General features: G+C 40.4%; 1 protein-coding gene and 1 pseudogene across 2 annotated transcripts; one reads left to right on the top strand and one right to left on the bottom strand.

The window, feature by feature from the left end:
- Positions 1-16,356: 16,356 nt before the first annotated feature.
- Positions 16,357-17,874, top strand: GPR101 (G protein-coupled receptor 101; the record flags this gene model as incomplete). The annotated part of the gene is made up of 1 exon (XM_079727167.1): positions 16,357-17,874. The coding sequence occupies exon 1, from the start codon at positions 16,363-16,365 to the stop codon at positions 17,872-17,874; it is 1,512 nt and encodes a 503-aa protein (XP_079583293.1). The 5' UTR covers positions 16,357-16,362.
- Positions 17,875-27,344: 9,470 nt separating this feature from the next.
- LOC307069814 (transmembrane 9 superfamily member 2-like) lies at positions 27,345-120,006 on the bottom strand (annotated as a pseudogene). Its single transcript has 14 exons — positions 119,818-120,006; positions 114,705-114,772; positions 113,479-113,572; positions 110,002-110,079; positions 106,475-106,603; positions 93,154-93,281; positions 88,381-88,492; positions 75,843-75,922; positions 72,546-72,654; positions 71,407-71,538; positions 70,314-70,433; positions 69,831-69,892; positions 52,476-52,648; positions 27,345-27,412 (listed from the first exon to the last, which is right to left on the bottom strand). The product of its transcript is annotated as a transmembrane 9 superfamily member 2-like (transcript).
- Between the last annotated feature and the right edge of the window lie 24,173 nt (positions 120,007-144,179).

Below are 144,179 nucleotides of genomic sequence, written 5' to 3'. Positions count from 1 at the left end.
ACCAGAGAGCTCCCAGCTCCATGACATACCAAATGGCAAAAATCTTCCAGAGATCTCCGTCTCAGTGCCAAGACCCAGCTCCACTCAATGACCAGCAAGCTACAGTGCTAGACACCCTATGCCAAACAAGTAGCAAGACAGGAACAGAACCCCACCCATTAGCTGAGAGGCTGCCTAAAATCATAATAAGGCCACAGACACCCCAAAACACACCACCAGATGTGGACCTGCCCACCAGAAAGACAAGATCCAGCCTCATCCACCAGACACCAGTCCCCTCCACCAGGAAGCCTACAAAACCGACAGAACCACCCTTAGTCACTGGGGGTAGACACCAAAAACAACAGGAGCTATGAACCTACGGCCTGCAAAAAGGAGACCACAAACACAGTAAGTTAAGCAAAATGAGAAGACAAAGAAACACACAGCAGATGAAGGAGCAAGGTAAAAACCCACCAGACCTAACAAATGAAGAGGAAATAGGCAGTCTACCCGAAAAAGAATTCAGAATAATGATAGTAAAGATGATCCAAAATCTTGGAAATAGAATGGAGAAAATACAAGAAACATTTAACAAGGACCTAGAAGAACCAAAGAGCAAACAAACAATCATGAACAACACAATAAATGCAATTAAAAATTCTCTAGAAGGGATCAATAGCAGAATAACTGAGGCAGAAGAACGGATAAGTGACCTGGAAGATAAAATAGTGGAAATAACTACTGCAGGGCAGAATAAAGGAAAAAGAATGAGAAGAATTGAGGACAGTCTCAGAGACCTCTGGGACAATATTAAATGCACCAACATTCGAATTATAGGGGTCCCAGAAGAAGAAGAGAAAAAGAAAGGGACTGAGAAAATATTTGAAGAGATTATAGTTGAAAACTTCGCTAATATGGGTAAGGAAATAGTTAATTAAGTCCAGGAAGCACAGAGGGAGGAACACTCCAAACTCATTCTACGAGACCACCATCACCTTGATATCAATACCAGACAAAGATGTCACAAAAAAAGAAAACTACAGACCAATATAACTGATGAACATGGATGCAAAAATCCTCAACAAAATACTAGCAAACAGAATCCAGCAGCTCATTAAAAGGATCATACACCATAATCAAGTGGGGTTTGTCCCAGGAATGCAAGGATTCTTTGATATATGCAAATCAATCAATGTGATAGACCATATTAACAAACTGAAGGAGAAAAACCATATGATCATCTTAATAGATGCAGAGAAGGCTTTTGATAAAATTCAACACCCATTTATGATAAAAACCCTCCAGAAAGTAGGCATAGAGGGAACTTTCCTCAACATAATAAAGGCCATATATGACAAGCCCACAGCCAACATCGTCCTCTATGGTGAAAAACTGAAACCATTTCCACTAAGATCAGGAACAAGACAAAGCTGCCCACTCTCACGACTACTATTCAACATAGTTTTGGAAGTTTTAGCCACAGCAATCAGAGAAGAAAAAGAAATGAAAGGAATCCAGATCAGAAAAGAAGAAGTAAAGCTGTCACTGTTTGCGCATGACATCATACTATACATAGAGAATCCTAAATATGCTACCAGAAAAGTACTAGAGCTAATCAGTGAATTTGGTAAAGTAGTAGGATACACAATTAATGCACAGAAATCTATTCCATTCCTATACACTACTGATGAAAAATCTGAAAGTGAAATTAAGGAAACACTCCCATTTATCACTGCAACAAAAAGAATAAAATACCTAGGAATAAAACTACCTAGGAAGACAAAAGACCTGTATGCATAAAATTATAACACACTGATGAAAGAAATTAAAGATGATACAAATAGATGGAGAGATATACCATGTTCTTGGATTGGAGGAATCAACATCGTGAAAATGACTATACTACGCAAAGGAATCTAAAGATTCAATGCAATCCCTATCAAACTACCACTGGCATTTTTCACAGAACTAGAACAAAAAATGTCACAATTTGTATGGAAACAAAAAAGACCCTGAATAGCCAAAGCGTCCTTGAGAAGGAAAAACGCAGCTAGAGGAATCAGGCTCCTGGGCTTCAGACTATGCTACAAAGCTACAGTAATCAAGACAGTATGGTACTGGCACAAAAACAGAAATATAGAGCAATGGAACAGGATAGAAAGCCCAGAGATAAACACACGCACATATGGTCACCTTATCTTTGATAAAGGAGGCAAGAATATATAATGGAGAAAAGACAGCCTCTTCAATAAGTGGTGCTAGGAAAACTGGACAGCTACATGTAAAAGAATGAAATTGGAATCCTCCCTAACACCATACACAAAAATAAACTCAAATAGATTAAAGACCTAAAGGTAAGGCCAGACACTATCAAACTCTTAGAGGAAAACATAGGCAGAACACTCTATGTCATGAATCACAGCAAGATCCTTTTTGACCCACCTCCTAGAGAAATGGAAATAAAAACAAAAATAAACAAATGGAACCTAATGAAACTTCAAAGCTTTTGCACAGCAAAGGAAACCATAAACAAGACCAAAAGACAACCCTCAGAATGGGAGAAAATATTTGCAAATGAAGCAACTGACAAAGGATTAATCTCCAAAATTTACAAGCAGCTCATGCAGCTCAATATCAAAAAAACAAACAACCCAATCCAAAAATTGGCAGAAGGCCTAAATAGACATTTCTCCAAAGAAGATATACAGATTGCCAACAAACATATGAAAGAATGCTCAACATCATTAATCATTAGAGAAATGCAAAACAAAACTACAATGCAATATCATCTCACACTGCTCACAATGGCCATCAACAAAAAATCTACAAACAGTAAATGCTGGCGAGGGTGTGGAGAAAAGGGAACCCTCATACACTGTTGGTGGGAATGTAAACTGATACAGCCACTATGGAGAAGAGTATGGAGGTTCCTTAAAAATCTAAAAATAGAGCTACCATGTGACGCAGCAATCCCACTCCTGGGCATATAACCTGAGAAAACCATAATTCAAAAAGAGTCATGTACCCCAATGTTCATTGCAGCTCTATTTACAATAGCCAGGACATGGAAGCAACCTAAGTGTCCATCGACAGATGAGTGGATAAAGAAGATGTGGCACATATATACAATGGAATATTACTCAGCCATAAAAAGAAACAAAATTGAGTTATTTGTAGTGAGGTGGATGGACCTAGAGTCTGTCATATAGAGTGAAGAAGTCAGAAAGAGAAAAACAAATACTGTATGCTAACACATATATATATGGAATCTTAAAAAAAGGGGTCATGAGGAATCTAGGGGGAAGACGGGAATAAAGACGCAGACCTACAAGAGAATGGACTTGAGGACACGGGGAGGGTGAAGGGTAAGCTGGGACAAAGTGATAGAGTGGTAGTGTACATATGGAAATATAAACACTACTAAATGTAAAATAGATAGCTAGCGGGAAGCAGTTGCATAGCACAGGGAGATGAGCACGGTGCTTTGTGACCAGCTACAAGGGTGGGATAGGCAGGCTGGGAGGGAGGGAGACGCAAGAGGGAAGAGATATGGGAACATATGTATATGTATAACTGATTCACTTTGTTATACAGCAGAAACTAACACACCATTGTAAAGCAATTATACTCCAATAAATATGTTTAAAAAAAAAAAGAGTCATGTACCACAATGTTCACTGTAGCACTATTTACAATAGCCAGGACATGGAAGCAACCTAAGTGTCCATCAACAGATGAATGGATAAAGAAGATGTGGCACATATATACAATGGAATATTACAATAAAAAGAAACGAAATTGAGTTATTTGTAGTGAGGTGGATGGACCTAGAGACTGTCATACAGAGTGAAGTAAGTCAGAAAGAGAAAAACAATTACCATGTGCTAACACATATATATGGAATCTAAAAAAAAAAAAAAGGTTCTGAAGAACCTAGGGGCAGGACAGGAATAAAGACGTAGACTAGAGAATGGACTTGAGGACACAGGGATGGGGAAGGGTAAGCTGGGATGAAGTGAGAGAGTGGCATGGACATTTATACACTACCAAGTGTAAAATAGATAGCTAGTGGGAAGCAGCCGCATAGCACAGGGAGATCAGCTCGGTGATTTGTGACCACCTAGTGCGGTGGGATAGGGAAGGTGGGAGGGAGACGCAAGAAGGAGGGTGTATGGGGATACCTGTATACATATAGCTGATTCACTTTGTTATACAGCAGCAAATAACACAACAATGTAAAGCAATTATACTCCAGTAAAGATGTTAAAAAAAATAGAAAGTCAGGCTAGTAAAAACTTCACGTTTCCAGGCAACACCCAACCCTTCTGGGTAGTAATATGTTAAGCTCTTTAGATTAAACTGCAGAAGATGCTGAGAGGCTGAGTGAGTGGGCTGAAAAGAAGCAGGTGAGCGTTGGTGTAGGCAAGTGCAACATAATGCTCCGAGAAAAAGAATCCCATTAACCACTCAAAATAACACACCGAGCAATCAAGCCTCCTTTGTACCAATCCTCGGGACATCTGCATCCCAAATGAAAGGGCTAACTCTTCTATTAGACAAATGAAGTGACATAGAGGTCATCCAGCTAGAGATGAGGATATGGAGGCCAAGGTACAGATCTGGGACTAGAACCCAGGCCAGAGGACTTCACCAGGAGCACAGCCACTGGACAAGAGTATTAGCACTGACGTATCAATGGGCAGATCAAGGGTCTTGGAAACAGTGTGGTGTAATGGAGGGAGTACAGGTTTTTGAGTCAGACTCATTCACACACCCCTCCATTTCTAGCTGTATACAAATTAAGCAAGTTGCTTAATCTTTTTGAGTCTCGGTTACCTCAACTGTAAGATGGGAATCATGACACATACTTTCCTAGGTTGTTATGAGGAGTAGAGATATTTAAAAAGTGCTCTACAAAAGGATATGAATAGACATTTCTCCAAGGAAGATATACAAATGGCAATACACACATGAAAAGATGCTTGACATCACTAGTCTTTATGGAAATGCAAATCAAGACCACAATGAGATTCCACTTCACATCCACCAGGATGGCTATAACCAAAAAAAAGCGGGGGGGTGGGTGGGGGGCAATAACAAGTGTTGGTGAGGATGTGCAGAAACTGGAATCCCAGTACACTACAGGTGGGCATGTAAAATGGTGCAGCTGTTGTGGAAAACAATTTGGTAGATCCTCAATAAATTAAACAGAATCACCATATGACCTAGCAATTACACTCCTAGGCATATGCCCAAAAGAATTGGAAACAGATGTTCAAACAGAAACTTGGACATGAATGTTCATAGCAGCACTATTCACAATAGCCAAAAGGTAGAAACAGCTCAAATGTCCATCAGTTGATGAACAGATAAGCAAAAGGTGGTATATCCATACAATGAAATATTATTCAGTCATAAAAAGGAATGAAGTACTGACACACATCACAACATGGATCAACCTTGAAAAGACTATGCTAAGTGAAAGAAGCCAGTCACAAAAGCCAACATATTCTATGATTCCATTTATATGAAATGTCCAGAACAGGTAAATCTAATAAATTAGAGACAAAAATTAGATTAGTGATTGCTTAAGGCTAAGGAGTGGGGAATGTGGGATAAGGGGCTGTTAGCTAAAGGGCTTCTTTTTGAGGTTATGGAAATATTCCAAAATTGAGTGTGGTGATGCCTGCACATATGTGTGAATATACTCCAATCAGTTGAGTTGTACACTAGATGGGTGTGTGGCATGTGGATTATATCTCAATAAAGCTCTATAGATAAAAATAATGTGTTCTACAGACAGTGATGTGTCAGTAAAGGTTTAACATCTGGCTCTTAGAGAAAAATGTCCTAATTTGCAGTGTTTGATGATTTCCGTGGTAAAAATACTCCCTTGGCCAATTTCAGGTACCAGTGTGATGTCAGTCAATGTGGAGTTGTGCGGAGATGTGTGGCATTACAGTATAATAAAGTATTTGCGATATACACATACAATGGACTTAAATAATCTCAAGATAACAGATAATAGTCAAAGGTGATGAAACAATTAGGAAGTGATGTGTTTTGAGTATTTATTACCTTTTTTTGAATGTAATTCATTTAACTGTACGTTTATGTAATTTAATTTTTAACCATCACTTGCAAAATTCCTGAAAACGGAACAAACCAGTACACCAGCTCTCACAAACCAGTACAGACTGTCTCTAGACTGTCTCTACTACACTGTACCACAGAACACTCTTTTTAAAGAATTTCACATGAGCAACTTCTAGAAAAATGCCATCCTTTGCATTCCTCTGGGCAACAGCTCTAAAATTTATATGGTCATTACTGTTTGGCTTGAAGAGGTTGATTTCTCCCCCTCTAATGCTGATATCTGAGCATGGCAGAAATATTTTCCTAAATGTAGAAACATAATCCTATTTTCTGTCAACTCCGTATTAAGGCATTTTGGCCCCATGTCTACAGCCAAAAAGCAACACTAACAGTTCGAGGAAGGCACCTGAGCACACTTGAGGAACTGTCTTTCTCTGGTCAACCCACAGGCTCCGCAGCTCCCTTCTGATTCTTAACTGCCATCAAGCTCATTGCTTTGAATCAAACTTCCAAGTCTTAATTCAATGAAAAACAAAATACAAATTCGCTGTTGAAAACTCCACAGCCCCTAATATTTAATGCAGAGCCATGGGAGGTTTGAAGTGTTTGGTACTTTGAATATTCAATACTAATCAGTGATACATTGGCTCTAGCCACCCAAGCCCTCCACTCAAGGAATACGTGTTGTAGAACGCGGTAGGCTGTTCCAATGCTCCTGGCACCTGACACTGCACCAAAGTTATGCTGTGAAACTCTAGAGCCTTTGGGCAAGTTGACTCAAGAAGAGTTAAGTGTGGTTCCAAAGATGAGAAGATTTAAGTCTTTCCTTCCCTGAGGGTGACAGTAAGCAAAGCAGCTACAGAGAGTGGGCTCTGAAGTTATCCATATGCTATTGGGGTGACTTGGAGCAAATTATTTAGCTTCTCTAAGCCTCAGTGTTCTCATCTATAAAATAAGGAATATTAACAATACTCACCTCACAGGATTGTTGGAGAATTAGATGAGATAAGGAATATAAAGTTCCTCACATATCAGTGATACATTTTAAAGAATTGCTTAGTATAGGGAAGCAAAATAGTGTAGCAGCTAAGCACTCAGGCTGTAAATTCAGAGTCAGTCCTAAATTCAAATTCTAGCCCTGCCTGTTCCAGAGTGACTCTGAGTAAGCCACAGCTCCTTTCCAAACCTTTGGTTCCCCGTCTATAAAATGAGGCAAATGATCGCACAGTGTTCATTAAATGATCTGGGAGAGGTCAAGTGCAAGGTACACTGTTAAATCCTCAGTAAATGAGAGCTGCTAGCCTGCCATGAAGGGATGGACACAATTCTGTAAGCATTTGGGAAGAGTTCACATTGTGTTCCCATCACAGAGGGAAGGTGGGGCAAGAACACGGATTACTGAAACACAACGGTACACTGATGAGAACCAAGACGGGGTGCTGGGAGGCCTGATGGTTCCCTTAGAGAAAGGTGAGTGTTCTAATGCTGGAGGTGGGATCCTGGACACACAAACCATTTGCTTTGGGTTTTTTTTCCCCAGGGACTTATTTTTACATACAGTTTTATTTAGGCATAATACATGTAGATTAAACTGCACATATCTGAAGAGTACAATTTGATGAGTTTTGACATAGGCATACACCACAAACCATCACCACCATCAAGATGATGAACATTTGTGTCCTCTCCAAAAGATTCTTCATACCCCTTTCCTCTCTTCCCCCACTCCAAGGCAACCACTGATCTGCTTTATGTCACTTTAGTTTGCATTTCTGGAATTTTCTGTAACAGAAATCATACAGTATGTACTCTTTTTTGTGTGGTTTCTTTCACAGCATAATTATTGTGAGATTCATCATGTTGTCATCTATATCAACAATTTGTTCTCTTTTGGGCTAAGTATTGGGTTGGCCAAAAAGTTCGTTCGTGTTTTTCCATAAGTGGTGGAAAAACCCGAATGAACTTTTTGGCCAACCCAATAGTATTCCAAGGTGTGAATATACCATTCACCTGTTGATAGACACTGGAGTTGTTTCCAGTTTTTATCTATTACAAATAAATGTGCTATAAACATTCATGTACATCTTTGCATGGACAAATGCTTTCATTTCTTTTAGGAGTGGAAAAGCTAGGTTATATGGTCAGTGTATATTTAATGTTTTTTTAACCAGCCAAACTCTTTTTCAATGTGGCTGTCCTATTTTACATTCCAAAAGCAGTGTATGAAAGTTATAGTTTTCCCAAATATCCTCATCAACTATATGGCAAGGATTTATGGAGAAACAGGGAGTATTATCTGTGCCTTGGTATGGTTTTCATGTTTCTTGTGCTTGAGTTTTGTTGAGGTTCTTGGATCTGTGGGTTTATAGTTTTTATTACATTTGGAAAAGTTTCAGCCATTATCTCTTCAAATAATATTTCTGTCTCCCCAACTTCTGGGACTCCACTTACACATATATTAGGCCACTTGAAATTGTCCCACAGCTCACTGTTTCTCTGCTTACTTTGTTTTCTATCTTTTTTTCTCTGTGTTTCATTTTAGACAGTTTCTATTTCTATGTCTTCAAGTTCACTAAACTTTTCTGCTGCAGTGTCTAACATGCTAATAATGTTATCCATTATATTTCTATCTCAGAAATTATATTATTTATCTCTAGAAGTAAGATTTAAATCTATTTTCTATCTTCTATGTCTCCCCTTGACATGCCTATGCTTTCCTCTACCTTCTTAAATATATGAAATATATTTTTTAAGCCATTTTACTGTCTGTCATCCAATTCCACCATCCATGTCTATTTTTTTTTGATTTCCATTTGCGTGGAATACCTTCTTCCATCCCCATCTATGTCTATTTCTATTAAAGGACTTTTCTTCTCAATATGGGTCATATTTTCCTATTTTGCACACATTGTAATGTTTTATTGGAATTCAGACTTTGCAAATTTTACCTTGTTGTGTGCTAGAGATTTCGGCACTCCGTTAAATATTTCTGAGGCTTGGTTTGAGTTGCAGTAAAGATACTTGGAAACAGTTCAACCCTTTCAAAGCTTGCTTTTAAGCTTTGCTATGTGGGACCAGAACAACCTTTACACTAAGGTTAACTTGGCTCCACTGCTGAGGCAATCCTCTCTGAGTACTCAGTCTGATGCCCTGTATATTATGAAGTTTCTTCTCTCTGGCTATTGAGAAACTGAACTATTCCCAGCCCTGTATGAGCTCTAGAAATCACTCCACCTACCCCTTTTGAGTCATTTCTTCCCCAGCCTTGGGTAGTTTCCTCACATGTAGTCAAAGATTTGAGGGGTAGCTTTTACAGTTCTCAAGAGCTCTCTCTCTCTGGGAGGCTCCTCTCTGGTACATTACCTTGCAAATTCTTGCCACCCTTACTTACCTCCCTGAATTCTGACCTCTGTCTCCTCAGTTTAGGCAGATGCCTAGGTTCAGCCTGGGTTCCCAGCTGGTAAACTTTCTCTAGGTAGTAAACTGGGGCAATTGTAGGGCTCACCTCATTTGTTTCCCTTTTCTTGAAGACCACTGTCCTGCATTCCTGTTTTCCAATGTGTGACAACCATCATTCCATATATTCTGCCCAGTTTTTTAGTTGTTTAAGGTGGAAGGATAAACCCAGTCCCTGTTACTCTTTCACAGCCAGAAGCAGAGGTCCAGCTTTCAGTTTTTAAATAGTTGAGTTGGATTAGTTTGGGGATTTTTAATAACACCCAGATATAAAATAGGTGGAATCAGTCAAAAACTGACAGGATCCTTCGAAATTACCTAACACTAACCCCACCAAATTTGGTGGATTAACAGAAGTGAGATCAGACAGAGGAGCAGATCTTCCCAAAGTCACACAACTAATTCTAGCCACAGAATTAGGACTAGAAATCAGGTCTCCTGCTCTTTATTTTTATTCCATTCAGTTATTTTCTGCTGATTTTCTCTTCCAAACCATTTTATTTGGATAGTTATAGCTTTGAAATCTAGACCTTCTGTCCTGCCCAAGCCCACAAAGTTGGCAGTATTAGCTCACACCCAAATGGTACTTAATTTCATGTGAATTTTGCAAACAAAACCCCTAGGGTTAGACTAAAGTGAATACCAGAGCAGCTCATAACACTGGAAAACTTAAAATGCCCCCATGGATAGGCACTCCAGAACAAAACCATATATATTCCCCCACTGACTTATTATGAACTCACTATGCAGGAAGGACTGTGACTTAGAATTTAGATTGGCTAATTTAGTCATTTCACCACCTATGGGAACCATGTATCTTACAAAAAGAAGCCATTATCATTGCAACTGCATTTGTCTTCCCACAATTTTAGCAATTCATCTGGATTCAAAAATTTTATCTGGGCTGGGTCTCTGGGAGCCTTTCTTTCTGTCTTGCCTCTTGACCCTTCCAAGAAGCAGCCTAGGAAATGTTCCTGCGTTGGAGTCAGAACAAGTTTTACCTCTCAGCTCCAATACTTACTTGCTGTGTGACCTTGGGTAAAGTTACTTAACCCCTCTGTAAGGACAGGGAGGGTACTGGCATACATTGATTCTAAAGCACATTTCTTTTCACATTTTAGCATCTTTAAAATCAAGATGCATATTGCCAGCAGTGGTGTGAAGGTTAAATTTGCAGCTTTTTATTCTTAATGGTATATGATGTCTTGGATTCTAAAAATACTGTATTAATCTCTAACTTGCAGAGTTTCCTCAAGGATTAAATAGGATAAAGCAAGCATAGGGCTTGGCATGTGGCAGGTGCTCAAGGACTCTTGCACTCCCATTGTTACTGGAACCAATACCTGGCTGGGTCCTGGGCCGCTGACTTCCCTTACCTGGCAGTTGGTACATGCATCGGGGCAGTCTGATGAGGTGAACAAGTCTGGGGAAACCAGGCTGGCACGCTGCTGGCTGGTGTTGCAGCTTGTGATTGTCATCAGGCCCTAGAGCCTTTCTAGTAGCTTCCTGCCCTCCAGCCCTGCCCCATTAATACCATTTGCCTGATCTTACCTCTGCTGCTACAGAACTATGAAGGTAGGGAAATGGACTAGGTGGCTTCTTGAGCCATCATCCCAAACTCTCCCTGTCTCATCCCAAAGAACCTCCCCAGAATCTAACAAAGCTTGTCAGTTGAAGGGCTCTCCCAAGGCCATCAGAATCAGGGCCTGCGGGGCCTGAAGCCAAATCCACATTCCCCAAGGCCCCCCACATACCTCCAGTTGGGATGCTGATACTTGCATGCCTTTGAAATTCAAGGACACCAACTCTACTCCTGCCTAGAAGGAAAAAAAGAGGAAACAGACACCTGAGGATTAACAACCCTCAAACAACTCCCTGTACAGAAAAGTGGCTTATATTTCTTCCCCAGGGCTCCCTAGCCTTTCGTACTGTCTCCTGCAGGCAGACTGGCTTTGGTTGCAGAGGCCTCATCGCATTCAGACTCCTCCACTCCCCATCATGTCCCGTGGCACTCAGGGGTGCAGCTGCAGATTCCATGATGCCACCTCTCTGAGGCACCCACCTTTAACATGTACCTAGAGGTTTTCTTCCTGTGCCCTGCTGGATCCCAGCAGTCCAGGGAACTCTTGGGACCACAGTGAAAAAGGAGGAAAGAGCAGGATAGACTGGACTGGCCTTTGTTTCTGGCCATTTCTCACAGCTTGACAGCCTCCCAAGTGATTCTAAAATATGGAGTCTGAGTGATCTGTCACTTGACAGTGTGTGCCACCCAGGATTCTGCGCCATGGCCAGTGTGAGGCTAGGAATTAATAACTGTGAGCGATTATCATGGAAACTGTCTCCAAGAAAAACGACTAGGTTTATACCATTCAAACTTCAGAAGATAAAATCAGGCCTAGCCAAAAAGAAAAAAAAAAAAGACAAGGTATCTGCAGCAAATGGTAGGACTTGAAATCCAAAGAGCATCCTGGGGCCTGATTCTACACCTGCCTTGTTCCCTGTCCAAAGGCATGGGGTGCAGTGGGGGGAGGGGGCGGATCTCCATCAGGCCCATCAACCAACTCAGAACCTTGTGTCATCCTAGACCCTCCCCAACACCTCCTTTCCCTTATCCCTCCCCATTGTCAATTTGGCCTCTCTATGGGTCTCTGCTCAGCCCCCTCCTTGTGACCTGTCCAGACTGTCTTTCTCTCCTGCCACAGCCTCCTTCCTGCTCTTTCTCCATTCAACAGCTCGCCCCCCGACCCAGCCCTGCTTCTAGACCCTGGAAGAACAGAAATCTTACCACATCGCCCTGCACAAAAACCACCAATGAAAAATGAAAATCATTAAAAAAATCATATATAATCTTATCATACACTAGATGATAACTTTTAACATATTGGTTTAACCGCCTTCATATTCTGAATTCATGTATAAAAAATATATAGGTCTTTTTAAACAAAAGTGTTTAGGGGACTTCCCTGGCGGTCAAGTGGTTAAGACTCCACGCTTCCACTGCAGGGGACACGGGTTTGATCCCTGGTCAGGGAACTAAGATCCCGCAAGCCACGCAGCACGGCCAAAAAAAGAAAAAGTATCTAATTTTATACCCTGATTTTTTTCACTTATTAAACCTCCTTCAAAATTTTTTTTAAAAAATCAATGAACAATAATTGCAAAATATTTATCGTTGGTAAGGTTGGATGGTCAGAACAACGGGGGGGGGGTATTTTATTATTATCATCATATTTGTGCATGTTGGAAACTGTGCATAATAAAACAAATCCTCAAAGGCCCTCCAGGGATCTCAGGATGAAGTCCAAAGTCCCCAGACCGGCATTGAAGGCCCATGAGGAGCTGCCCCTACCCCATTTTTCCAGCTCACCTGCTGGCACTCACCGTGCTGCAGCCTCTCTTGGCACCCAGCTCTCCCCTGCAGCCCTCTTTGCCTGTGCATCTCCTTCTAGAAGAACAGTTCTCCCCTTCTGTCATGCCTAGAAAAGGTTTCATTATCCCTTGGAAACCAGATGCAAATGACCCCTCGTCTGGGCCCCCTTCCTGGACACGACCCTCCCTTCTGGGGGGCAGGTGAGCTTACATTCTGGTGTTTGCCCGCCTGGTAAAGAGCAAACACTCGATGTGTACGTGTTTGGGAGAGTCCAGAAAGTCTTGGTTAATAGAGCAGGTGCAACATTTACTTGAACTTAGGCAAGTAGGGTAATCTCTCTTGGCTTCTGCTTCTGTCTCTGTAAAATGAGGATAATAGCAGTACTTTTCTCACAAGGCTAGAGGAAGGATTCGGCGGTATTCTCTGTGGAAACAGTTTACCACAGTACCTGGCACAGAGAGAGAGAGACTGACTTACAGACAGACTTCAATCAAATAATAAAGTAGATAATTAAGCAGCTTGTCTTAGAGGAAATGCTCTCAAGGCCTAGAGGAAAGGAACTGTCGTTTAGCTCTTGCTGGGAGCTAGAGAAAATTGTGGCAAATCAGTGATATCAAAGTCATTTCCTCTCTCAGGCCCAGGGGCGGTTCATACTTGAGGGGGGTGAGTGTGTGTGTGTGTGGGGGGGTCTTCCAAGGTGAAAGCCCCAGGGCCCGGCCCAGCTTTCTGCTTCTCTTCGGAAGAACTGTGCAGGTCTGGGGCCCGGCCCTGCCCCGAAATCCGGGGGCTACAAAGGCATGGCATTTGCAGGAAAATCAGCCCCGTTGACGATCCCCAGTCTCTGAGGTCTCCAGTGAGCTCGGACCGCCCGGGGCGTTGATGCGGGGTGAGAATAGCTAAGCGGGCCCTGCGCAATGCCGCCCGCCCCTCCGGGAGCCCGCGGCCTCGTGCGTCAGCTGCGCGGGCGGGGGCCGGGGGGAGGGGGGCGCCGCAAGGTGAGGGCCCCGCGCTGCCTTAAGACGCCGCGCGCCCCCGCCGCCGCTCAGAGCTCGCAGCGCGCCGCGCCGGCCGGACGGGCGGGCAAGGGCGCCCCGCTCTCGCTGCTCCAGCCGCCCGGTGCCAGCTCGCGGCCGCCGGCGCCTCGAGAGGCCGCCCGGTCGAGCGCGCCGAGTCCCGAGGGACCGGCACGCAGCTCCCGCGGCGCGACGCCTTCGGCAGCAACAGGTAAGCGGCCCGGCTCCGCTCCCCGCGCCGCGGCCCCTGCGCCCCGCCCGGCCCCGCGCTCCGGCGCCCGGGACGCACTGTCCGCCGCGACCCGACGGCGCCTGCGCTGCCCCGCACGGAGGCCCCTGGCGCAGCCCCTTCTCGCCTCACCTCGGCCGACCCCTCGCGCTCGCATTTTCCCTCGCACTTTCCCTCGCGCCCACCACCCCGCATCTTCTCGATGTTTCCTCGTTCTTTCTCACATTTTCTGCTTCCCATCCTCTCTTTTCTTATCCTCTCTTTGATGATTTTTCTGTCTCAGTCTCTCCCTGTCTCTCATTCTCTGTCTCTCTGTCTCTCATTGGCTCATTCATTGACTCTAGGTCTCTTTTCTCTGTCATTTTCTCTGTTCCTCTGTGTGGCTGTCATTCTGTCTCTCATCTCTTTCTGTCTCTCTGTGTCTCTCGGCTTTTTCTCTCATTCTCTTTCTCTCTCTGCCTCTCAATCTCTTGCGCTCTCTCTCCCCACAACCCCTGCCTGCTCCCCCGCTCTCCCCGAGCTCACCCGTCCCTACACCCGCCGCCGCCGCCGCCGCCGATGCCGGGTGGGCTTGGGAATGCAGGGAGGATGCCGAATGGCGGGGGGGGGGGGGGGGGGGCGGTCGCAGTAGGTATCCTCCGTGCCTCCAGCCGCGGCTGCGCTGCTGAGAAACTGGGAGGTTTATCTGCCACAGCCCGCGGTGGCCAAGGTGGCAGCTGGTTTCCATGGTAAAATAAAGTCGACAGAGAGATAGAGATCAGAGACAGTGATCCAGCCAGAGAAAAACCGAGGTGAGGGATCGTCGGAGAAAGATGGAGAGAGACAGAGATGCACACACACTCAAACACACAAGGAAAGTGTTTAGCGAGAGCCCCCGGGAGAGAGTGAGCGACAGAGAAACCGACTCCCTTTAAGTGCACGCGCTGGAGAGAGTCTGAGCAACGCAGAGACAGAGATAATCAGGAGAGACAAGGAGTAGATTTTCAGAGACCCACTTAGAGACACAGACAGCGATAAAGAGAGAACTTAACGCACGGGGAGACAGAAGCCGCAGGGGGGAGACAGGGAGAGACACAGAGGGGAGAGGATCCGAGAAAGAGCGAGAGCAACGAGAGACGGGAGACGCGGAGAGAGAGAATCCGAGGGAGACATGGTAACAGGAGAGTTGGAGAGACATGGAGACGGTCAGAGACACATTCAGCGAGTGATACTGAACAGGTGCACCGGGGAGCCACAGAGATTGTCAGGGAAATAGACTGTGAGAGAGAAATGGAGAGACGAGACAGCATCAGGGGAAGACGCAGAAGCGCACGCACTAGCGAGCGACAGAGACAGTGAGAGGCAGGGATACAGAGACGAGAGCGCATCAGAAGGAGATGGAGGGAGAGACAGGGACAAGACTGGGAGAAAGACGACGAGAGACAGAGACACGCACACACAGCTAAAGAGAAAGTGCGCTGGCGAAAGAGACTCAGAGAGAAACTGAGACGGAGAAGCCGACCAAGAGTGAGAGGGCGAGACGGGAGCAACAGAAAGGAAGGTGAGAGGAGAACGACAGACTGGCAGAGATGGACAGACAGCGCGCATGTGCTAGCGAGGGACTGAGAAATAGGGACAGGCCACAGAGTGAGAGACAGGGGTGAGAGAGTCAGAGAAAACCGGTGAGATACACACACACACACACACACACACCCGAGGTACAAGAAAAGTGCGCTAGTGAGAGACACTGGAGAGAAAGAGACAAATCGACACATGGAAACAGGCAGGGACGGAGCGCGCGCGCATGTGCTAGCAGGAGAGCTAGCGCAGAGATCTGCGGAGAGACCTCCAGAGAGACCCAAACTTCGAGACCCCCAGATAGTGTGGGAGACGCGCAGAGAACGCGCGCGCGCGCGCCAGCGGGACACAGGGGTGGGGGTCGGGGGTACTCAGAGACCCCCAGAGGGAGAGGCAGAGAGACCCAGAGTAAGAGAAGGATTCATAGAAACTGCCCGAACGCGGACTGGAGCCGCGCGAGGGCCCCGGGGCCGGGGTCCTGCAGCGCCGCTGCCCGGCGCGGAAGCGCCCCTCTTCCTCCCCGGCAGGAGGACTAACTCAGCCCCGCGTGTTTCTTTCGTCCCCAGCCTAGACGGTGAGTGTGGTCCGTGCGCCCCTTCGCCGCCCGCCGGTGCCCGCTCCGCGCCTGCACCTGCCTCCCGCCCGCCCCCGCCGCCGCCATGGCGTCCACCTGCACCAACAGCACGCGCGAAAACAACAGCAGCCACACGTGCGTGCCCCTCTCCAAAATGCCCATCAGCCTGGCGCACGGCATCATCCGCTCGAGCGTCCTGCTCATCTTTCTCACTGCCTCCTTCGTGGGCAACATAGTGCTGGCGCTCGTTCTGCAGCGCAAGCCGCAGCTACTGCAGGTGACCAACCGCTTCATCTTTAACCTCCTCGTCACTGACCTGCTGCAGATTTCACTCGTGGCCCCCTGGGTGGTGGCCACCTCCGTGCCCTTTTTCTGGCCCCTCAACAGCCACTTCTGTACCGCCCTGGTTAGCCTCACTCACCTGTTCGCCTTTGCCAGCGTCAACACCATCGTCGTGGTGTCGGTGGATCGCTACCTGTCCATCATCCACCCTCTCTCCTACCCGGCCAAGATGACCCCGCGCCGGGGTTACATGCTCCTCTACGGCACCTGGATCGTGGCCATCCTGCAGAGCACACCCCCACTCTATGGCTGGGGCCAGGCTGCCTTTGATGAGCGCAATGCCCTCTGCTCCATGATCTGGGGGGCCAGCCCCAGCTACACCATTCTCAGCGTCGTGTCCTTCGTCATCATCCCGCTGATTGTCATGATTGCCTGCTACTCTGTGGTGTTCGGTGCAGCCCGCCGGCAGCACGCTCTGCTCTACAACGTCAAGAGCCACAGCTTGGAGGTGCGAGCCAAGGACCATGTGGAGAATGAGGACGAAGAGGGAGACAAAAAGGATGAGTTCCAGGGTGAGAGCGAGTTCCACGGCCAGGATGAAGGTGAGGTCAAGGCCAAGGAGAGCAGTGTGGAAGCCAAGGATGGCAGCAGGAAGGCCAAAGAAGGGAGCGTGGTGACCAGTGAGGGGAGTGTGGAGGCCAAGGGCAGTGAGGAGGTCAGAGAAAGCAGCTTGGTGGCCGGCGAAGGCAGCACCAAAATTCAGAGCAGCAAGAAGGCAGACAAGGGCCGCCTAGAGGTCACCCAGTGCAACATTGACTTGGGTGAAGATGACATGGAGTTTGGTGAGGATGACATCCATTTCAGCGAGGATGACATCGAGGCGGTGAACATCACAGAGAGTCTCCCAGTCAGTCTTCGAAACAGCACCAGCGACCCCCCTCTGCCCAGGTGCTACCAGTGCAAAGCTGCTAAAGTGATCTTCCTCATCATCTTCTCCTACGTGCTGTCCCTGGGGCCCTACTGCTTTCTAGCGGTTCTGGCCGTGTGGGTGGATGTCCAAACCAAGGTACCCCAGTGGGTGATCACCATAATTATCTGGCTTTTCTTCCTGCAGTGCTGCATCCACCCCTACATCTATGGCTACATGCACAAGACCATCAAGAAGGAGGTCCAGGATATGCTGAAGAAGTTCTTCTGCAAGGAGAAGCCCCACAAAGAAGACAGCCACCCAGACCTGCCCGGAACCGAAGCCGGCACCAAGGGTGGAACTGAAGGCAAGATCATCCCTTCTCATGATTCTGCCACTTCGCCTTGAAGTTCATTCTAAGGTAAACCTTGAACTGTCCACAGAACACAGGAGCAGCTTTCTCTTAAATGGACCGTCCACAATCGCATTAATGCCAACCCATACCATTCCAGGCAAAGGTTCTGCACACATCCTCTCACAACAAGGTAGATAAATATATGGAAGAGGTAGGAACTGGGGTCTTCCCTTAAAAGTGTGCCCCTGAAAGAATGGACTTGAGGATTCTGACTGAAATTTTTCCCCCCCAAAAAAGTTATTAGGCTCTAAATTTCTTAAAGCAACAAGGGCTATCCATTTTGGACCCATGCCTGGTATTCTGTCTGTCTCCCCAGAGCTACCATGTGTCAACTTTTGCTCTGGGGGAAAAGGAAGATGATACTGGTGAACTTAAGGACTGCTGAGTTCATGGGCAAGGGCTACAGCCCATGTTCAAGGGAAAGAAAAGCAATGGAGCAAGTCATTCATGGAGCCCAGGAAGCATGACCTGACTGACTGATCAACATATGAGACAAATTCTAGACTGAAGGGCCCCCAGAATCCAGTGCAAAGGCTATTATGGAATCTAAGGGCACTGTGTAGTTAAAAACCAAGAAGGTTTCTAGATCCTCTAAAGGGATCCAGAAAAGTGGAAGAGGATAATAGGGCATGTTTGAAATGGAAAGATAGTCCAAGGGAGAAGATAGAGAAATCACACACATCCGTGGGGCTAAACAGTTGACTTTTTTCTATAAAATCCTGGGTTTGTGCATAGGCTGAGACCAAAATTGTCTCATGCAAATGGAAAATTGTCAGGTGACACTAAACTATTTCCTGTCTCTTATTTGAATAATAATGGGACAGAAATCATGCCACCATTTTCCAATTTTCCCTTTTGTGATCAAATTGAGATGCTCATAAGAATCCTCCAAATCTCCTCTGCCAGTCACTTGTGTTCTCTTTTCCAAATAGGCCTTTTTGGTCTATTTGGAAACAGTATTTCCGGGGAAAACAGTATTTCCAGGAAAAAAGAAAAAAGAAATTCAACTAGGAGTGGCCAAAGTCCTACAAAACTCACACTGCCAATCAAGAGTGATGTGCCCACTAGAAATCTCTTTTTTGTGTCCATGAGATCATAGACAAAACATATGATCTCCACATGGGGTGAAAGTAAGGCAGGATAAACGTTTTCCTTCCTCCAGGCACACCCATGCATCTTTTCCACCTGTGGCTGTCTCTAAAGCCTTTAAGCTCTCCGCAGATGTGGGAGAGAAGTATAGTCAGAAATGACAGAATGGTTTCTCAATACCTGGCAAGCATCTGACCTATTCCAGACAATCGTAAATCAAAGCGTTCAGGTCAGGCTTATCCTAATTATTGCTGTTGAAATATATCACTTTGGGAAAACCTTTACAATATCTAAATTATCCCTAGGGTCAATACAGAGGAAGAGTTTTCAAATCCCAAACCCTGACATTACTTTGGGTGGGAATATACTTGTTTATTTCTGAGGTCACAGACCATATCAACATGACCAAATGACATGGAACCAAAAAATGGTCAAAACGGTATTTTTGATCCTCCTGAAGATCAAATTAAAGCAACTGTATGGTCAGTCATGTGTTCAAGCAGAAATCCAATGTTAATATGGGTGGAGGGAGAGGAAGGAGTATTTGATTGAAAAAAATGGTTAATCAGGTGGTTGTATACAAAGATGGCCATATTCAGAGTTTAGTCTCATTCTTCTGTTATGACCATGTCGTATTAGAACTCAAATTTCGTTCATTTAAAAGCCAAGCTCACTTATATTTTATCCCTTCCTCCTGACAGATTCCAACATGTGCATCTCAAGGTGGAGAGGTAAACAGCAGCGTATTGGGGCTGTGAATAAGTCTGCATGGGAATTTGGGATTGCCATGTTCAGAATTTAGGAAAGGAGCAGGGTAGACCCAAATAACATTGAGCTGACCCATCAGTTCACTACATCCACGAAAATCTTATCGATTTCAACCCCGTTAATTTGGAACTTGTGGTACAGACAAGACATGGGGGCTGAAGTTTACCTTTGCAAATCATTTATTTTTCTACCAAAACATATAAAGTGAATTAATAGTCATAAATTTATGATACCAATTTATTGCCAAACTCTTGTATCGACCTGTCCTCAAAGGATATCTGGGTGAAGAAATGGCCCGTGTGACCAATCCTTCTATGCGGGGAGGGGTATTGCCTTGAAGATCTGTCATGGTCAAAGGAGTTCGAGGTTGCTATAGCCTGTCCTTTGAGTAGAAATGCTTACCTGGGTAGGAAACAGGATTTCAAACATAAGTGTCTCCAAATATTTTGTTGAAACTGAACTTGTTTTATTTTTAAAGCTCAACCCCTTCAAAGTGTATCAGAAAATTTTTTGCCAAAATCCCAAATCAAAATGGAAGCAGAACCTGTCCGAGTGTGGTAAGTTTGTGTAATGGCACACACAACATCCTCCAGGGCACCAAGACTCACCGATTTCCTTTTTCAAGTTCCTCTTTTCCCTATTTTAGTCATTGTTTATTCTCATAGCAAATTGGATCTTTCAAAGGTGAAAACCTTTTGAAAATAGGGAACTGGAAAAGAGGACTTTTGAATTCAGAGCATTCCCTTTGCTGACCTGTTCTTCTTAATTAACAATAGGGACTCTAGTTAGCTTGGAGATAGCAACTGCTTCAAGTTGTGCTGTTTTGAATAAAACACTATCAACTTAATGAGGTTTTACTGCACATACTGTTTTGTCATTTGAAAATCTGAAAGCACACACAAAAGTCATCATTAGCCTCACAGATCCTCATGTGCAATAGCTTTCCCTAAATGTTTTTAAAGGAGGTATTCTTTTGCCAAGGCCACTTCATATGCGCAGTAAAAATCCCATTAAAGTCCAGGAGCCAGACGAACCAGACTTTGAAATGATGTGGTTTCCAATTTAATGATTTCCTTAGTTAAGAATAATAGAGCCTCCAGTTTGCCAAGGAGTCGCAGGTGCTTCGACTCACACACCAATTTCAACGAGCTTGGGAAGGCAGTAATAAGGAGCGAGCCCCTGGCTTCTGTGACTTCTGTGACTGTGAGGGCCCGTCTTCTTACAGCACCACAAATACCAGCTGCCGGGAAGTCCTCTACACTTCCGCCCCACTGCCTACCTCCCGCCATCATGCCCACTGCCTTCACCTGCCTCACTCCCCCTGCCCCCGCTGTGCTGGCCCTTCAGGAACATCCCGTGCTTGAAGCTCTGTGTGCTCACTCACCCCTGTTCATCCCTGCCCACCCGGAGCTGACAGGTTCACAGGGACCCAGGGGCCCGTGGCAGCAGGGAAGGACCGAAGTGAGCAATAGGATTAAAGGTATTTTTCTGTCTCCTCCCCACCTCCAATCCAATTTAGAGATGAGGGGATACCTACTTCAAATTCAACAGGTAAGGACAAGTGCCATTTTATAATAGGAGGAGGTAGGCACCTCATACCAAAAAACACACACTACAACATATCTTTGGGAGCACATTCAACCCTGTAGATACTGTCCAGTTATTTCAGCAAAAAAAAGAAAAACACTAAAAAAATGTACCTATAAAATTGTAAGGTGCCTGATATTGCCTTATTTTCTATGTAATTAACCAATTAAGCTAGGTAAAGTTACTTCAAAAGATTTTTTTCATACTACCTGAAGAGTAATATACAAGATTAAACTGGCTTTCTTTCTTAGACTTTGCCAAAATGCTCTTTAAAATGTCTGAAATACACCATTTGGAAGAGAAAAATTATGCCATCATCTGGTAATTTGAATGCTCCAAGATGAAACCCACAGAGGTTGTTGGGATAAAACAGAGAGTACCAATTTCAACTAGTGGACTGTATTTTTTCCTCATAACTGCCTTCCCCCCATATTTTGAGGAAAAAAAATCAAAAGAAGTGTTTTCCCCTCATAATGTCTTTTTTATTGTATTCCTCTTTAAGACAAACCCTCGGGCTGTCAGGAGAGGCTTCTCTAAGCAAAATGTCTTTTCCCCCAGAGCAGACAAAAGATTAAAGGAACAGTTGGCCGTGAGCCAGTTACCAAGATAAGAGAAAATCTGGTCAATCATGGCTTTTAACCCCCTCAGTCCTTATCTGTGTGTCTCTCATTTTCTGTGGGCCAGACAGGTGCTCCTGGCCCCCTCAAAGCCCCTCCAAGCTTAGGCATGAGGAGACAGAAGCAGTGAACCACAAAGAACAGATCATAGCCTAAAAGTCAAAGAGAGGCTCCTGTCATAAATTCTTTCCAGTTACTTACAATCTCTTCCTCTACGGCAAAGGCCCAGCTTGCTTACAGCAGTCTTCTGCTAAAAGCAGCAAGACTGGCTGAAGGAAGAACTAGGAGAGCTAAAATCCACAGCTAAAGTTCACTGCTCTTTGGTAAGTAGAATAAGAATCCTCAAGGTAAATGAAGGTCACCAATGGGTGTCAAATGTTCCCATCACTGCCTCTCAAAGCTTGCATATCTCAAAGTATACACACCAAGGGGAAAACACAGTAACTTGTACACTCACAAGAGGTTTGCTATGGCCAAAGATTTGTTACTGGATCTCTCTTGTTCTAAAATACAGGCAAAAACAAGATGGGTTTAGTTTGGTGCTTCAAAGTTGAGTGGATTCCCCCCTCCCTTCATCTGTGCTACAACTTTAATGTTAAAAATTTGGTATTTTTGTCTGTTTCAGTGGTGTATTCCTTTCTGTAGTAATTCTTCTAAATGTAAGCTATTACTGTATATAAAATATGTGTTCTTGGAGATAAGGTGCTAGATATTAGATTTATGTGTCCATAGATAGTGTCACCCTCAAAACTGGGTAGTACGTACATGTAAAGTTAGTTAATAAAATGCATGCAGAATTCTATTTGTGACCCACACCTTGGTCAGTTTTTGAAGTAGAACATAGTATATTTGTGTTTAAAGTTTTTTTTTAAAGTGTACACTGCAGGATGTATAAGAGGCTCCAAGGTGGGGTGGTGGGAAGTGGTGCCTTTCATTCCTTAAATCCCTGGTATAATATATGACAGGTGAGAACTTACTCTGGTACAGTTGGTCATTACTGTGACTTAATCGTCTTGGCCAAAGTCCTCACTGGCAGTTCTCCACAACACGCTTGGCACTGCTACGCCTGTTTTCCATTCATTGTATAGAATGCAAAATCAAAAAAGACAATCCTTTCATCCTTAAAGAGCAAAGGCCCCAGGACAGGCTACTGGAGTCCTGTTAGCAGGATGGAAAGAATGATGTAGTCTCAGGATCCAACCAGTACCTGACTGTGAACTGGCAGGGTTTGCACTGAGCAGATCTATATTGCGACCATCCCTGCCCTCCCAGAGCAGTACCAAAAACCAGAAAAAGGCTGCTCTGTTTAGTTTTTTTTTTCTTTGATCGGTTGCCTGAGAGATAAGAGAGCATAGATGGGTAAAAGATAAAGAAGTAGCGGGACTCCTCCGGGGGTCACAGCTAAGATGTTTGAGAATTACAATCGTATAGCAATGGCATTTGCATCAGACAAGAAAAGAGAACTATAAGATGAGTTTATTATATTTTAAGAATAAAAATATTAAAGCTGAAAGCTATATATATTGAATAATTTCTAAAACTGCCTTTAATACCAAATTTTTTTTTTTTTTTTTTTTTTTTTTTGCGGTAGGCGGGCCTCTCACTGTTGTGGCCTCTCCCCTTGCGGAGCACAGGCTCAGTGGCCATGGCTCACGGGCCTAGCTGCTCTGCGGCATGTGGGATCTTCCCAGACTGGGGCACGAACCCGTGTCCCCTGCATCGGCAGGCGGACTCTCAACCACTGCGCCACCAGGGAAGCCCTAATACCAAATTTTATGTGCTGTTTTTGAGACTGAAAGCAGGAGGAAAATGCATTCAGTCAATAAACAGTTTTCTTTAGTATTTTAAATTTAGAATTTGAATTTTTCCTTTTCCTTATCAAAAAGTATTTGTAATTTAAAAGTGCCTTTTCAAAGGATTGCCAAACTACAATCCTGGGGCCAAGTTCCCACTGGCACAACTTACCTTCAGGTGCACAAAAGGGGTGGACTTAATCCTCCTCTCCCCAGCAAGAAGAGAAACCCCTTCACACCCCAGTCAAATTCATACATCAACACTGTTACACGGGTCGGTAGTCTCGGAGACTCTGCCCAAGGACAAGGTTTCATATATTGGTTGGCTTTAATTGGATCCTTTCTAAAATGGTTACAGTGCATGTTCTTGCTGGACAGGAATAACAGACTCCTGCTTGGGGAATACAGAGTGATTGATGTTTGTGGTTTAACTAAATATTATTAAGTAATGTTTGTGTTTCTTAAATAGGTGCTGTTAATCTGTCCTTGGTATATTCTTCTTAAATATGCTGAATAAAGTCTAATTTTAATGTGTGTATCTAGTTATTATGCCAAGTTCCATGGAAAACACATAAGGGAGGGAGACACATAACTAGTTCTCTATCCCTTCTCTTTTGCTTGAACAGAGGAAACGGGGGGAAACTAATTGTAGTACGCAGCAGAATGAAATAGATGGGCTCCAATGCTTCACATCGCACTATTCCAATGTAAGGAATATGCAGTGGGAGGGGGGAGTCATCTTGAGGGGCTTGCTGGAAGAGGGGAATGTGCGGAGTCCTCTGTGAATAAAAAGGATTCCAAAGTGAGGGTGGTCAGGCTTGGAAAACAAACTTATGGTTACCAAAGGGGAAAGGTGGGAGGAGGTATAAATTAGGAGTTTGGGATTAATACACACTACTATGTATAAAATAGATAACTAATGGGGACCTACTGTATAGCACAGGGGACTCTACTCAATATTCTGTAATAACCTATACGGGAAAAGAATCTGAAAAAGAATGGATACATGTATATGTATAACTGATTCACTTTGCTGTACTCCTGAAACTAACACAACATTGTAAATCAAATATGCTCTCATACAAAATAACATTTAAAAAAAACAAAGTGAGGATGGGTGAGCAGAGTGGAAAAATGTGGCCAGGCGGTTTGCGGGGCTCCCAAGTGCCAGCCTTAGTCTCAAGGCCATGAGGTTTGGGGGGTTGGGCTGAATAGGCTTTGTTTTAGGAAGCAGTACTGCCCAGCACCTGGGTCACCCCCACTGGGCTCCTGGCCCTTCCGTCTTGCTACTCATGACCAGGACACCTCCCTCGGCACAATTCAGCCACACCGACACCGTTGTCACCCCACCCACACACACACACCCATACACCCAGAGTCCTGACTCACCACAGTTTACACAACAAGAGGCAGGAGCATGATCTCTCAAGCCCCAGTTTAAGAAACCGGCTCAGCCTCTAACGCCAACCATGACATATGAAAACACAGGGCACAGATGAGATAAGCAAGTATGTGTAAAACTTAAGAGCCCACTAGTTCCTCTCAAGTCGATATGCTTGACCTACTAGTAGCCCTTCTTCCCATAATCATCAGCAGTGGTACAAGGAGCTGCGCCCTCGTGCTTCCACGCTCGCTCGGAGGCTCAGGGAGCTGTTCATCCCCGTTTCAATCAAAGGAAAGTGCTCTTCTCCAGTTTTCACTCCAAAATCTAAATACTGACTTACGCGCTGTTATTTCGAGATGTTCCAAGGTGGCTGCCGTGAGGCTCGCCCGTGGTCGCCTTTAACCTTGGTTTATGAACAACGTCCAGGCGATGACCTTCTCGTGCTGCAGAAATACACTTACCATCTAGAAAACTACTACCACCAGTACAAGCAAGTGAGCTCGTGAGCTCCGATAAAACTATCAGGCAGCAAACCTGTATTTAGAGAAGGGGCCGGGTTCCAAGGTATCTATCACCTCAGAGAAGTTCCTCCTCTCAGGCAGGGTTTAGGGCTCGGCCTTCGATTCCGAGACTGAATGAAAGAGGGTTGAGAGGGAGCTTCCCTGGTGGCACAGTGGTTGAGAATCCGCCTGCCGATGCAGGGGACACGGGTTCGAGCTCTGGCCCGGGAAGATCCCACATGCCACGGAGCAACTAGGCCCGTGAGCCACAACTACTGAGCCTGCACGTCTAGAGCCCGTGCTTCGCAACGAGAAAGGCCACAATAGTCAGAGGCCCGCGCACCGCAATGAAGAGTGGCCCCCGCGATGAAGAGTGGCCCCCGCTCGCCACAACTAGAGAAAACCCTTGCACAGAAACGAAGACCCAACACAGCAAAAATAAATAAATAAACTCCTACCCCCAACATCTTCTTTAAATGAACCAAGGACTGATCCCTAGAGCAGTTCAACATTAAAAAAAAAAAAAGAGGGTTGAGAGCATCTGAAAATGCCACTGTCAAGAGACACCTTTGACCTTCTGTAGCCACTCCCTCTCCCCCCAGGTCCGGTCAGCTCCAGGCCCCAGTCACAACAACCCTGCTCCTTCCAATGCAGAGGAAGGCCTACTACTGGTTACTGAACTAGTTTCTTCTTCCCTGAGGCAACTAGTCAGCTCTTACTCTGTGTCCCACTCTCTCAGAATGCAACCCCCTGACCTGTCCCTCCTCATTCCGGACCCCCCTCCAAGGGCAACACCACCTCTTTGCTCCCTGCACCCACCAACATGTATTCCACAGCTGGAGGGTGGCTTTGAGAACGTTCATGAATTGAAGGGTATGTGAAGATAGTTTTCAAACGTTTACCTCAATAAGACCAATATTTATCAATAAAATGTATCACAGAACAATGTATGATTTTCATGACTGCTCCCCCAAAACTGCAAGCTCAAAGAATGCTTGCAATACAAATTCCCGACATTTGGGAAGTTGTGATGCCGGACTATTGTTGAGTAGAAGCAAAGAAGTCCAAGAAAATTGACTCCAAAGATTTTGTATCTACACACAACTAAGTCACACTTGCACATTCTCAGCCTCCAAAGGCAGCAAACAAAAAAAGACAACCAACAACTAGAAATGTGCCGATTTAACTGAGGAATAAGACAGCAGTATCTGGTATTCCATAAATTCTATATACTAAACCAACGCATATTTTTAAAGTGATCACCCAGATACAAAGGTGTAATATAGTTTGTACAATCAACTTAAATTGTAAAATTTCACATTTTACCTAAGAGTTATTTGACAGTAGTTCTGATGCTCTAAGCAGATGAAGAAGAAAAAAGAAAAAAACTTTTCATCCAAAAAACCAGTCTACTCAACTTTTTTAAGGAAATGTGCTTCCTTTGTTCTAATTGCTTTAAATCAAACCCTTTTATGGTATTGTTTCAGGAAAATATTACTTAGAATGAACCTACCTTCCAACCTGTTTTTTTTTTTTTTTTTTTTTGTCCATACAATCGTATTTTGTGTCATACAAACTGAGGCCGGACAATGAGGTTTTTAAATTGATAGATATTAAAAACATGCAATTAGAAGCATACATATATATCTCTATAGATGTTCATATAGCTACAGATATATATTCAAAAGCAAGGGTGATGTGCCTGGAAGCCTCTGGGGACATTATTTAATCCACTTTCACCACACTGTAGAGTTTAGTAATAAAACAGAAGCAGGAAAAAAATCCAACTGTCCCTGAAACAAAATGAAAAATATCCTTGTTAACCAGACATTATAGAACATCAAAGTAGCTTTCTCAAAAACGCAAAGCATGTCCGTTTTGAGGTGGAGCACTCATTCTCTAAATCTCAAGACTCTGACTTTATCAAATAAAAATCACCAGGCTCTCTTGCTGAGCAAAGAGGATGAGCAGCAGTGCTGCAGGCAGTCACCTGGAAAAGGGTGAGAAGCCATTTGATTGAACACTGCAGGTCTCTAACCAAAGCAAAGTAATAAAAATGAGTAACTTGGGCTTTCCTGGTGGCGCAGTGGTTGAGAGTCCGCCTGCCCATGCAGCAGACACGGGTTCGTGCCCCGGTCCGGGAAGATCCCACATGCCGCGGAGCAGCTGGGCCCGTGAGCCATGAGCCATGGCCGCTGAGCCTGTGCGTCCGGAGCCTGTGGTCCGCAACAGGAGAGGCCACAACAGTGAGAGGCCCGCGAAACAAAAAAAAAAAAAATGAGTAACTTAAGTTCTCTATTTCAAAAAGGATCAAAAAAGTGCAAGGCTACTTTCTTTTTTATTTTCTTTTTTTAAAATAAATTTATTTATTAATTTTGGCTGCGTTGGGTCTTTGTTGCTGCGCACGGGCTTCCTCTAGTTGCAGCGAGTGGGGGTTACTCTTTGTTGTGGTGCGCGGGCTTCTCATTGCGGTGGCTTCTCTTGTTGCGGAGCACGGGCTCTAGGCATGCAGGATTCAGCAGTTATGGCTCACTGGCTTCAGTAGTTGTGGCTCTCATGCTCTAGAGCACAGGCTCAGTAGTTGTGGCACACGGGCTTAGTTGGTCCGCGGCATTGTGATCTTCCCGGACCACGGATCGAACCCGTGTCTCCTGCATTGGCAGGCGGATTCTTAACCACTGTGCCACCAGGGAAGCCCCCAAGGCTACTTTCTAACACAATAAACTTTGTATAACTTGCTTCAATTTTAGAAAATGTAAATAACCATTACCTATGTAGCAAAAGCAGAAATAATCTATTTACTTACATACTCAGAGAATATATTAGTTTTCTAAATCAAAGTTTTTGCATAATTAAGCTTGAGAAACAGCCCATCTCTGGGGACTTATCCTAAAGAAATGATCCCATAGAAGAAAAAAAATTACATGCAAAAGGTGTTCATAATACTGATTTATAACATTGAAAAGTCACAACCAACCAAAATGCCCCCAAATAGATGACTACCTAAACGATGGACTAAGATGAAATAAGATAGGCATCAAAAATGACAAATATAAAGCAGCATGGGGCAATATTTATAATATGGTGTCAGGTGAAAAAAGCCAGACCTTAAAGAACTCCCAGGCATCACACCTATGAGAACACTGCATAAGCCTAAACCTGTAGACTACAGCAGAGCATGAACAAAAGAAGATACCTTTATATTTTAGGGTGACATGATTATGGACAAATTTTTCTTTAACATAGAATTCCATTGATGTTCATACTATAAAAATAAATCTTCAGATGACATTAGGTCTAATGACTTAACTGAAGAAAACTCTAATAAGATTTCCAAATCCCATAGTCTAAATGGGGCACCCTAAGACAATTCAATCATCTAAGAAAACATCTTAATAACAAGATCACAGAAAGCTTTAGGCAGGATTTGTTACCTTTTTCTATGCCGATTGCTAAATTTATCAATAGAATAACTTTCCATCCTATATACCATCATGCCACTTCCCTCCCATCCTACAAAGCTCCTTGTCAGGAGTCAGTATGGTACAGTGATAAGACCATGGGCTCTGGAGGGACACAAATCTCCTCTGTTGGTTATTTGTTGATCTTGGGCAAGTGACAGTCTTGCCAAGCCTCAGTTTTCTCAGCTGAAAAATGGGGACGATAATACCTATTCCTACTTTTGGCTTCCTTTTTTGAATCCAACAACTTAAAAGGTTCAGGTGCATAGCTAACATACGTCTCTGAATCTAAAACACTCCTGATTTCAATTTGCTGCATATTATTCCCATAAATCATTAAAATGTCTACGAATTCTCAACTTTTTGATGCTCTATTTAAAGTACCAAATTGTCTCCTACCCGAAAAACAAAAATCCATCAACCCTCACATTGTTCTGATAGTTGGCTGAGCTAAAGAATCTGGACTCTGGAGTTAGGCAGACACTTAGCTGTATGATGTAGAGCAAGATACCTATCTCCTCTGTGCCTCATAAGTGAAAAGGAATCATATCCCCACCCAGCTAACAGGCTTGACCTGACAAAAAAAGGATAAAATACATTAGAGGCACCCAAGAAATGATAGCTGTCACTGATGTTCTGATCTGGGGCTTGAAAAACATGTTCACATGGGATTTATTTGACTAGGGTGGAAGTCCTCAACATCACTTGTAGCTTGGAATCACCGGGGGAGATTTAACAAATACTATTGCCTGGGTCAACTCCCCCCGCAGCTATGCTGATTTAATTGATCTGGGATGCAGCTTGAGTGTCAAGAGTTTTTAAATCTCCCCAGGTCCTAACATGCAACCATGGTTCAGAACCTCTTGGCTAGCCTGTCTTCCTTAAGTATGAAGAGAGGTGTGGAAATTTCTCTCCTAAGGGCCACTGTACCACACAAGTTAAAAGCAATGTAAAGGATCTGGAGAAATTAAAATATTTTTTTCTACAGCTCAATTGCTTGTACTACAACTTGAGGGTAGAAAAAGGGAAATGGGACAAAAAGGGAGAAAATTATCACTTTGGTGTCTTTGCCTACTTTTGCCTCAGGACAGAGAAAGTACTAAACCAATACTAGAAGTGTCCTAGTTTCTTTCTAAACCTCATAACCTTTTTTCATTAGGTGGGGTGATACATAACAAAAAGACAATCCAGGGGCTTCCCTGGTGGCGCAGTGGTTGAGAGTCCGCCTGCCGATGCAGGGGACACGGGTTCGTGCCCCGGTCCGGGAAGATCCCACATGCCGCGGAGCGGCTGGGCCCGTGAGCCATGGCTGCTGGGCCTGCGCGTCCGGAGTCTGTGCTCCGCAACGGGAGAGGCCACAACAATGAGAGGCCCACGTACCACCAAAAAAAAAAAAAAAAAAAAAAAAAAAAAAAAAAAGACAATCCAACCACAGGATCTTGAATGAGGCAGTCCAAGAGAAGCAGAGAAACCCGTTTTCCCCCTGTCCTTTCTCTAATTGCAATTCTATAATGAAAAAAAATTCACAGTCTGATCTAGAACTGGCATCCAATACACATTTCCTCCAGGGCTTTCCCAAAGTAGTCATGAGCACTTGAAAAAGAAGAAACTAGCTATATAAAACATTTTGAAAGTCTATCACATTCTATGTAATGTGATACAAACAAACCTTTAAAGAGGCTTTCCACAGTCACAGTAAATTCCAATATACATTAATTTGAGAATTGGCAGCTGTGAATAAGACACACGCAGAAAAGATTTTCCTAAAGCTGGAATTAAAGCCATTGCACAGAGGAATAAAGAGAAAGTGTGTTTGGAGGAAAGGGTCTTGGGGACCTTGATTCTCCTCAGCCACATTTGATTCAGTATTCAGTAAGCACTTTCTCTGGGCCTGGCACTTGCCAGGTAATGTAAAGGATAGAAAAGGGGGCTCTGGTGGGGAACAATGTCAGTGGCTGCACAACATATCACTATTTATACAGAGGCCACAGTCCGAGACTTGGAAAGGACCCCTAACCCCTCGTCTTTCTCGCTTCCACATCTTATCAGTCACCAAGACCTGCCAATTCCAACGTGGAGTTTTTTTTGAAGTACAAATATTTTATTTACATGCTTATTTAAATACTTCTTTTCCTCAACTAAATACTTACTGTGATAACAGAATACAATTGCTTTCCCCCTCTCAGTTGGTAACCTGTGAAATTTTTTGTTTTGGTGTTTACATACATAGGAAAACATCTTTATAACAAGTTTTAGAACTAAAGAGGAGACTGAGATTCAGTAACACTGCCATACCCATTAAAAGTGCCAGCAAATGGATGAAAATATTACCAGAATTCATATTACATATTAAACCACATTTTTTCATGTGCACGTCATTGTTAGGATTGGAAGAAAGTGGTGTTATTTACTGCAGAAACTCCTAATAGATACAATTTAATATAATGTATAAACATATTTTATACTCATTCTTGCATAATTGTATAATTTGTTATGAAAATAAAAATCAGAGATGGTAAATGTAGTTTTCACTGATTCCTTGATTGTTTCTGTTTACTTTCCGAGCTCGATGCTCTATCATTTATAAATTAATGTTTTCTGTGATCTTTTCTCTAAAAACTTTATTATCACTTCCAGAACATAATTGGCATTGGTTTTTTTTTATGGGAATCTTCTGAATCCATCCCCTCCATCCATCTGTCCATCTCTGTAGCCATTGGGTCTTAAGTCACACTCTCTTCATCTCTCATCTAGAAAACTGTCTCCTGGCTTGTCTTCACTTCCAGTATCCCTCTCAAATCCATTCTCTGTCAGAGTGATTGTGATATTTCCAAAACACAAGTTTGATTGCCAGGTCCCTACTTACAAACCTTTAATAGCTTCCCATAGCAAAAGTACTTAAATCCCGGAGGGTATCAGAAATCTTTTAAGCTGGCTAAAAATACAGATCAGCAAGGATTTTGATTCAGGGGCTTTGGGATAGGCCCTGGGCATCAGATTTATTGGTTTTAGGTAGTTTTAAATAATTTCCACAAGTGAATGTAAGGCACACCCAAGTCTGAAAATGACGACTATATATGATAAAAATTCCAACTCCTTAGTCTCAGCACACAAGGCCCTCCAGAATCAGACCCTGGCCCGCCTCTTTAGGCCTTCTTCCTGCCATTTGATGCCTTAAATTTTAAACTCCCCAACCCCAAATTACCTGAAGATCTCTGTGCTTTCACAAAACTCCAGGTTAACTCTATTAGGCTCCTTACCACGATGCATGGAAACGATCTGTTTAGAGGGCTTCTCTCTCCAGATGATAGCCTTGAGGCTAGGGGTGAAGTCTTACTCAGTTTTGTACCCCCAGTGCATGTGTAAGCTCCATGAGGATAGGGATTTTGATCACTGCTAAAGCCCCAGCCTCTAGGGCAGTGCATGACATACAGTAGGTGTTCACTATATTCTTCTTGAATGAATGAATGAATGATGAATAAATGGCAGGAACTTGGAGAGGGCATCATAGAGAATGTGCTATAAAGCTGGATTCAGAGGCGTTTGAGGATGGGAGACAGCTATTCCAGATAGAGGGGAAAGTACCCATAAGCCTGAAACAACTAAAACCCTGGCAGTTTTAAGGAACAGTGAGAACCATGGCAGAGGGATTGGAACATTAAGGGTGAGTGATCAGAAAATTAAGGGAATATTAAAAAGAGCATATAGGAGGGCTTCCCTAGTGGCGCAGTGGTTGAGAGTCCGCCTGCCAATGCAGGGGACACGGGTTCGTGCCCCGGTCCAGGAAGAAGATCCCACATGCCGCGGAGCGGCTGGGCCCGTGAGCCATGGCCGCTGAGCCTGTGCGTCTGGAGCCTTGCTCCGCAACGGGGGAGGCCACAATGGTGAGAGGCCCGCGTACCGCAAAAAAAAAAAAAAAAAAAAAAAAAAGATCATACAGGAGAAAAGACTGCAAAAGTAGGTGGGGGCCAGATAATGAATGATAAGTTAAGAACTTTGGATTTGATACCATAGGCAACTGGGAGCCAGCAAAGTTTCATATGCCAGAGAGTGAGATGAACAAATTGACCAAGACAGTGACAATGACGATGATGATAATAATAATAATAGCTGAGATTTACTAAATATTTATTATATGCCTGGCTCCAAGTTAAGTGTTTCACCTGTGCGATCACTCTGAGATAGGTGCTATTATTTTCTATAAAGAAATGGAGGCTCAGAGAAGTAAAGCGACCTGCCTTACAACATACAGCCAATAAGCAGTACAGCTGGGACTCAAAGTCAGTTCTGCCCTGACTGTTCTAGGGTGGAGATAATCAATACAGGCTGAGATGACCAAGAACTGCTTTGTACAGAAAAATACCTCAAAGAATAAGCAGCAGTTGGACAGGAAATGCTTGAGGATGGGAGTAAGAAATCAACTCAGGTATGAGATGCCAGAGACATAAAATGCACAAAACAAGAATGCCAGAGAATGCAGCTTTTGCTTACCTCTGGGGAAAAGGAATACTTCCCTTCCTTTGAATATTTTTAGTATGATGCTCAAAACTAGAAGAATACTGGCTACCACAGGGCCCAGGGTTAGAATAGGTCTGTAACTACTTGCACTGGGAAAAATGATAAGACCCTGAGGTTTTCAATATCCTTGAGAATAGAGAACACTCTGTCCTGTTAATTCCTACAGCACCTGGCACTTTGGTCCATAAATATAAGCTGAAATCAAAATCAGCTGGAATTAAAGAAGTAATGGAATTATCCCAGAGATTACACTGGCCTTGACTCCCTCTATCCTAGAATAATGTGGAAAAATTGGAAGGATGTGCCTCTATTTTTTTTAAAGAAGGGCTGGAAGGGTTGAAGGGGCATGGAAAAGACTTGGGATAGTCTCTTTTCATCATCTATTCCTGAGGGCAATACTTCATTGCTTTACATGCACCTGTCTTCATTCTCCCAATTACAGGAAGTCCACCTGATCAAATAGAGGCCCACAGAGCAGATTCCGCAGGCATCCTTTGGTGGTTGGTTTAGCCCCACCTCAAAGAAAGTACCTCTTTCTTAAGGAGGACATAGAGAGTTGTGTTTAAGAGAATGAACTTTAGAGTCAGACCAACCTGGGTTTGAATGAATCATAGCTCCCACACTTACTAGCTGAGTGACCTTGAACAAGTCACTTAATCTCTCTGAGCCTCAGTTTCCTCGTACATGCAATGGGAATAACATGACCTACACCTCATAATAATCAGACAATTAGGTGAAAATTAAGTGAGATAAATGTATGTTTCCATATTCCCTATTAGCACATTGCCAAGCCCATAAAAGAAGTAGTTTAGTAAATATTTTTTGGTTGGTTAACAATTAGCACTAATACATCTTTATCCCTTTTTGATCTTTTGGCCTTTATAATTGAAATTTTTAATAAGACAGAGACAGCTTGGTATAATAAAGCACAAAAGGCCCACTACAGCTAACATTTGTGTGTTAAGATAATTGGACGTTACCTTCAATACAGTGTATTTCATCTTGCACTGTGTGAGAACATTCTTCACTTTAGTGATACAATATTATACGGTAGACACTCTCAAAATATATTGAACTTCATTCGCTTCTTTTAGTGAATAAAAATATATTCAAAGCATAGACAGTGAGAAAGCCAACAGAAAAGAACTCTGCACCCGGCTGATACTTCTTCTGGGTCGTAGAAACTCTTTGCATCACGCTGGCTTCAATTACTGCACAGTGACTGGTGGCTCAGAGTCTCAAGACTCTAAACATGTTCTCTTGAGATGAACAAAACTATATTTTGAAAATAGCATTAACTCCCAAGTAAAAGTGAGGTCCAAAAACAGTTCACTCTAGACCAGATTTCTTAAACAGCAGTACTATTAACATTTTGGGCCAGATAATGCTTTCTTGTTCAGGGCTGGTCTGTGCATCATAAGATGTTTAGCAGCATCCCTAGCCTCTACCCACTAGATGTCATTAGCATCCTCCCAGTCATGACAATCACAAATGTCCTACACAGGACAAATTTGTCCCTGGTTGAGAACCACTGCTCAGGAATAAAAGACTGTGGCTGAATGCAAATATTTATATAAAGTATTTAATTTATTACCCAATGGCAATGCAGCCAGGATTTATATTAAACCATAAACTCCATTATTATAATAGAACATAGCATTTAAACACAAAGAGAAGGAATCTTAAGTGTTAGATTATTGTGATCTTATGTCTATTACATCAAACTAGAGATACATTATTTTGATTAATTTTCTTAAGATTTTAATGCATTTGTTGATGTCAAAAACAAAAGTTGATGCAAATAAAAAATCACTAACTATCCTCCAATCAAGATCAAGTATCCATACGTGTGCCAACCATGAACATCCATTAGAGATCTGAGTAAAGTGATCAAATTAGAAGAGATCACAGCCTACTTGGTCATGCATAGACTTAGTTTCTTTAATAGCCAGTTTCTCAACAGCTGGTTAAACTAGTTATACTAAAACCAGTTAGGATTTTGGGTAAGTCACCGAACTTTAACTGAAATTTATCTTTGTCTCTACAATACAAGGTTTCCCTCCTGGTACCCTTTGGTGACATTATTGGTATATTGTGGCTTATCCTTCTTCTTCCTGTTCTTTGAATCCTATTTCAAAATGTTATTTACACATCTGTTAGTGTGCTATGAACTGAAAATTGGGTAGAGGAACACCAGCCACAATGTACATCACTTCCTTTGCCTCAAAAAATGAGAGGAAGAAAACAATGGGGTGTCATTTTAGACATACTGAGTTAACAAAAAAGAAAACCACTTTTTCAGGGTTTTTTGGTTATTGTTTCTTTAAAAATAATATTCAATGCCAGCCAAGGCTGTAGAGAAACCGATACAATACTGCTGATGGCAGAAAGCCATAAAGAGCCATAAAAATATTTATGCTTTTTGACCCTGTCATCCCATTACACAGACTATCCTAAGGAAATAATCCAAAATGGCGGGGATTCAACAGTGAGGAAACAGTTAAGTAATCTGCTCAATAGGTTAAACAGCCATAAAAATGGCAAATATAAAGGATATGTAGAAACATACTCAATATTGAAAAGTGACAGCTCTGAAGTCTTCTACTTCCATTGTGATGCCATGGATGAATTCAAATACCAAAGAGAAATGTGGTGACTGCAAGGAACAGCTTTGGATAAATGCGTAATTATTCTAAATTAGTGTGAAACTCTTCAGCACTTTTTACATGAGTGGATATTGCTAATTTTAAAGTTCTCATTTTAAAAAATCACTCTCAGGAAGATTTGTCTACAGCAAGAAAGAGTAGTCAGCAATTAAGAACTATACTTTTGTGTACATCTATATTCTTAAGACTAATTATTTAATTAAGGATGTCTTCCTCAAAAGTGAAACACCATGAACAGAGGTAATAAGCCTTGCTTCCTGCTGTGAACCTCAAAATGTAACAGTGAAATGTAAAGAGATGCCATTTAAGAGTCTTACGCAGAGAGGGCTTCTTAAACAACAGTTCTAGAAAACTGATGTCAAAAGCACACTTCATGATTTTACTAATTTTTTTCCTGATATGAAGAATAACCAGGATTTACTTTGGAGGTTTCTCCTACCCATGATTTAATTTAAAAATAGATATGGAGATGTCTTTTTCTCTCTCTCTCCCCCCATATGAAAAATAATTTGCTCTGATTCATGATGATGACATAGGAAGATCCTGAACTCACTTCCTCTCATAGACACACCAAATTTACAGCAGTATATGGAAAAAATTCCTCTGAAAACACCTGTCAGAGAGACCACTTCACATGGGGTAAATGAGAGGGAAACCACATCGAAGGAGATAGGAAAGGCTGAGACACAATCTCACTGTAAACCCCAAACCCGGCATGGTGACGCACATTCGGAAGGGAACTCAAGACCTTGAACTTCTTTCTGAGGAGCAAAGCGTTCATACCCTATATGGAGCGCTCCACCCTTTAAGACTGGCATCTGTAAATAAACCCCCCAAACATCTGGTTTTGAAAAACAACAGGGCTCGCACCCATGAGACCCAAGGGGCTGATACAAACTGAGGTTTGGCTCTTAAGGGCCCACACACAATCTCCAAAATATACAAACAGCTCATGCAGCTGAATATCAAAATAAACAACCCAGTCAAAAAATGGGCATAAGATCTAAACAGTCATTTCTCCAAAGAAGACATACAGATGGTTAAAAAGCACATGAAAAGATGCTCAACATCACTAATTATTAGAGAAATGCAAATCAAAACTACAAAGAAGAATCACCTCGGGCTTCCCTGGTGGCGCAGTGGTTGAGAGTCCGCCTGCCGATGCAGGGGATACGGGTTCGTGCCCCAGTCTGGGAAGATCTCACATGCCGTGGAGCGGCTGGGCCTGTGAGCCATGGCCGCTGAGCCTGCGCGTCCGGAGCCTGTGCTCTGCAACGGGAGTGGCCACAACAGTGAGAGGCCCGCGTACCGCAAAAAAAAAAAAAAAAAAAAAAAAAGAATCACCTCACACCAGTCAAAATGATGATCATCAAAAAGTTTAGGGCTTCCCTGGTGGTGCAGTGGTTGAGAGTCCACCTGCTGATGCGGGGGATGCAGGTTCATGCCCCGGTCCGGGAGAATCCCACATGCCGCGGAGCAGCTGGGCCCGTGAGCCATGGCCGCTGGGCCTGCGCGTCCGGAGACTGTGCTCCGCGGCGGGGGAGGCCACAGCAGTGAGAGGCCCGCGTACCGCAAAAAAAAAAAAAAAAAAAAGTTTACAAACAAGAAATGCTGGAGAGGGTGTGGAGAAAAGGGAACCCACTTATGCTGTTGGTGGGAATGTAAACTGGTGCAGCCACTATGGAGGACAATATGGAGGTTCCTTAAAAAACTAAAAACAGAGCTACCATATGATCCAGCAATCCCACTCCTGGGCATATATCCAGAGAAAACCATAATTTGAAAAGATACATATACCCCAATGTTCACTGCAGCACTATTTACGATAGCCAGGACATGGAAACAACCCAAGTGCCCATCAACAGATGAATGGATAAAGAAGATGTGGTACATACATACAATGGAATATTACTCAGCGATAAAAAAGAATGAAATAATACCATTTGCAGCAACATGGAGGGGCCTAGAGATTGTCATACTGAGGGAAGTAAGTCAGACACAGAAAGACAAATATCATATGATATCGCTTATATGTGAAATCTAAAAAAAAGTGTACAAATAAACTTATCTACAAAACAGAAATAGAGTCACAGATGGAGAAAATAAACTTATGGTTACCAGGGGTAAGGGGAGGGAGGGATAAATTGGAAGATTGGGATTGACATATATACACTACTATATAAAATAGGTAACTAATAAGGACCTATTGTTTAGCACAGGGAACTCTACTCAATACTCTGTAATGGCCTATATGCGAATAGAATCTAAAAAAAAACAAAAAAAAAACAGAGGATATATGTATACGTATAACTGATTCACTTTACTGTCTAGCAGAAACTAACACAACATTATAAATCAACTATACTCCACTAAAAAAATTTTTTTTAAAAAAGGGCCCACACGCAGACTCACCGGCTCCAGGGCACAGAACAGAAGCAGCCTTTTGAAAGGCACCCAGACTTGATGTGAAAGACTCCTTTGCTAATTTTAAAGCATTGGTCTGAAGGGATGGGGCCTGCTGGGATACTCTGAGACAGAGGCTGGTGGGTGCCATCTTCTGCTCTCCCTATGCCTACATAAGCTAGCTGATACCATCTTTTCTTCTTTTATTTTTTCCTTTCTTTGCAGCAGGTGTCATCATTATGCTTCAGCCAGTGGGCACCATCTTCCTCCAAATCCCTCTGCCTTGCTAAAGCCAGCAGGTGCCATCTCCCTCACCTCTTATTTTATTTCCCATTTTCCTTTCTCTTCTTGTTTTCTTTTTCTTTCATTTTTTTTCCTTTTTTTTCTGTGGGTTCCATCTATGCACTTCCCCTTTGCCTTGCTCCAGCCAGTGGGTGCCCTCTTCGTGCTCTCCCCCAGCCATATTCCAGAGTGCTGTATCTCCCAGAGGAGAGCTTCTACACACATCTGGCACCCCAGTTTTTACATATGGTGCCCTGATTTTTGCAGCTGCTGCCAGGGGACACCTCTGCATTGCCCGGCTCTGGTGGGCAGTGGGGCTTATGCTCACACGTCCCACAGGACTGTAACCAATGGAGAAAGAGTTCTTAAACAGCTACCACTCCCTGGGCCCAGCAAGAGGCAACAGACCCAGGGGCTCCTATTACCTTATCATCACAGCTTCAGCCTGAGGGGCAGGCTTCTAATTAAGCCCACATCTTAGGGCAGACTGTAAACCTTCCCTGAGACTTTGGAGGATGGGAACTCTTATATGAGTCTGGTCCCCCAGTTTTTATATTTAGTGCCCTGGGTTTTGCAGCTGCCTCCCAGGGATACCCCTTGATCGCCTGGCTCTGGTGGCCAGGAGGGCTGGTGTTCCTGGGTCCCATGGGACAGTAACAACTGGAAAGACAGTCCTTGGCAACTACCACCCCCAGGGCACTACACAGACAGCAGACTGACAGGCTTTTTGTGAAGGAGGCCTACTTGTTAGTCCTAAATCTTCGGCCTTAGGGGCAGGCGTTAGGTTTGGCACACATCTGGAAGCTATGGAGCTGCTCTCAGGGAATGTACGCTGAGGAACATCACCTTTGCACTCTCCCTCTACCTTGCTACAGCTCACCGGTGCCTCCCAGAGAGGAGCTTATACACTCATCTGGAGCCCTGATTTTTGAGACTGCTGCCCGACAGACACCTCCAGATCACCTGGTTCAGGGAGCCAGTGGGGTTTACACTTGCAGTTCCACAGAAGATATATGTCTATTCTTTAAAAGCTGCTGCCTGAGGGTCTGGCTTTCAATCAGTCTGAATCTTGGTGCTGACTGAGATCCTCCCCTTTGAGACACCGAAAGGTTTTGGCACACCCTCGACTACTAGGAGCTACTAAAAATGAAATAGGCTGATGGACCTAGAGGCTGTCATACAGAGTGAAGTAAGTCAGAAAGAGAAAAACAAATATCGTATATTAACGCATATATGTGCAATCTGAAAAAACTGGTATAGACCAGCAGTCCCCAACCTTTTTGGCACCAGGGACCCGTTTCATGAAAGACAATTTTTCCACAGACGATGGTGAGGGGGACCGGGATACAGTGGTTCAGGAGGTAATGTGAGCGATGGGGAGCAGCAGAAGCTTCGCTCACTCACCCACCGCTCACCTCCTGCTGTGTGGCCTGGTTCCTAACAGGCCACAGACTCCTGGTATAGACGATCTTATTTACAAAGCAGAAATAAAAGACACAGACTTAGACAACAAACGTATGGATATGGTGGGGGGGATGAACTGGGAGATTGGGATTGACATATATACACTATTCATACTATGTATAAAGTAGATAACTAATGAGAACCTACTGTATAGCACAGGGAACTCTACTCAGTGCTCTGTGGTGACCTAAATGAGAAGGAAATCCAAAAAAGACGGGATATATGTATACGTATAGCTGATTCACTTTGCTGTACAGTATAAACTAACACAATGTTGTAAAGCAACTATACTCCAATAAAAATAAATAAATAAAATAGGCCACTTGGATAATCACAAAGGTTTGAGAGACAATCAAGAGCTAGGGCAGATTTCAACAGTGAGGTTCATCTCCTACACAAGGCCAACCCTTCAAGGCTGGGAGAGGTGGCTATTTCATCTAACGCACAGGAACCAACACAGTCAAGCAAAATAAAGAAAGAGAGGAATATGTTCCAAACAAAAGAATAAGAAAACCTCAGGAAAAAAAAAAAAACCTTAAGGAAACAAAGTTAAGTAATTTACCTGATAAAGAATTCAAAGTAATGGTCATAAAGATGCTTACAGAACTCGGGAGAAAAATGGATGAATACAGTGAGAACTCCAACAAAGATGTATCAATAGAAAATATAAGAAAGGTTCAAACGTAAACCACAGAGCTGAAAAATACAATAACTCAACTGAAAAATACACTATAGGGGTTCAATAGCAGACTAGATGAAACAGAAGAAAGGATCAGTAAACTCAAAGACAGGGCAGGTAACTCACCTAATCAGAGCAAAAAAGAAAAAGAATGAAAAAAGTGAAGATAGCTTAAGGGACTCATGGGACACCACCAAGTGGACTAACATTTGCATTATAGGAGTTCCAAAAGGAGAAGAGAGAGAGAAAGGGGCAGAAAAATTATTTGAAGAAATAATGGCTGGAAACTTCCCTAACCTGGGGAAAGAAACAGATGTCCAGATCCAGGAAGCCCAGAGAGTTGCAAATAAAATGAACCCAAAGAGACCCACTGAGACACATTACAATTAAAATGTCAAAAGTTAAAGACAAGGGGAGAATCTTAAAAGCAGCAAGAGAAAAACAACTTGTTATGAACCCCCATAAGACTATCTGTAGATTTTTCAGCAGAAACTTTGCAGGCCAGAAGGGAGTGACAATATATTCAAAATGATGAAAGAAAAAAATCCAACCAAGAATACTCTAGTTGGCAAAGTTATCATTCAGAATTGAATGAGAGATAAAAAGTTTTCCGGGGTGGGGGGGATAAACTGGGAGAATAAGATTGACATATACACAGTACTATATAAAATAGATAACTAATGGGGACCTACTGTATAGCACAGGGAACTCTACTCAATACTCTGTAACGGCCTATATGGGAAAAGAATCTTAAAAAGAGTGGATATATGTATACGTATAACTGATTCACTTTGCTACACAGCAGAAACTAACAGAACATTGTAAATCAATTATCATCCAATAAAAATTAATTAAAAAACAAAAGTTTTCCAGACAATCAAAAGCTAAAATAGTTCATCACCACTAAACTGGCCTTACAAGAAATGTTAAAGGGACTCCTTTATGCTGAAAAGAAAGGGCACGAATTAGTAACAAGACAACTTATGAAAGTATAAATCTCACTGGTAAAGGTAAATATATATTAGTAAAGGTAGTGGATTCATCACTTATAAAGCTAGTAGGAAGGTGAAGGGGCAGGAAAATTTTTTAATTATTTAAAAAATTTAAAAACCTAATATAAAGGTTAAAAGACAAAAGTCGTAAAAATAAGTTAGGGGATACACATAATAAAAAGATGTGAAATGTGACATCAAAGACATAAAACATAGAAGGAGAGTAAAAATGTAGAGCTTTAGAATGCTTTCAAATTTAGGGTCTTACCAACTTAAAATAGACTGTTATAAGTTGTTATTGGGTTGGCCAAAAAGTTCCTTTGGTTTTTAAGTAAAAATAAAAACCAAATTTTTCATTTTCACCAAGAACTTTATTGAACAATGTATTCACTGTTTTGTTCCACTACATTCTGCCATTTTTCAGGCAACTTCATAATTCCATCTTCCCAAAACTTTTTATCATTTTGAGCAAAGAACTGTTCCAGGTACCTTTTACAGTCTTCCAGGGAATTGAAATTTTTTCATTAAGAGAATTTTGTAAAGACCGAAATAAATGGAAATCCAAAGGTTCAATGTCTGGTGAATTCGGTGGATGAATCAGAACTTCCCAGCCAAGATGTAACAGTTTTTGCCTGGTCATCAAAGAAACATGTGGTCTTGAGTTATCCTGATGGAAGATTATGCGTTTTCTGTTGACTGATTCTGGACGCTTTTCGTCGAGTGCTGCTTTCAGTTCGTCTAATTGGGAGCAGTACTTGTTGGAATTAATCGTTTGGTTTTCCGGAAGGAGCTCATAATAGAGAACTCCCTTCCAATCCCACCATATACACATCATCACCTTCTTTGGATGAAGACTGGCCTTTGGTGTGGTTGGTGGTGGTTCATTTCACTTGCCCCACGATCTCTTCCGTTCCACATTATTGTACAGTACCCACTTTTCATCACCCGTCACAATTTGTTTTAAAAATGGAACATTTTCATTACTTTTAAGTAGCGAATCGCATGCAGAAATACGGTCAAGAAGGTTTTTTTCACTCAACATATGTGGAACCAAATATCAAAGCGATTCACATAACCAAGCTGGTTCAAATGATTTTCAACGCTTGATTTGGATATTTTGAGTATGTCAGCTATCTCCCGCATGATATAATGCTTATTGTTCTTAATTAATGTCTCGATTTGATCACTATAAACTTCAACTGGTCTACCTGACCGTGAAGCATTGTCCAGCAAGAAATCTCCAGCAAGAAACTTCGCAAACCACTTTTTTTTTTCCACAAACCACTTTTGACACATCCAATCATTCACAGCACCTTCGCCATACACTGCACAAATCTTTTTTTGCGTTTCAGTTGCGTTTTTAGCTTACTTGAAATAATAAAGCATAATATGCTGAAAATGTTGCTTTTTTTCTTCCATCTTCCATATTAAAATGGCTACAAAAAATTCAGGTTTTTTTACTATTTATTTATTTATTTATTTTTGGCAGTGTCAGGTCTTAGTTGAAGCATGCAGGATCTTTATTGCAGCTCATGGGTTTCTCTCTAGTTGTGTTGCATGGGCTCCAGAGCAGGTGGGCTCTGTAGTTGCAGCATGCAGGTTCTCTAGTTGTGGCTCACGTGCTCAGTAGTTGCAGTGTGCGGGCTTAGTTTCCCTGCAGCATGTGGGATCTTAGTTCCCCAACTAGGGATTGAACCTGCGTCCCCTGTATTGGAAGGTGGATTCTAAACCACTGGACCACTAGGGAAGTCCCCGAAAATGCAATTTTGATAAGTTTTTTTTTTTAATGCACGCTATGACAGCTGTCACAATACAATCTAACAAAACTGTTTCGAATGAAGTTAAAGACAACTAAGTGCTACTAGAGCCATCTTATGGAAAAAACTGAATGAACTTTTTGGCCAACCCAATATATCTAGTCCTCATGGTAGCCACAAAGCAAAAACCTATAGAGATACACAAAAGATAATGAGAAAGGAATCTAAGCATAACACTAAAGAAAGTCATCAAACCACAGAGGAAGAGGCAAGAGAAGAAGAAAGGGACAGAGGAACTAAAAAACAGCCAGGAAACAAATAACAAAATGGCAATAAGGACATACCTATCAATAATTAAATGTAAATAGACTAAATTCTCCAATCAAAACACATACAGTGGCTGGAATGGATAAAAAACAAGACCCATCTATATGCTGCCTATAAGAAACCCACTTCAGACATAAGGACACACAGACTGAAAGTGAAGGGATTAAACAAAAAAGATATTCCATGCAAATGGAAACCAAAAGAAAGCTGGGGTAACTATATTTACACAAAATAGATTTTAAAAAGAAGACTGTAATAAGCTAATAAGGGCATTACATAATGATAATGGGTATAGAGGATATGTATCTCAACATAATAAAGTACATGTATGACAAACCCATAGCTAACATCATACTCAAAGGTGAAAAGGGAAAAGCTTTTCCTCTAAGATCAGGAACAAGACAAGGATGCCCACACTCACCACTTTTATTTAATAGAGTATTGAAAGTCCTAGGCAGAACAATTAGGCAAGAAAAAGAATAAAAGGTAGCCAATCTGGAAAGGAAGAAGTAAAACTGTCACTATCTACAGATGACATGGTATTATGTATAGAAAACCCTAAAGACTCCATCAAAGAACTATTAGAACTAATAAATGAATTCAGTAAAGTTTCAGGATACAAAATCAATGTATAGAAATTTGTTGCATTTCTATACACTAATAATGAACTATCAGAAAGAGAAATTAAGAAAACAATCCCGGGCTTCCCTGGTGGCGTAGTGGTTGAGAGTCCGCCTGCCGATGCAGGGGACATGGGTTCATGCCCTGGTCCGGGAAGATCCCACATGCCGTGGAGCGGCTGGGCCCGTGAGCCATGGCTGCTGAGCCTGCGCGTGCGGAGACTGTGCTCCGCAACAGGAGAGGCCACGACAGTGAGAGGCCCGCGTACCGCAAAAAACAAACAAACAAACAAAAATCCCATTTACAATTGATCAAAAAGAATGAAGTACCTAAGAATAAATTTAACTGAGAAACTGAAAGACCTCTACACTGAAAACTGTAAGATGTTAATGAAAGATTGAAGAAAACACAAATAAATGGAAAGATAGTCTATGCTCATGAATTGTAAGATTAATATTGTAAAAATGTCTACACTACCCAAAGGAATCTACAGATTCAATGTATGAATGGCAATAAGGACATAACTATCAATAATTAAATGTAAATAGACTAAATTCTCCAATCAAAACACATCAAAAGTCCAGTGGTGGATTTCCCTGGTGGTCCAGTGGTTAACACTCTGTGCTTCCAATGCAGGGGGCGCAGGTTTGAACCCTGGCCAGGGAACTAAGATCCCACATGCTGCACAGCATGGTCAAAAAATAATAATAATAATAAAAATAAAATAAAAGTCCAGTGGTAATTTCACAGAAATAGAACAAACAATCCTAAAATTTGTATGGAACCACAAAAGATCCCAAATAGCCAAAGCAATCTTGAGAAACAAGAACAAAGTTGGAGGTATCAATCCCTTGATTTCAAACTATATCACAAAGCTATAGTAATCAAAACTGTATGGTATTGGCATAAAAACAAATACATAACTCAATGGAACAAAACAGAGAGCCCAGAAATAAGCCCACACATATATGGTCAACTAATTTATGACAAAGGAGCCAATAATATACAATGGAGAAAGGATAGTCTTTTCATAAATGTGTTGGGAAAACGGGACAGGCACACGCAAATGAATGAAACTGGACACAAAAATCAACTTAAAGTGGATTAAAGACCTGAATGTAAGACCTGAAACCATAAATCTCCTAAAAGTAAATATAGGAGGTAAGCTCCTTGACATCAGTCTTGGTGATGATTTTTTTGGACTTCACACCAAAAGCAAAGGCAACAAAAGCAAAAATTGACAAGTGGGACAACATCAAACTAAAATGTTTCTGTACAGAAAAGGAAACCATCAACAAAAATGAAAAGGCAACCTACTGAACAGGAGAAAATACTTACATATCATATATCTGATAAGGGGTTAATATCCAAGATATATTTTTTAAAAAAACTCATCCAACTCAATAGCAATAAACTCCCCCAAAAAAATCCAATTAAAAATGTGTAGAGTGGGACTTCCCTGCTGGTCCAGTGGTTAAGACTTTGCCTACCAACGCAGGGGGTGAGGGTTCAATCCCTGGTCGGGGAGCTAGGATCCCACATGCCTTGCAGCCAACAAACCAAAACATAAAATAAAAGCAATATTGTAACAAATTCAACAAAGACTTTTAAAAAAATGGTCTACATCAAAAAAAAATTATAAAAAAATTTTTTTAAATGGGCAGAGGATCTGAACAGACATTTTTCCAGAGAAGACAAAACATACAGAAGGCCAACAGGCACATGAAAAGATGTTCAATGGCATTAATCATCAGGGAAATGCAAATCAAAACCACAATGAGATATCACCTCATACCTGTCAGAATGGCTATCATCGAAAAGATAACAAATAACAAGTGTTGGTGAGGATGTGGAGAAAAGGGAACCTTTGTACACTGTTGGTGGGAATGTAAATTGGTGCAGCCACTGTAGAAAACAGTATGGAGATTCCTGAAAAAAATGAAAATAGATCCACCACATGATCCAGCAATTCCACTCCTGGGTATTTATCCGAAGAAAACAAAAACACTAATTCAAGATATATGAACCCCTATGTTCACTGAAGCATCATTTACAGTAGCCAAGATATGGAAGCAACCTAAGTGCTCATCAATAGATGAATGGATAAATAAGATGTGGTATATGTTTGTGTGTGTGTGTGTGTGTGTGTGTGTGTGTGTGTGTGTGTGTGTGTATATATATATATATATATATATAATTCAGCCATAAAAAAAGAATTAAATCTTGTCATTTGGCCATTTGGGACAACATGGATGGACCTAGAGGGTATTATGCTAAGTGAAATAAGTCAGACAGAGAAAAACAAATACTGTATGATTTCATTTGTATGTGGAATCTAAAAAATGGAACAATTGAACAAACGTAACAAAACAGAAACAGTCATAGACACAGAGAACAAACAGGTGGTTGCCAGGGGTGGAGGGGTAGGTGGAGGAGTGAAATAGGTGAGGGAGATTAAGAGATACAAAATTCCAGTTACAAAATAAATAAGTCATGAGATGAAATGTACAGTGTGGGGAATATAGTCAATGATTATGCAAATCTTTGTATGGTGACAGATGGTAACTAGACTTATCATGGTGATCATTTTGAAATGGATAGAAATATCAAATCACTATGCTGTGTACCAGGAACTAACACAGTGCTGTAGGTCAATTATAATTCAACAAACAAACAAACAAACTCATAGAAAAAGAGATCAGATTTGTAGTTACCAGATGTGAGGGATGGGTGAAGAGGAATTGGATGAAGGCAGTCAAAAGGTACAAACTTTCAGTTATCAGATAAATAAGTATTAGGGTTTTAATGTACAATGATAAATATAATTAACACTGCTGTACGTTATATATGAAAGTTGCTGAAAGTAAATTTCAGCACAAGAAAAAAATCTTTTTCTATTTCTTCAATTTTGTAACTATATGAGATGATGGATATTCACTAAATTTACTGTGATCATAATTTCATGACTATGTAAGTCAAATCATTATGCTGTATACCTTAAACTTATACAGTGCTGTATGTCAACTATATCTCAATAAAAATCTCAAAAAAACTGGAAAGGAAAAAAAATATATACCCTCCAGAAAGATTTTAGGGCTGTTACGATAGATGTAAGCATTTTATTACAAAAAAATGGGCAGAAGATCTGAATAGACGTTTCTCCAAAGAAGACATACAGAAGGCCAAGAGGTACATGAAAAGATGCTCAACAGCATTAATCATCAGGGAAATGTAAATCAAACCCACAGTGAGATATCACCTCACACCTGTTAGAATGGCAATTATCAAAAACACAAGAAATAAAAAGTGTTGGCGAGGATGTGGAGAAAAGGGGACCCTGTGCACTGTTGGTGGGAATGTAAATTGGTGCAGCCACTATAGAAAATGGTATGGAGGTTCCTCAAAAAATTAAAAATAGAACTACTGTAAGATCCAGCAATTCCAGTTTTGGGTATTTATCCAGAGAAAATGAAAACACTAACTCAAAAAGATACATGTACCCCATGTTCACTGCAGCATTATTTACAATAGCCAAGATATGAAAACAACCTAAGTGTCCACTGATGGATAAATGGATAAAGAAAATGTGGTATATGTATACAATGGAATATTATTCAGCCATAAAAAAGAATGCAATCCTGCTTTTTGTGACAACATGGATGGGCTTGAGGGCATTATGCTAAGTGAAGTAAGTCAGACAGAGTAAAACAAATACCGCATGCTCTCACTTACATGTGGGATCTTAGTAAAAAAAGAAACCAACCAAGCTCATAGATACAAAGAACAAATTGATGGTTTCCAGAGCCTGGAGGGTGGGGAGAGGATGTGGGCAAAATGGGTGAAGGGGGTCAAAAGGTACAAACTTCCAGTTATAAATAAGTAACGGGGATGTAATGTACAGGATAGCGACTATAATTAATAATACTGTACTGCATGTTTGAAAGTTGCTAAAAGAATAAATCTTAAAAGTTCTCATCTACTCCAAAAATTTTGTAACTGTGTATGATGGCAGATGTTAACTAGACTTATTGTGGTGATCATTTTGCAATATATACAAATATCAAATCATTATGTTGTACACCAGAAACTAATACAACGTTGTATGTCAATTATACTTCAATCTAAACATTTTTTTAATTCAAAATAAAATAAAATAGATAGGGAAACATTATACCATAATGGTATCTCCTCTCTTTCATGCTCTATGTAATTCAAGAAGAACCATGTGCTTAGCACTATAAAAGATATAAAATAGGCATACAATGTGGTCTCTGTTCTCAAGGAGATTCCAAGTTAGGTGGGGAGACATGCTAAAAACGTCAGAAGGAGGGCTTCCCTGGTGGCGCAGTGGTTAAGAATCTGCCTGCCAATGCAGGGGACATGGGTTCAAGCCCTGGTCCGGGAAGATCCCACATGCCGCAGAGCTACTAAGCCCATGCGCCACAAATACCGAGCCTGCACTCTACAGCCCACGAGCCACAACTAATGAAGCCCATGCACCTAGAGCCTGTGCTCTGCAACAAGAGAAGCCACCGCAATGAGAAGCCCACGTGCCACAACAAAGAGTAGCCCCCGCTTGCTGCAACTAGGGAAAGCCCGTGTGCAGCAACAAAGACCCAATGCAGCCAAAAATAAATAAATAAAATAAATAAATTTTTTAAATATATATTTTTAAAAAAGTCAGGAGGAGACACGCCTAAACTCAGTAAATGGTTCCGTTTAAGAGGTTTAGAAAATACGCTGAGTAGGCAGAACAGGAGCCCAAACACCAAGGTAAGTTTAGACCTTGATAGAGAAGTATGGCACTATTAAAGCTTTCAAATAAGAAGAGTGATATTATCACATTAGTTCCCTATTTAAACCCCCTCAACTTCCCATCATTCCTACAATAAAATCTAAATTCCCTAGTACAGTAGAGTTTTTAAGACCCTGGTAAGATCTGCTAGTTCCTTATGTCTCTAATCACTATTGCCACCCAGTGCCACTTTCCTTCTCTTGCCATCTTGAACTTCTCTGTGTTCTTTGAAGATGTCATACTCCTTCTCACTTTAGGACTTTTGAACATGCTGTCACCTCTGTTTGAAACACTTGATTATCCACCTCTTCTTCAATATCATTTCTTTCACAAAGCTCATCAAACCCATAATTCCTTCTTTGTTCCCCATCCATTAAAATATAAGATCCACAAAAGCAGGGGACTTTACCTGTCTTCTTCACCACTATGTCCCCAGCACCTAGCACAGGGTCTCACGCAGTGTAAGACAGAATAAGAAGCTTCTGAAGAAGAATAAATAGGGGAGTTGTAATTAATTAACTATAAAGCATGGAAGGTCTATGTTAAAAATTCCTGCAAAATAAGCCAAGGAGATGAGAGATTAGAGATGATGGTCAAAGGAAGAGAGAAATTAAGATGAGTCCGTTGCGGGGAAAGGAAGTGCTACACTGACTTTCTGGGGCATGTCGAGTTGGCAGTACCAATGCGACATGCAAATGTTCAGAATATAATTGGAGAGAGGTTATGACTAGAGATACAGATTTGGGAGCTGTCAGCACTGAGGACAAAAGTGAAGCCCTGGGACTAAATAAGCTCTAAAAGGGAGAGTGTAGAAAGAAAGGGCTGAAATGCTGAAAGCTGAACCCTTGATAAAGGCTAGACTTAGGTGACAGGAAGAGGGAGGAAAACAAAAGAATTCACAGCGTGGTACAAGAAGAAGAATGCCAATCATGCTGGGAGAATTTCACAGAATAGGTGTTGAGTAGTGTTTAGCTAAGAAGCCAAGGAGGATGAAGACCAGGGAAAGGCCTTAGATTTGGCAAGAGACCACTTAGAGCCTTGGAGAGTCACATATTAGTGACAGAAGCGATTCAAGTGGTGGAGCCAACCAAAGGGCACAGATTTTTGTCAGCAATGTGATCATTTGGGATGACATCTAACTTCTGAAAGAAGTTGTTGTAATATAAGACTCCCAGAAAAAGGCAGCCTGAGTCAAAGTGTTAGGTAACGAAGAAAAGAAAACATAATCCATCTAACTGCACATTACACAAATAGAAAAGCCAGTAACCCACAGGGGGAGAAACCCAAAACAGAACACACAAGGGGCAGAGACGACATGTATGCACAGCGATATGGATGAAATTCGCAAACAATCTTGAGAAAAAGAAACCAGACCCCAGTGAAGCCAGACGTAAAATAGTAGATCTCGTATGATTCCATTTACCTACAAATCAAAAACAGGCCAAATTAACCGATGCTGTTAAAAGTCAGGATAGTGGTTGCCTTTTGGGGAAGGTGAGTGGAAAGAGGCCCAACAGTGGCTTTGGGCGTGCAGATCACGTACTGTTAATTAACATGGGTGTCAGTTACAGATTGTGCTCACTGCTCTACACTTATGATGTGTGCACTTTTCTGCAGGCATATTTCAGTAAAAAGCTTAAAAACCTCAAAAACAAACATGAGGAGGCTGGTAGACTAGAATGATGAGACACTCTCAGGCCTTCGGTTTTAAATAGAACTTTTTTAGTTCCCCAACCAGGGATCAAACCCGGGCCCCCTGCAGTGGAAGTGGAAGAGCAGAGTTCCAACGACTGGACCACCAGGGAGGTCCCTAAATAGAACTTCTGGTGGCTGAGAGATGAGAGAAGGCCTGCCCAGTCTTCTTTTTACTGAGGAGTTGAGAGCAGCAGTATACGAAAAGCACAGAAAGGAGCCACCAACCAAGATGCCCAGTTTCTCAGATAATGTTTACATGTGTCTTAAGGCTTTGATTTCTGACAAACTTCCATTGTTAATTTTTGCATATTTGTTGAGGCTGAGAGTTAAAATCGGAGAAAAATATTTGAAATGTTCCAAACTGATCTACACAAGTGATATGACTTGAGCTAAAACCAGAACTTAAAAGTGAGGCAGGGCTTCCCTGGTGGCGCAGTGGTTGAGAGTCCGCCTGCCGATGCAGGAGACACGGGTTCGTGCCCCGGCCCGGGAAGATCCCACATGCCGCGGAGCGGCTAGGCCCGTGAGCCATGGCCGCTGAGCCTGCGCGTCCAGAGGCTGTGCTACGCAACGGGAGAGGCCACAACAGTGAGAGACCCGCGTAACACACACACACACACACAAAAAAAAGTGAGACAGGTAGAGGTGGACCGCTGCTTCCCTTGGGTTAGAAAGGGAGTAAAGCTCTCCATCTTCATTATTTCTCCAACTGGATCATCTTAGAAACCATGCCATTTTTTTCACCTGCTTCAAGCATTAATTTAAACAAAAGTTTCCATCGCAGCGGAACCCAAATAACAATCCCAAATGAGTAATCCTGAGAAGTATACATCTTGTTCCTCACCTATAATTGCTTATATTGACTTAATCTAATTTTACTCATTTAAAAGTTATTCAAGTCGGTTAATTTTTTATGCTTGGGAGCTATTCAAAGGTGATTACACATAACCCTTACTGTGCTTTGGAACACATCCCTACTGTTTAAAAACATTCACAAGAGACAGTCTTACAGCTAAGTACATAAGGTCCCTCCAGCTCCCCGGGCTTTGCAATCTTTTATCTCCAAAGCATAAAAATGAACATGATGACTTTGTTCCCTCTTCCTTCCATTAATTGTTAATTGATGCTTATTATATTATGGATATCGCCAAGTCTTTTTAGAGAATCTGAAATACACAAAGTAATTCTGTGCTCACCTGTGAAAAGGAAGAAAATCAAGACTATGAGCATTGTGTACCCAAAGTACAAAATGGTGTTTGCAATGCCCGTGATTTGAAGTTTGGTAAAGAAGTAATAAACTGCATACAAAAAAATGTAAACAGCTGTAAAGCTGCTGGTAAAAAAGGGCTCTCCACCACCAATGATAATCCTGCAAAAAGAGGTAGAAAAAACAAGTTTTTAGATGAAATTCTAACTGTCCATGGGTTAGCAATTATTGTAATAACAAGAAACATAAAATAGGCTCTGTAGGATTATGGATTAAAAGAAATAAGGGGAGAAGTTTTATAAGAAATTTACTATAATATGTACTGTCTGACTAATGTACATCCTGCTTGGGGCGCCCTAACAATGATAAACTCTTGGTTTCCAGGGGGACGATGTGTGCCCTCGGGGATTGTACTTCTAATGTGTGCATCCTTTCTCTGCAGATGCTGCCTCAGCCCTGGAAGGCTTTCAGGTCAGCTTCAATTTACTGGCCAGAGTTGTGCTGTGCCTGAATTGATGCCTCAGGCCAGGTAAAAAAAGGTTAATATAGAAATTTAAGATAGACCTTTTTTTACCCTTTCAGTTTTATGGGGATTTTTATTGAGATATAACTGACATACAGCACTATCTAAGTTTAAGTTATACAGCATAATGATTTGACTTACATACATCATGAAATGATTTTCACAGTAAATTTAGTGAGCACCCATCATCTCATACAGATATAAAATTAAAGAAACAGAAAAAAATGTTTTCTTTGTGATGAGAATTTAGGATTTACTGTCTTAACAACTTTCATATATAACATACAACAGTGTTAATTGTATTTATCATGTTGTACATTACATCCCTAGTACTTATTTATCTTAGAACTGCAAGTTTGTACCTTTTGACCACCTTCATCCAATTCTCCCTCCCCCCAACCCCTGCCTCTGGTCAACACAAACCTGATCTCTTTTTCTATAAGTCTGTTTGTTTCTCTAAGACAGATCTTTATGGTTAATAGGATTTGTTTTAACTGGCTAAATTCAGGACCCATGGAGGCATGACTGAGGTCAATAATCAGCTTAGTCTCATCCTGCCCCATGGGCCCTTCCTGATAGTAATTTTACCATAAAGGCACTGTGGTCAAGGGCCAAGGGGATAAAGTGTGCAGAAAAGAGTTAACATAGCAGGTCTGAGGTTGCTATCTTTAGAAGGGTCTGCTTACAAGGTTGACTCTTGGCTTATATCTGGGAATTTGGCATTTAATCATTCCCTGACTGATGAGACTGGTTTACTCTACCTAGACTGTACAAACAATGTGATTTATAGTGAACACTTGCTTTCCTTTTGGGAGTCTGGAATTTTGGGAGTTGCTGGGCAGAGGGTGCCTATGTGACTAGCTCCCAATAAAAACCTTGGATGCTGAGTCTCTAATGGGCTTCCCTGGGCAGACACGTTGCACATATATTCCTGCATTTTTTTACTGCTGGAGAAAGGAGCATGCTTGGCGTGTCCCCTCATGAGAGACAGAAAGCATAGGAAGACTGCACATGGATTTTTTTCCAGGTTCCACCTGTGTTTTTTCCCTTGCTGATCCTGTTGTGTATCCTTTTGCTGTAACAAACCCTAGCCAAGAAGACATCTATACCCTGAGTCCCATGAGCCCTTCTAGTGAGTCACCAAACATGTGGGTGGTCTTGGGGGCCCCAAAAACATTTTCTAAGGAATAAAAATATACACATTATATGCCTATTAATGTATGTTTCATTAATGACTGTTGCAGATTTTCTATGACAAAATGTACCACAGAATGAATGAGTAGCTAAGTATAATATATACATAATTATATATTTTTTACCTTTATTCTTATAGCTCAAGAAAAAAATGCTCTAAGACATCATGTATATAATAATCATTCCCTAAACTCTCTTGTCACTTTTAGAGACTCACATTAAACTACCAAAATAAGAGGGATTTAGGGGATTTAAGAAAACATGTTCAGGGACTTCCCAGGTGCCTAATGAAGAGCCACAAAACGTAGCATCCTAACACAACTGTTTCTTCTCACAGATCTACAGGTTGGCTGAGGGGCTCTACTTCATGCTGTAGCTTAGGACCAGAGGGCTGGCTGGGACCTTTTCTAATGGTGATGACAGTTTTAAAAAGTGAGGTGGGGGGGCTTCCCTGGTGGCGCAGTGGTTGAGAGTCCGCCTGCCGATGCAGGGGAAACGGGTTCGTGCCCCGGTCTGGGAAGATCCCACATGCCGCGGAGCGGCTGGGCCCATGAGCCATGGCCGCTGAGCCTGCGCGTCCGGAGCCTGTGCTCCACAACGGGAGAGGCCACAACAGTGAGAGGCCTGCATACCACAAAAAAAAAAACCTAAAAAAAACAAACAAAAATACTATGTAATATTTCACAGCCTAACTAAGTGTAATGAGATCACTATTTTAAGTCTAGGAAATAAAGCATCATATATCTAAAGATGAATAATTTCAAATGAGCTGATAAGGTTTTTGTTATTACTTTTTCATTTGAAATGTTTTATGGAATGGCTTAACTCTGTTTAAATTTTATTTTTCACTGTTGTGTTTATGGTTTATTTTGTATAACTTTTTATAATAAAATAATTTAAATTTTCCAAAAAAAATAAAACAGAGTTTTAAATTAGTCATTCAAAATCAGCAGGTCAACCCCTAAGTCTACTGGATAAACCCCCAGGCAAGCCCAGCTACTGTGCTTGTATGTGTGCCAGACAAGTTTGATCACAGCTACAAGCTGAGTATGGCTGTGGGTGGGTATGGATGTGAGTGTTTCTGAAAGCCTAAAAGATGAGGTTGAAAAGGTGGGCAGAGGCTAGATTGTGGAAGGCTTTGAAAGTCAGGTTAAGGACTGTAGGCTTTATCCTGTCAGCATCAGGAAGCAACTGAAGGGTTTTTACACTCAAAGCTGTGAGGTACACAGCCCAGTTTTCCAGGAAGGTGAACCTACAGCATTTCGAAGGACAAATCTAAGGGAGGAGATACTACAGGCAAGGAGACTAAAGTGTTAAGAATCTGTACAATGTGGTGATGGTTAAAATGTAAAGGATGGATATAAAAGACCTGAAGGATACAAAAGACGTGAAGAATTAAAAGACTTTAGGATAAAGATGGCAGATTGAACTCACACATTTAGCTCTGCTCCCTCCTCAAAACCCTGATAAAATTATAGCAAAGGAATAAATACAAAAGGATGGGGGATACAGGGGAGAAGACATTAACAGCAAATTTTGGAAACCAGATAGCAGACAGACAAATAGTAACCAAGTTAGTAGAAAGTGGGAACCTGTATCCGAAGTCATCAGTAGGGAAAGCTGAGAGGCAACTCAATTTATACCACAAGGGACTTCCCTCATAGCCCAGTGGTTAAGAATCTACCTCCCAATGCTGAGGACGCGGGTTCGATCTCTGGTCAGGGAACTAAGATCCCACATGCTGTGGGGCAACTAAGCCCGTGTGCCTCAACGAAAAATCCCGCGTGCTGCAACGAAGACCCAATGCAGCCAAAAATAAATAAATAAATATTTAAAAAATATATTTTATACCACAGAGCTCCAAAAAGGTTCAGGAATTTGTAGTGCCAGGTACCTCTACAAGTAGGGGTGAACGACTGGCTAACACCAGGAGGACTGGTTGAAAGTCAGCCTGAGACGCTGATAGACCTGCAGAGCCAAACAACTCCCCTTGAAGACCTCCACATTAGACGGGAGGGCTACTCCCTTAGAGAAGATCCCTGAAGCTCAGAAGAAAACTTTACCAAGAAAATATATGATCTTCAGAGAAATTAAAGAAGACTTTGCTGCCATGAGACAAGAAGAGGAAATTTTAAAGGACTTTTGAGAAAATAGAAGAGGTCTTAGGAATTAAAAATATGACAATAGGTGCTTATATGTGGAATCTAAAAAAAATACAAATGAACTTATTTACAAAACAGAAAGAGACTCACAGACATAGAAAACAAACTTATGGTTACCAAAGGGGAAAGGGGGCGGGAATAAATCAGGAGTTTGGGATTAATATATACACACTGCTATATATAAAATAGATAACCAACAAGGACCTACTGTATAACACAGAGAACTATACTCAATATTTTGTAATAACCTATATGGAAAAGAATCTGAAAAAGAATATATATATATATATATATATATATGTATATGTATAACTGAATCACTGTGCTGTACACCTGAAATTAACACAACATTGTAAATCAACTATACTTCAATTTTTAAAAAATGACAAGAGGATTTTAAACCTTAATAAAAGGGTTGGAAGATAAAGCTGATGAAATGTCTTAGAAAGCAGTGTTTAAAAAAAGAAAGAAAGAAATGAAGAACAGGAAAAAAAAGGAAAATTAATGATCAACCCAGGTATATGAAAAACAGAAGTTATGTGGATAGACAGAGTTCTTTCTGAATGTATTTTAGAGATATTAAGTAATCTGCTGAAGATTGAACAGCTGATAAGAGGTAGAGCTGGGATTCTTAATCAGATGTGTGTGACTTTTTAAGAGCAAGCTTTCGCCATTCCACTGTGCTATAATAAAGTCTCTATGGTAGGAACCAACTTGACCAATCACGTCTATCTTCTCCTCCCCCAAACATTTTGTCAAAGATCAGAGCCAGGGAATGTGGTGACAGCCACTTCATGCTGAACCAGGTTAGGCTTTGAGGTCTACTGTTTAGAGAATCTCTGGTTTTGTTCTTCAGTTGTAAATTCTCTCAAGGTCCATTCTAATTTTAGGATTTTAAGGCTGCCTTCATATTTACGATCTATTTTCAATTTCTTACTTAGGATCACTGCTTTGGATGCTTCCCCCTCTCTCATTATAAGTGATTTGGTCCTTTCTAAACCAACTTCAGTCATTTGTTCTTTCATTTTACTACTTCTACTCCACCTTTCCCCCTTGTGTTCATGGTCTCTTCTGTCTATCAACACTTTTTTCAGTAAACATATCTATTCATACTTTGCTCCTGTTGGAGATGTAGTTTCCAGTCCTTTCAAACAACAACAAAAGCTCCACCTTATGTCTCATCAGTTTCTGGCATCTCAGTAAGGGAGTCTAGTTTCCCATGACTTAACCATACTTCTTAAAATGTTTTTTAATACCTTTCTGCTGTAATGAATTTGTTTAGCCACGATATTCCTCTGCCACATTTCCTAGCTTTGGAGAGATTCATTTCAGCTCTTATCTTTCTGTGGCCAGAAAAATTACTTCTCACTTGACAAATCATAAACTCCCTTCTTATACATAAACTCAATTAACCCGTCTCAACAATTTCCCTTTTGAAAGTACACTCTAGAATGTTGATATGTGTTTAACGATTCTGTAACTGCCCTTCAATTTCATGTTTTTATATTCTAAGTATGAATTCCTTTTTCAAACTCTAATTATTTCTAGACCTTTTCATGGAATCTTAAACAGCAAAACTAAAAGGAAACTTAAAAGGTAACCTGGGTCCACCTCCTACTCGAAACATTTATTCACACATTCATTAAACATTTATTGAGTACCTATGTGCTCGGCCCTAGTGTTCCAAGATAAATAAAACAAAAATCCTTGCTCTGAAAAAGCTCAGTCTAGTGGGAGACAGAGATAAACAAATAAATTACAACATAGGAAATGCTATAGCAGATGATAGACATAGAACAGTAGGAACACAAAAGAAAAGAGTGACCAAAAATGCTTTGTAGCTCACAAAACAATTTCACAACCCATTAGTTCATTTACTTCTCTAAATGACTCTGTGACACAAGCATCACAAGTAAGCAAATGGACAATCAGAAAGGTTGTAGGACTTAACCAAAGTCACTCACCTAATACTGAGTGCTGGAATTCAAACTTTCTTCTTCTAATTTTAAAATTTGAGTACATGCCAATCAACCCCTGCTGACTCTTTCCCTTTTCTACCTACCACTTTAGGAATTACATGCAGGAAAAGGACATCATTTAATAATGTTAGGGACTTCCCTGGTGGCGCAGTGGTTAAGAATCCACCTGCCAGTGCAGAGGACATGGGTTCGAACCTTGCTCCAGGAAGATCCCACATGCCGCAGAGCAACTAAGCCCATGCGCCACAACTACTGAGCCTGTGCTCTAGAGCACACGAGCCACAACTACTGAGTCTGAATGCCACAACTACTGAAGCCTGCACGCCTAGAGCCCGTGCTCTGCAACAAGGGAAGTCACCGCAATGAGAAGCCCATGCACCGCAACAAAGAGTAGTCCCCACTCGCCACAACTAGAGAGAAAGCCCACGTGCAGCAACAAACACCAAATGCAGCCAAAACTAAATAAATTTATTGTAAAAAATAAATAAATAATTTTACTTTCTTCAATTTCTCTTAGGAAGCATATGTTCATTAGTTTAACTGCTTCTCCAATTAAATTCAAATCCATTTTTTTACATCTTTATTGGAGTATAATTGCTTTACAATGGTGTGCTAGTTTCTGCTTTATAACAAAGTGAATCAGTTATACATATACATATGTTCCCATATCTCTTCCCTCTTGTGTCTCCTTCCCTTCCACCCTCCCTATCCCACCCCTCTAGGTGGTCACAAAGCACCGAGCTGATCTCCCTGTGCTATGCGGCTGCTTCCCACTAGCTATCTATTTTACATTTGGCAGTGTATATATGTCCATGCCACTCTCTTACTTTGTCCCAGCTTACTCTTCCCCCTCCCCATGTCCTCAAGTCCATTCTCTAGTAGGTCTGCATCTTTACTCCCGTCTTGTCCTAGGTTCTTCTGACTATTTTTTTTCTTTTTTTTAGATTCCATATATATGTGTTAGCATACAGTATTTGTTTTTCTCTTTCTGACTCACTTCACTCTGTATGACAGTCTCTAGGTCCATCCACCTCACTACAAATAACTCAGTTTCATTCTTTTTTATAGGTGAGTAATATTCCATTGTATATATGTGCCACATCTTCTTTATCCATTCATTTGTGGATGGACACTTAGGTTGCTTCCATGTCCTGGCTATTGTAAGTAGAGCTGCAATGAACATTTTGGTACATGACTCTTTTTGAATTATGGTTTTCTCAGGGTATATGCCCAATAGTGGGATTGCTGGGTCACATGGTAGTTCTATTTTTAGTTTTTTAAGGAACCTCCATACTGTTCTCCATAGTGGCTGTATCAGTTTACATTCCCACCAACAGTGCAAGAGGGTTCCCTTTTCTCCACACCCTCTCCAGCATTTATTGTTTGTAGATTTTTTGTTGACGGCCATTCTGACTGGTGTGAGATGATATCTCATTGTAGTTTTGATTTGCATTTCTCTGATGATTAATGATGTTGAGCATTCTTCCATGTGTTTGTTGGCAATCTGTATATCTTCTTTGGAGAAATGTCTATTTAGGTCTTCTGCCTATTTTTGGATTGGGTTCAGGAACAAGACAAGGTTGCCCACTCTCTCCACTATTATTCAACATAGTTTTGGAAGTTTCAGTAACAGCAATTAGAGAAGAAAAAGAAATAAAAGAAATCCGAATTGGAAAAGAATAAGTAAAGTTGTCACTGTTTGCAGATGGCATGATACTATACATAGAAAATCCTAATGATGCTACCAGAAAACTACTAGAGCTAATCAGTGAATTTGGTAAAGTAGCAGGATACAAAATTAATGCACAGAAATCTATTCCATTCCTATACACTAATGATGAAAAATCTGAAAGTGAAATTAAGAAAACACTCCCATTTACCATTGCAACAAAAAGAATAAAATATCTAGGAATAAACCTACCTAAGGAGACAAAAGACCTGTATGCAGAAAATTATAAGACACTGATGAAAGAAATTAAAGATGATACAAATAGATGGAGAGATGTACCATGTTCTTGGATTGGAAGAATCAACATTGTGAAAATGACTCTACTACCCAAAGCAATCTACAGAGTCAATGCAATACCTATCAAAATACCACTGGCATTTTTCACAGAACTAGAACAAAAAATTGCACAATTTGTATGGAAAAGACCCCGAATAGCCAAAGCAATCTTGAGAAAGAAAAACGGAGCTGGAGGAATCAGGCTCCCTGACTTCAGACTATACTACAAAGCTACAGTAATCAAGACAGTTTGGTACTGGCACAAAAACAGAAATATAGAGCAATGGAACAGGATAGAAAGCCCAGAGATAAACACACGCACATATGGTCACCTTATCTTTGATAAAGGAGGCAGGAATATACAGTGGAGAAAAGACAGCCTCTTCAATAAGTGATGCTGTGAAAACTGGACAGCTACATGCAAAAGAATGAAATTAGAACACTCCTTAACACCATACACAAAAATAAACTCCAAATGGATTAAAGACCTAAATGTAAGGCCAGACACCATCAAACTCTTCGAGGAAAACATAGGCAGAACACTCTATGACATAAATCACAGCAAGATCCTTTTTGACCCACCTCCTAGAGAAATGGAAATAAAAACAAAAATAAACACATGGGACCTAATGAAACTTAAAAGCTTTTGCACAGCAAAGGAAACCATAAACAAGATGAAAAGACAACCCTCAGAATGGGAGAAAATGTTTGCAAATGAAGCAACTGACAAAGGATTAATCTTCAAAACATACAAGCAACTCATGCAGCTCAATATCAAATCCATTTTTACATTGTCCATGTATATACCACAAGGCACTGAAATTCTCTGGTAACCTACCACATTTTAAGAAATAAGAATCCCAGTACCTTATGATTCTCTCTCTCATGTACCTAAGAGAGCCCCTAAACCTCTTGAGGGAAACACGTTCTTTGTATCATGCCTGGTTTATTGCTTTTAAACTGCATTCAGTTCTACTAACAGAACTAGGAAAGTGAATCTGTCTTGCATTTTAAATTATTCATGATTCAGTCATTTACTGAGCACTTACTCTCTATAAGGCACTCATACTTCATATAAGGCACTGGGCTACACACTGTGAAAGATACAGAAATGAGTAAGACATAGTACTCACCCTCATGAGTCTTGGAATGTAAAATGAGAGATAAGACATATGACAAATAACTCCAATCTAAGGAATACTATTGTAAGTGTTGTAATAATGGTAATAGACATTGTACAATTTCAAAACATGAAAGTGGTAGTATTTGAGATAGAAATTAAAGAATGAACAGAAATTTGTCATTAGAAAATTGGAACGAAGGAATTACAAATTGATGGAATAGCTTGAGCAAAGGCATGATAATAGAAGAAAACAGTAGCTAATAACCACAGCTACCATTTATTAAGCACTTATTATGTGCTAGGCACTGTTCCAAATGCTTGAATACATTATCCCATTTAATCTTCATAACAACCATATGAAGTAGATAATACTATTATTTCCATACTGCAGATGAAGAAGCCTAAGATTAGAAAGGTAATAATATTAGTAAATAATATTAGTAAATATTATTTAAAACTCCTTTTTTGGCTATCAAATTTAAAAGACAGCTGCATAATGCAGTAATTATAAATCTGTGTTGATGAGCATACAAAGCATTAAGATATAATTTGTATGACAATAACAGCACAAAGGAGGGAGGAGGGAAAGGAGCTATATATGAGCATATAATATTTTTAATAATATTGAAATTAAGTTGGTACTAATCTGAACTAGATTGCTATAAATTGAGACATTAATTGTAACCCATAACGTAACCACTAAAAACAAACTCAAAATAATAGTAAAAGAAAGGACAAGGGAATAAAAATAGCACACTAAAAATATCTATTTAACACAATAGAGGGCAGTAATGAAGGGACAAAAAAGACCTAAAATTTATAGAAAGAAAATAGCAGTATATCAGATGTAAATCCTACCTTATCAATAATTTCATTAAATGTACATGGATGAAATATTCCAATTAAAAGGCATAGGATGGCAAAAGGGACCCCCCAAAAAATGATCCAAATAAATATATGATGTCTACAAAAGGCACAATTTTGATTCAGAGACACAAATAGATCGAAAGTAAAAGGATTTTACATACAGTTGACACTTGAACAAAATGGGTTTGAACTGCATGGGTCCACTCATACATGGATTTTTTTCCAATAAATACATACTACAGTGCTACACAATCTGCTATTGGTTGAATCCATGGATGCAGAATTGTGGATAGAGAGGGCTGACTCTAAAGTTATACACAGATTTTTGACTGTGCAGGCGGTCAGGGTCCCTAGCCCCCATGTTGTTCTAGGGTCAACTGTACACAGATATATCATGCAAACAGTAACCAAAAGAGAGCCAGAGTGGCTATACTTCTAACAGACAAAATAGACTTTAAGACAAAAAGCATTATGAGAGGTAAAGAAGGACTTTTATAACAATAAAAGTATCAATCTACCAAGAATATATAACAATTGTAAACATATATGTACCTAACAGCAGAGCCCCAAAAATATATGAAGCAAAAACTGACAGAACTGAAGGAAGAAACAGACAATTCAACAATGATAGCTGGAGACTTGAATAAACACCTTCAATAATAGATAGAACAACTAGACAGAAGATCAACAAGAAAATGAAAGACTTTAACAACACTGTAAACCTCCTAGACATAACAGACATCTATAGAACACTCCACCCATTGATAGCAGAATACACATTCTTCTCAAGTGTACATGGAACGTTCTCCAGGATAGACCATATGTTAGTCCATAACACAAGTCTCAATAAATTTAACAGATCTGAAATCACCCAAAGTATAATGTAATTGAAAGGAATTAAAGAAGACCAAATAAATGGAAAGACATACTATATTCATGAATTGGAAGACTTAATATTGTTAAGATGGCAATATCCCCCAAATTAATCTACAGATTCCATGCAATCTTGTCAAAATCCCAGTTAGCTTTTTGAAGAAATTGAAAAGCCCTTCCTAAAACTCATATGGAAATGCAAAGTTCCAGAAGAGCCAAAATAATCTTGAAAAAGAATAAAGCTGGAGGACTCCCATTTCCTAATTTCAAAATTTATTAAAAGCTACAGACTAAAATCAAGACTATGGGTGGGATTCCCTGGTGGTCCAGTGGTTAAGAATCCACCTTCCAATGCAGGGGACGTGGGTTCGATCGCTGGTTGGGGGACTAAGATCCCACATGCCGCAGGATCTATGCCCATGCGCCACAACTACTGAGCCCGTGTGCCACAACGAGAGAGCCCACGTGCCACAACTACAGAGCCCATGCGCTCTGGAGCCCACATGCCACAACTAGAGAGAAGCCCATACACCACAATGAAGAGCCTGCACACCACAACAAAAGACCCCGCGTGCCGCAACTAAGACCCAACACAGCCAAAAATAAATAAATAGATTAGAGATAATCTCAGAGATTACACAAAAAGGAGCAACAAACTTATAAAAAAAGAAAAAAAGACTATGGGTACTGGTCTAAGGATAGACATATAGACTAATGGAATAGGAGTGAACGTTCAGAAATAAACCCACAGATTTATGGACACTTCATTTTCAATAAGGGAATCAAGACAAATCAATTGGAGCAGAAGAGTCTTTTCAACAAATAATGTCAGGACAACTGGATAATCATGTACAAAAGAATGAAGTTATATCCCTACCTCAAACATATATAAAAATTAACTCAAAATGGATCAAAGACCTATATTTAAGGTGTAAAACTAGAAGACTTTTATAAGAAAACATAAGCATAATTTTTTTTTCTTTTTTTTGCAGTACACGGGCCTCTCACTGTTGTGGCCTCTCCCGTTGCAGAGCACAGGCTCCAGATGCGCAGGCTCAGTGGCCATGGTTCACAGGCCCAGCTGCTCCGCAGCATGTGGGATCTTCCTGGACCGGGGCATGAACCTGTGTCCCCTGCATCGGCAGGCGGACTCTCAACCACTGAGCCACCAGGGAAGCCCAAGCATAAATTTTAATGACCTTGGATTAGGCTTCTAAAATATGACACCTAAAGCACAAGCAACCAAAGGAAAAGTAAATAAAGTGAATGTCATCAAAATTTTAAAGTTTTGCACTTCAAAGAACACTATCAAGAAATTGAGATGACAATTCACAGAATGGAAGAAAATATTTACAAATCATATACCTGATAAGCAACTAGTAACCAAAATATATACAGAACTCTTACAATTCAACAATAAAAAGAAAAATAATCCAATTTAAAAACGGGCAAAGGATTTGAATAGACATATTTCTAAAGAAGATATGCAAATGACCAATAGGCACATGAAAAGATGCTCAATATCATTAGTCATCAAAAAATGTAAATCAAAACTACAATGGAAGATCACTTCATAATAATTAGGATGGCTATAAGCAAAAACAGTAACAAGTGCTGATGAGGGTGTAGAGAAATTGGAACCCTCATACTTTGCTGGTGGGAATGTAAAATGGTACAACAACTTTTGAAAATAGGCTGGCGGTCTCTCAAAATAGTAAGCATAGTGACCATATGACCCAGTAATTCTACTCCCAGGTATATACCCAGTATCTACCCAGTAGAATTGGAAGCATATTTTCACTCAAAACATCACATACAAATGTTCATAGCAACACTATGCATATTATCCAAAAGGTGAAAACAGCCCAAATGACCATCAACTTATGAATGGGTAAACAAAAAGTGGTATATTGATACAATGGAATACTGTTCAATCATAAAAGGAATGAAGTAGTGATACATGTTATAACATGGATGAACTCTGAAAACATTATGCTAAGTGAAAGAAGTCAGACACAAGAGGTCACACTTTTTATGATTCCATTTATATGAAATGTCCAGAAGAGGCAAGTCCATAGAGACATTAATTAGATTAGCAGATTAGCAGCTGAAAAATTCCAGTGGCATTTTTCACAGAGATAGAAAGAGCAACTGTGAAATTTGTATGGGACTACAAAAGACCCCGAATAGCCAAAGCAATCCTGAGAGAGAAGAATAAAACTGGAGGCATCACATTTCCTGATTTCAGACTATACTACAAAGCTATGGTAATCAAAATAGTATGGTACTGATATAAAAATAGACATACAGACTAATAGAACAGGATCAAGAGCCCAGAAATAAATCCCTGCATATACTGTCAACTAGTATTTGACAAGGGAGCCAAGAAATCGATAAGTGATGTTGAGAAACTGAATAACCACATTCAGAAGAATAAAATTGGATCCCTATCTTATACCACTCACAAAAATTAACTCAAAATGGATTAAAGACTTAAACATAAGACCTGAAACCATAAACTCCTAGAAGAAAACATAGGGTCAAAACTCCCTGACATTGGTCTTCACAGCAATTTTTTGGATATGACACCAAAAGCACAAGCAACAAAAGCAAAACTTAATAAGCAGAACTACATCTAACTAAAAACTTTCTGCACAGCAAAAGAAACAATCAATAAAATGGAAAGACAACTTACAGAATGTGAGAAAATATTTGCAAATCATATATGTGATAAGGAGTTAACATCCAAAGTATATAAAGAACTCACACAACTCAATAGCAAAAGAAAAATCTGGTTGACAAATGGGCAGAGGACCTGAATACACACTTTTCCAAAGAAGACATACAGATGGCCAACAGACACATGAAAAGACGCTCAACATCACTAATCATCCGGGAAATGCAAATCAAAACCACAGTGAGATATCACCTCACACCTGTCAGAATGGCTATCACCAAAAAGATAAGAAGTGTTGGGCTTCCCTGGTGGCGCAGTGGTTGAGAGTCCGCCTGCCGATGCAGGGGACGCGGGTTCGTGCCCCGGTCCGGGAAGATCCCACATGCCGCGGAGCGGCTGGGCCCGTGAGCCATGGCTGCTGGGCCTGTGCGTCCGCAGCCTGTGCTCCGCAACGGGAGAGGCCACAACAGTGAGAGGCCCGTGTACCGCAAAAAAAAAAAAAAAAAAAAAAAAGAAGTGTTGACGAGGATGTGGAGAAAAAGGAACACTCGTGCACTCTTGGTGGGAATCTAAATTGGTACAGGCACTAAGGAAAACAGTATGGAGGTTTCCCAAAATTTTTAAAGTAGAATTACCATATGATCCAGCCATCCCACTTCTGGGTATATATATAAAGGAAATGAAAACAGGATCTCAAAGGGATAGCTGCACTCCCATGTTCATTGCAGCATTATTCACAACCTACTCAAGGCCTCATTAATTAGAAAGGGGCAGAATTGGGAAATGGACCCCTATGTGTATAGAGCATAGGGTGCATGTGTGTGTGTGTGTCTGACTCTAAAGCCTATGCCGGTAGCCTCTAATGCTACCTCTCCACTTCAAAATATGGTTATGAGTTGTTGTTATTGTTGTTTATAATGAAATTATTTTAAAATAGGTAATGCATGCATATGGTACACAATGTGAAAAGTAAAAAGAAACAGAGAAACAGTGAAAAATAAGTATAAAATAGTCTCCTTCTCACTCTTGTCCCCCAGCCACCCAGGAGACAACCACTGTTAACAGCTGCTTTTCAAATTAAAAAAAATTTTATTTTCACAAAAGTGGTTTGCCACTGCATCATTTCATAGCCCATGTAACCCTGAGCCATGTTATTATGGATTCCTACTCTAACTTTTAAATTTTTCTGTGAAAAACATTCTTCAAAATTGATCCCATAGAAAACATGATAAAAACGACTCATAGTGCATTGCAAATCCTAATGCTTTTCAGACATTAATTGTTCAGTTTAGCTAATCAAGCTTAGTGACACAGCATATTCTAATTCTTTTACATTTTCTATTTCAATGACGTAACTTCTTTTTACAATAAGATGGAACATCTGTCTGATGAAAAATGGGCCATTATTATTTATCTGAAGCCACGAAGGCAGTTTCAGGGGAGATTTACATTTATTTCCTCTACAGTGCCTAGCATAATGCATTAAATATAGTAAAAAACAAAAACAAGACAAAATTTTTTAAAAACACAATAAATATGTTGAATGAGTAACTAAATAATGAAGAGAATAGTACATGGTTTATTGACTAGTTCTTGCTTGCAATATCCCTTGCATGACAATCCAGTATAATGACTTTAGCACAATGGCACTTTGTTGCCAAAGTTATTCAATTTCAGATTCATCGGAGTCTTGAACTTGAAGCAACAAATATCTGAAATATTGTCAAGGACATTGCTTTCTTACATAAGTATATTAAAGCATTCACCTCAGGAAAGACCACCCATTCTAGTTCCCTTGAAAAGAGTTATAGAAAAAGCAGATGGCTGTATTCAAGGTGGTAAGGGGGAGGGGAGTACATTGTCCTTATTTTAAATAAGTCAAAAACTGCAGTACATGTATTTGATGTGCAAACTTATAATGTTCAATTTTTTCAATTATATTACCTTTTTCCCTGGAGTTTAGGAGAAAACAAGCCACATGTAGATAAAAGATTATGAGTCTACTGAATATATCATCTATCACTGCACTGAATTGTTTATGGCATTATACTCAGTCACAGAGCATTTGTTCTCATTTTGTCACTAATTAATATATAACTGAATTTACTATGTATAAGTTTCATTATAGGACTTCCACTATTGTGACACACTCTAGCATCAAGGACATGGGAATTTTACAACAAAAGAAAATTAAAGTACCACATAACAGTTAAGATATAATCCACTACTTTTTCCTTAAAAAAAAAAAACTTGTCCTTCAGAACGTATCAAGGGAATAATTTTTTTAATGGAACTTGCTATGGACTGAATTGTATCCCCCAAAATTCATATGTTGAAACCCTAATCCCTAATGTGATGGTATTTGGAAATGGGGCCTTTAGGGAGTAATAAGGTTTAGATGAGGTCATGAGGGTGCGGTCTTCATGATGGCATCAGTGCCCTTATAAGGAGAGACACCAAAGAGTTCGCTCTCTCTCTCTCTTTTCCCTTGCCATGTGAGGACACAGCAAGTAGGCAGCTAGCAGCAACCAGGAAGAGAGCACTCACCAGGACCTGACCCTGTTGATGCCCTGATCTTGGGCTTCCCAGTCTCCAGAACCGTGAGAAAATAAATGTCTGTTGTTTAAGCCACTCAGTCTATGGTATTTTGTTATGGCAGCCCAAGCTGACTAAGACAAAACATATTAAAGAATTTGGAGAGGGCTTCCCTGGTGGCGCAGTGGTTGAGAGTCTGCCTGCCAATGCAGGGGACGCGGGTTCGTGCCCCAGTCTGGGAAGATCCCACATGCCACGGAGTGGCTAGGCCCGTGAGCCATGGCCGCTGAGCCTGCGCGTCCAGAGCCTGTGCTCCACAATGGGAGAGGCCACAACAGTGAGAGGCCCGCATACCACAAAAAAAAAAAAAAAGAAAGAATTTGGAGATAAAACCTTAAGCAAGTCAGCACCTTATCAGTGAGGTATTATGGGAAGAGCGTTGGACAGGATGTAAGGGGTGAGTTCGGTTATATACAGCCTGGGCTTCATGACTGACTTCTTGTGTGACCTTGAACACGCTGATTCCACAGCTCTATAATTAGGGGACTGGATGAGCTCCCATTATGGCCACTGTGCAGCACCACCCCGACTCCCACTCTGACCATGACTGTGCCTGGGGACTGTAGCACTAATGACACTGCAGTAACTAGGTGAGACATGAAGAAATAATCACTGAAGGCAAGGACGAGGAAAATAACACAATGTAGTGTATAAATTGCCACTCTAACGTGATATATAAGGCAAGATGCATAACTGAGATGAGCATTTATGAAACCTGCTTCAAGAAAAAGATCAAAATGGAATACTGCAGCACCATCGCCATCTCTTTGTACTAGGGGTTAAGATGTACAAAAAGATGAAAAGAATGCAGATACACCAGAAAAAGAATGCTGCAGCCACAGAAAACACAGTGGTCATTCAACTCCTTTCTACTCTTCATTATCGTGTAAAATGATTTTTCCAAGATAAAGTATAAGAAAGGGGCTTCCCTGGTGGCACAGTGGTTAAGAATCTGCCTGCCAATGCAGGGGACATGGATTCGAGCCCTGGTCAAGGAAGATCCCACATGCCGTGGAGCACTAAGCCCGTGTGCCACAAGTACGGAGCCTGCGCTCTAGAGCCCGCAAGCCACAACTACTGAAGCCTGCGTGCCACAACTACTGAAGCCCACATGCATAGAGCCCACGCTCCGCAACTAGAGAAGCCCCCACAATGAGAAGCCCATGCACCGCAACAAAGAGTAGCTCCCACTCACCGCAACTAGAGAAAGCCTGGGCGCAGCAACGAAGACCCAACTCAGCCATGAATGAATGAATAAATAAATAAATAAATAAATAAATAAAGCTATTTTTTAAAAAAGTATAAGAAAGAGTATAATTGCGTAGAGAAAAGAGAACGTGAGATACTAACCCAGGACACAGTAGTGCCGTCAGCAAAAAATTTGTCTTCCACTTAATACCTCTAAATGCTGAGGAAGTAAAGGACAGAAGAGTTACTGGAGCAACTGGATTTAGTCCACTTTACAAATACTTTATAGTAACTAACACACAACTACATTTTGCTAGGTCAGCTAAAATTCCCCATGCAATTTTTGAATTTTTTTTTTTTTTTTTTTTTTTTTTTGCGTTACGCGGGCCTCTCTCTGTTGTGGCCTCTCCCGTTGCGGAGCACAGGCTCCGGACACGCAGGCTCAGCAGCCATGGCTCACGGGTCCAGCCGCTTCGCGGCATGTGGGATCTTCCCGGATCAGGGCACGAACCTGTGTCCCCTGCATCGGCAGGCGGACTCTCTACCACTGCGCCACAAGGGAAGCCCTGAATTTTTAATTTTACAGCTTTTTAATTTCTAACACACCAACTTACTGGAATAATAACAGTTGCAATGCTTACTCATATACATCTTAGCAGATACGTATCCAGCAGAGGTTCCCAGAAGGACCCATAACAGAATAGCACTGGTCATTAAAGCACCTCGTTTGGCAGGGGAAAGGAAACCAAGACAGGTCAGAACTAAAGGCACAAAAGAGAAATATCAAACCAGTGACAATAATGGCCTCAAAAGCACATAGGACTTTATAATAAAGACAACCTTATGAAGATATTTTTATGAAACAGCATACAAGGAAATTCTCTGATGTTATTCTCTTAGCTAATTTTTTGACAAATTTTTCTTAGTGAAAAAGTCTGATTTCCCATACAAGGCAAATGATATGTTTTCAATTTAGCCTTTAATCTCACTGTTTAAATCAAAATTAAACAAAAGATCTTCCCCTTCCCTACTCCAGTAGTCACTGCATAAACAGCAAATCATTTTTCCCACAAAAATTTCCTTCTGTTTCCTTTTATTCAAGGTAAGGGGGAAAAAATCACAGTGAGACTTGGTCTCAGGAAAATATAACCTTAAGAGCTAAATTTTGAAATTATCACTGACATCTGAAACAGCTAATAAGCCATTTATTTACAGCAGCTTTCTTTGTGAAAATCAGCACTCTGGTTATCAAAAACTGACAAACTCCATTTTTAGTTGATAAATGAAGGCAGCCAGAGTTCATCAGCCACTGTAAGCCTACTAACGATGCCATTGCGCTTATACATTTAAAGACCAGCACTCAGGCTTGCCATAGCATTTCAAAATGCTAGTCTTTTAATTATAACTCCCTGAGTTCATTTAAAATATGATTCTACCCACATGCTGATTTTCAAGAACGCATCTACCTTGCAAAGCAAGGAACAAGTGTATTGGACATTACTATAAATTACTCAAAACTGAAGAAGCTATGAAAGTTCCTTGATATAGGAACATATTCAGACTCATATCCTTAATTTGAGAAGAAAGAAATATAAGTACTATAAAACACACATTTCCTTAAACTTTAGGGTAGAATTTTCAAAGTTCTTTTGTACATATGAATCAAAGTTTAACATGTGTTAGCAGCTCACTAAGACTGTTGAAGAAGACACATATTGATCTGAGATTACTCACATAAAGTAATAAATATCATAATCAAAACCTGTGTTCTTGACCCAGGAAAACTGACAGCAACATTCCACTCCTTGGAGGTCTGAATACATCCCCATGAACCAGCTTCCAACCAAATTCCTTCTGGGCATCTTCCTGCATATGAGAAAGTCTTTAATAAACACAGGAGTTACTAGGAAAGAAAGTTACAAGAGCTCTGAAAGTTAGAGAAAAATGAATTTTCCTCTAGAGACAGACTAGCTGGAAACCAATGGCTCATTTTGGATAGAGTAGGTCTCTGGCAGGTATGTGACCCTGCCATACAAATAAGCTATTCCCTTACTTTAAGTTTTGCATTGGAGGGAGTGTGTTAATTATATAAAGGACACAACTGGCTTGATTTTCATGAAGAAAGCAACACAATTTAACATACATAAAAGATCCAACCAAGGGACTTCCTGGTGGTGCAGCGGTTAAGAATCCGCCTGTCAATGCAGGGGACAAGGGTTCAATCCCTGGTCCGGGAAGATCCCACATGCTACGGAGCAACTAAGCCCGTGTGCCACAACTCCTGAAGCCTGCACGCCTAGAGCCCGTGCTTCACAACAAGAGAAGCCACTGCAATGAGAAGCCCGTGCACCGCAACAAAGAGTAGCCCCCGCTTGCCACAACTAGAGAAAGCCCGTGTGCAGTAACAAAGACCAACGCAGCCAAAAATAAATAAATAAAAAATTTAAAAAAAGATTCAACCAATTCTATAGAAATTAAAAGTTCATTAATACACAAATGATTACAAGAGTCAAAACAGTATAAATTGATAAAACTAAATTTACCCTAAATTGTAGTATTTTGCAGTGTTTCGTATATTTATCTCATGCTGCAAATTAATGAAAATCTTAAATAATGATATTTTGAAAGGTCAGAAACATGAAAAGGAATATAACCAAAGAGTTGATAGCAAATAACTCTCTAATAAACTTACCTGTACTTTTTAAGAATCAACACAACACTCTGTACTTTGATTCAGCATAATATGCAAAATTACTAGACATCAAAATGCATTGCATTCAAGGTGTTATACTCTAAGTAGAAATATAACATTGAGAACTGGGCAAGTAGGCACTCAAATATTTGCTGAATCAAATATGTGCATTTTTACTTACGGGAAAACTCATCTGATTATATCTGATAATACCTTTATGGAGAGTCCTTAATATGATCATAGCCACCATTCCAGATAAGAAGACAGCAATAACAATGGAATTCATAATACTAGAAAACATAAAGAAGGAAAAAGAGAAGTTAAATCTCAAGTTTCTTATTTGAATACTAAAAAGAAAATGTGTGCACACGTAAAAGAAAGACATTCAAATTATCACTATGTCGATCAGTTTTCTAAGGTTAAATGTGGATCAAAGGCTGAATACATCAATATATTAAATGAACTTAAAGCTCTATCACAAGGGGCTTCCCTGGTGGCGCAGTGGTTAAGAATCCACCTGCCAATGCAGGAGACACGGGTTCGAGCCCTGGTCCGGGAAGATTCCCACATGCCGCGGAGCAACTAAACCCATGCACCACAACTACTGAGCCTGTGCTCTAGAGCCTGTGAGCCACAACTACTGACGCCCGTGTGCCTAGAGCCCATGCTCCACAACAAGAGAAGCCACCGCAATGAGAAGCCTGCGCACCGCAACAAAGAGTAGCCCCTGCTCGCCGCAACTAGAGAAAGCCCACGAACAGCAACGAAGACCCAACGCAGCCAAAAACAAATAAATAATTTTTTTAAAAAACAAAAAGCTCTATCACAAAAGTGCATTACAAATAAATCAATAGAAGCAACACTATTCTTAAGGTTATTTTAGAACTTTGTAAGAGTACATTCCCAAAAAGAAACAAGGGGAAATGAATAAGATCAGGAACACAGACGTAGTTCCAGAACATGAAACTGAGAATGGAAGTTCAGGAATCAATGTTGAATTGATGACTGACTGACTGACTTCTTAGCTGATGGACCAAGGCTTTTAACTCTATCAAGTCTTTATCAAGCTTCGGGGTAAAGACCCCATAGACCACTTACCTACCAGCTCTTACATACTGTTTCCAAAACTGAATCTTAAAATCTATGCCCAAATCAAAATCAAGACTTTCTGCCATCCCACCGCCCAGACAAGTCCAGACACATCAAAAAAGTTTCACCAGAATCTATGAAAAGGCCAGCACTGTTTTGGAAAAATGCCATTAAGGTAATGTCTAAAATGTCTGTTAAATGTGATAAGTAAATTAGCTCCAGACAGAAGCTAAAGTACATTTATTGTTACATTATAAATATTATTACTACTAGAGATTAGCCCCACAATCTATCTGGACGCCCTTCCCTTTCACAACCCCTTTAAAGAAAGCATTTAAATAAATTTTATCCAGGGACTTCCCTGGTGGTCCAGCGGTAAAGAATCCGCCTTACAATGCAGGGGATGCGGGTTCCATCCCTGGTCAGGGAACTAAGATCCCACATGTCGTGGAGCAACTAAGCCCACACACCACAACTACTGAGCTCGTGTGCCTCAACTAGAGAGCCTGTGTGCCGCAAACTACAGAGCCTATGCACTCTGGAGCCCATGCACCACAACTAAAGAAGAGAAAACCCGCACGCCACAACTAGACAGAAGACCACAACAAAAGATTCCGCATGCCTCAATGAAGATCCCATGTGTCACAACCAAGACACTATGCAGCCAATAATAAATAAAATAAATAAGTAAATCTTTAAAGAAATAATAAGTAAATAAAGTTTATCTGAAGAGAGTTCTGGGTGGTGTGACAAAATGGGACCTGGACTATTGCCCAAACAGAGGATTTTCTAGAAAAGCTACAATATGATAACAATAATGAGGAGGAGAAGGAGGTAGAGGAGAAGGAAGAATAAGGACAGAAATAGGAGGAGAAGGGGGTGCTATTCTCACTTTAAAGGCAACAGCACTGTAAATCAACTATACTTCAATAAAATAAATTTTTAAAAAAATAAAGGCAATGGCATATAAGGAAAATCATCAACTCAGAAGACCATACTCATAGAATCACACCTTTCCTTACTTTCATCTTTACCTTTATAGTCTTCTTCCATCCAAAGCTGGTTTATTATAGGATATGAGGATAACGGGGAAAAAATACTACATACACAGGTTCACCTATTTCTCGTCGGCTTCTCTGATCAGTCTCCTAAGTTACTAACTGAAGATCCTACTCTCGTTGTCAGCGCTTTATGACAGCCCCAATCATCATGTTCTCAGTTGGTCCATCCTTTGATTTCATGTTGAAACTACTCCTTCCACAGTCATGAAGGACTCCTAACTCTGTGGTCTGTCCTGTTGAAGATTCCTGAGGAATCAAGTCCCTTCACTCTGAATCCACTAGAATATAAGCTTCCTGTGAGCAGAAGCCTGTTGGCCTTATGCACCGCCATGTCTGAGAGCCTCTCCTAGTGCTTGGCACCCTAATAGGGATGAAAAAGAATATGTGGAGAATGAATCCACCTTCACTCACAGGCATTATCTCAACACAGTCCTCTCGTCTATATGACCTGCCTTGACCACTTGCAATGTTTTGGTTTCTCATACTTAATCTTTTCATCTTTCTCTGCTCTCTTCCCAGTCTTTCATGACATCCTGACTTTCCTCCACCCCATCTGGTTACTTCTTTCTCTTACACTCCAGTTTGCTCAGACTTTGACCCCACAAATGAAAGTGTCTCTCCTGTTTTCATTCCATCTTTTGCACAGTGTCCACTGCCACAGTCCTATCCTGCCTACTTCCCAGCATGGACTACTCTTTACATGCAGACATCTTCTCTCTAGAACATCTCAGCCTTCTCCTTCCCTTCAGCATAAACATTAGTATATTTAAAACAGATTTTCCTTTTTTCTTTTGCTTTGCATATGTGGAGAGGTGGAGGAGAGGAAGGAGAAGGGAAATTAGCTACAGAGAAGAAAAAATGTCACTCAAGATCATCTCGGATCGGGGTGGGGGGAACTGGATGAAGGTGGTCAAAAGGTACAAACTTGCAGTTATAAGATGAAGTACTAGGGGTATAATGTACAACATGGTTAATATAATTAACACTGCTGTACATTATGTATGAAAGTTGTTAAACAGCAAATCCTAAGAGTTTTCATCACGAGGAAAAAATCTTTTTATATTTCTTTAATTTTGTATCTATAGGAGATGATAGATGTTCACTAAACTTATTGTGGTCATCAGTGTAAGTCAAATCATTATGCTGCATACTTTAAACTTATACAGTACCATATGTCAATTATATCTCAATAAAACTAAAAGGAAAAAAAGATCATCTCTGGTGACAAAATAATTTTTAAAATACATATATGTATGTATGTGTGTGTGTGTGTTTGTATACATTTCCTACTGTGAAGCTACTTATTCTTTATTTCATCAAGTGCTTACTTAAACCACTGAATGCTGGTATGAGACATGGACTCCAAAATATAATCCCATCTAGAACCCCACTTGATATGTTTGTTTTCCTAAAAACAAAATTACAAAATCACATGACCAAACTTTAACTGACTTTTTACTGGTTATAATCCTAAAACAGACAGAAAGTTATTCTGCCTGTACTTTCTCTATTTCTTTACTGCTAACTTCATGGAATCATGCAATCTAGCCTGATATTTTATCATTTCTTTATTTACTGATATTCTACCTCATTTCAGAAAGGGACTAGGAAAAAATAATTTTAGCTTACTGCTGTTCACCAGAAATAGCACCTTTTTGCTACTATTTTTCTGTAACCCTAAATCCACCCCATACTTCATTTCCTTTTGTCCAGACCACATTTTCATCTTAATTGCAACTTCATACCATGCTTACAAAGGTATACGTAATGTCACTGTAGTTTTGTTTGTAAATTTAAAAACGTAGAAACAACCAAAAATTCCCAACAGAATGGGAATAAACTGTGGTAATCCATGCTAAGGAATACTACGTAACCATTAAAAAGTATGATGTGCATCTATAGGTGACAATATGTCTATGAAATATCATTAAGCAAAAAAGAAAGATGAAAAGTATATGGTAAGACAAGTTATGTACAGCAAGATTCCATTCCCCCCACAAAATTATATACATATTTTGTAGATGCAGACATTTTTCTGGAAGAAATAATAATGGTTATACTTTTGGAGCAAGAGAATAGAAATTGGGGGGAGGGTAGTAAAGGAAGGGAGATTTTACTTATACATTTTCTATATGGTTTGCAGTCTTCACCACATACAAGTATTATCAATATTATTATTTAAATTGAACTCAACATTTGAACTAAAAGACAACTTGCATCACTGCAACACACAAAATCCACCTCCTGCAAATAGGTTTATTATTAGGGTATTTTGTTTAATTAGAAAACAGTATTCAATTTCAGTCATTATTTCTTATAGAATATTTTAATATTTTACATTTTTGTATGTTAAGTATTTTGAAATATTTTAGCAACGAATTTATAAAAGTTGTTTTAATACTGTAGTGCTCAGTACAGAATAAAACACAAGAAAATATAATCACCAGCTGTTTCTGCTGGTGTGTAGTCAAACTCAACCTTTCAATAGCTTTCTTATAAAATATCCCCAATAAATGATCTTAAATGATAATCCCCAGGAAACATTTAAACCATTAATGCAGTATTATTACCCCTTAAATTAATGGCATGCTCTTAGCAAAAGGAAAACACTGGTACAGTTTGACCAAGTTATGTTTGAAATGACTTATTATTTAAAATTAGGTAACTTTAAGTGTTTCTTCTGAACTTTGGGGGTGGGTATGAAGTAAGCCAATATACACTGCTTTAAAAAGAACTGAAATGATGGGTTTTAATTGAACAATGGATTTTAGTTGACACCTGATGACCTGGTGATCATGGTTAACATTATCCATGAAAGGTCAGGTTGACATTATGTGTCTACTGATGCAAGCTATCACTTTTGTGGTCTTCCTGTCCAGAATCCATGGCCTGAGCCTGGTCACGAAGAACCATCAGACAGACCCAGGTTGATGGTCATCCTACAGATTGTAAGGTCTGCACTCTTCAAAATTTTCAAGAGGGACTTCCCTGGTGGCACAGTGGTTAAGAATCTGCCTGCCAAGGCAGGGGACACGAGTTCGAGCCCTGGTCCGGGAAGATCCCACATGCCGCGGAGCAACTAAGCCCATGCACCGCAACTACTGAGCTTACACTCTAGAGCCTGTGAGCCACAACTACTGAGCCCACGTGCCACAACTACTGAAGCCTGTGCTCTAGAGCCCTCGAGCCACAACTACTGAGCCTGCGTGCCACAACTACTGAAGCCTGTGTGCCTAGAGCCCGTGCTCCGCAACAAGAGAAGCCACCACAATGAGAAGCCCGCACACCGCAACGATGAGTAGCCTCCTCTGGCCACAACTAGAGAAAGCCCACACACAGCAATGAAGATCCAACACAGCCAAAAATAAATAAATAAAAAATAAATATTTTTTTAAAAAATTTCAAGAATATGAAACACAAGGAAAGACTAAAGAACTGGCCCAGATTGGAGGAGATCAGAAACTAAACATAACATGTAATCCTGAATAGGATAGTGAACCAGAAAGGAGAAAAGTGACATTGTTGGCCAGCTGGTGAAATCTGAATGGGTGAATGTGAATCAGATGGTAATGTAATGCCAATACTGATTCCTGGTTTGCACGGTTGTATGCTAGTTATATAGGAGGGTGACCTTGTTTTAGGGAAAGATACTCTGGAGGGTATAGGGGTAATGAGACATCATCTAGCTCTCAAAAGATTCACAGAAAGACTAATGATAATGGACACACACAAAGAAGAGTGAACAATGGAGCAAATGAAGTAAAATGTTAACAATTGGGATGTCTGGTTAACAGAACTACGGGAGTTCTTTGTATTATTCTAGCAATTTTTCTGTAGTATGAAATTGTTTTGAAATAAACTATTTTTTAAAACCTATAAGAAAATCTGAATTTATAGAACTGACAAATCCAGGGATAAATATTCATTGTATGAAAGGATTCATCTTAGCCATTTTATTAAAATATTGTTCGTATACTAAAATGTGACTTAATTTTTCAAAATTTGAATTGCATGCATCTCTTCACCAGACTGTCCATCACCTTAAGCAAGTAAACTCATATCAAGTCTTTTAAAAAGGAGTGAAGGGGCTTCCCTGGTGGCACAGTGGTTAAGAATCCGCCTGCCAATTCAGGGGACACGGATTCGAGCCCTGGTTCCAGGAAGATCCCACATGCTGCGAAGCAACTAAGCCCGTGCACCACAACTACAGAGCCTGCGTTCTAGAGCCCAAAAGCCACAACTACTGAGCCCATGTGCCACAACTAATGAAGCTCGTGCACCTAGAGCCTGTGCTCCACAACAAGAGAAGCCACCGCAACGAGAAGCCTGCGCACCACAACGAAGAGTAGCTTCCACTCACCGCCAACTAGAGAAAGCCCACGCGGAGCAACAAAGACCCAACACAGCCAAATAAATAAATAAATAAATAAATAAATTTTAAAAATATATATGTTTAATAAAATTTAAAAATTAAAAAAAAAAGAATCCACCTGCCAATGCAGGGGACACAGGTTCGAGCCCTGGTCCGGGAAGATCCCACATGCTGTGGAGCAGCTGAGTCCATGTACCGCAACTACTGAGCCCACGTGCCACAACTACTGAAGCCGACGCACCTAGAGCCCGTGCTCCACAACAAGAGAAGCCACCGCAATGAGAAGCCCGAGTACCACAATAAAGAGTAGCCCCCGCTCGCCACAACTAGTGAAAGCCTGCATGCAGCAACAAAGACCCAATGCAGCCAAAAAATAAAATAAATAAAAAGGAGTGAAATAAGTGAGGGAAATTAAGAGGCACAAACTTCCAGTTGCAAAATAAATGAATCAAGAGTATGAAATGTACAGGGTGAGTAACATAGTCAATGATTATGTAATACCTTTGTCTGGTGACAGATGGTAACTAGACTTATCATGGTGACCATTTTAAAATGGATAGAAATATTGGATTACTATGTTGTGTAACAGGAACTAACGTAGTGTTGTAGATCAATTATACTTCAAAAACAAACAAATAAACCCATAGAAAAAGAGATCAGATTTGTGGTTACCAGAGGCAGAGAATGGGGAGAGGGAGAATTATGTGAAAGCAGTCAAAAGGTATAAACTTGCAGTTATAAGATAAATAAGTACTAGGGATGTAATGCACAACATGATAAATAGAATTGACACTACTGTATGTTATATATGAAAGCTGTTAAAGAAAGTAAATCCCAAGAGTTCTCATCACAAGGAAAAAACATTGTTTTTCTATTTCTTTAATTTTGTATCTATATGAGATGATGAATGTTCACTAAATTTATTGTGGTCATCATTTCGTGACATAAGTCAAATCATTATGCTGTACACCTTAAACTCATACAGTGCTGTGTATCTATTATATCTCAATAAAACTGGAAGAAAAAATACAATGTAAGAAAAAGGAGAGAAACTTTCAAATATGCACTATGAAGTTTGGCTTTTAAATACAAAGAGAGCCTAGAAAATCTGCAGTTGTTAAATCAAGTAGTCTTTGCACCAAACATTGCCATCTGCTGGAAATAACAGTCCACAACACATACTACTCCTCCATAAGAAAATAAATCGTTTTAAAATCCTAAGGTACATTTGAGACAAAATGACAAATGCAAAAAGATAACTAAATGGTGGAAACCATTTTTTAAATCCATTTAAAATTAATGAATTATTCTGCATCTTTACATCCCAGAGTTTCAAAATCTTTTATAAGACATAGCAATTGTCATAAATGCATACAAGGTAAGCAGGTCTTTAATGCTATTTATAATGAAGTCACAAGAAGCAAATGTAGAAATATAGACGAGAATTCTTGATTCAGGACACAGCACATGATGGGTTTCACTCGGTAAAAATACAGGCAGGGAATCAAAGAATCAAGCTGGCAGGTAACTACAGCTTCTTTTAGTCTAGCTGTTTTCGACAGGGGAAACAGCACCCTCTAGGGGGCATAATGAAAAGGTGTGGGGATGCTACTGGTATTTAGCAGCATAGTATTGAATAGAAGGCCAGACGTCCTGCTTGGCACCAGGAGACCCACACAAAGAACTGAGAAGAACTTCCAAAAGCCCCATCCAACATTCATGTGAGTGAAAAACTGCTTATGATTATCTGCGCCTAGATTCTAACTTCATTTTACAGATAAAGTATTTTTACACAGTTTTAATATACATTGATTTTTCCCCCAGCAATGCAACTACCATGTAAATTGAGGGAAAATGGTACTATGTTTGGCTTGAAACTTCACCAAAATTGATCAACATTTGAGAAAATCATGGCATCCTTTAGAAAGATGTGGTATTTGAGCCATCAATATACAATATTCTCATAGTCGTATGCATTCGTAGATGTCATGTTTATAATGATTATACACATAGGTGCATGCATCTGACAATGACTGAAATATATACTGAAACATACATTATTTTATTAAAAGCTAATTTATCTTTATTTCTCCTTTATATTATAGTTAGGGTGCTATATTGATGCCTATTGAAACTATGTGTAAGACAGGTTTAATTATCTAGTATCTATTAATATAATTTTACAATAGTAATGGGAGAATGATAAAACATTTGTTATTAAAAGAGGACATCGATCTGATAGGTTGAGAACTACTGATCCAGCTCCATTCCCTTACTTTACTATGCAGAAACTGAAGTCCAGAAGGGAAAATGAACTTGCTCAAGGTCACAGTATGAGTTTGAAGCAAACCAGCACCAAAATTCTCTGATTCTCAATTCAATTATTGGTCTATGGTGCCTGAAAATCAGGAATGCATCTTGCAAAAAAAAAAAACAACTATATATGTGGCTAGGGTCCCAAGCTAGCCCACAACTAAAGCTTATATAACTCACATATGTAGATACATAGCTAAAATTAATGTGATTAGAGTGAAACCAAAAAACCTTTGGTTGGTGGTATAAAAACAGTAAGTTTCTAAAGTAAAATATGGTGAATAGAAATACCTTAGCCATTCAAAATCTGGCCCAAACCTATCTTTCTAACCTTTCTACCAATACTATATAAACAATTAAAGTCTGGGGTACTAGACTGAATCTTTTTGGCCTTTACATACCCCAGGGCTTAACACCTGGCATGTGGAGTGCATTTACTGCCTGTTGCTGAATGAATAAACACATGAAAAAAGTTTTGTTTCAATCAGACAAGTCTATTCACTGTTCCCCACATATACCATGTACACTCTTACCTGAAAAGCCCTTTCTCTAGCTCCTCTCCAGATTCCTAAATGCCAGGTCTTTTATCTCAGTTTATAGGCTTTCCCAGAATGCCTTGCACACTTCTACCCCTTCTATCCAAATTATCTTCAGCATCCTTCAAGGACTAGCTAAAGGCCTCTCTCTTATAAAGTCTTCTTGGTCAATTCACCCACCATAACTCCTTCCATTCTAAACTCACACGATGTATTAAAGAGACTGTGTTAGAAGCCTTGATTCTGTAGTCAAGCTAATCTAGACTTATAATCCTTTACATTTGTGACCTTGGGCAAGTAACTTTATCTCTATGAGTCTCAGTTCTATAGTCTATAAAATGGAGATTTAAAATAGTACCTGCCTTCAGAGGACTATTGTGAATAATAAAGTTAAACTAGGTACTTTATAAAAATTCCCATGCTAGGCACATAATAGGCCCTCAATAAATATTTGTTATATAAATGGATGAATAAAAGGTCTTCACTCAAATGTTAGTCTTTATGGTCCCATCCTTCAATAACTTCTGAACAAAATTGTTATATAAACACCAAACTTTGTACCCACTTGGGAACATGTATTATTTTCTGAAAACATAAAGTGCATAAGATGTTCAATTAAAAAGCAAAAAGACAAAACTTTTAAAACTAAAAATTGCTATATTTGCCTCTGAATCTTTCTGTGGCCAGTAGCTGCCTGACCAGGGGCTCAGGCCAACAACTCGGCCGATGACCACAAGCTCTGCGTCCTAACAGCAGTTTGCAGGTGGCTGCACTAAGGTGGGAGAGGTGGCGCAGGAGGATGGAGATCGCAACCCAGGTGGCTCAGGCGCCATAGCTGCTGTATGGCACTGACATCTGTAAGTCGTTTGACGTGTTCAGCTTCCTCACCCAGGCCCCCCCGCCCCGCCCCATCCCTGTGTCAGGATCACACCTACCCTTCCCCTAGCCCGAGACTGTCTTTGTGGAAGGCTTCTGCAGTGTGCAGGAGGGTGAGAGACTGCAGTTCACCCAGCCAAGTATCTGGGATCAATCCATGTCACAGGACCTGGTGGGATTTTCTGTATTGAGAGTGAGAAGCAACAAAAGGTGAAAAACAAGTAGAAGCACAGACCAAAGGGGACAGTCCCTGAAAATGTGGAGGTCTAGATCTTTGCCAAGATGGCAGCAGCTAGTCACACATGGCTATTCAGCACTTGAAACGTGGTCAGTCCTAAGTGAGATGAGCTCTAAGTATAAAACACACACCAGATTTCAAAGACTTAGTTCAAGAAAGAAGAATGTAAGATATTTCTTTATCAAAAAATGCTATACAAACACTATATACGGGCTTCCCTGGTGGCACAGTGGTTAAGAATCCGCTTGCCAGTGCAGGGGATATGGGTTCGAGCTCTGCTCGGGGAAGATCCCACATGCGGTGGAGCAACTAAGCCCGTGCACCACTACTACTGAGCCTGCACTCTAGAGCCCGCAAGCCACAACGACTGAGCCCACGTGCCACAACTACTGAAGCCTGCGCGCCTAGAGCCTGTGCTCTGCAACAAGACAAGCCACCGCAGTGAGAAGCCCGCACACTGCAAAGAAGAGTAGCCCCCGCTCACCGCAACTAGAGGGAAAAAACCCACACCCAGCTGTCTGATTTCGAATTATCACTCTTAATTACATACACAAAAATTTTCATGGTAGTTCTCAGCACGTGGTGGTATTCTAAATGACTTTTATTCACATTTTGTGATTTTGCTATATTTTCTACAATGAACATGAATAACTACTATAATTTTTTTTTTTTACTTAATACAACAGAAGTTTATTCTCTCACAGTTCTATAAGCTAGAAGTCCAAAATCCAGGAGTTGGCAAGGGATGGTTCCTTCTGGAGGTTCTTTTTTTTTTTCTTTTTAATAGATAACTGACAAGGACCTACTATATAGCACAGGGAACTATACTCACCATCATGTAGTAACCTATAAGGGAAAAGAATCTAAAAAAGAATATATATACATATATATGTATAACTGAATCACTGTGCTGTACACCTGAAACTTACACGATATTGTAAATCAACTATACTTCAATAAAAAATTTTCTAATTTAAAAAAATAAAAATTTCTAGTTCAATAGGATTTTGTAAGCTACTATAAGACACAACAACTATGTACACCTAGGGTACACAAAGTGGAATCTGCAGTGGGATATAAATGGTACTCCAGAATGGTACTCCATAGTCAAAGACGATTATAAAATGCTGGGTTAGACTCAGTCGAAGGTTTCTTTATTAGGAGACTTTTAAACATTAATGTGCTTTGTGAAGCTAAGAAAGGAGACGGTAGAAAGTAGCATTTTCCAAACTTATTTGACTAGTATTCTTGGGAACGCACTTTGAGAAATGTTGACATGTACGATTATCACTGGGTAAAAAAAAAAAAAAAAAAAAAAATCAACCCAAACCCAAGACAGAAAATAAAGAAACAGCACCATCAGAGATATCCATCACCACTCTTCCTGGAGCCCTCCCCACAACTATAACAGCAACTTTCTGGTGTTCAGGTAAAGAATATTGTGGTTAAAAGAAATTAACTAAAGAGGAAAAAAAAAGAATATTGTGGCTTAGTGCGTTCTCACTGTGTAAGTGCACTCTGCATACCTGAGCTACTCTTGTATAAAACATTAGTAAATCAGGTGCTCCTGTATCTGAGAGAAGGGATAGGAAACACTGTGTGTCTACTATGGGCTAGCTAAATATTTTATATGTTAGCTCACTTATCTCTGACAGCAGTCACATGAGGTAACTATTTTAGCCCCATTTTACAGCTCAGGAAATATAGGCTCAGTGTAACCTACCAAAGTTCACACAGCTAGTAAATGTCAAAACCAGGATTCAAACTTTGGGTGTGTCTGGTTCTTTCCACCGTACCACGTCTGGAAGCCAGGAGCCTTCTAAGCACCCTAAATGAGTTTCAATGGGAAAGGAAAAATTCCTCTTCTGGAATACCTCCCAGGATTAAGGAAACTTAAAGAACAAGGAGTTGAGACCTAACCTCAAATAAGGCAATTCCCCAAAACCCCCATTTGGTGTAGCTGCATCTGAACTTGCACTTCAGCTCTTTTGACTGCCACAGTTACTTCCTGACACGCAGGCAGACCACTAAAACCATACCATTCAGGCTCCTGGCATGAATCTAAACTTCAATTTAGATGTGCTTTCCCTTGGCTTTTACTGTAAACATAAGCGTTCCTACACTTAAATTTTTTTATTTTGTTATTTTTTTCTTCCAGTTTAATTGAGATATAATTGACATACATCACTGTATAAGTTTAAGGTGTACAGCATAAGGATTTGACTTACATACGTCATGAAATGATGACCACAATAGGTTTAGTGAACATCCATCATCTCATATACTGTAGATACAAAATTAAAGAAAAAAAATATATATGTTTTCCTTGTGATCAGAACTCTTAGGGTCTACTCCCAACAACTTTCATATATAACGTACAGTGTTAATTATAGTTATCATGATGTACATTACATCCCTAGTACCTTTTGACCACCGTCATGTGATTCCCCCCTCCCCCCATCCCCTGCCTCTGGTCACCACAAATCTGATCTCTTTTTCTATGAGTTTGTTTATTTGTTTGTTTTTGAAGTATAATTGACCTACAACTCTATGTTAGTTCTTGTTACACAACACAGTGATTCAATATTTCTATACATTTCAAAATGATCACCACCATAAGTCTAGCTACCATCCTATACTTAAAATTTTAATAGCCAACTGATAAGTGATAAAAATGTATAAGGGTTTCAGCTCTTCAATCAACTTCTGATAATAGCTTAGACTTGGAATACTATTCTCAATCACTGGGGAAAGGTTATTTTAATTTCTTCAGGGTGTATTTCATTCCTTTCCCCAGATTACACTTCTGTGTTTCATCCAGAGATTAGAAGACTGGACTATACTTATTGGACTAGTAAATTGCCTGTTTTCACCAATTGTACTTTGGGTAAACTGCAGGATGTAGGATCAAGTAATCCTGACCTCTAGCTGGATGATTCAAAGTACACACACACACATTTCTAACATAAACGTTTCTCATTTTCTTTACAGTAACTCTGTAGGCAGAAAATATAATAGACCTTTAATATAGAAAGCCAGAATGGAATAGTGGATAAACTATGAGTTTGGGGCCAAACAGACCTGAGTTTGAATATCACTTCCACCTCCTGCTAGCTACGATCCAGAGAAAATTACTTCAGCTCACTGGGCTTCAGGATCCTCATTTATAAAATGGAGATAACATTTTATAGGTGATACATAGGGACAAAAGCAAGGCATCCCCAAACTGGAATTGCTTTCAGAATGAGATTAGGAAGAATCGTGTTATAATGGCTGTCAGGCCATCTATAGAAATGACACAAACCAAGCACAATCTGTAAGTGTTCAAAGAGATTTGAGACCTAATCCCAAATAAGGTGATTAGGGTTTTGTCTCAGGAAAGCAAATCTAAAGCCATAAGAAATAAGCCTTATATAAAATCAAGTATAATGAAAGCTGAAGCAAAAATATGATGCATAATCTTTAAAAACTATAAAGAGAAATACATATATCTACATAGTCATAAAAAGTTTTCCCTATGAAAGGAAAGCCCCAAAGTTCATCTTTTGGAGAAGCACCTTTAATACTGTCCAAGGCTAAGAGTACCTGACCCATGAATATGAACCAGATATCTGGTCCATGGGCAAGCATAGCACTAGTGCACCTGAATATCATCTTTTAATACTCTCTTACTTTTGCTCTGGGGTCCTATGCTCACCAAGAAACTTTCAATTTATTCTATTCTATTTATATTTGCTTTCTCATATACCTTTATTATAGGCAGATGGGCTAACCAGCTGACATGAATGGTGTGGTCCACTAGACATTTATATTCCTTCACATAAATTACAAAATTGGTGTTCTGGTTTATATATTGGATCCTTAGGAGTTTGCCTAGTATGAATCTACCTCCCTTTGTTATACTCACAGAATTAAAATTCTGAAGCAAGATTTTTAAAACTGACAAAAACCTAGTATTGCTGAGTGTGTGAGGAAACAGCAGATCTTCAGGCCTAGCAACTTTTCTGCAAAAGAATTTGGTAAGGTATTATCAAAATGTGCACACCCTCTTACCTAAATAATCCTACTTCTAGGAATTTAAGTCTAGGAGATAATCAGACAAATAAAAAAGTAAGGATGCTCATTAAAGCATTGTTTATAATAATTAAAAATTAGACATTTGGATTGTTTTTATCAATATGGCACTAAATAAGTCAATTACAGCCTGTATGTTAAATATACTATGTAGTCAATAAAAAGAAGGCTGTGACTCTGTATTTATTGAACTGGAAAGATGTCCATGACATACACATTAAGTGAAAATAGCACATGTAATATCCCATTTGTACAAAGATGTACAATTTTTAGCACCACACGCAGTGTTTTCCTTATATATTCTACAGAAAATTATATCCCCATGAGTTCTTGCCATGGTCTATGAAATGCTGCATATTATAATCATCTTTTGAAAATTCACAATGCTTTTTTTTTTTTTTTTTTTTTTTTGCAGTACGTGGGCCTCTCACTGCTGTGGCCTCTCTCGTTGCAGAGCACAGGCTCCGGATGCGCAGGCTCAGCGGCCACGGCTCACGGGCCCAGCTGCTCCACGGCATGTGGGATCTTCCCGGACCGGGGCACGAACCCATGTCCCCTGCATCGGCAGGCAGACTCAACCACTGCGCCACCAGGGAAGCCCCACAATGCTTTTTAACATACTGAATACTCATAAAGCCATTGTTTTAACGTTGTTTAACCTAGCATTATCCAAAGTAACCTCATCATAGATCCTTTTTTCACGTAACACCTTTTAAAATACCAAGCTAAAATAAATAAAATATGAAAGAACTAGTTTACAGAAAACTCTTTGGAAAACGCTTCAAAGAGCTGATACGCTATTCACCAGAATGTTAACAGTCAATCTGTCTACCTACCTATCTATCTATTTACCAAAAATACATACCATCTTTATAAAAATAGCTATTTACAAAAGGAAAAATTCCAGATGTACAAATAATAATGAATGTTATATGTTGAGGACCTACTCTGTGTCATACTAAGGGCTTTATATATTCTGAAAATGAGGATGAAATGACATGAGAAGAAATCGAGCCTCAGAGATCACATGACTTGCCTATGCTCATGCAGCTAGTAAGTGGCCAAGCCCCAATTTGAACTGTAGGTCAGTCCAAATGTCCAATATGTCAGCCCTTTTCACTACAATAGATTGTGTCTCTTCCACAAGATATTCTTCCTTGAAGGTCTCACTGCACCCCTCTGGTTACCCATGTACCTCATTCAAACCTCAGTATGAAGTATGAGAAAGTAAAGTACTGGGCAAGGTACCTGAAATGTAGTAGATTGAATACAGAAATTCCTGTAATTATTGTCTTTTGAATAGTTTTAACATAAAGAACTTACCTACTTTCTTGGGTTCCTAAGCTGTGTTACACAACTTTAAATTGATGGAAATTAAGGCTTTAATATTAATGAAATATATGATATTTATATACTTGATTTGGGAAAAAAATAAGATGATGGCATGGAATACTTACTTCAAATTTCACAGAATAAGTGTAGGTTACATTCAACTTATCTGTATATTCTCCAGGAATTTCCATAGGGGGTCCATTACAAGTTAGGTGGTTTTCATCTGAATGTTTATAGCTAATAAAAGAGAGGGAAAAAAGGAAGGGAAATGAATTTTTATACCAAACTGATATCGTAAATTTCTGATTCATGGCTCTTCAGGCACGTTAACAATAGAAGGCTGAAAAAAAAATAGGCCTTTCACTATATTCTGCATTTAAAACTCTTTACGATTTAAAAGATTTTTGTTTCTAAATGTCCCTAACACACAAATAAGACTCAGTATACTGCCCAAAACACAATACTTAAGAACCTTCTCTTTGCCTGTGGATAGATTTTTTTTAAATCCTTCTATTAGCAAATGGCTTTATTTCTCATCTTTTATTGCATCCCCCCTTCTATATACTAAAACAGAAAACTATCTTGTAACCTTAGCTATAGAGTCAGAAAATCAAATAGATGATGCAGAAATCATATTTATAAGCACCCAGAGATTTGAGGGCCTACTGTGTGTAAAATGCCATGCTTAATGATGAAAGGTACTGAGTATATAATCTATGTGAACCTTTTGTGTTTGAAAAAGAGAATGATTACTAAAACCAGAAGATGGAAAACAAAAACTAGAGAAGTTTGAAACTAGACAGGGCTGGTGAAGCTAGCAAATGCCTGGTCAGAAATAGAGACTCTTCTGTCACTCAAATAGTAAAAGAGGAATAAAGGGTGATAGAAAATCAAAAGGAGAAACCATGATGCTTCCATTTTGAATTATTTACTCAACATACAGTTTACCCCTTGGCTTCTGTCTAAAGAATAATATGTAATCCTTATGGGATTGTTATCTGTACGTGTATATGCACAATAAAACCAGTCGCTCACGATTGCGAAGGTTATTGGTGTGTGCCTCTTTTTATTCATTCCTGTAACCCTACTGTCTGGTACATAAGGTGCGCTTATATTATACATGTTTGTAGGATGAATGCATTCTACTTAAAGCCAAAATACAATTTAAAACAGCTACGAATTAGAGAAATAATAATTGTTAATGCTACAGATCAAAACTTAACATTAAAGAGAAAAATTAAATTACTGCATGATAATGCGTATCAAGGTTCACCGTTCAAGTATGGGTCCTGAACCCAGTACAGGAAAGATCTGCATTTCATATGAGAGATTATGCAGCAAAAATTGTGTTAAGGTCTCTAATCAAGGTAGAAGCCCTATTTTAAACCACTGGCCTTATATATCAGTTGTATAAGGCCTTACAGGCCATTTTCAGAACTTTGACTTTTACTCTAAGACGGGAAGTCACTGGAAGGCTCTGAGCAGAGGATTCACACGAGCTGAAATTTAAAAAGGAATGCTCTGAATGCTGTACTGAGAACAGACTGTGAGAAGACAAGGCTGGCAGCAAGGAGACCAACTAGGTTTTTGCAACAATCCATGTGAGATATAACCCTGTCTTGGACCAGCTGATTGTGGTGGAGGTGATGGGAAGTGGTGGATTCTGAAAATATTTTAAAAATAGAGCCACATGGGGAATTCACTGGCTGTCCAGTGGTTAAGACACAGGGCTTTCACTGCTGTGGACCCGGGTTTGATCCCTGGTCAGTGAACTAAGATCCTGCAAGCCGTGCGATGCAGCCAAAAAAAAAAAAAAAAAATTAGAGCCCATGATCTGCCAAAGGGTTGGACTAGATATAGGGTATAAGTGAAGAATGATAAAGAGGAATCAAGGGTGATGTCTGAGCAACTAGAAGGATGTAGTTGCCATTTACGGAGATGCAGAAGACAACAGGAGAAGCAGATTTGGAGGGAAGATTAGAAGTTCTTTTGGGAACATGTTAAGTTGGAAATGCCTACTAGACATCCAAGTGGACGGGTCAAGTAAACAGCCAGATATACAAGTCTAGAGACTTAAGCGTCATTGAGGTATCTGATGCGATGAGACAGGGTAAGATCGCCAAGGTGTGAGTATAAATAAAGAAGAGGCAAAGCTCAAAGACTGAGTCCTGGGGCCCTCCAACATTAAGCGGTTGGAGAAATGAGGGAATTCCCTGGTTGTCCAGCGGTTAGGACTCCATGCCCTCACTGCCAAGGGTCCAGGTTCAGTCCCTGGTCAGGGAACTAAAATCCCACAAACTGCGTGGTGAGGCCAAAAATGAAAAAAAAGAAAAAAAAATAGGTTGGAGAAATGAAAAGACAGATGAGCAACCAGTAAAACAGGAGAAAACCACAAAAGTGGTAACCCAAAAGCCAAATGCAGCAGGTGTTTTAAGGAAAAAGAGATGATCAGTTATAGCAACCATCAGGGAAATTAACAAAGTACAGAACCTGAAAGAAAACACAAGACTCTAGACCCAGAAAACCATTAGGCCTAACTCACATCTATGACCTAACTCACGTCTATGACCTAACTCACGTCTATGACCACGGCTATTGCCTAATTCTGAAAAAGATGAATTTTAACACAGTCATTCTCAGGGGGCCCAAATAAATGAGCTTTACTGTGATTAGATCAAAGTTTTATTGCATGCATACATAAGCTATTACTATGGGCAGTGTAGAATAAATGCAGCTCTAGAAAGTGATTTTCTTGGCTTTTTTACTCTATCCGAGCCAGAGAATATGAGGTGTGATTATAAGCATTAAATGTGATTTTCATATAGCTGATGAGATTAGCTTCCTGTATCATACTTTGTATGTTTACTACCTTTCTACCCAAATGACTTTCAACATGAGTAGCCATCCTGAGTCAGACCTCACAGTCCATCAACCTAAAATTATGTTCCCAGATATCGGAAGTGACAGACACAAAGAAGCATGGGCGGTTGCTCTTGACAATGGTTAGTATCCCCTGGCCTCTCTTAGTAGCTCTATTTACCCCATTATTCATAAATATGTCCTGATCCTTTTAATCCTTCTTTTATTTCCTGTCTGCAACACCTTATGAAATAAATCTTCAAAAATTTTTAATGTAGCCACTAATTTAAAAAGAATATCTTTTTACTAAGATAAATCAGAGTTGCAAAGTACCAGTGTTCTTCATCTTTTGGGGTCTGTTTACCTAATGAAATGTACGGACGCCTTTGCCCAAAAACATACACATCAATAAAAATTGGGAACAGATACAGATAGTTTATAAACATGTAAAATGATGCTAAATATCACTCATAATAAACAAATAAAAATTAAAAATATTAAAAAAAATAAAATAAAAATTGGGTTTGATGCATCAGTATCTATATTAAAGATTCCTAATTCAGCCCTCTCCTATTGCAGATGAGGAAATTTAAACCTATGAGAGATGAAGTTAACCTACCCATGGTCAAAAGCTTGGCACAGTACATTCTCTAACTATTCTTTCCCTTTGGCCATCAGCTGTGACAGATGGAACAACCTTGGCTAAAGTAAAATAGGCCAGTAGGCTTAAAAACAATGAAGTCTGATTCATCTCGATGAACTTAGGGTTGACTTCCAAAATGGAACCAGCAGAGATGAGACAAAAAACCAAATTTCCAAATTCCTTGTTCTGTGTTCAGAAAACCATACCACACTTACCTCCTTTAATATACTTCACGTAAGTTTCAAAGGATCACTTTTCCCATCCTAATATTTCAGGTTTTATAATATTTTGCCCATATGGATCATGATTTGATACACTGTATGATATATTCCCCATCTATCTCTTTTTATTGAAGAGTACTATTCTTATCCTACAGTTTCAAAGAATCTTAAAGTTGGAACATTAAAGGTCACCTGTCCAGTCTCTTACCCAATACAGAATTGCCCTTTACAATTCATTAAGCACTCACTTACTAGGGACCAGACACTATGCTGGGTGCCTAATTATGAAATCTCAAAGAGCTGGGTCATCTAGGCTCTTCCTACAAATGTGTAGGGATTAACTACTCACTAATTCTTGAGGTTGCTTATTCAAATGTTAGAGAGCCCTAATTGCTAGCAGATTCTTCCTTATACCCAGCTGATACCTGCCTAATAGACTCCACTGGTACTAGAATTGTCCTCTGAAGAAACACAAATCTTAATCTAATCTCTTTGTCATATGGCAGCAACTAAAGAAGAGAGTTAGGATACCCTCAATAAGTCAATTCTCTCCCAGATCTGTCAGTTCTTCCTCACATTACATGTTATTCAGATGCTTACTATAGGTTAAATGGAATAAAATTGCCTATTTGATTTTTCTTTTTTTAATTTTTGGCTGCGTTGGGTCTTCATTGCTGCGTGTGGGCTTTCTTTAGTTGTGGCGAGGGGAGGCTACTCTTGTTGCGGAGCATGGGCCTCTCACTGCGGTGGTTTCACTCGTTGTGGAGCACAGGCTCTAGGTGCACGGGCTTCAGTAGTTGCAGCATGCAGGCTCAGTAGTTGTGGCACGTGGGCCCTAGAGCGTGCAGGCTTCAGTAGTTGTGGCACGTGGGCTCAGTACTTGTGGCTCATGGGCTCTAGAGCACAGGCTCAGTAGTTGTGGCGCACGGGCTTAGTTGCTCCGCAGCATATGGGATCTTCCCGGACCAGGGATGGAACCCATGTCCCCTGCATTGGTAGGTGGATTCTTAACCACTGCACCACTAGGAAAGTCCCTGCCTATTTGATTTTTCAAACTTTATGTCTAAGGTTATATCACACATGTATCCTAAAAATAAAAATTCTGGTGAGATTTTCTACATTTTGAATTAATTTTTAAATTAATGGAACTAATTAGAAAGAGATTCTATAATTACCTTTTGGGATCAAGTCTAGAAGTAACCAATCTTACAATACCCCAATTTGTTTCACTTTCCCCGTGATATGTAATGGTAATATCGACATGGTTGAAGAGGTAGAAAATATTACTTTTGTTGAATTCAGACTGCAGAAAGATAAAGAAATTTGAAAGAAGTTTGAACTTTTCCTACAAACTAAAAAATATAAAATCTTATCACGGAATGAAAATAGGATATATTACTTCTAAAAAATCAAGCTATACATTAAGCATACTGAAGTGTAAATGTGTTTTTATAAGATAAAACTGCAGCCCTGAGCATCTGGCCTAAAATTAAGATGTTAGTTAATTCTACAGTTTTAAATAGTTGTTACAAAGGAATAATATTGCAAATGTAAAATTCACAAATGCATGCATCACTGGATTTTTAACCACACAAAACTATGAAGTAATACAAATAAACTAATAAAGTGTTATCAGTACTTAAAGTTTAAGCCTATCAAGAGTTTGGGCTTGGGCTTCCCTGGTGGCGCAGTGGTTGAGATTCCGCCTGCCGATGCAGGGGACGGGGTTCGTGCCCCGGTCCGGGAGGATCCCACGTGCCGCAGAGCGGCTGGGCCCGTGAGCCATGGCCGCTGAGCCTGCGCGTCCAGAGCCTGTGTTCCGCAACGGAGAGGCCACAACAGTGAGAGGCCCGCGTACCGCAAAAAGAGTTTGGGCTTTATTTATGGTAAAAGTAATGAAGCAAGAAAAAAGAGAAGGAAGATGTGTTTCAGGATGTTAACTGTGGAGCCTCTGGGTAGTGAGATTATAGGCAATAATTTTTCCTCTACTTCTTTAGATTTTTCTGTACTTACCAAATTTTGTATAATGAGGATATATCTACATTTATAATCAGAAGCATCAAACAGATAAAAACAGAGTGAAACTCTCTCTACCAGCCAAGTATTCATTAGTTCACTCCCTAGTAGCCACAACAATATCTGAAGATAATTATCTTAGTCAATTCTTCTTAAACTTGAAAGTTTATACAAATTGCCCAGGGATCTTGTTAAAATGCAGATTCTGACTCACTGGGCCTAGGGTGAAGCCTGAGATTCTGTATGTCTAACAAGCTCCCAGGTGGTGCTGATGCTCCTGGTCCTGGAACACACTTTGAGAACCAGTGGTTAAGGGAGAGTGAGGGACTACTTTTCCATAAGGATTTGGGGGGCAGTTTTTGTATAAGAGTTGTGATGGGTTGGACTGTGTCCCCCCGTAAAAGACAGGCTTAAGTCCTAACCCACTGTACCTGTGAATGTGACCTTATTTGGAAATAGGGTCTCTGTAAGACAAAATCAAGTTAAGATGAATGAGGCCATTCGGGTGGGCTCTAATCCGATATAACCAGAGTCTTCATAAAAAGAGGAAAAGGCCATGTAGAGAGAGAAACACACAGGCAGAAGGCCATGTAAAGACAGAGGAGGAGACTGGAGGGATGCAGCCACAAGCCAAGGACTGCTGGCCATCACTAGAACCTAGGAGAGAGGCATGGAACAGATTCTCCCTCAGAGCCCTCAGAAGGAACAAGCACTGCTGCTGACACCTTCATCTCGGATTTCTAGTCTCCAAAACTCTGAGACAATAAATTTTTGTTGTTTTAAGACACCCATTTTGTGGTACTTTGTTACAGCAGTCCTAGCAAACTAAGACAAGGGTTAACAATATGAACTTTGCAATCAGACAGCCATTTACTAGCTATATGACCACAGACAAGTCATTTAACCTCTTTGAGTCTCGGTTTCCCCTTTTTAAAATTGGGGACAATAATAGGATTGTCCATAAGATTGTTGAGAGGATTAAACAGAATAATGTATGTAAAGTACTTAGTGCAGTGCTTGGCATAGAAAGCCTAAATATTAGCTATTATGTCACCCAGGCCTTCAATCTTCAGAGAATGAGTACAAATGAGCCTTGTCAATTACCATGTTGAGTAATCTACAACATGCAGGACTCCTAGATTAAGAATTATGACTCTGCAAATCTCAGAATTGAGAGTGATAGCCCTGAAGAAAATTTAGAGATCATTTAGTACAGTGATGATAAAGAAGATGGTACGAGTGATCCTGAGGCGGTGTATCAGAATCAGCTTGGGACGGAAAGTAAGTACTGCTCACCACAATACTGTCCATAATTGCAAAAACCTAGAAACAACCAAAAATGTCTAGCAGTACAGTTAAATGAAAGATGGTATAAACATACAGAGAAATAAAATGCAGCTAGTAGAGCATGTACTGGTACAGAGGTATGTGCGTGATATGTACTAATAGAAGCAGCACAGCATAGGGGTTAAAGACTCCACAGTCAAACTGGCTAGGTTGAAAGCTCAGGAATGGCATGTGGTAGCCTGTGTGACCTTGGCCGAGTTGCTTAACCCCTCAGTGTCTTGGTTTCCGAATCTATACTGTAGAAATCATAACAGAGTGCTATGAGGCTTAAATCTGCCCATGAAAAAGCATTTCAACCACCGTCACGCATACTCAATCTGACAGATAAAGTGGCAACAAGGCCCTTCAGGATCTGAATCCCGCTTGTCTCTCCAGACTCATCTGCTGCCATAGCCTCTACTTATAATCTGAAAAATTACTAAAGAGAATTCTTTATTCTGTGCTCTCATAGCACTCAGCTCATATCTCTGCCACTTACCACATCAAATTGTACTCAGTGTACTTACATGTTTACATCCCCTAGTAAATTGTGTTCCCCAGTAGATCACAAGGCTATGAACATTGTCTGGATCATTCGTTCATTCAACAAATATTTGTGAACATCCACCATGTGCCAGGCACTTCTCAAATATATTCTCAGAGCTAATATCCAGTAGATGCTCAAAAAATATGAGGCAGTTTGGTATGGTACAAAGAGATCAAAATTTGGATCAAGAAACATTGGGATAGAATTCAGATTTTGCCACATACCATCTTTTGTATGTGAGTCTTTCTGGGCCTTAGTTTTCTTAGCTGTAAAATGGGGCTATCATCACTTAATTCATAAAATTGTTGAGGATTAAGTGAGAAATTATACACAGCACCTGGCACAGAGTAAGGAAGTCATTAAATGTTAGTTTCCTTCCTACTAGATATTAAAATTATGCTTTAAAACTTTAACTAGATTTCCAATTCCAATCTTATTTGGGCCAAATCTCCTGCTAAAAACTACAAATGATAAATATAACAAATATCTCCTTAAAAGAAACATGAGCATGGAATGTACAACACCAAGAGTTAACCCTAATGTAAAGTATGGACTTTGGATGATTATGATGTGATGGGCCAATGTAGGTTCATCAGTTGTAACAAATGTCCAATTTTGGTGGAGGATGCTGAGAATGGGGGAGACTATGTGTGGGTAGGGCAGGGGGTAGATGGGAAATCTCTGTACCTTCCTCTCAATTTTGCTGTGAACCTAAACCTGCTCTAAAAAGGTAAAGTCTTTAAAATTTAAAAAAGAAAAAAAGCAACATGAGGTGACAAGAAAGTAAGGAACTACCATGCCAAATTCTAAGGGAAAGTAGGAAGCCAGAGAGGTCAGCTGGATAAGGGAGCACAGATGCTGCTATTGCCCTGAGGTCACCTGCTGAGCTGGGCAAACTTGAACTTGGGCTTGGGTAGCTTCATGGGATGAGGAGGCGGGAACTCAGGGAAGGCCCTCCCAGGTGAAAAGGCTAATATAAGACCCTCTGCACATTAAGCTGAGACCACTCACCCCCTCCAAAAGTAACATCCTCAGGGTAAAGGTGAGCCAGAAGTGAACCTGCTCCTATAGTCCCAATGGACTATTGGGAAGATGGCCTTGAAGCTAAACAGAACAAGGCAGAGGCGGGGGGAGAGAAATAAAACTGTCCTTAAAATGTTGTGGCCACAGACCAGCCCTGATATAGATTTGCGGGTTGGATTCACGTCATCAAGGTGGCCCCAGAAAGTTCAAGTTATGAATTTGCTTTAAGGTGGTCCCAGACAGGTATTTCCCAAAGACTCCTTGTGGAAGTAAAGGAAAATCCTCTCTGGAGGAAAGTACTTTGACCCTAGGACTCAAAGAAACTCCACAAATAATCTTCGAGAACAATAAGTATGTAGTCAAAAAATGAAGCATACAAGGAAAAAAGGAATTATGAGCAAGAATCAGCAGAAACAAACTTGTAAAGAGTTCAGATCCAGAAATGATCACAAGCAGATTTAAAATTAACCAAATTTAATATATTTTAAAGACATCAAATACAAGTGTGAAAGCATGTGCATGAAATAGACAAGTACAAAATAATGACCTAGCAGATCTGAAGAACAAAACTTGTAGAAATGAAAAGATGATTACTGAAATTCTCTTCTCTTAAGAAAAGTAACAAGTGAAAAGAGAATTTATAGACTAGAAGATAGACCAGAAGAACATAGCACAGGAAAAAAGTGGAAAATACAGAAAGGAAGTTAACAGACATGGAGGAGGGGCTTTCCTGGTGGCACAGTGGTTAGGAATCTGCCTGCTAATGCAGGGGACATGGGTTCGAGCCTCAGTCCAGGAAGACCCCACATGCCACGGAGCAACTAAGCCTGTGTGCCACAACTACTGAGGCTGCGCTCTAGAGCCCACGAGCCAGAACTACTGAAGCCCGCGGGCCTAGAGCCTGTGCTCCACAACAAGAGAAGCCACCGCAGTGAGAAGCCCACACACCGCAAGAAGAGCAGCCCCCGCTCAACGCAACTAGAGAAAGCCCACGCCCAGCAAGGAAAACCCAACACAGCCAAAAATAAATAAATAAAATAAATTTATTTTAAAATTTTATTTATTAAATAAATTTATTTTATAAATAAAATAAATTTATTTTTTAAAAAAGCAAAAGAGAGACACGGAGGAGAAAATAACATTTAACATAGCTTTAATTGGAGTCTGAAAAGGAAAGAAAATATCTCACCATGGCTGAGAATTATAGAACTGATAAAAGGCACCAATCCAGGAAACTTAAGGAATTACAAACAGGATTAAAAACAAAGCAAAACAGGGACTTCCCTGGTGGCGCAGTGGTTAGGAATCTGCCTGCCAGTGCAGGGGACACGGGTTCCAGCCCTGGCCCGGGAAAATCCCACATGCCACGGAGCAACTAAGCCCGTGTGCCACAACTACTGAGCCTGCGCTCTAGAGCCCGCAAGCCACAACTACTGAGCCCACGTGCCACAACTACTGAAGCCCGCACACCTAGAGCCCATGCTCTGCAACAAGAGAAGCCACCACAATGAGAAGCCCACGCACTGCAACGAAGAGTAGCCCCTGCTCACCACAACTAGAGAAAGCCCGCACACAGCAAAGAAGACCCAATGTAGTCAAAAATAAATAAATTAATTAATTAATTTTAAAAAAATTTAAATCATTATTTTATGTGCTGCTAAAAAGAAACACTGTCAATTAACCTTTAACATGCCATCAACTGGAAGACACATCTTGATTTCAAAAATGTTAAAATATGGGGAAACATAAGTCTTAGAATCAATAAAATGTGAAATATCAAAATAGTAAAGAAAATGTAATAAAACAGAACTGAAAGCAAATGTCATATCAATACATGTAAATGGGCTTGACTCACCTATTAAGAGGAAAAGATTTTTCAGAAGATACCACAAAGCAAAACTCAACAACATGTTGTATAAAAGAGACACATCTAAAAGAGATTCTGAAAAGTTAAAAATGAAAGGATAGGCAAAGTTACACGAAGCAAACGTATGCAAAAAGAAAGCAAGACAGCTGGACTTCCTCCTCCAGACATGATTGAATAACACGAGGCTAGATTTACTCTTTCACCTTAAACAACTTTTTCAAATGGGTAAAATATATGAAACAACAGTTTTCAGACCTTGGACAACAAAGAACATTAAAAGAGTGATCACCCAGAGAAAGGGAAGCCTCACGCTTCCCTCCCAGAGAGTATTTCCAGGTTGTGGTGCAGGGAAAGGGTACCCAAGCAGAGCCCTGCAATCTCTCCCAGTTGAGAAGACAAAGTTCAAGGTCCAGAGAGGCCTAGGGGGCTAGATTTTGTGGGGCAGATTACCAGAGAGAGGAGAGCCGCACAGAGATTTCTGGAGATAGGCAAGCGGTCTCTTTCATCAGAGTATTGATCAGTACATGCATGTAAGGTGTGCCAGTTATTGATTTATTGCCTCTCATCCCCAAATTCATGCTCTTTGACCTCTGTGAAAATTATTGGGCCCTTTCAATATTTTAAATAGTTCTCCTTCGCAACCTGACACTGAATGAAGCTTTGTCAGTAGAGGGCGCTGGATAGACACTGCAAGAGAAAAGGGTTTTGTTTCCTGGTTGATGAATGCTCACTCCGCAGCTCCTGTTTCTTCAGCCTCAGCAACCTCTAAGGAATTAATGGATCCACTTATCATAGTAAAAGAGAGAAACAAAAGACATCAGGTGGAGGGGGATGAATAGGCAGAGTACAGAAGATTTTTAGGGCAGTGAAACTACTCTGTATGATATTATAACAATGAATACATGTCATTATACATTTTTCCAAACCCATAAAATGTACAATACCAAGAGTGAACCCTAATGTAAACTATGGACGTTGGGTGATAATGGTGTATCAATGAAGATTCATCAATTGTAACAAATGTGCCACATTCTAGTGATATCATGTGCCTCCTGATGAAAGAACACATCACTACTTTATCTTGCCAAAGAGATCAAACTTGAATCTAATCAAGCCGCTGGATCTATCTACCAATTTGAAGGAATCAGGGACAGAGGAAAATGCACCATTGTTTGGATGAATAATAAAGGAATGGACAAATGGATAGAAAGGTGATAAATCAGACACAGAAAATGCTAATTATAGAATCTAGGTGCTGGGTTTATGAGTGTCCACTATATAATTCATTCAACTGTTTGTGCATTTGAAAATGCTCACAGAAAACATTGAAAAGGGATACATAAAATGATCAAGTCTAAACTATAGCGTCTAGGGATGTAGACTTGGGTGACAAAACCGTAAAAGAAACTCAAGGAAGTGATTAGGGTAAAAGTTAGGATAGTGGTTATTTTAGGCGAAGGAAGAGTGTTGTAACTGGGTAGGGACACATGGATACCTTCTGGGGTGGCTGGCCAAATTCTATTTCTTGATCTGGCTGGGGTTTACAAAGGTGTTCCCCTTATAACAATTCATTACACTTCATATTTGTTCTGTATGGTTTTCTGTATCTGTATTTTACAACGAAAAGGTTTTTTTTTAAAGTCCATATCCTTTGACCCAGCAATTACACTTATATGAATTTATCATAATTAGAAAAGAGTACACAGAGGTTTGCACAATAATAACTATCATTTATTGAGTGCCTACTATGTGTCAGACACTGCTCCAAGAACATTACAAGTCTTATCCTATTTATCCTCACAACAATCCTATGTGATATATACTATCCTTATTCCCATTTTACAGATGAGACTCATAGGGGTAAAAGAATGTTCACTGCAGCATCGTTAATAACAAAAATTGAAAACAGCTAATCATGATGGAATGGATAAAAAATTATGATCCATCCATATAATGGAATATTATGAAACTATTAAAAAGTATAATCATTTTCTCATTCTTGTATTCCCTCTCTCTGTATATATGTGTGTATATGTACATAATATCCAAAATGAACATGGAAAGAAGTCCATTACAAACTTCTAAGTAAAGACAAAGAAGCAGACTACAAAAATATATATATTACAATCTCACTTAGATTAAGAAATTACGTATACATAAAAAGAATCTATTAAAACTGAGGAGGATTATATGAAGACTGTCACTTCATACTCTATACCTCTGTGTTGTATGAGGGGTTTACAAACATGTATTACTTTTCTTCCCCTTTTTTTTGTCCACAATGCACGGCATGCAGGGATCCTAGTTCCCCGACCAGGGATGGAACCCGGGCCCCCTGCACTGGAAGCTCAGAGCCCCAACCAGTAGACCACCAGGGAAGTCCCCAAACAGGTATTACTTTTGTAATCATCGTGGTGGTGTTCGTACAATGCTAGCGTACTTAATGAATTTAAAACTTTTTATTGATAAGACAACCATATTTGCCACTTTGATTCTAAATACCTAATTCAGCAGTTCTCAAACTTTTTTAATCTCAGGACTCCTACTCTTAAAAATTATGAAAAACCCTAAAGAGTTTTTGTTTATGAGGGCTATGTCTACCCATAGTGACCAAATTAGAACTTAAAATGAGAAAATTTTAAAACACAAGTGTACAGAAGCACACATTCCATTAGCCTTTAGAGTGATGACATCATCACACTTCACATAGCTTCTGGAAAATTCCACGGTACACTCATGAACGAGTGAGAGTAAAGAAGGCAAAAAAATCTTAATATTATTATGGAAATAATTTTGACCTGGCGGACTCCCTGAAAAGTTCTCAGAGAGGCTTCCCTGGTGGCGCAGTGGTTGAGAGTCCGCCTGCCGATGCAGGGGACACGGGTTCGTGCCCCGGTCGGGGAAGATCCCACATGCCACGGAGCGGCTGGGCTCGTGAGCCGTGGCCGCTGAGCCTGCACATCCGGAGCCTGTGCTCCACAACAGGAGAGGCCACAGCAGTGAGAAGCCCGCATACCGCAAAAAAAAAAAAAAAAGTTCTCAGAGAGTCCCAGACCTCACTTTGAGAATAGCTGATATAATTATTCCTGCAAAAAAGATCAATTACACTATAACACTATAAACAACTTTTCTGAAACTTCCCTACAGCTTTAAGTTTGCAATGGAAGGAAGTCTGCCTGTAAAGGGGGGAAGGAGGAGGACATCAACATCTATCCAAAATAAATATCCTTAGGGACTTCCCTGGCGGTCCAGTGGTTAGGACTCCATGCTTCCACCACAGTGGGCATGGGTTCAATCCCTGGTTGGGGAACTGACATCCCACGTGTGGTGCAGTGTGGCCAAAAAAAAAAAATTCTTAAAATAAAAATGAATGAGAAAATTCTCAAGAAAGCATTCCTCTATATATAAAAGGGATGACAAAAGACAACTGCTGGTTTCACTTAACCTTGGTAATCTTAGGGTGGCAACCCACAAATGTTGATAAAAGTTACTGCTACTCTGGCCAACTGGGGCTCTTTCATCCTATTGGTCCATTTATTCTTCCCAGACCTTCAAAGATGTGGTCTTTAAATGGTTCCAAAGAACCATTCCAGGGAATTCCTTGGCAGTGCAGTGGTTAGGACTCTGTGCTTTCACTGCCGAGGGCCCAGGTTCAATCCCTGGTCAGGGAACTAAGATCCCGCAAGCCAGGAAGTGCAGCCAAAAAAAAAAAAAAATCCATATAGACGTCCATATAGAGTATCAAACACAGACTATATTAATGCGAATTTCTCCTACTCATTAACTCCTGTCTTCAGCCACTTTTCCTTTACTTTAAAAGAATTATCAATTAAGCAGTTGTTTGCTGCTTTTCCTCCCACATTCCCTATGTGAATGTTTCCCATTGTGAGAAATACATATCACTGGGGATATAAGAGATAATTTTAGGTAGTAGGTGAAATAACAATCTGTACTCTACTTTTTAATCTAGTTACTTGAAAATAGATGAATAAAATATATAAGTAGTACACTAAGCCTGTAATTTCTGTAATTCCCTGTTAAATAAATTTAAGTTAAATTATGAATAAATAGGGAGTTCCCTGGTGGCCTAGTGGTTAGGATTCTGGGCTTTCCCTGCCAGGGCCCAGTTTCAATCCCTGGTCAGGGAACTGAGATCCCGCAAGCTGTGCGGCACAGCCAAAAAAAATAAATGACGGATAAATAATAATACAGGTGCCTCAGATGTGGCAAAAATCACCAAGGTGGTGCATGAATGACTGAAATTCAAGAAGCACTATCCTTTTCTCTGGAAAGAAACAATGAAGGGTACCACCAATTAGACACCAAAACAGAAACTTGGCAGGCATCCTCTGCTCCTCTCTCTCCCTTCCCCTACATCCCCACTGCTGACCACATCGAGTCTCCCCCTTCATCCCCATTGCTGATCCACGTCAAGTCTCCACATGTAACACAGATTATAAGCAATGCTGCCCTGGTTGAGCACTTCCATGCCCATTCAGCCTCCATGGCAGCCCCAAGACACTTCTATTACCCTAGGGCCCAGTAGAAAACAGTTTGAAAACCACAAGACAGATTTCAAAAACAGTGTGATTGGGACTTCCAAGATAAAAAGATCTGAGTTACCATTGCAACAAAAAGAATAAAATACCTAGGAACAAACCTACCTAAGGAGACAAAAGACCTGTATGCAGAAAACTATGAGATACTAATGAAAGAAATCAAAGACAACACAAACAGATGGGGAGATATACCACTCTTGGATTGGAAGAATCAATATTGTGAAAATGACTATACTACCCAAAGCAATCTACAGATTCAATGCAATCCCTATCAAACTACCAATGGCAATTTTCACAGAATTAGAACAAAAAATTTTATAAATTGTATGGAAACACAAAAGACCCCAAACAGCCAAAGTAATCTTGAGAAAGAAAAACGGAGCTGGAGGAATCAGGCTCCCGGACTTCAGACTATACTACAAAGCTACAATAATCAAGACAGTATGGTACTGGCACAAAAACAGAAATATAGATCAATGGAACAAGATAGAAAGCCCAGAGATAAACCCACACACCTATGGTCACCTAATCTATGACAAAGAAGGCAAGAATATACAATGGAGAAAAGATAGTCTCTTCAATAAGTAGCACTGGGAAAACTGGGCAGCTAAATGTAAACGAATAACATTAGGACACTCCCTAACACCATACACAAAAACAAACTCAAAATGGATTAAAGACCTAAATGTAGGGACTCCCCTGGTGGTCCAGTGGTAAAGAATCTGCCTTACAATGCAGGGGACATGGGTTCGATCCCTGGTCGGGGAACTAAGATCCCACATGCCGCAGGGAAACTTAGCCCCCGGGCCACAGCTACTGAGCTCATGCACCTCAACTAGAGAGCCCGTGTGCCACAAACTACAGAGCCCATGTGCCCTGGAGCCCATGTACCACAGCTAGAGAAGAGAAAACCCACATGCCACAACTAGAGAGAAGCCTGCACGCCACAACGAAAGATCCCACATACCCACAATGAAGATCCCGCATGCCACAACTAACACACAGCACAGCCAAAAAATAAAATTAATTAATTAATTAAATGTTAAAAAAAAAAAGACCTAAATGTAAAACTAGACACTATAAAACTCTTAGAGGAAAACATAGGAAGAACACTCTGACATAAATCACAACAAGATCTTTTCTGACCCACCTCCTATAGTAATGAGAATAAAAACAAAAATAAACAAATGGGACCTAATTAAACTTAAAAGCTTTTGCATAGCAAAGGAAACCAAAAACAACACGAAAAGACAACCCTCCGAATGGGAGAAAATATTTGCAAATGAAGCAACTGACAAAGGATTCATCTCCAAAATATATAAACAGCTCTTGCAGCTCAATATCAAAAAAACAAACAACTCAATCCACAAATGGGCAGAAGACCTAAATAGACATTTCTCCAAAGAAGACATACAGATGGCCAAGATGCATATTAAAAGATGTTCAACATCACTAATTATCAGAGAGATGCAAATCAAAACTACAATGAGGTATCACCTCACACCGGTCAGAATGGCCATCATCAAAAAAATCTACAAACAATAAATGCTGGAGAGGGTGTGGAGAAAAGGGAACCCTCTTGCATAGTTGGTAGGAATGTAAACTGATACAGCCACTATACTATGGAAAACAGTATAGAGGTTCCTTAAAGAACTAAAAACAGAACTACCACATGACCCAGCAATCCCACTACTGGGTGTATTCAAAAAGACACATGCACCCCAATGTTCACTGCAGCACTATTTACAATAGACAGGACATGGAAGCAACCTAAATGTCCACTGACAGATGAATGGATAAAGAAAATGTGGTACATATATACAATGGAATATTACTCAGACATAAAAAAGAAACGAAATTGAGTTATTTCTAGCGAGGTGGATGGACCTAGAGAGTGCCATAAAGAGTGAAGTAAGTCAGAAAGAGAAAAACAAATATTGTATATTAACGCATATATGTGGAATTGAGAAAAATGGTACAGATGAACCTATTTGTAAAGCAGAAATAAAGACACAGACATAGAGAACAAACAAACGTATGGATACCAAGGGGGAAAGGGGGCAGTGGAATGAATTGGGAGATGGGGATTGACATATATACACTATTGATACTGTGTATAAAATAGATATCTAATGAGAACCTACTGTATAGCACAGGGAACTCTACTCAATGCTCTGTGGTAACCTAAATGGGAAGGAAATCCAAAAAAAGGGATATATGTATACATATAGCTGATTCACTTCGCTGTACAGCAGAAACTGTCACAATATTGTAAAGCAACTATACCTCAATAAAAATAAATAAATAAAATAAAAAAGATCTGAGTTGGAGTCCTATGTCTGCCACTTACTAGCTGTATGCCCCTAGTCATGTCCCTTACCATCTCTGAGATTGAATTACATTATCTGTAAAACAGCAGTAGTAGATTCTAGCAACAGGGCTATTCTAAGGGTTAAATTAGTCACTGTATATAGAGTGATATAACATTGCTCCTGGCTCATAACAGGCATTCAATGCTATTTTCCTTACTATTGCATACAGGACCTCCTGCCGTGATCTGGCTTCTGCCTACCCGCCACCCCCCCTTTTTTTTTCTGGCCCTGCGGCTCAGCATGCAGGATCTTAGTTCCCCAACCAGGAATTGAACCCAGGCCCCCTGCAGTGGAACCATGGAGTACTAATCACTGGACCGCCAGGGAATTCCCCCACCCCCCTTCTGAGCTTCATCTCTACCTGCATCCCCCAAACCGCAAATCTTATGCCACAAACACACTCGACTATTCACAGTCGCCCAATCACAGTGTGCTGTTTCAGACTTCCAAGCTTTGGACCACACTGATTTCCCTACTAGAAATGCTCACCCACCCATTCATCTGACAAATACTTTTTCATTCCCTCCATTATATCCTCACTGCCCCTTAGTCTCCTAGCATATAACATTTTATCAATCACAGTGATTTGCTTACAAGTCTATCTCCCTACATAGGACTGTGAACTTCTAGAGGGCAGGGACCACTTGTCTTTGTATCCCCAACACCTAGCACAAAACCGAGAAGATGGTAGGTGTCCCATTCATGTTTGTTAAGTGACTAAAATAGAAAGCAAATTGTAAATGAAGCAACATTCTTATATTTCTATAGTAAGTTCTCAACACTTACATGGATAATGCAAGCATCTTTCGATATGCCACATTGGGTAATAAAACATCCTATCGGAAATCCTGGTGTGCAGTACTTTTTCCATCTTCCATATCACGACACCATATCACTGGCATATTATCAATAATCCTAAATATAAATATTTTTAAGGAAAAGATTTAAAAAGCATTTCAAATCAAGCAATACTAACATCATCTTACATTTAAGTTCAGATTTTTAATCAAACTCAAGTCGCAAAAAAATAGTATACAATTTCAGTAGATATTAAAGTTATTAAAACTACTTCTGAAAGGAAGTGAAAAATTAAGTCATGTGATTTCAGATGCCAAACACAACAGTGATGTTGATAATTCAGTTATATTCCTCTCTTCAAGAAATCCAGCTTTGGGGCTTCCCTGGTGGTGCAGTGGTTAACAATCCACCTGCCAATGCAGAGGACACAGGTTCAAGCCCTGGTCCAGGAAGATCCCACATGCTGCAAAGCAACAAAGCCCTTGCGCCACACCTACTAAGCCTGCGCTCTACAGCCCTCAAGCCACAACTACTTTAGCCTGCACGCCTAGAGGCTGTGCTCCACAACAAGAGAAGCCACAGCAATGAAAAGCCTGCACACTGCAACAAAGAGTAGCCCCTCGCCGCAACTAGAGAAAGCCCGCGCGCAGCAACAAAGACACAAAGCAGTCAAAAATAAATAAATAAATTTTTTTTTTTTTTTTTAAATCCACCTTTTTCTTTTGTTTTTTTTTTAACACCTTTATTGGAGTATAATTTCTTTACAACGGTGAGTTAGTTTCTGCTTTATAACAAAGTGAATCAGCTATATGTATACATATATCCCCATATCGCTTCCCTCTTGCATCTCCCTCCCTCCCACCCTCCCTATCCCACCCCTCTTGGTGATCACAAAGCACCGGCCTGATCTCCCTGTGCTATGCGGATGCTTCCCACTATCTATCTACCTTACGTTTGGTAGTGTATATATGTCCATGCCACTCTCTTACTTTGTCACAGCTTACCCTTCCCCCTCCCCATGACCTCAAGTCCATTCTCTAGTAGGTCTGTGTCTTTATTCCTGTCCTGCCACTAGGTTCTTCATGACCATTTTTTTTTTTTTAGATTCCATATATATGTGTTAGCATATGGTATTTTTTTTCTCTTCCTGACTTACTTCACTCTGTATGACAGACTCTAGGTCCATCCACCTCACTATAAATGACTCAGTTTCATTTCCTTTATGGCTGAGTAATATTCCATTATATATATGAGCCACATCTTCTTTATCCATTCATCTGTCAATGGACATTTAGGTTGCTTCCATGTCTTGGCTATTGTAAATAAAGCTGCAATGAAAACTGTGGTCCATGACTCTTTTTTTGTCTGTTTGTTTTTTTGGGGGGGGTTTTTTGCGGTACATGGGCCTCTCACTCTTGTGGCCTCTCCCGTTGTGGGGCACAGGCTCCGGATGCGCAGGCTCAGCGGCCATGGCTCAAGGGCCCAGCTGCTCCGCGGCATGTGGGATCTTCCTGGACCAGGGCATGAACCCGTGTCCCCTGCATCGGCACGCGGACTCTCAACCACTGTGCCACCAGGGAAGCCCCATGACTCTTTTTGAATTATGGTTTTCTCAGGGTATATGCCCAGGAGTGTGACTGATGGGTCGTATGGTACTTCTATTTTTAGTTTTTTAAGGAACCTCCATACTGTTCTCCATAGTGGCTGTATCAATTTACATTCCCACCAACAGTGCAGGAGGGTTCCCTTTTCTCCACACCCTCTCCAGCGTTTATTGTTTATAGATTTTTTGATGATGGACATTCTGACTGGTGTGAGGTGATACCTCATTGTACTTTTGATTTGCATTTCTCTAATGATTAGTGATGTTGAGCGTCCTTTCATGTGTTTGTTGGCAATCTGTATATCTTCTTTGGAGAAATGTCTATTTAGGTCTTCTGCCCATTTTTGGATTGGGTTGTTTGGTTTTTTGATATTGAGCTGCATGAGCTGGTTGTAAATTTTGGAGATTAATCCTTTGTCAGTTGCTTCATTTGCAAATATTTTCTCCCATTTTGAGGGTTGTATTTTCGTCTTGTTTATGGTTTCCTTTGCTGTGCAAAAGCTTTTAAGTGTCATTAGGTCTCATTTGTTTATTTTTGTTTTTATTTCCGTTTCTCTAAGAAGTGGGTAAAAATGGATCTTGCTGTGATTTATGTCATAGAGTGTTCTGCCTATGTTTTCCTCTAAGAGTTTTATAGTGTCTGGCCTTACATTTAGGTCTTTAATCCATTTTGAGTTTATTTTTGTGCATGGTGTTAGGGAGTGTTCTAATTTCATTCTTTTACATGTAGCTGTCCAGTTTTCCCAGCACCACTTATTGAAGAGGCTGTCTTTTCGCCATTGTATATTCTTGCCTCCTTTATCAAAGATAAGGTGACCATATGTGTGTGGGTTTATCTCTGGGCTTTCTGTCCTGTTCCATTGATCTATAGGGGTCCCAGAAGAAGAAGAGATAAAGAAAGGGTCTGAGAAAATATTTGAAGAGATTATAGTGGAAAACTTCCCTAATATGGGAAAGGAAATAGTTAATCAAGTCCAGGAAGCACAGAGAGTCCCATACAGGATAAATCCAAGGAGAAACATGCCAAGACACATATTAATTAAACTATCAAAAATTAAATACAAAGAAAAAATATTAAAAGCAGCAAGGGAAAAACAACAAATAACATACGAGGGAATCCCCATAAGGTTAACAGCTGATATTTCAGCAGAAACTCTGCGAGCCAGAAGGGAGCGGCAGGACATATTTAAAGTGATGAAAGGGAAGAACCTACAACCAAGATTACTCTACCTAGCAAAGATCTCTTTCAGATTTGACGGAGAAATTAAAAACCTTATAGAAAAGCAAAAGCTAAGAGAATTCAGCACCACCAAATCAGCTCTACAACAAATGCTAAAGGAACTTCTCTAGGCAGGAAACACAAGAGAAAGAAAAGACCTACAATAACAAACCCAAAACAATTAAGAAGATGGTAATAGGAACATACATATCGATAATTACCTTAAATGTAAATGGATTAAATGCTCCAACCAAAAGACATAGACTGGCTGAATGGATACAAAAACAAGACCCGTATATATGCTGTCTACAAGAGACCCCCTTCAGACCTAGGGACACATACAGACTGAAAGTGTGGAGATGGAAAAAGATATTCCATGCAAATGGAAATCAAAAGAAAGCTGGAGTAGCGATTCTCATATCAGACAAAATAGACTTTAGGGCTTCCCTGGTGGCACAGTTGTTGAGAGTCCGCCTGCCGATGCAGGGGACACGGGTTCGTGCCCCGGTCCAAGAAGATCCCACATGCCGCGGAGCTGCTAGGCCCGTGAGCCATGGCTGCTGAGCCTGCGCGTCCGGAGCCTGTGCTCCGCAACAGGAGAGGCCATAACAGTGAGAGGCCCGCGTACCGCAGAGAAAAAAAAAAAAAAAGACTTTAAAATAAAGACTATTACAAGAGACAAAGAAGGACAGCTTTTTCTTCTGATTTTCATTTGCTGTATCATAAGATTTTATACAAACTTTTACACGCTTCTGTCTTGTTAAAAGAAAACTATTAAGAAAGAAAATTAAAAATATTAAGAGATTTGACTAAATTGTATAAATCAAATGTCACAAAACAAGCACTTTATCTTACAAATAAAACTTTTCTTCAGAGACTTCAGTATGCCATCATTCTCAGCACTATCTCCTCTACATTTCAGTTCATACCTAAAATGATTACAGTGTACACACACACACATACACACACACTGCTTTCACCACTAAACAGAAGAATTTGCCTTCTTCAGTATTATAAAAGGTGGGGTATAAATCCATTGTAGCAGGAATTCCCTAGCAGTCCAGTGGTTAGTACTTCATGCTTCCACCGCAGGGGACGCAGGTTCTATCCCTGGTTGGGGAACTAAGATCCCACAAGCCTCACAGTGCAGCCAATAAATAAATAAATAAAATCCACTGCAGCTTTATAAAAACTACCCTGATCTACAACCCTTCACTAAAAACTGGTAATAAAATTGGTTATAGTGATGGTTACACAACTCCATGAGTATACTAAAAAGCACTGAATTGGACACTTATGAGTGGGTGAATTATTTGGTATGTGAATGATCTCTCAATAAAGCTGTTACCAAAAAAAGTGATAATAAAATATTTGATACTTTTAATATGAAACCTCTTGTTTACAAAGTCTAGTTACAGGAGATTATCAAGATGAAGTGCCATTGTGGTTCATCAGAAAACATTAAGCAAGAATAAACAATGAAATTTAACACTTCATATCCTGAAATCATACAAATATTAACCCGAAAATTCCTTATTGGCAACTGAACTAAACTGTCATGTTTCTTCCAACCAAAGGATAGCATTTCTTGAAAAGGTGCACTTTTCTCTTAGGACAATGGTACTCCACAGGGGAATTGTGTGCAACTTTAATCATCGAAAAGCAAATGCCTGACACACAGACCAATGGAACACATCAATAGAGAACCCAGAAATAGACCTACACAACTAGGCCCAAGTGATTTTTTCACAAAGGTGCAAAAAGGAAGAACTGAAATTGCTGAAAAGGTCTTTCCATCAAATGGTACTGAAGCAATTGCATACCTACAGGCAAAAAAAAAAAAAAAAGAATTTCAACCCAGACCTCACACCTTATACAAAAAATAACTCGAAATGGATCAGACTTAAATATATAAAGTCAAATTATAAAACTTTTAGAAGAAAGTCTTCAGGACCTTAGGCTATGCAAAGTCTTCTTAGACTTGACACCAGAAGCATGATGCATAAAAGGAAAACTTGATTACTGGACCACATAAAATTTAAAACATTTGCTTTGTGAAAGACCCTATAAAGAAGACGAGGGGCTTCCCTGGTGGCGCGGTGGTTGAGAGTCTGCCTGCCAATGCAGGGGACACGGGTTTGAGTCCTGGTCCGGGAAGATCCCACATGCCGCAGAGCGACTGGGCCCGTGGGCCACGGCTACTGAGCCTGCACGTCTGGAGCCTGTGCTCCGCAACAAGACAGGCCGCGACAGTGAGAGGCCCGCGCACCGTGATGAAGAGTGGCCCCCGCTTGCCGCAACTAGAGAAAGCCCTCGCACAGAAACGAAGACCCAACACAGCCATAAATAAATAAATAAATAAAGCAAAACTGTCAAAAAAAAAAAAGAAGACGAAAACACAAGCCACAGACTGGGAGAAACTATTTGCAAAATACTGTTGCAATAAAGGAATCATAACTATTTTCAGAATATACGAAGAATTTTGAAAACTAAATAGAAAAAGAACAGAAAATGGGCAGCATGAGGGAGCCTTGTGCTGATGGAACTATGCTGTGTATTGACTGTGCTGGTGTGTACACAAATCTGCATCTCACACACACATGCACACACACACACACATACACACACACACACAAGAGTACATGTAAAACTAGTGAAATCTGAAAAAGGTCTGTGCATTGTCCAACATCAATTCCCTGGTTTTGCTATTGTACTATAGTCATGCAAGATGTTACCATTGGGCAAATCTGGGTAAAGGGTATACAAGACCTCCCTGTTCATTTTTTTGTAGCTTCCTGTGAATCTGTAATTATTTCAAAATAAAAACTTGTAAAACAAGCGAACGTCTGATGGTTTCACCTATACTAAAATTGATCAAATTATACACTTTCAATATGTGTAGTTTATTGTACTTCAGTTATACTTCAATGAAGTTGAGAAAAAAGAAGAAAAAAGTTAGTGCCTTCATAACCATGACTGCTCTTGAAAACATCCTCACTCTATCCCCATATCTATTAAGATATCAAGGGCAATATCAATAGACACTGAGAGTCCAATTACATCTACTTATATCACCCTACCCAAAATATGCAAGAACAAAAAATTGAACTTTTTTTCTTTATGAAGCAAAAATAAAACTTGAAAGGCAAAACCTTTGTGTGGAACCACCAACTACTGCAGATAGCTTAAAGAGCATATAGAGTCATCCCTCAGTATCAGTGGAGTATTGGTTCTAGAACTCCCAAGGATATCAAAATCCACAGATACCAAAATCCACCACTGCTCAAGTCCCTCATATAAAATGGTGGAGTATATGCATATAACCTACACACATCCTCCCCTATACAGTTGACCCTTGAACAATGCAGAGGTTAGGGGTCCAACCCTCCCTGATGTTGAAAATCTACCTGTAACTTATAGTTGGCCCTCTACATAGATGGTTCCTCTGAATCAGGGTTCCACATCCAGGGATTCAGCCAACCACAGATCATACACTGAAAAAAAAATCGGGGTATAAGTAGACCCACACAGTTCAAACCTGTGTTGTTCAAGGGTCAGCTGTACTTCAAACCATCTCTACATTACTTATAATACTTAATACACAATGTAAACGCTATGTAAATTCTAGTTTTGCTTTTGGGAACTTTCTGGAATTTTTTTCCCCAAATATTTTCGATTCCTGGTTGGTTGAATCTTCAGATGTGGAACCCTTGGATTTGGAGGGCCAACTGTATTAATGTATTCTTCTGGCAATGCCAGATTCTACCTCCTTTCCTTTTTCTTTACCTCCTTTTAGAGCAAAGACTCTGGTGCGATTATGGTTGACCCTTGAACAACACAAGTTTGAACTATCCGGGTTCACTTACATGCAGATTTTTTCAATAAATATACAGTGGGCACTCTGATTCCATGGGTTCCACATCCACAGATTCAACCAACCGTGGATGGCAAACGTAAAATTTAATACACGATCCGTGGTTGGTTGAATCTGCAGATGTGGAACCTGCCTATGTGGAGGGCTGACTATGGGCTTGAGCATATGTGGATTTTGGTATCTGCAGTGAGTCCTGGAACCAATCCCCCATGGATACCGAGGGATGGCTGTATATGTAGTCAATTTTGAGAAGATTCATTTTTAAATAAGATTTAAAATAAGATCAACTGAATAACCTCATAAGGAGATGATGTTATTCGTTCTCCAAATAGTACTTGTCCAAGATTTTCAGAAGGGCTTTTCTTTCCAGAGTCTTGACAGAAGTCAAAAAAAAAAAAAAGAGAGAGAGAGAGAGGTTCAAGTAAGGTAAAAAAAAAAATCAGCAAAGAAATCAGTCCTTATAATTTATCTAGCCTCTCCACTTTTAATAGTAGATTCTTCTAAAAATATGACCCAGAATCTTTCTATTTATGATTTATAGACCTCATTATATGTTCCTCTTTAAACTGTTTAACCTCTGATAATTATGAATTCATTATTTAAAATGCTCATGGTACTGCTCTTGACTTTTGTAACGCAGGTAATCACAATCAAAAAGAAAACAACACTATATTTAGGATTAAACTTCAAATTACATATAAGCACAAATAAGGAAACAATGGCTTAAAGTCTGTACTGATTCTAACCTGGGACATTTAGAAACTGTAATTATCAGTTCTGATCAAAGGGGAATTAAAAAACAAACAGCCCCAAACACATTCCCACATACTCACAAATCAAATAGTTACTAGTTGAAAAGAATTACAATTACCTTTAAGTACATTTGAATGTAAAATGGCTTAGGTAGAAGGTAAAATAAATGGTAGGCCTCTGTAATATTTTAAATTCTCATACTAACACCCTACATTTACACCTGGTATTTTAATGAAAATCAGACCTGATTTTATTTCTGCTTAATTAGTAGAAATAAAGTAATACCAAAGGGAACTACAATCATTTTTTCTAAGTACATCATTTGTTGTTATTCTCAAATGAATGATCATACTGAATCTTATAACAACTACTCACTACTAAACTAAGCACCTTCATCCATTAAAAACCTTAGTATAAACCTACCTTAGTATTTGATATTTTAGAAATAAGATACAACTCTGCAAAGATATTTTTTCAAGTTCAAAGTGTAGTAAATTTATAATTTTCCTTTCTTAGAAAGAAAAATCAAGTATGGCAACTTCCTAATTTTTTAAGCACTTGTCTCACATTGAAAGCTCTCTACTCTAATCCTTTTTTCTGTTACGTTTATTATAAAATTACCACTACATTTCTTAATATATTCAGGGCTTTCGTTCACTAACTTTAAAAACTTAAGGCACATTTTAACACAATTATATCATAATTATGATATAAATTAATCACAATTATATCAATTATATTGGATATAATTATAATACTTACAACTTACGTATTATACTCATAAGGTAGCACAGATTCCACTGAGTCCAGTCTATTTACAAATAGTGCTACTGATGACTACAAGAAGGGAAAAAAAATCATTACTTATACAAAGTAATATAAGGTAGCACTTGCAAAATACATAATGAAGTAAGTGAAAGGTAATTGGGTCTATTGCTCCCATCAATTTATAACTGTATAGTTATAAATTTATAACTTAGCACAGTGTTATAAATTTATAACACAGTACAGTTATAAATTTTTAAAACAGTATAGCTATAAATTCATAACATTTCATTTATCTGGCATCATCGGGGTCTTTGAATACATAAATTTTTCAGATACCTCAGCCATTCTTAACCTTTTTAAATTATAGAACCCTTTGAGAATAGGATGAAAGCCATGGCTCCTTGCCCCAGAAAAGCACACATATTCACCAAATTCCCTGTTCAGCTTTAAGAGGCTTCATAGGGCCCCTAGGGTCCATGGAACTCAAGTTAAGAACTTGAAATAATTAAAGCTACCTGCATAAGTGCTTTTCTTGCATTATTGTAACCATTTTTATAAGAATTATTCTAAAATACACTTCACTCTTTCCTATCTTAAACAAAACATTATGATCACAATTTAACCTTCCTTGATGACTCAGGGTCATTTTGAGCATCAATCATTGCACCTGCTTTGACTCTGTGACATCTCCAGTATCAAATGAGATGAGAACAGCTATTTGCCCCAAAACTGAATGGCAAGAGATAACTATTTACACCCCTGCTACCCACACCCCTCCACCCCTACCAAAGAACATAAACTTGTTTGTAAAGAGTTTCCTTTCTTTTTGTAAAGAGTTTCTCTTTCATTTTGGCTGTCAGCTGTCATGCCTTTTCTCCCTTCTTTTTTTCCCCCTAATCTGCTATAGGGTAAGCCCTCAATTTGTGTAATAAATGATCAGATTTGTTAAAACTATGTGAAAAAGGACATAAAAAAGAATGAAATTTTGCCATTTGCAACACCATGGATGGACCTGAAGGGTATTACGCTTCGTAAAATAAGTTAGACAGAAAAAGACAAATACTGTATGATATCACTTATATGTGGAATCTAAAAAATAAGATGAATGAATATAACAAAACAGAAACAGACTCACAGATATAGAGAACAAACTAGTAGTTACCACTGGGGAGAGGAAAGTGGAGAAGGGCAAGATAGGGGTAGGGAATTAACAGATACAAACTACTGTGTATAAAAGAAATAAGCTGCAAGGATATATCATACAGCACAGGGAATATAACCAATATTTTATAACTTTAAAAAATTTATTTATTTATTTATGTTTTATTTTTGGCTGCGTTGGGTCTTCCTTGCTGCGTGTGGGCTTTCTCTAGCTGCAGCGAGCGGAGGCTACTCATCATTGTGGTGCGCAGGCTTCTCATTGCAGTGGCTTCTCTTGTTGCGAAGCATGGGCTCTAGGCGTGCGGGCTTCAGTAGTTGTGGCACGTTGGCTCAGAAGTTGTGGCTTGTGGGCTCTAGAGCGCAGGCTCAGTAGTTGTGGCACATGGGTTTAGCTGCTCCACGGCCTGTGGGATCTTCCCGGACCAGGGCTCGAACCCATATCCCCTGCATTGGCAGGCGGATTCTTAACCACTGCGACACCAGGGAAGTCCTATAATAACTTTAAATGGAGGGAATTCCCTGGTGGTCCAGTGGTTAGGACTCAGTGCTCTCACTGCTGGAGCCCTTGGTTCCATCCCTGGTCAGAGAACTAAGGTCCTGCATGCCGCACAGCAAGGCCAGAAAAAAAGCCTATGTCAAAAAGACAGTCTGAGAGCATGAAGTTAGTTCATGAACACTATAACATCTCTTCTGGCTCTTCACAGGACGCTTTTGCTTACTTCCCTGGATCTCAGCTGTCTCTTGATAATTTACCAGACAGGATTTTTTAAATCACTAAAACAGCAGAACTTGGGTAATCCTTTATTCTTTTTCAAAATTTCATATGATGCTTTTTAAAAGATTGAACATCTGCTATCATCTATACCATGTGGTTAGATTTTTCTTTTTTAAAGACAAGGACATGGAAAGTTATCACACTTGGGAACACATGTAAATAACCTTACTATAACTCTGTAAACAAGAGAATTGTATCTACACTTAGTGAAATTTAATCAGAAATTTAGAAATAGCAACATATATGAGTTACAGTTTTATAAAGGTGAATAGGCAAAGGTTTCTAAAGGACAGCAGATAATTAAAGATAATAGTTCTCATCTAGAGTCCCCAAACTGACAAAGTACATAAGATTTCAACTATATTTTAAAATGCGGGACTTCCCTGGTGGCACAGTGGTTAAGAATCTGCCTGCCACTGCAGGAGACATGGGTTCAAGCCCTGGTCTGGGAAGATCCCATGTGCCATGGAGCAACTAATCCCGTGGGCCACAACTACTGAGCCTGCGCTCTAGAGCCCGCGAGCCACAACTACTGAAGCCCGCGTGCCTAGAGCCCATGCTCTGCAACAAGAGAAGCCACTGCAATGAGAAGTCCATGCACCACAACAAAGAGTAGCCCCTGCTCGCCACAACTAGAGAAAGCCCATGCACAGCAACGAAGACCCAATGCAGCCAAAAATAAATATAAATAAATAAAATGCATATTTGGAGCTTACTATATTTATAAGAACCTTGATAGTTTCTCAAATCAAGTGGAAAAAAGATAGATTAATCAATAAATGGTGTTAAGACAACTGGTCACCAATCTGAAAAAAAAATTAAGAGGGCTCCTCTCATATATTACACCAGAAAATGTTAATCTTATTTAAATGTTAAAATTAAAACCATACAAGTAATATAAGAAACCATAGGAGGGCTTCCCTGGTGGCGCAGTGGTTGAGAGTCTGCCTGCCGATGCAGGGTACACAGGTTCGTGCCCTGGTCCAGGAAGATCCCACATGCCGCGGAGCAGCTGGGCCTGTGAGCCATGGCCGCTGAGCCTGTGCGTCCGGAGCCTGTGCTCCGAAACGGGAGAGGCCGCAACAGTGAGAGGCCCGCGTACCGCAAAAAAAAAAAAAAAAAAAAAAGAAACCATAGGAGAATTATTTTATAATCTTGGCTGGTGTGGTAAAGACCTCTCAAATAGGGCACAAAACTCAGAAGTCATAAAAAATTTGAAAAATAGAATAAAAGCCAATTTTTCTAAACGACAAAAGAAAAAAAAATAAGCAAAACCAAAGACAACTGACAAACTTGGAAAAAGGATGCCACAGACAAGGAACTAGTTTCCTTATTTAAGAGTTTCCACAAATCAATTTTTTAAATGTTCAACTTGGGACTTCCCTGGTGGCACAGTGGTTAAGAATCCGCCTGCCAATGCAGGGGACACGGGTTCGAGCCCTGGCCCGGGAAGATCCCACATGCTGTGGAGGAACTAAGCCCGTGTGCCACAACTACTGAGCCTGTGCTCTAGAGCCCACGAGCCACAACTACTGAACCCATGTGCCACAATTACTGAGCCCACGCACCTAGAGCCCGTGCTCCGCAACAAAGAGAAGCCACCACAATGAGAAGCCCGCGCACCGCAAGGAAGAGTAGCCCCCGCTTGCTGCAACTAGAGAAAGTTCGCATGCAGCAACGAAGACGCAACGAAGGAAGGAAGAAAGAAAATTCGTTAAAGATTATATTTCTTTGCTAGGAAGCCTGCTGAAATAAAGAGCCAGTAGTAGGTATTACCAGTCAGAGAAAAGGCAGGTGTAAAGTAATTTTTACATGCTATTTCTTAGTTACACGTGTTTCACAAGATGATGGCTCAAAACACCACCATCAATACTTCTCACAGGAAAAGGCAAGCTCCAGAATTAAGAGCAAGTTTGCTGCACCTAGAACTGGCCTCTAAAAACCCCAGCTTTCAACTTGGCTAAGTCTATAGTCAAACCACACCTCGCACTGTTCTCAACTCTGTAATGCCTGTGTGGTTCCTTCTAAGAGAACATTACCCCACACACTCGACTGGGTAACCTGAGGTCAGAAAATAAGTCTTACAATTCATTAATACTTTTTGAATTGATCACTTGCAAAAAAAATTTTTAGAGTGAGTTTACAGTTACAAAAACAAGACTGCCAAGGAAGGGAGTCAAAAAATTATTGGGGTTTGGTGGACATGCGGAAGATGAATTGTGCCAGAAATCTCTGGCTAGAGAAAACTCATAATGATAATGGTTACCATTTATTTAAGGCTTACCAGGTGCCAGGTGTTTTTGTCAGTGCTTTTCATACGTTGTCTCATTTTATTCTCACAAGTCTGAGAGGTAAACAATATTATCTTGCTGTTTGCGGAGAGGGCCCAGGAGAAACCAACGTGAATTAACAAGAATTAAGGAGGTAAAAGTGTGTGACCACAGGAGTGAGGGGTGACAGAAACATGGTGGGACTATATCTAAGGAAGACCTAGTGACTGTGTGAATCTTGAAAGGCAGATTATATTCAGTATAAGGGGGAGAGTAGGGAGGGGAAGTGGGAAAGAGGGAGAGGACACAGAGTAGGTGAGGAAGGAACCCCCGAGCGGGAGGGGGAGGGGAGGAGTTATGATGGAGGAGGAGTTAAGAGAGAGGTGCAGGAGCAGCCAATTGGAAGGGGGGAGAGGTAGGAACCAAGGGGAAGGGGAGTGGCTGAGAGGGAGTAGGCGGGACAGAGCACGAGCAGGAACTAGAGGCACCAAGATAAGGGAAGGGGGCGGGGCCGAGAGGAAGGGCGGAGCCTAGAGGGAAGAGGGGAAGGGGGGGCGGAGTCAAGAGGGAGTGGAAAGGAAGAAGCCCGAGACCGCGGGCAAGAAGCGGAGAGAAAAGTGTAAAAGGAGGAGCTGTGAGGTGGGCGGAGGAGAAGCTGAGAGGGAGTTAGAGGAAAAGAGACGAAGGGGGAGGAGCCAAGAGGGAGGGAAAGAGGATCAGGGAAAAAGAGAGGTCCGGATCCGCCAAGTGCGAGGCTCAGCGATTGAGACCCTGAAACACACCCACAGAGGGGGCTTTGGCATTCCGGGTCAGAGTCTGAGAGCTCCCAGCACTGGTCGGCCCCGGTGTGCCCCCTACCGCAACCCGAAGCCTCCCCTCACATCTCACTTCCTCCCTCTAGTCCTCACCTTGCAGGTAGCAGTCTCTCGGTCTGCCTCGCAGAAGTTGACCGGAGCCAACGCGGGAAAATAAAAAGCCGCGCAGCGGGCGGCCTTAAACCCCGGGAGCAGCCCCAGCCCCAGCAGCCACCTGAGCCCGGGGAGGGTGGGCCACAGGCGACAGAGGTTGGTTCCCAGGCGGAAACCACGAGTACACATTCTAGGAGCCGGTTCAGCGCTTGAGGACACACACCATGGGCGAGATCGGAACCAGTGGAGGGGAGAAGCGGAAATGATAAGGAAGAACCGTGGACGGACAGGGAAGAGCCGAGACCGGCTGGTGGGACTAGAACTCCAGGGAAGGCTACTTGTTCGGGCGAGACATTGGCCTGGAGACCGGTTGCTAGACGGCCTGGCTGGCTTTATGAACGCGCGGAGCACGCATGCGTGCGGGTCCCCGCCGCGCCTTCCACCGCCCCTCACCCCTCCTCCCTACCCCCCACCTCCTTCCTCGTCCTCCCAGCATCCCCAGCCTAGCCCTTTCCCGCGGTTCTGGCGGTTCCTCGCGCGCAGCCTTCAGAGCTGCCTCGCGGTGTCCGGGGGTGGGGGGGGGGGGGGGGGCGGGGGGTGAGGGGGGAAGCAGCCTGAGAGGTTTCAACTTCCCAGCATCACAGAGTCTCGCGTCCTCCTGATTTTGCTTCTCTTAGTACCAATAGCAGGGTTACCGCCCCGCCATCTTCAGTTCTTGCTGCCGGGGTGGGCGGAGGGGAATTCCTGGGCCTTGCTGCCCAGTGTGGTGGTTATTCGGCGCTTGAAATGCAGCAAGTACGAAACTGATGTCTGTAAGTGTACATTGTACACCAGGTTTCAAAGAATTTGCACGGTAAAAAGAATGCAAAACCTCTCCAACTTCATACTGATTACACGTTGAAATGACAATATTTGGAGTCTCTTGCATTAAATAAAACATTAAAATTAATTCCACCTGTTTCTTTTTTGTGGCTTAATTTTTTTATTGAAGTATAGTTGATTTACAATGTTGTGTTAGTTTCAGGTGTACAAGACAGTGATTCAGTTATACATATGTGTATATAGCTATTCTTTTTCAGATTCTTTTCCATTATAGGTTATTATAAGATATTGAATATAGTTCCCTGTGCTATACAGTAGGTCCTTGTTGTTTATCTATTTTATAATAAGTGTGCATCTTTTAATCCCAAATTCCTAATTTATCCCTCCCTCTATTTTTTGTGTGTGGCTACTAGAACATTTTAAATTACATATATGGCTCTAGATATATTTCCGTTGGACAGAGCAGGTCTGGGGAAGGGGGAAGAAAGGGAAAAAAACTGAAGAAGAGAGAGGGGAAGAAAGGGGGTTGCTCTTAAGATTCTTAAAGTTTTCTTTCTCTAAGCAGCAGGGATCTTATTTTGCGACCTCCGTAAGAATCCTTGTCGCCCTTACCTTCTGCTCCTTGTGCTGTCTTATAATGCAAAGTGCCTGTATTTGGAACTAGAAAGTATTGTAGGTATCATAGGACAAAGATAGTAGAAGAGCGTATTATTTTTCCTCCTTGTGTCTCAAGAGCTTTGGAGAACAAGAGGTCATTTGTTTATGCTGAGACGTGTGCGCCTCCCCAAGGGCCTTTCTGTGCAAGTTCCCTGGCTCCAAAAGGTCTGCATCTTCTGCTGATTGGCAGGGGGGCAATTCAAGACAGAACAAAGGCAGCTAACTGGCCAATAGCAAAGGCAGGTCGAAATTTAGCGAGTTAACTCCTGGATTAGAGGGGTAGAAAAAGTTGTAGGACAAAGGAATGGAGAAAATGTACCAACATCAGAATTAGGGGAGTTGTTAGTAAAAACATTGAACATGGGGGCTTCCCTGGTGGCGCAGTGGTTAAGAATCCGCCTGCCAATGCAGGGGACACAGGTTCAAGCCCTGGTCCTGGAAGATCCCACTTGCCGCGGAGAAACGAAGCCTGTATGCCACAACTACTGAGCCTGTGCTCTAGAGCCCGTGAGCCACAACTACTGAGCCTGCGTGCCACAACTACTGAAGCCCGCGCACCTAGGGCCCGTGTTCACAACAAGAGAAGCCACTGGAATAAGAAGCCTGCGCACCGCAAGGAAGAGTAGCCCCCACTTGTGGCAACTAGAGAAAGCCCGCGTGCAGCAACGAAGACCCAACGCAGCCAAAAATAAATAAATTCAATAAATAAATTTATTTTAAAAAAGATTGAACTTGACCAAAAGAGCTGGAGACATCCCTGTAAAGATTTGGAAAACAGGATAACATGATCAGAAGGGGCACCACTTTTGAGAAGAGGACCAGAAGAAGGGAGCTAGTAAGCGAGAGAATGGTCATGGTTGGAAGTAACCACAGCTCGAATAAAAGTTTTGTGTTTCACCACTGCGTGACCACCTCTCTCCGGCCTGCCTTTGGATGAAAAAGAGTATAAATGAAAATAAACGGGATGCTCCTCCAGTCTTTCAGGCCTGGGCCCGAACATCTAGAAGACGTGCTAGGACCCAGCAGGCGTAAACTGCTTCGGGACTGGGCAGACTGCCAAGCGCCTGCAGGATCCTGCTAAGCGAGGGGGCGGGTTCTGGGCACTCCCTGGAGGAGGTGTGCCACCCACATCACCAGCAGGATGCCTGCCCCCGCCCCTCCCCGCACTCTCCAGAGAGATTTTGAGAAGCAGGAAAGAGCAGTGGTCAGCATATCACCATCCTCATCCTCTACAACTCCAGTAGTGCCGTTGAGGTCTTCCATTAAAGCTCCCTGCAGGGGCTGTTTTCTGTTAACCTCAAGAAGTAAAGCATCACCAAAGGCTACGTCCCCATTGTCAGCAACAAGATACAGCCCTCCTGGTGTCATCAGTGTGTGATTATCACCCGCTCCGGCCCACTGCTGGTCCCAGAGATACAGCATATTCTCTGCGCTACAGGGGCTCTAAGAGTTTGTTTCTGCTTCGCCACCACCCTAGAAGATGCAGAAGCCCCAGAGCAGCCTTGTGGGAGTAATCCTCTAGGCAGGCCCGGTTTTCCCCAACACCAAAGCCTCCCCTCCCACCATGAGCCAATTTGACCACGTCTTACAGACGAGTAAGGCCTGCCTGCCATCTCCAGCCAGCCCTGTACACCTTCTCATCTTGTATGCAAACAGGGACCTTTCTATTTCTATTGGCCAGGATTTCCAATACAATGTTGAATAGAAGTGATGAGAATGGACATCCTTGCCTTGCTCTCCATCTTAGGGGGAAAGCATTCAGTCTTTCACCATTAAGCATGATATTAACTATAGGCTTTTTGTACCTGCCCTTTATCAGGTTAACGAAGTTCCCTTCTCTCCCAGTGTGCTGAAAATTTTTATCATGACTGGTTATTGAATTTTATCCAATTTTTTGGCATCAATTGATGCAATTTTGTGTTTCTTCATAAGATTATTGACATGATGCATTACATTGATTTTAAAATATTGAATCAGGCTTGTATTTACTGAATAAACCCCACTTGGCTGGTTGCTGTGTAAAAAAAGCAGTAACAAAATAAGCAGGACTACACTGTGGTGTAGAATGCAAATTTGTAAGGCTTTTAAAATAGAAAATTCAAAGAAATTAATTTCTTTTATAATTTTTTATTGAAGTACAGTTGATTTACAATGTTGTGTTAGTTTCTGGTGTTCAGCAAAGTGATTCATAGATAGATAGATAGATAGATAGATAGATAGATAGATAGATAGATAGATAGATATAGATAGACAGATAGATAGATAGATATTCTTTTCAAGTATGGTTTACTACAGGATATTGAATATAGTTCCCTGTGTTATACAGTAGGACCTTGCTGTTTATAAAGTCATTCTATATGTAATAGTTTGCATCTGCTAATCCCAAACTTCCAATACATCCCTCTCCCACCCCCCCTCCCCCTTCACAACCACAACTCTGTTCTGTATGTCTGTGAGTCTGTTTCTGTTTCATAAATAACTGCATTTGTGTCATATTTTAGATTCCACATATAAGTGATATCATACGGTATTTGTCTTTCTCTTTCTGACTCACTTCACTTAGTATGATAATCTCTAGGCTCATCCATGTTGCTGCAAATGGAATTATTTTGTTCTTTTTTATGGCTGAGTAATATTCCATTGTATATATGTGCCACATCTTCTTTATCCATTCATCTGTTGATGGACATTTAGGTTGCTTCCATGTCTTGGCTATTATAAATAGTGCATTGGGGTGCATGTATCTTTTCGAATTAGAGTTGCTATATGATCCAGCAACCCCACTCCTGGGCATATATCTGGACAGAACTCTAATTCTAATTTTAGTTTTTTGAGGAACCTCCATGTTGTCCTCCATATTGGCTGTACCAACTTACATTCCCACCAACAGTGTAAGAGGGTTCCCTTTTCTCCACACCCTCTCCAGCACTTGTTATTTGTCAACTTTTTAATGATGGCCATTCTGACCAGTGTGACGTGTAGTCTCATTGTAGTTTTGATTTGCATTTCTCTAAAAATTAGTGATGTGGAGCATCTTTTCATATGCCTGTTGGCCATCTGTATGTCTTCTTTGGAGAATGTCTAATTAGGCCTTCTGCCCATTTTTTGTTTGGATTGTTTGGTTTTTTTGTTATTGAGTTCTATGAGCTGTTTATATATTTTGGAAATTAAGCCCTTGTTGGTTGCATCATTTGCAAATATCTTCCCCCAGTCCGTAGGTTGCCTTTTGGTTTTGTTTATGGTTTTCTTTGCTGTGCAAAAGCTTAAAGTTTGATTAGGTCCTATTGGTTTATTTTTGCTTTTATTTCTATTGCCTTTGGAAACTGACCTAAGAAAGCATTGGTACAATTTATATCAGAGAATATTTGCCATGGGAGATGGACCTAAGAAAACATTGGTACAACTTATGTCAAAGAATGTTTTACCTATGTTCTCTTCTAGGAGTTTTATGGTGTCATGTCTTATATTTAAGTCTTTAAGCCATTTTGAGTTTATTTTTGTGTGTGGTGTGAGGGTGTATTCTAACTCCATTGATTTACATGTGGCTGTCCAGCTTTCCCAACATTGCTGAAGAGACTGTCTTTTCTCCATTGTATATTCTTGCCTCCTTTGTCAAAGATTAATTGACCATAGGTGTGTGGATTCATTTCTGCACTCTCTATTCTGTTCCATTGATCCATATGTCTGTTTTTGTGCTAATACCACACTGTTTTGATTACTGTAGCTTTGTAGTATTGTCTGAAGTCTGGGAGAGTTATGCCTCCTGCTTTGTTCTTTTTCCTCAGGATTGCTTTGGCAATTCTGGGCCTTTTATGGTTCCATATGATTTTTAGGATTATTTGTTCTAGTCCTGTGAAAAATGCCATGGGTAATTTGATAGGGATTGCATTAAATCTGTAGATTGCTTTGGGTAGTATAGCCATTTTAACAGTATTAATTCTTCCAATACAAGAGCATGGGTTATCTTTCCATTTCAAAGAAATTAATTTCTTAACGTAGGCTATGCCCCAAACTCCAGGGAGACGTAGGTTCTCTCTCCTGTGCTATTACAAGTATTTGGTGGAAAAGTAAAGAACGAACACTTTATTAATTTTATTTGCTTACTTGTATCTCTCCCTCTACTGAAAGTAAGCTTTTGAGCACAGGATCCATTTCCTGCTTATCTTCAAATCCATAGTGCAGATCTGGGCACTTAGAACATAATACATAAATTCAGAATAAATGAAAAAATGAATTAATGAATGAATTCACTTACACTGTCATAGACATTTTATATGTTTTACCTCATTTGGAAATCAAAAGAGGATGCAATCAAGAGATGTGAGTAAATGTAGATAACGAGGATAATACCCCCTTTATTTACGTAGCAGTAGAGTTTGCAAAGTTTGTGTCCATCCATTATTTTACGTGACTATATGAGGTAGGCAGGGTAGTTATTTAATGTGAAGTAACTGAGAACAGAAGTTAATTTGCTCGTCCAAGGTCACACAGCTAATAGATGACCAAGTCAAGGCTAGAAAGCAGGTCTCCTGATATCTAATATAGTTCTTAAAAATAATGGTATTAAAAGAAAGTGAAGGACTTCCCTGGTGGTTCAATGGTTAAGAATCCGCCTGCCAACGCAGGGGACACAGGTTCGAGCACTGGTCCGGGAAGATCCCACATGCCGCGGAGCAACTAAGCCTGTGCGCCACAACTACTGAGCCCACGTGCCACAACTACTGAAACCTGCGTGCCTAGAGCCTGTGCTCCGCAATGAGAGAACCCACTGCAGTGAGAAGCCTGCGCACTGCAATGAAGAGTAGCCCCCACTCGCCACAACTAGAGGAAGCCCATGCACAGCAATGAAGACCCAACACAGCCATAAATAAATAAATAAGTAAATAAATATTTTTAAAAAAAGAAAGAGAGGGGCTTTCCTGGCAGTCCAGTGGTTAGGACTCTGTGCTTCCACTGCAGGGGGCCCACGTTCGATCCCTGGTTAGGGAACTAAGATCCCACAAGCCACATGGTGTGGGCCAAAAAAATAAATTAAAAAAAAAGGAAGTGAAAAGTGTCTGGTAATAAAAAAGAAATAAACTCATTTTATAATGTAGCTGTTACGCTTCCAGCTTCATCAACTAAGAATGTTCCAGAAACAAGCAAGTAAAGGATTGAGCAAAGCATATAAATATCAAGTTAGGAGCTATCTTTGACAATGGCACATAGAGAGATTTAACCATGCAATTCGTGACATGCAGTGTCACTCAGACAATTTTGTAAAGGGAAACACAAGGAATGGCACTTCACAAAAGCAGATGCTTCAGGCCACATTAAAGAAAATGCAACTACTAAGTGTTTAATAGTTATTTTTCCCCATGTTTCTAACCATTTGGAGTTAAAAATATCCAAGCTGCAGTTCCCATCCTCTTTCCAGTTCACTTCAATGTGTCCATACCAAAATTGAGTAGTAGAACAAAGGAATACTGTGATCCAGTGGAATCATGCTCTGGTTAAACCATCTTTCTAAATCAGCATATCGGAACATCAGAAAGGGAACTAATGTGCCATGGTAGGCCAGCGTGTCAGCTCCAGAGGCTACATCATAACTTTCGTAGGGTGCCAACAGAGCCAGGCTAGCTTATTCCCTAGGCTTCCTAACTTGACTCACTTTTTCCTTCCCCATTGCCCAAAATCTAAATATGTTTCCCTCAAACTGACATTGCAAATGTGATCACGTCACATTCCTCTTTAAAATCCTTTGCTGGACAGCTCAATGCAATGTGGGTCCTGGATTGGGAAAAAAAAGGACCTTAGTGGAAAAACTGGTGAAATCCCAATGAAGTCTGTAGTGTAGTTAATAGTATTGTACCAACTTTGATTTCTTAGTTTGATCATTCTACTGTGGTTTTGTAAGATGTTTATGTTAAGGGAAATCCAGTGAATGAGACCTTCCTGTACTATTTTTGCAACACTTCAGTAAACCTAAAATTATCTTGAAATAAAAAGTGGAAAACATCTTCTCCTGGTTCTTCATTGCCCTAAGGGTTAAGTACAAACTCTGCCTTTGCTCGGGAAGACCTGCATGACCTAATCCTTCGCCCTCACAAACATACACCGCTCCAGCATCAAAACTTAGTGCAGGGGAGGAGGGTGGAGGATGGAGCCGCCACTCCCATAGTCAATCTATTCTCTGGTCCTGCTCCAAAGAACTACTTTCAGTTACACGAAGAGGCCGTTCTCTCTAGCCTCTGAACAAATTGATCCTTGCTGTTCCTTGGTATAGTAGCCTGTGCAGACCCTGCCACCCCCTCTCCCACCTTTTGCTTGGCTGAAATCTTGCTTGTATATTTCAGTTAATTTGGAAAGTTACCTTTCCTAGCATATCTTCCCTGACAGCCCCCCACTCTGCCTATATACCACACCACACACACATACCACAGAGAGTTGGATTAAGAGCCCCTTGTATGTGCTCCCACTACACCCTGTGTATACTTGTGATTTGTCACTTTCACACTGTATTAAAGTTCTGTCTGCCTCCCCCATTTAGTCAATTGTTAACTCTGGATCTTCTCCTTTTATCCACACCTACCACTTTCGTACGGCAAGGCAGCCATTGAAATAGCTTGATTTCACAGGTTTAACACTTTGAAGATTAAGTTTTCCATCTGAGTAATTATTCTCATAATTTATATGCTCTGTGATATGGTGAGAATGGAGAGTTTTAGTTTTTTCCCTGATACTATAGAGTTTCTGACTGAATTGTATTTCTGCACCAATATCAACTTGTTATCAAAAGGGAACCTATATTCCTTTATTACAGGGATCATTGAGAAATGATCACCACAGACTTCCCTGGTGGTCCAGTGGGTAAGACTGCGCTGCCAATGCAGCGGGCTCGGTGTTCGATCCCTGGTCTGGGAACTAAGATCCCACATGCCTCCTGGTGTGGCCAAAAAAAACGAGAGAGAGAGAAAAGGGAAGTGTCATGGCAGATTCATCGGTTTCTGGCTTGCACAACTGGGTGGATGGTGGAACCATTCACTGAGGCATGGCATATTGAAAGAGGACTAGATTTAAGGGGATAGAGGGAGATTAAGAGGGGTTTGGGGGGGACATATTGTACTTGAGGAGACTTGAGAGTTACAAATTGAGATATCAAACATGCAGCTGAACATATAGCCATGGAATGGGAGATACAAATTTGGAAGTTGATGGCTTATGGATGATAAAAGAAATCACTTATTGGGAGAGTACAGAATGAGAAGAGAAGAGGATGCAGGGCAAGTCTTTGAAAAAAAATTCAACAAATTTGTAGTCTAGTAGAGAAGGATAGGCAAGCTGCAGAGTTGTTAGAGAGAGATCAGGCAGACATTAGGTGGAAAGCCAGAAGAATGTGTTGTTAAATATAAAAGAGCTTGGAAGCCCAAGGGAAGAGAGTGTTTCAAGGAGAAAGTGGTCAAGAACAAAAAAAGGCCAAGTAAAATAGCAGAAAATATCTTATCTTTTTGATGTGGTGACACAGATGTCATTTCCGACATGAAAGAGCTATTTCGGGGAAATGATCTGGATAAAAGCCAGATTGAAGTGGGTTAAGAATTGAGTGAGAGGTGATAAAATGGAGTAGCTGGTATAGATAACTCTTTCTTTTTTGACAACTCTTGCTTTTATTTGATTTTTAATTATATAAGTAGTACATAAATATATTTTCCTTTAAAAAATGAAAACGTTACAGACAAGACTAAAATCCTCTTTGACCGCTGCTACCAATCCTGGTCTTCTTCCTCACCTTTCAGAGGTAACCACAGTTATTTGTTTGGTGTGTCCTTCCTGGCCTTTTTCTGGGTATTAACATATTAATGTTACAGATAATAACATAATTTAACATAGACACATATATATACATGTGCATATGTTTTACATAAACATATATTATATAGTATAACATGATGTATAGAATGAACCACTTCATTATTTTAATAAACGCACTACCGATATTACATACTGTATCATAATTTATTTGGCATTCCTCTACTGATAGTCATTTAAGTTGTTTCTATTTTTTTCCCAGTCGCTCACAATTCTGCAGAAAACTGCCTTATATATATACTCACCTTGTCAAAGAAGGCAACAAGAAGGGAATGCTCATTTAAATTTTAATAGGCACTGCTTGCACTTTTTATATTTTAATAGTTACTGTACTACCAAACTGCCCTCCAAATGGCTGTACCAATTTTCCCTCCCACCAGCAGTGGGAGTCTCATAAGACTAGTGACTACCCATTATCTCAGACCAGCAACAACTCTTTCAAGATGTTCGGCTGCGGAGGGGAGGAAATCTATCCTGTGGTAGCCAGAAGGGGATGAAAGATTGAAAGAGACAGTTTTGTATGTGAGAAAGGCTTGAGCATGTTTTATTTTTTTGTTTTGTTTTGTTGTTTTTTAAATTAATTTTTATTGGAGTATAGTTGATTTACAATGTTGTGTTAGAGCATTTTTAATGTGCATGAGAAAGCTCCAGTTGAGAAGGAGAGGTTGAATATACATGAGGAAAAAGAGATAATGACATAAAATTCCCAGGAAAGCAGGGGAGGACATCATCCAAGCACAAGTAAAGGAACGGCCTTCAATGAGAAGAGGCATCATTCTTCTCTTGCATTGGTTCTCTAACTGGATTGTGCATCAGAATTCCCTGGAGAGCTTGTTAAAACAGGTTGCTGCCCCTTCCTCCACCAGAGTTTGTGATTCTGTAGATTTGGAAGTGGGGTCTGCAAATCTGCATTTCCAGCAAGTTCCCAGGCACTGTTGATTCTCCTGTTCTGTTCTGGGGAATTAACTACACTTTGGGAACCACTATCTTATGTAGCAGGGGAAAAGGAAGGTAGGGTGTGTGTCGAGATGGGTAGATACGTGGGTTTGGTCGCTGGAAGATGACGGGAGTTCCTATCTAATGGCTTCTGTTTTCTCTATGAAATAAGAGATGTGGTCAAATATTGAACGTGTGGGAGCAGGTGGGAGGTGGTGCTAGGGTAGGAGGTTAGAGGAGAGTGGAGAAAGTTGTAAAAAATTGTTGCAGAAGGCAGGTGAGTGAATTGACCAAAAATATGTAGTAAAATTCCTGGGCCATATTGAAGTCTCATTTGAGGTCTATGATCATGGATTTTACAATAGGCTCAATCTGCCCAATTGTGTGACTTTTTCCAGTAGACTTGGAGAAAGTAAAACATCAGTTTTACCCAAGACTGAAGTTTTGCTACTCTAGTGTCTCAAGAACACATCCAGCAGCTCATGCCAGAAATCTGGCATCACCATTGATTCCTCCCTCACCCCGCATAACCAATGCATCATTAATATTAATAGCTAACACTTAATATCAATCATGCTTACTATGCTCTAAGAAATGTTGTAAACATGTTGTGTATATTAACTCATTTCATCCTGATACTTCCTATAAGTACTATTATTATCGTCATTTTATAAATGAGGACACTGAAATTATGGATTTGCCCGAATCTATGCATCTAGGAAGTGGCAGAGCCAGGCTTCAAACCAGACATTCTAGCACCAGGGTCTAGTTCTTAGGTAGACTCTTCTGCACTGTTTCAACTTCCCAACTATCTTTTTTTTTTTTTTTGGCCATGCCACGGGGCATGGGGAAATCTTAGTTCCCTGACCAGGAAAGTGCTGAGTCCTAACCACTGGACTGCCAGGGAATTCCCCCAACTATCTTTCTGGTCTATTCACTTTTCACCCTGTCCACAACCCCTATCCTAGTCCAAGCCACGCCATAGCTCACACAGCCTTAAAGTCCTTTTTCCAACTTCCATGCTTGCCCCTTTACGACTCATTCTCCACGGAGCTGCCAGAGTCAGCTTTCAAAAATACCAATCAGCTCAAGGGCTTCTCCTGGATTAAAGCTTTTCGGTGGCTCCCATTGTTCTTAGCATAAACCCCACAAATCCTCCCTATGACTTAAAGGATCCTGGATAATCTGACACTTTCCTAACCTTCTGGCTAGATGAACTGTCATTGTTTTCCCTAAATCACCACATTCCAGCCTTAGTGGCTTCCTTTAAGTTCTTCACATACTCCTCATTCTTTTCCTCAGCAGGGCCTTTGTACATGCTGTTGCTACTATCTAGAATGTTCTTCCCATGAGCGATTCCTTCTTATCCTTGAACTCTCAGCTTCCATGACAGTACCTCCAGGGAGATCTTCCCTGGCTATTGTAAGTAGGCCTCCTACACTTGCACACACATTTTTTTTTTTAAAAAAATTATCTATTACTGAAGCTTTCTTTATTCAAAAAATAGTGGTTTTCAAACAAATATCTTATATTAACGCATATATGTGGAACTTGGAAAAATGGTACAGATGGACCAGTTTGCAGGGCAGAAGTAGAGACACAGATGTAGAGAACAAATGAACGGACACCAAGAGGGGAAGTGGTTGGGGGGGCGTTGTAGTAGGATGAACTGGGAGATTGGGATTGACATATATACACTAAGATGTACAAAATAGGCAACTAATAGGAACCTGCTGTATAAAAAAATAAAATAAAATTCAAAAAAGTAGTGGATTTCATTACTTTTTGTTTGTTTTCTTGTTTATTTTCTCACCCCCCCCCACTAGAATGTAAACTTCATGAGGGCAGGGACCAAGTGCATTTTATTCAGCATTGTATACCAGTCCCTACCATAGTGACCGACACAGAGTAGGTACCCAGTGGATATTTGGCAAGGGAATGAATTAATGAATTGGGGGCAGCCAAGTAGCGATGTCAGACAGGAAGCTGGATATGCAGGTTGAGGAGCCCAAGGGAGAGATTTGGCACAGATATATGAACGCTGGGGCTGGGAATTCCCTGGCAGTCCCGTGGATAGGACTCCATGCTTCCACTTCAGGGGGTCCAGGTTCAATCCCTTGTTAGGAAGCTAAGATTCTGCAAGCTGCAGGTGCAGCAAACAACAACAACAACAAAAAAAAAAACAAAAAATCCCCAGCCTGAGGCTATAGAGATAGTATTGTAGAGGACCCCCTGGGAATGGGTGAGATTACCTAAGGGATGAGGATAGAATGAATAAACAAGAGGTTCTAGCAATGAGACTGAAGAAACTCTAATATTTAAAGATGGACTAGACAAGTCCCTCCCATCAGGAAACTTGCACAAACCTCTTAGATAGCCTAATCCACCAGAAAGCAGACAGCAGAAGCAAGAAGAACTACAATCCTGCAGCCTGTGGAACAAAAACCACATTCACAGAAAGATAGACAAGATGAAAAGGCAGAGGGCTAAGTACCAGATGAAGGAACAAGATAAAACCCCAGAAAAACAACTCAATGAAGTGGAGATAGGCAACTTTCTAGAAAAAGAATTCAGAAAATTGATAGTGAAGATGATCCAGGACCTCGGAAAAACAATGGAGGCAAAGATTGAGAAGATGCAAGAAATGTTTAACAAAAACCTAGAAGAATTAAAGAACAAACACCTAGAAGAATTAAAGAACAAACAGAGATGAACAATACAATAACTGAAATGAAAACTACACTAGAAGGAACCAATAGTAGAATAACTGAGGCAAAAGAATGGAAAAGTGACCTGGAAGACAGAATGGTGGAATTCACTGCTGTGCAACAGAATAAAGAAAAAAGAATGAAAAGAAATGAAGGCAGCCTAAGAGACCTCTGGGACAACATTAAATGCAGCAACAATCGCATTATAGGGGTCCCAGAAGGAGAAGAGAGAGAGAAAGGACCCGAGAAAATATTTGAAGAGATTAAAGTCAAAAAATTCCCTAACATGGGAAAGGAAATAGCCACCCAAGTCCAGGAAGCAGAGAGAGTCCCATACAGAATAAACTCAAGGAGAAACACGCCAAGACACATAGTAATCAAATTGGCAAAAATTGAAGACAAAGAAAAATTATTGAAAGCAGCAAGGGAAAAATTGACAAATAACATACAAGGGAACTCCCATAAGGTTACCAGCTGATTTCTCAGCAGAAACACTACAAGCCAGAAGGGAGTGGCATGACATATTTAAAGTGATGAAAGGGAAGAACCTAAAGCCAATATTACTCTACCCAGCAAGGATCTCATTCAGATTTGACGGAGAAATCAAAAGCTTTACAGACAAGCAAAAGCTAAGAGAATTCAGCACCACCAAATCAGCTCTACAATAAATGCTAAACGAAATTCTCTAAGTGGGAAACACAAGAGAAGAAAAGGACCTACAAAAACAGACCCATAACAATTAAGAAAATGGTAATATGAACATACATATCGATAATTACCTTAAATGTGAATGGATTAAATGTTCCAACCAAAAGACACAGGCTTGCTGAATGGATACAAAAACAAGACCCATATATATGCTGTCCACAAGAGACCCACTTCAGACCTAGGGACACATACAGACTGAAAGTGAGGGGATGAAAAAAGATATTCCATGCAAATGGAAATCAAAAGAAAGCTGGAGTTGCAATACTCATATCAGATAAAATAGACTTTAAAATAAAGAATGCTACAAGAGACAAGGAAGGACACTACATAATGATCAAGGGACCAATCCAAGAAGAAGATACAACAATTGTAAATATATATGCCCCCAACATAGGAGCACCTCAATACATAAGGCAAATGCTAACAGCTATAAAAGAGGAAATCGACAGTAACACAATAATAGTGGGAGACTTTAACACCTCACTTACACCACTGGACAGATCATCCAAACAGAAAATTAATAAGGAAACACAAGCTTTAAACGACACAATAGACCAGATAGATTTAATTGATATTTATAGGACATTCCATCCAAAAACAGCAGATTACACTTTCTTCTCAAGTGCGCACAGAATATTCCCCAGGATAGATCACATACTGGGAAACAGATCTAGCCTCAGTAAATTTAAGAAAATTGAAATCATATCAAGCATCTTTTCTGACCATAGCGCTATGAGACTAGAAATCAATTACAGGGAAAAAATGTAAAAAACACTAACACATGGAGGCTAAACAATACTTTACTAAATAACCAACAGATCACTCAATAAATCAAAGAGGAAATCAAAAAATACCTAGAGACGAATTACAATGAAAACACGACGATCCAAAACCTATGGGATGCAGCAAAAGCAATTCTAAGAGGGAAGTTTATAGTTATACAAGCCTACCTCAAGAAACAAGAAAAATCTCAAGTCAACAATCTAACATTACACCTAAAGGAACTAGAGAAAGAAGAACAAACAAAACCCAAAGTTAGTAGAAGGAAAGAAAACATAAAGATCAGAGCAGAAATAAATGAAATAGAAGCAAAGAAAACAAGAGCAAAGATCAATAAAACTAAAAGCTGGTTCTTTGAGAAGATAAACAAAATTGATAAACCATTAACCAAACTCATCAAGAAAAAGAGGGAGAGGACTCAAATCAATAAAATTAGAAATGAAAAAGGAGGATACAATAGACACTGCAGAAATACAAAGCCTCCTAAGAGACTACTACAAGCAACTCTATGCCAATAAAATGGACACACTGAAAGAAATGGACAAATTCTTAGAAAGGTATAACCTTCCAAGACTGAAGCAGGAAGAAATAGAAAATATGAACAGACCAATCATAAGTAATGAAATTGAAGCTGTGATTAAAAATCTTCCAACAAACAAAAGCCCAGGACCAGATGGCTTCACAGGTGAATCCTATCAAACATTTAGAGAAGAGCTAACACCTATCCTTCTCAAACTCTTCCAAAAAGTTGCAGAAGAGGGAAAACTCCCAAATCATTCTATGAGGCCACCATCACCCTGCTACCAAGACCAGACAAAGATACTACAAAAAAAAGAAAATTACAGACCAATATCACTCATGAATATAGATTCAAAAATCCTCAACAAAATACTAGCAAACAGAATCCAACAACACATTAAAAGGATCATACACCATGATCAAGTGGGATTTATCCCACGGATACAAGGATTCTTCAGTATATACAAATCAATCAATGTGATACACCATATTAACAAACTGAAGAACAAAAACCATATGATCATCTCAATAGATGCAGAAAAATCTTTTGACAAAATTCAACACCCATTTATGATAAAAAATTCTCCAGAAAGTGGGCATAGAGGGAAACTACCTCAACATAATAAAGGCCATATATGACAAAGCCACAGCAAACATCATTCTCAATGGTGAAAAACTGAAAGCTTTTCCTCTAAGATTAGGAACAAGACAAGGATGTCCACTCTCACCACTATTATTCAACATAGTTTTGGAAGTCCTAGCCATGGCAATCAGAGAAGAAAAAGAAATAAAAGCAATACAATTGGAAAAGAAGTAAAACTGTCACTGTTTGAAGATGACATGATACTATATAGAGAGAATCCTAAATATGCCACCAGAAAACTACTAGAGCTAATCAATGGATTTGGTAAAGTTGCAGGATACAAAATTAATGCACAGAAATCTCTTGCATTCCTATACACTAATGATGAAAAATCTGAAAGAGGAATTAAGGAAACACTCCCATTTACCATTGCAACAAAAAGAATAAAATACCTAGGAATAAACCTACCTATGGAGACAAAAGACCTGTATGCAGAAAACTATAAGACACTGATGAAAGAAATTAAAGATGATACTAACAGATGGAGAGATATACCATGTTCTTGGATTGGAAGAATCGACATTGTGAAAATGACTATACTACCCAAAGCAATCTACAGATTCAATGCAATCCCTATCAAATTACCAATGGCAATTTTCACAGAACTAGAACAAAAAAATCTTAAAATTTGTATGGAGACACAAAAGACCCCAAATAGCCAAAGCAGTCTTGAGGGAAAAAAATGGAGCTTCAGGAATCAGATTCCCTGACTTAAGACTATACTACAAAGCTACAGTCATCAAGATAATATGGACTGGCACAAAAACAGAAATATAGATCAATGGAACAGAATAGAAAGCCCAGATGTAAACCCATGCACCTATGGTCAACTAATCTATGACAAAGGAGGCAAGGATATACAATGGGGAAAAGACAGTCTCTTCAATAAGTGGTGCTGGGAAAACTGGACAGCTACATGTAAAAGAATGAAATTAGGACACTCCCTAACACCATACACAAAAATAAACTCAAAATGGATTAAAGACCTAAATGTAAGACCAGGCACTATAAAACTCTTAGAGGAAAACATAGGAAGAACACTCTTTGACATAAATCACAGCAAGATCGTTTTTGATCCACCTTCTAGAGTAATGGAAATAAAAATAAAAATAAACAAACGGGACCTTATGAAATGTAAAAGCTTTTGCACAGCAAAGGAAATCATAAACAAGACGAAAAGACAACCTTCAGAATGGGAGAAAATATTTGCAAACGAATCAACAAAGGATTAATCTCCAAAATATATAAACAGCTCATGCAGCTCAATATTAAAAAAAATCAACAATCCAATCCAAAAATGGGTAGAAGACCTAAACAGACATTTCTCCAAAGAAGACATACAGATGATCAAGAAGCACATGAAAAGCTGCTCAACATCACTAATTATTAGAGAAATGCAAATCAAAACTACAATGAGGTATCACCTCACACCAGTTAGAATGGGCATCATCAGAAAATCTGTAAACAATAAATGCTGGAGAGGTTGTGGAGAAAAGAGAACCCTCTTGCACTGTTGGTGGGAATGTAAATTGATACAGCCACTATGGAGAACAGCATGGAGGTTCCTTAAAGAACTAAAAATAGAATTAGCATATGACCCAGCAATCCCAGTACTGGGCACATACCCAGAGAAAACCATAATTGAAAGAGACACATGGGGCTTCCCTGGTGGCGCAGTGGTTGAGAGTCCGCCTACCGATGCAGGCGACACAGGTTTGTGCCCCAGTCCGGGAAGATCCCACATGCCGCAGAGCAGCTAGGCCCGTGAGCCATGGCCGCTGAGCCTGCACGTCCGGAGCCTGTGCTCCACAGTGGGAGAGGCCATAACAGTGAGAGGCCTGTGTACCACAAAAAAAAAAAAAAAAAAGAAAAGAAAAAGACACATGCACTCCAATGTTCATTGCAGCATTATTTACAATAGCCAGGTCATGGAAGCAACCTAAATGCCCATCAACAGATGAATGGATAAAGAAGATGTGGTACATATATACAATGGAATATTACTCAGCCATAAAAAGGAGCGAAATTGGGTCATTTGTAGAGACGTGGATGCATCTGGAGAGTGTCATACAGAGTGAAGTAAGTCAGAAAGAGAAAAACAAATATCGTATATTAATGCATATATGTGGAACCTAGAAAAATGGTACAGACGAACTGGTTTTGCAGGGCAGAAATTGAGACACAGATAAAGAACGAATGTATGGACACCAAGGGGGGAAAGCAGCGGGGTGTTGTGGTGGTGCTGGTGTGATAAACTGGGAGATTGGGATTGACACGTATACACTGATGTGTATAAAATGGATAACTAATAAGAACCTGCTGTATAAAAAAAAGTAAAATAAAATTCAAATATTCAAAAAAAAAGAATTAATGCTACATAGGAAATTATTAGGTCAACTAAAAAATTGGCATATGGTTGTTTGCTTGGATAAAAATATAGTATCAATATTAAATTTCCTGAAGTTGAAAACTCTACTGTGTAAATGTAAGAGAATATTATTATTTAGAGGAAATGCTCACTGAAATATTTGGGGGTGAAGGGCTTTATGCAAGTAACTTACTCTTGAATCATTCAGAAAAATGTTATGTATCTGTATTATTTGTGTGTGTATGTGTGAATACATGTCAATTAAAAAAATGATGGACTAGAAATAAAATAATTGAATAAAACTTGAATAAAACTTTTTGCAAAACTAAAGTTTTTGTTATAATTATGTTACATGTAATTTCTAATTTATAATATATAATTACAAATAATGCCTATTAGCACAGCTAATAAAGCTGATAGAGGTCCTAGTTTTCTGTTATTTTTTATATATATATTTAGTTTTTTTAATTTTAATAAAGTTACAGAAATAACAAAGGCTTTTGAGAACCACTGTTGAACATATTTAGTTTGCAGTTTATTTTATTTATTTATTTATTTTTGGCCACACCGCGTGGCTTGTGGGATCTTAGTTCCCTGACCAGGGATCAAACCTGCACCCTCAGCAGTGGAAACGTGGAGTCCTAACCACTGGTCCGCCAGGGAATTCCCTAATTTGCAGTCTGAAAAAAAAAAGATGAATGAGCCACCAAAGCAGTTGGAGAATGAATGAATGTTTTTATAGGTAAATGAATCAGTCTTTTCATTCATGCCATCTGGGTTTTGTGTCAGGAAGTCCTTTTGGTTCTACCTTTAAAATATATGCAGGATCAGACAACTTCTCACCACCACAGGCACTGCTGTCCCCAACATCCAGGCATTATTACAACAGCTTTTTAAAAAAATATTTATTTAGGGCTTCCCTGGTGGCACAGTGGTTGAGAGTCCGCCTGCTGATGCAGGGGACACGGGTTCGTGCCCCGGTCCGGGAGGATCCTGCATGCCGTGGAGCGGCTGGGCCCGTGAGCCATGGCCGCTGGGCCTGCGCGTCCAGAGCCTGTGCTCCGCAATGGGAGAGGCCACAGCAGTGAGAGGCCCGCGTACCGCAAAAAAAAAAAAAAAAAAAAAAAAAAAAAAGGTGAAGGGGAGCAGAACTGGCCACCTCAAAGTCAAAATATGCCTTTTTGGCATGAGGATTATTTTGAGCTGACTATTTTTATGGAACAGCAGACACAGGAGAGGCCTTGAAAATCGAGAAGTTACCCTTTTGTAAGAGATATTTACATTTATAAGGGAAATCTCCATTTGTAAGTGTCTTCCTCTCTATACCAGGAAGAGGAGGATGGTCTTATCTCTAGAAACTCTTATCAATGGAGAAGTAAAAATTTCGATCTGCATCACAGCCCTATTCTTGTTTATTGTGCTTTGCTTGATAGCCTCCCATAACAATAGTCTCTTTTAGCTGAAGATTGTATTTAAAATGATGGCTTGAGGGAGAAGGGGCAAGATAGGGGTAGCAGATAAGAGGTACAACCTATTATGTATAAAATAAGCTACAAGGATATATTGTACAACATAGGGAATATAGCCAATATTTTATAATAACTAAATGGATTATAACCTTTAAAACTTGTGAATCACTATATTGTACACCTGTAACATATAATATTGTCCATCAACTATACTTCAATTTAAAAATAAAATAAAATGATGGCTTGGGCTTCCCTGGTGGCGCAGTGGTTGAGAGTCCGCCTGCCGATGCAGGGGACACGGGTTCGTGCCCCGGTCGGGGAAGATCCCACATGCCACGGAGCGGCTGGGCCCGTGAGCCATGGCCGCTGAGCCTGCGCGTTCGGAGCCTGTGCTCCGCTATGTGAGAGGCCCGCGTACCGCAAAAACAAACAAACAAACAAACAAACAAAATGATGGCTTGAGTCATTTCCTGAATTACTCAGTTTTCACGGCTATCTCCCATGTATACAGGAGGTATGCATGTTATTAAACTTCTGTTTGTTTTTCTTCTATTAATGTCTTTTTTTGGGGGGGTGGTCTTAGCCAAGAACCTAGAAGAGTAGAGGGAAAATTATTTTTCCTCCTCAACAAAGGCAAAGTCTTTACCAATGGCCTACAAAACCCTCCATGATCTGGCCCCTCTGCTACTTATCAGCCTTAGGTTCTACTACTCTTGTGTTTTGCTCATTCAGTTTCAGTCACGCTGGCCTCTTTGCTATTCTTAGAATGGGGCAGGTATGCTTCAGTCTTCCTGGCATGCTCTTTCCCAAGATGGCTCTTCCCCCAGTTGGCTTTCTCCCTCCTTTATCTTTACTTCAATGTCACATTCTTGGTTGAGGCCAACTCTGATCCACCCTTTTAATTTTGCACCCTTCCATTCCTGTACTCCTGACACCCTCCCCCTCTTACTCTGCTCTATTGCTTTCCTAGCGTCTTTCATCTTCAAACACACTTTGTAATTTATTTGGTTTATTGTTTATTGTCTAGCCCTCCTCACTAAAATGTTAGCTTCAGGTAGGCAGGGACTTTTGTCTTTTTGTTCACTGATGTATTCCCAACACCCAAAACAGTGCTGACACATAATACGCACTGAGTAAATATTTGTTAAATGAATGAAAGGATGGATGTTCCTCATGACAAGATTATAAAAGCATCTACCCATTTTTTCCTCTAGTACTTCAGTGGTTTCACATTTTACATTTAAACATTTAAGCTGGAATTTATTTTGAAGTAAAAAGTGTGGTATGAATCTGGATTTTTTTCCCCTTCAAACAGCTTTCTAATTGTCTTGACACAATTTATTGAAAAATCAATCATCCCCACCCCCCACCCCGTCCCGCTCCCAGCCATTTTGAAATGTTTCTTAAGTCATACTTCAGTTCCTTTTAAGGGACTATGAAGTTTGGTTAAAAGTCATCATCTCCTTCATCGTAGAGAAAGATACACTAGAATTATATCTTCACTCATTCTGCCAGTTCCTATATAGATATCAGAGCCGTACATTGGTTAAAAGGTATTTTTTCCTTGCTTGTTGTAGTTAAGTAGGCTATCTTCTGGACAGTGGCTTGGAAAGCCTCCCAATCTTTAATCACATACAATTCTTCCCTCCCTTCCTCCTTGCTTCATACCAGATAACAGACGTTTTTAGAGCATGTGGCAGGATATCTTTCTGTAGTTTGGAAAACAGGCATAACTGGCTGCAGAGTGACCTTACATCTGCCCTTTCTGTAAAAATGCAAGGCTGACAGGAGAGCTTCAATTTACTCATCTCAGAGTGATCCCTAGCTTGATGACTGAAGGTTATTTCTTAGTTATTTAACAGGTTGAAGCTTTTAAAACTATAGAGTGTTTTTTTTTATTGTTGTTTGTTTGTTAGGTAAAAAAAAAAAAATGTGAGCCCTTTTCAGGTAAATTGGGATTTAAGACAAGGCCACCAGTATTCATGAAATACTTACTATGCACCCATCTCATACTAAGTAACATGGAGGATAAAAAGAGCTTGTAATTCATTCAGCCGACATTTATTTAGCACTGATTATATTCCAAGGATACCTAGTGGAGAAGTAAAATCACTGGCCTCAGACCATTGGTCAGTCATTGAGATGGCATCTGGAGAGAAACAATGAGGCAAAGGAAAAATTAGAGTAAAAAGAAAATTATAACTATACTTAATGATAATCCAAAGGAGTAAATAGAAAGAAAGAAGTAAAGGGAAAAATCTCGAAGATCCATGAAGGGTAAGGATGGGATTCAGAGATTAGTTTTGGGCAGTGAGAGACCTGCTTACCCGACTGTCTGTTGGCCAGAGCTGCTCACACTTAGCTTGTCCACATCCCCTCTCTCTTGGGACTACATCAGCAACACCCTGCTTCCTGCCCCTCCCTTCCCCAGTACAGTCTCTGGACTGCAGCCACAGTGATCTCTTTAAGATGAAATCTGATTATCTTGCTCCACCTCTTAAAAAGGCTCCCCTCTCCAGTGCCCTCTGATCAGGTCAGTAGGCCCTCTGCCTCCCTCTCCAGGTACTTGCTTTGTCCTCTGTGTCTCACCTCTAGATTCTAAGCCACAGCCATAATGATGCTCTCCTACAGATTCCTCAACTAGCCATTTCCCACCCCCTCCCTTTCTCTTCTGGTCCTTGGAAGTGCTGGCCCCCTAGTCTAGAGCACTCCACTCCCCACCTCCCACATTCCTGAGCACGAACTGCAAAGACCAGAGTAATCTGTTCCACTGGGAGGCACATTTCCTTCTAGAGACCCAGGGGGACAGGGACATCTATGGTAGAAATCAGCCCCGTTCTCCCCTAGTCCGGCAGAGGCCCTCTAGTCCTTTTGCCTGGATCTGAGAGAGAGAAAGAGCACCTGCTGGCCCAGGTGGAGGGATTTCTCCTAGTTCTGCCTGGGGGTGCAGACTCCGTTTGCTGAGGCGAGCATTTAAGTGCTTTTTGCCAATCTGGCCAATCCCCAACTATCGCGATAGTCAATAATTTACATAACTCATTCTGAAGGCAAGTGGACGTGACTTTTGCTTTACTCGTTATTATTTGGCTGGGAAAAGAAAAAAGGACAAATATTCTTATTGCACTGAGTACTATTCCCTCCATTAATGTTCAAAATTCAGAGCTGGTTCCAAAGCTCCTTGGAGCTTTTACCCATGACCTGAGCATCATTTACTACCACCTGCCTGGCATATACCATAATTCACCATGGCAGAGTAAGTGTAACTGTGAAGAAGAAAAGTGACAATTGTCCATAAATTCTACCCCTCCCCCAAGATAAACTGGTAACCTTTTAGCATATTTCCTGCTAGTGTTTTCCTCTCCACATGTATTTTTTAGTAGTTAATACAGACTTCTTTTCTTTTCCCCATTGTATTCTCTTCTTTGGTGGTCTCATTAACTCTGATGAGTTTTATTACTATTTCTAAAGCGACAAATTTAGCCCTGATCTCTGGTCTGAGCATCAGATTTCTTCACCCTCGCCCACATTCCCAAACTTGCTCCTTTGCAGCCATTTTGATAAATGGCCACCACCTATTAATACCAGATAGTTAGTCATCCATAATGACTTACCCTGTTTTTTGAATTCCACCCCAGTGCTCTCCCATCTGATTCATTAGCAAATCCTGTCCATGCTACCTGCCATACACACCTAGCCATTGTTCCTTCCTCCCCAGATCCACTGCTGAACCCTAATTCAAGGCACTGTCTTCTCTCTCCTGGTCTGTTCGCACAGCCCCAGTGGTGTCCCTGCTTCCACACTTACCCGTGCAATCTTTTTTTTTTTTTTTTTCTTTTGTGGTACGCGAGCCTCTCACTGTTGTGGTCTCCCCCGTTGCGGAGCACAGGCTCCAGACGCGCAGGCTCAGCGGCCATGGCTCACGGGCCTAGCCGCTCAGCGGCATGTGGGATCTTCCCGGGCCAGGGCACGAACCCGTGTCCCCTGCATCGGCAGGTGGACTCTCAACCACTGCGCCACCAGGGAAGCCCCCTGCAATCTTTTAATGGGTTCCAATGTTCTGCCTACCTTGGCTCCCTCATTTTATGCCCCTTAAATTCCGGTCGCCCTGGATCCCTTTCTGTCCCTTGATACATGCAACCTCTTTCCCTCCACTTTGCGCTTCTTTTTCTGAAAAGCTTCGGATCTCCCACCCCCACCCCAGCTTTCCCGAGGCGGATTTCTTTTCTTCCTTCAGATCTGATCTCCAAAGTCACCTCTCCAGATAGACCTTCCCTGAGGGCTAAATCGAATTTGGTCTCCCAAACGTTGTCCATCAAAGCCCCGAGTTTATTTCTTCCCTGGCACTAATCACAAGATGCAATTGTTTTATTTGTTAATTGTATTTAAATGTCCTCTTTAATTTGTAAAGTAATTAGAAAATCAAAAATTTTTGTAATCCCCTCCACGAGTAGGATTGGCAGATAAAAAACACAGTTACATTTGAATTTCAGATAAACAGCGAATAAGTTTACTTTATATGATACTGAGATCTACTTATATTGAAAAAAATTATTTGTTATCTGGAATTCAAACTTGACTGGGCATCCTGTATTTCATTTGCTAAATCTGGCAGCCTTACCAATGAGGTGCGTTGCCCTTGTCTCGCTTTGCTGGGTTGTACCCTCACGGCGAAGCCCAGAGCCTGCCCGCCATTTAGTAGATGCTCAGTAATTGTTCTATGTAAACGGATAATCTGTCTGTTTAGTACAGTTTTTTCCCCCACCTCACACTTACTTATCAGAATTTTCCCCATTCACTAAAAATTCTTGTTAAAGATATTTGGGGGAAATGTATTTTTAATACAATAATTTTAAACTTCTTTGTTTTTCATTTCTGCAAAACTGGCATAATTCTATCCTCATCAA

The sequence above is a fragment of the Hyperoodon ampullatus genome (assembly GCF_949752795.1).
Source record: "Hyperoodon ampullatus genome assembly, chromosome: X".
Classification (NCBI taxonomy): domain Eukaryota; kingdom Metazoa; phylum Chordata; class Mammalia; order Artiodactyla; family Ziphiidae; genus Hyperoodon; species Hyperoodon ampullatus.
Note: the sequence above shows the minus strand (reverse complement) of the source record. Positions and strands in the feature narration are given on the sequence as shown.